Here is a 126,935-nt window from a genome sequence, read left to right as displayed (position 1 = left end):
CTGAAGCAAGTCTTGTGCGGATATGTAAGTGCTGAAGCAAGTCTTACATGGATATGTAAGTGCTGAAGCAAGTCTTACATGGATATGTAAGTGCTGAAGCAAGTCTTGTGTGGATATGTAAGTGCTGAAGCAAGTCTTACATGGATATGTAAGTGCTGAAGCAAGTCTTGTGTGGATATGTAAGTGCTGAAGCAAGTCTTACATGGATATGTAAGTGCTGAAGCAAGTCTTACATGGATATGTAAGTGCTGAAGCAAGTCTTACATGGATATGTAAGTGCTGAAGCAAGTCTTGTGCGGATATGTAAGTGCTGAAGCAAGTCTTGTGCGGATATGTAAGTGCTGAAGCAAGTCTTACATGGATATGTAAGTGCTGAAGCAAGTCTTACATGGATATGTAAGTGCTGAAGCAAGTCTTACATGGATAAGTAAGTGCTGAAGCAAGTCTTACATGGATATGTAAGTGCTGAAGCAAGTCTTACATGGATATGTAAGTGCTGAAGCAAGTCTTACATGGATATGTAAGTGCTGAAGCAAGTCTTGTGCGGATATGTAAGTGCTGAAGCAAGTCTTACATGGATATGTAAGTGCTGAAGCAAGTCTTACATGGATATGTAAGTGCTGAAGCAAGTCTTGTGTGGATATGTAAGTGCTGAAGCAAGTCTTACATGGATATGTAAGTGCTGAAGCAAGTCTTGCATGGATATGTAAGTGCTGAAGCAAGTCTTACATGGATATGTAAGTGCTGAAGCAAGTCTTGTGTGGATATGTAAGTGCTGAAGCAAGTCTTGTGTGGATATGTAAGTGCTGAAGCAAGTCTTGTGTGGATATGGAAGTGCTTAAGGTAACTGAGAAATTAGGAAATTCCACACAGACGTGCACATCATGTTTTGAAGTTAACGAATAAGGAAGGTCTTATAGGGTGAGTCTTATAGGGTGACTGTACAAATTTTGAAGTTGTCCAATAGCAAACATCTTGGGTGTAGTATAGTGGTGTGTAACTCCATTGTCCCTTTCCATCTCTAAATGGTCATGTGTGTGTGCCTATATTTATTGTTATTATTTTAATTGTTATGTTAATGTTATGTACCAGTAATGATATGACATTCAGAACATCCATAGCCCAGCCTACTATTGCTTGAGTGACAACAATTTTTTAATCAATATGACAGGTAACTTCAATGTGGTAGCCTACAATGCATTTAGTCCAGTACTTTCTCCCATGATGCAAAATCTTTTTATTTTTAACACCCCCCCCCCCCCCCCCCCCAAATTAAAAAAAAAAAAATTCATTAGCAGCTATTGTCTTCCCTTAACTCAGGTCAGGTAAATGAGGATAAAAAATGGGTAACCCAAGGTGCGTTCCTTGCATGGTTTTTAAAAATTATTTTCATTTCTGAAAAGAAAAGTTGGTGTCTTTGAAGAGCATCAAGAGAAGTTAAAACCACATTTTAAAATTTTGCTGTTTTTCTTCACCATGCAGAATATTTATTCTTGTCCAACTTCATTGTATTTATATTGCGCTTAATATCTGTTCACTAGAGTACCATGTTTTCATCATTGATTAATATATTTTTGATTATCCAAATGTTTCATCTTTAGTGCTTATCTCACCATGTAACATTTATGAAACTTTTTTTTTCTCCATTGCATACAAAGATTTTTGGCCGACATGTTGTCCATAATTGTAAAAAAGAAAGAAGAAAAAAAGTACATTCCATTAAAATGTGCGATCTCACATCTGATGGTGCTATCAGTTGACCACTTGGAAAGTTATATGGAACAATTCTAAACTTGAGCAACAGACATTTTGAATGCCCTTATAGTGCTGCTAAATGAAAACAAAAAGGGGGCCATTTTCTGCAATAGGTTGCATTAGAGGAGCAATTTGTACTAGTACTGTAAGAACTGAATTTACTCTTATTGTTACTTGTACAGGTACATTTTGGTGCAGTTATTGTAGATGTTCACCACTATTGGAGAATACTCAACTTGCTAACCTGCAGTACCGTTTATCTTATATGAGTGAATTGATATCAGGTGAGGGAAGAACATCAATTCACTCATGCAAGATAAACGGTATTGCCCAGTAGTGAGTTGGGTTTCTGTTTATTACCCATCATCAATCTTTATTATTTTATGGAAGATTTTCAAATGATACTGTTGAGAAGAAGAGACAGCGATGTGTCATGACGTAAACTAGATGTTGACATAGATAAAAAATAGTTACCGTTATGACTTCAAAGCCTATTGTGATGCACTGATTATGACATCAAAATATATCTAGAAGAAATGTTGTTTTTTCTTTCTCCACTTCTGTATACGAGTAATAAAAATTAATCTAAAACAAGTGTAGCATGTATACTATGTCGCTTTTTATTACCAGTACAAGAAAGAAATTATACCAAGATAAGCAAGTATTCTGCAGCATTAAATGTCTCACTTTCCAGAACCGATTTGGTGAAAAGAGAAATAATTTGGAATGCAACATTCAGGATTAATTCAGTTTTTAAAATGAATTTTAAAAAACAATTTTTAAACATGCACTGAGATGCACATTTACGGATGCCACTACAGTATAATCAAAAGTCAACATCGTGTTCAGGAAAGTACAACCTACGTCTTGCCTTTAGACTACATCATCAACCATAGAAAAATTGTTCTTTACTAAATATATGCTTTGTATATTTCTAAATTCATATTTAGGTTGTTTAATTTCAATGTTTTTACACCTTCCCCTTATCTAAAGTGAATTTTCTTGTACATGTACTTGCAAGGAAACTGCATAACAGTATTTCGACCCCTTTTGGGACAAACGTCTTTTTATTTAGAAGACCTACATGTATATAATCCATGACCATCAGTATGTTTTAGTTTTTACCCGTGTTGGTGACTGTACTTTTTAAAGGGACTATCTCAAGTTTGCTGCATTGTAAGATGTTTGCGAGTAACAAAATGTAACGACTAATGTTACATATTAAATATAGTTTCTTGTTTATATCTTGGCCGAATTTACCAAGCCGATTATTCTTTAATGCATTTGTTTAAGTATTGTAAATGTATGTAGTTAACTTGTGTAAGACATAAACAGGCTTTGTAAAATCAGCCCTCGGTGTCTGTATATTCAATTTAATACATGTATAAGTATGTAGTTGTAAGCCCCAACTAGTTTGTCTCCAAATAATTTATATATCGGAGAAATAAAATAGTGTTTGTACTAGGTAAAACTTAAGATGATCAGAAATCATTCAATATACAGCCACTGATATTTTATACAATTTGAATATGTAATTATAGTCATTAAAAAATCTCTGAGAGTTGGCAACATCTTAACAATTTCAGCAAACTCGTGACAGTCCCGATGCATGGATGTGATATATACTTTGAAACATAATCTTACATGTACCTCACTTCTTGTTGTTATTACAAAAACTAACTGTTTTACATCATTCTTTACCTTGGTTTGTGCAATAAATATTGTTGAACATGAATTTTTACTTCACACACATACACAGTAATAAAACAAAATCTTAGTAATTCCTTTGAGATTTTTTTATTAAAGATCGGACATAAAAGAAAAACCACCTCATTCCAATACTCAAAGACCCTGCTGTCTACTGTATGGCAGCGCCGTCATTGTATTCCATATATAGTGAAATACACACTATACATGTACCCTGCTGGAGCCGATTTCACAAAACATCTTGAGTGGAATTTACAATGATATTAAAACTGGAAGATGTTGATAACAAGATTGATACAAAATGTGTATTAGGACTGGAACATCTGATGACAACAATAGCAATGTTATGTCATCAGAAACAGAAATTCTGATTTCATTTATAACCTGATGTCAATCACTTGACATGAATAACAATATTTAACAGTTATGATATGAGAACCGGAACACCTGATGATAAGCACTTGACCTCAGAACCAGAATGTCTGATATCTATATTTTACTTGACAATAAGTTGAATAACAAAGTTGATGCTCAAGCAGCGAAACAATAACCGGGACATCTGATTAATGTTCATGTGGTTTTAGAACCGGAACCGGAACAGTTGATGGCAATTAATTAATGTCAATCTCAACAAGGTGATGGTATAAGAACCAGAACATCTAATAACAGTCATTAACGTCAGTATCAGAACTGGAACACCTGTTGACAATCACTTGGTGTCACAGGGGGAATGACAACTGTCACTTTACGTCAGTAACATCTGATCTGTAACAGATGTCAATAATGATGTTATGGTATTAGACGCTGAACATCTGATGACAGACACTTGATGTCAATACATCTCTTGATAGTCATTTGACGTCAACAACAGGGTATGACAACAGTCACTTGATAATAAGGCATGACAACTGTCGATTGATGTCAATAATAATATAATCGAAATAACAACAATCACTTGATGTCGATTACGAGGGTGATGCTCATGGCCGCTAGCTCTACCAGAAGATACTGGTACACTTAGGGCATGACGATCATCTGTTATGGGCATGACGATCATCTGATAACAATCATTTGTCATCTGATAACAATCATTTGACATCAATAAGGAGGTTGATGCTCATGGTCGCTAGTTCCGATAACAATCACGACGTCGATAACGAGGTTGATGCTCATGGTCGCTAGTTCCGATAACAATCACTTGACATCGATAACGAGGTTGATGCTCATGGCTGCTAGTTCCGATAACAATCACTTGACTTCGATAACGAGGTTGATGCTCATGGCCGCTAGTTCTGCCACGAGATACTGATACACATAGGGCACGGCGATCATCTTCATCTTGTCCGTCCGTCTGCACAGCTGACAGGCCCACACGCGGTGAGACTCGGCCGATATCGCTGCCACCGCCACCGCTGGCTTCTCCAGCAGTGGAGACAGGATGTTACCACAGTCGGTGCAGATACGAGTCTGAAGTAGACGCAGGAAACACAGTTAATTACAAAATAGATGCTGAACAAAATGTGGATATTTCAATATATACTGATGGAAAGAAATGAAGGAGCACACACATAGTACCAGATAATACTGACTGCAACCAAAGCCACCACCCAGAGTATAAGAAAGTTAACTGTGTTCCTGGTAGACATTCCCACAGCCACCACCCAGAGTATAAGAAAGTTAACTGTGTTCCTGGTAGACATACCCACAGTACTGACATTCAGTCCCACAGCCACCACCCAGAGTACAAGAAAGTTAACTGTGTTACTGGTAGACATACCCACAGTACTGACATTCAGTCCCACAGCCACCACCCACAGTATAAGAAAGTTAACTGTGTTCCTGGTAGACATACCCACAATACTGACATTCAGTCCCACAGCCACCACCCAGAGTATAAGAAAGTTAACTGTGTTCCTGGTAGACATACCCACAGTACTGACATTCAGTCCCACATTACATCTCTGTATTGTATACAGATATAACTACATGTACATGTACTTGACTAGTGAATTAAATTTGATCTTAAGATACCATGTGCTCCCTTATTTCTTTCTAACAGTATATATTTTAAAATATTTTTTTGTGATCCATTAAATTCGGTAAAGAGACTTTGTGGCCTAAAATGTCCATAAAATATTGATAATTTTAACAGACACAAACACTAATGGGAATCATTTTAAATAAATTAAAGTAAAACTAAATAATATTTGCATTTCATTTGTTGTTCAGTGTACCTGTGTATGTGAAATCTTGGCAAATCATGTTGATTCCATGGAATAAATGTGTTGGTAACAGCCATTAAATTACATTCAAGTATACAATAAATACTTTATTATTACAGTATAAGGATGACATTCAAACACCTCAGAAGCGTGAAAATGTATTTGTCATGCTTCAGGCTGGAATGATACATGTGCGATAGCACTAGGGTTTGGGTGGCATCATTCAACAATCATTAAGTTCTGCTAGACAACAAAGCATCCTCTTTGCAAGTCTTTTAGCATTGCACTGCAACATCGCAAAGTTGTGAGAATTTAGTGAATTAGGCCCCTGGTCCTCATTAAATTTTTACAAAGTGATCTTAGCGCCAAGATCACGTTAAGTGCATAGTTACCATGCACACTTGGTGCTAAGATCACTTTGTGGAACGGTGCCCAGGACAGCTAACTGTGACCACAGTAACTAGACAAGATTGAAATACTGTACGCACTCATCCGCTTTATCGGTTACTTCTACCCTGCTTTACCAATGCGCTACGTTCCACCCCTCATTTCAGTGATAAATCAGTTATGCCAAATAAAACTGCAAAAGCGAAAACCGAACAAAAGGATCAGCTATGCACTCTGAGGATGCCCACTTTAACCTTCTGACTACATATCTCGCCCGTCGACATACAGTGCATTCACCAATTCATATTTCTGGCCATTTTGCACACGGCACTCGTCGGAAATAATAATAGACCAACAGGAAATGAATTAATTCAGAGTATGGCAGCTTTAGTTTTTCATTTTTTAATGGAAAATACCTGTGAATTTTTAGTTCACAACAATGGTGGAATGTTGCAGTCATTTTGAGGAATTGATAGCTGATTTGATAATAAAGTTGATTGTTTTACAAACAACGAAAATCACCAAATAGTAGTTCGTTTAAAAAAATAATTCTGGTCAGAAACCCAGTTATTGGGTATAATAGTCATAAATACTGGACAGCTGGCCACAAAAACCCATAAGTAAATGTGACTTTTTAGATTTTTTGTCTAATTTTAATCAACATTAACTGATGTAAAATATCATAAAAATAAGAAAAAAAATAATGAAAATAATACTTACCGATTCAAATATAAACTTTATTTTATGTATTTATATAACATTTAAGTGAATAATTGTGAGTAAAAATTACAAACTTGTACCCACTTAGTGTGTTTTTTGTCAAAAATTAATCCAGTAGGCTAAAGGTTAATAAACAGGGGCCTAATTCATAAAGTCCTTTTGCATTGCACTGTGATATCGCAAAGTTGCGAGAGTTTAGTGAATTAGGTCCCAGGTATGTAGAACTTACATAAGACTTGTCTGAGCAGTTAAGCAGTCGATCGTGCAGCATGAAAACAGCTCCATGAGCGAGAAGTGCATCTCGCTCCATCTCACCAAACCGGACTCCACCCATCCTCTTACGTCCCTTCACGGGCTGATGGGTCAGCTGGTCGATCGGGCCTGTAGACCGCACCTGGAGATACGTAGAGAACATTATATGAGTGCCAACAGATAACACTTATCTCACCATGAGTTGTTTTAAAACGTACAACAATCTGAAACAAGAAAGGATGGTTTCACGAGTACTGTTTAAGTCGTTAGTATAAGACCACTAAAATTCAGGGCTTGAAATTGACAGGAAGCAAGATGCAGTTGCCACTTAAATGCGTAGCGTGCTTTCTGATAATCAAGTCTCATGGGCAGCTTGTACTTTCCGTCTTGCAGTAGTATACCACTTAATAATTTATCAATACCCGTGTTCTAGAACTGCTTCTAAAAAAAAAGAAAAAAAAAGAATACAATTTGAGAAGCAATAATGCCCACTTGACAAAGTTTGTTTTCTTTAATTACACCATTAGCTATTGTTAATCATTGGCTATTGGATGTCAAACATTTGGTAATTTTGACATTTAGTCTTAAGAGAGAAAATCCGCTAAATTTTTTCAGTTAGTAGCAAGGAATCTTTTGTATGCACCACAGGCAGGATAGTAGATACCACGGCCTTTGATATACCAGTCATAGTGCACGGACTGGAATGAGAAAGAGCCCAATGGCCCACTGATGGGCATCAATCCCACCCTCCACTCGACAAAGTAAATTTCAAGTTTTGAAATTGTACCTCAATTTTACATCATGATGGCTACCACTCTTACACTGCACAGTTTACTGAAATAATGTATTAACACCTTGCATAAAACAAAGGTGGAACTGACCTGGAACTTGTCAGACACCATATGTCTCAGTCTCTGGTAGTAGACAATTCCAAAGAAGATGTCCGCCTCTAGTTCTCGCCCATCCACCCCACTGTACAGCCGCTCGGTGCCGTAGTAGTTGTAGCCAGCTGAAATGTTTTATATTAAACTATAAAAATAAGCTGTGTAAGCAACCACTAGGAGCGTTTGTGTGTAATCTCTTGTATAATACTTCAAAGGTGTGCCAAAGAAAGTGTCGATACAGGCCCCTGAGAATTGAATATTTACTGGTTACACAAAAATCAATTCAGGTAACCCATTTTCTTTTTGCGTAACACGTTATGTCCATTTACATAATGTCCTAAATTTAATGCGCGAATGGAAAATAGGTTACGCTAAATTCATTTGCACTTCCTCAAATTACTCTAGAATTTATTGAAAACCTGTTATATGTAATATGTCAAGGTCATGTTGACTGTCTGTCCTTTATATTCACCCTGGTTGGGAACAGGTCTTACTGTAACATGGTTTCTGTGAATAAAAAAAAAAATTTTTTTTTTTTTAAATTGATTTGCGCGAACAAAAAAAATCGGTCCAGCAATTTTCAGAGGCTTACGATGCAATGCTTAATTGTCCACAAGTTATTATAAAAAAGTTTAAAAGTTTGTTTTGTTAATGACACCATTAGAGCTATTGGATGTCAAACATTCAATAATTCCGACAAGTAGTCTATGGAAAGCTGCTACATTTTCACATTAGCAGCAAGGGATCTGCTATATACTCTTTCCAACACACAGAACAGGATACTAAATACGTGATCAAAGGATACATTATACTTTAACAGGTTTTTCTCGAATAATTAGAAAATGAACCTAACATACAGTTGGTATTAATTTTCACCAACACTATAACCTGTCTGTTGAACTAACCAAGTATGAAGAAGAAGTTTGTTTTGTTTATCGACACATAGTCGTTTATGGAAACCTGCTACATTTTTCCTAATGCAGCAAGGGATCTTTTATATGCACTTTCCCACAGAAAGGAAAGCACATACCATGGCTTTTGTCCAGTTGTGGTGCACTGGTTGGAATGAAAAAAAACCCCAATTAGCTGAATGGTTCCATCGAGGTGGATCGATCCTGGCGAGCACTCAACCGACTGAGCTAACTCCCGCCCCTAAACATATGGTTAAGAATCACACAGATATTGAGAGAGGAAACCCGCTGTCGCCACTTCATGGGCTACTCTTTCCAATTAGCAGCAAGTGATCTTTTATATGCACCATCCCACAGACAGGATAACACATACCACAGCCTTTGATATACCAGTTGTGGTGCACTGGCTGCGACGAGAAATAGTCCAATGGGCCCACCAACAGGGATCGATCCCAGACTGACCGCGCATCGAGCGAGCACTGTACCAGGTTAAACCAGTGGATGCAAGGAATAGCTGATGAAGGTCTCACCTGCCGTCAGGGTTTTTCCGAAGTAGTCGATCGCCGGCTGGTCCTCGGAGAAAGTGAAGGGGGAGGCATCAAAACACAACCCGTGCAGTGCAGCAGATTTGTTAGCCATTGACTCAATCATCATCCCTTCAAACAGAATTTTTAAAAAATATAATAAAATAAAATATGTCTAAACATACCTGTAGGATGTAATGTTCAGTGAGGTAAAGAAAATAGTTTTAATTGTACAATTTTCAAAATGGCAAGAGTTTGTCCTTGTACTTAATTTTTTTACATTATTTTTTATTTATGGAGTACCATATGAGTTTGTGGAAACCCACCCCCCATCCAAATTTTAAGAATAATAAAATATCTTGGAATAAAACTATATTTACTTTATTTGCACAATTTATCCCTATAATGTTTAAATTTTAAAGCTATTTTGATGTACATGTGCCAAAGATTGTAAACAATAACAATGTAGCACTGACACTTGCCTGAGTGTCCTATTGTGCCAGTTGATTGTAAACAGTATATACATATATATATATATATATATATATATATATATATATATATATATATATATATATATATATATATAAAAACCCTGTTGTGTCAGTATTGTAAAACATATTTCTCTGTACCGGACTGATCTAATAAACTCACCTATCGTCATTCTTGATGGGTAACCGTGAGGGTTGAAGATGATGTCAGGGACCATGCCACTCTCGGTAAACGGAAGATCTTCTGATGGCCACATAATACTGTATAACAAACAATTTATTACACACTTTTGTAATATATTAAACAAGCAACATTTTAAAGAACATGGAACCTAATAATGCAAATTTACCATATGGAGGTTATTCCAAAAGTAAAAATGTTATTTTTAATGACACATTCATTAATTAATCATTGGTTATTCGTTGTCAAATGTTGGTAATTCTGACACATATTCATCAGAGAAAATCTGTTACATATTTCCAATACCAGCAAAGGATCTTTTATAGTATGCACTATCCCAGACAGGACATCACATACCACAGCCTTTAATATACCAGTCATGGGGACAATGGCTGGGATTGGAAAAAATTTAAAGTAAATTGTAGCGTACTTACTGCAGAAGAAAAACAAATTATGTTGTACAGAAAATTAGTGAAATCCATTATGTCACCTGCAAATTCCTTTCTGGCCGTGACGACTGGCAAACTTGTCTCCAATGATTGGGTTCCTCTGAACACAGAAAGTAAGAAAGAAAGTTTGTTTTGTTTAAGGACACCACTAGAACACACTGATTTATTAATCATCAGCTATTGGATGTCAAACATTTGGTAATTTTGACTCGTAGTCATAACAAGACACATGCTACATTTTTTTTTAATGCAGCAATGGATTTTTTATATGCATTTTCCCAAAAGACAGGAAAGCACATACCACAGCCTTTGATATACCAGTTGTGGTGCATTGGCTGGAATGAGAAATAGCCTAGAAAAAAAGAAACTATATTATTATAAAGACTTACCATCTGTCCCTGACAATAGTTCCTGAAAATGTTCGACTTAGCATGCATGACTGTAATCCTAGCAATATAGACAGCTTTGGGTGTGGTTGTTTTTACTTGTATTGAAATTACCACAAGAAAAGGGGGGGTGGGAAAAGAAAAAAAAAGAAAGAAAAGAAAACCTCCAAAACAACAGACACAACAGAGTACAACAAAAAAGAGAATAAAATAATCAACCAGCCTTCTCCAAATTCAAACACTATCATAAAAATGATAGTAACAAGTTCACTTTCTCTATAACAAGTAACAGATTTTGAGCCAAAATAACAATTTCGAGATATTAAACCCTTGTAGGTTTGTTTGGTTTAACGACACCACTAGAGCACATTGATTTATTAATCATTGGCTATTGGATGTCAAACATTTCAGAGAGAAAACTTATTACATTTTTTCCAATTAGTAGCAAGAGATATTATATATGCATCATCCCACAGACAGGATAGCACATACCATGGCCTTTGATATATAAGTTGTGGCGCACTGGCTGGAACAAGAAATAGCCCAATGGGTCCACCGATGGTGATTGATCCAAGACCAACCACGCATCAGGTCAACATTTTACCACTGGGCTTCGTCCCTTTAAACCTTTGAACACATTCAAAAACATATCCATCAGATCAAATTATTTAACTTCCTAAAGTTTTGTCAAATATTTACAATACCTTAACATATAGATACAAACATTCCATTTAATAACACACATTATTTGCTAAATTAATTTTTATGTAAACATAAAATGAATGTTTTAAGATGGATTTCAAACAGAAAAAGGTTTAAAATGCAAAATACCTGAATTCGTAAGACAAAGCGAACTCTCTGCATCTCTCCCGTTCCGAAATCATTTCCAAGGATCTTGATCTGATCGACGTACGCAGGTTCCTGACTCTTGTACCTCTGTACCTTCACTTCACCCGTCTGCAGGTTTATGTAGCTGTGAACAAGATCATCAACTCTTACTAGAACAGGCCTATGTCGCTGTCAGTAATATCATCAACTCTTACCAGAACAGGTCTATGTCGCTGTCAGTAAAAACATCAACTCTTACCAGAAGAGGCCTATGTCGCTGTCAGTACAATCATCAACTCTTACCAGAACAGGCCTATGTCCATGTCAGTAAAATCATCAACTCTTACTAGAACAGGCCTATGTCGCTGTCAGTAAAATCATCAACTCTTACTAGAACAGGCCTATGTCGCTGTCAGTAAAATCATCAACTCTTACTATAACAGGCCTATGTCGCTGTCAGTAAAATCATCAACTCTTATCAGAATAGGCCTATGTTGCTGTCAGTAAAATCATCAACTCTTACCAGAACAGGCCTATGCCGCTGTCAGTAAAATCAATAACTCATTGGTTCCAGACATACAATTATCAATACATGGAAATAAATGATATAATCAACTAAACCAACTTATACATTTAATTTATTACAGTAATACGATCTGACTTAAGTAGTGTCGGAAATAGAATAAAAATTATTTTCGGCAATTATTTCTTTCACATTAAACTGACAAATAAATATTTAATAATACTCTACCTAATTTAGCATTTACTTGTTTGGGCTCTCATTGATGTACAAGGTGGTGTTTACTCTTGAAATTAAAATAAAGATGTCAGTAAACAGATTTGTGACCTTTATTGGAACAGACTATAACACATTTTGATGGGTATGTGTCAATTTCATTTACCCTTAAACAAACTTTTAATTTAAAACTGCAAGATAACTGATTATTTTGAATTGCAGCATAAATTGTTAATTTTGACCAGCATATTTAGTGAATATAAATTCAATATAAATACAGTAGAAATGTACACAATCTTGCAACCACTTAAAGGTGCTATATCACAACTTATATGTGATCATCTGTTTGTGATAGATTCTCCAATAAAAATTTATTTTCTACTAGTAGATAACTTCATTTCCTATAATCATTTATAATATAGTTAAAGGTGTAGTCTTTAAATGTTAAAGCAAAATTAAAAAAAAACATGATTTGCAATAGCTGTCATTATACAATTTTGAGATAGCACCTTTAAAACTCAAAATGGTTCTTGACAGTTTTGCTCAAAAGTTACTTATAAATGTCTACAAATATTTTGTTTTGGAGAGGAATAGGGGTAAACCATCATCAGAAACAGTTCCTCACATATTGTAACAGCAATAAAATTGACATACTAGTATTTTGACCAAACTTTGTTATAGTCTGTTCCAATAAAGTGCACAAATGCTAAATTAGGTAGACTATAATTAAATAGATATTTACAAAATATTTACGTGTCTATTTAATATGTAACAAATAATTGACGAAAATAATTTTTATTCTATTTCTGACAGCACTATAGATCCAAATGTAAGAGTTATTTAGGAAAGGCTCATAAGAGTGACTGACAAGACAACTCACCTGTAGAAAGGGTCGCCTTCATTCAGGTACTTGCCAACAGGAGGCAGCCCATCAATGTCCAGTTTGCCATCAGTATCTTTATGACCCAACCGACAACCTACAAATATTACATTGTAAGCCTCAAATAGTCAAGCTCAATTCTATGTTAAATCTGCTACAACAGAGAATAATGAAACATATATGTTACGAACATCTTCGACTTACTGTAATGGACATTATTCCAATTCTTTTGACAACCATTATAAATCATTATGCTTGTCATCCTCAAACATTGTTCTAATTGGAGCAAAAGGTCCTGATTTCTGAGGTGCCATCATCGGATTACCTTAACCCCCAACTTAAGTGCATTCCTTAATCCCCCGACTTAAGTACACTCTTTAATCCACCGACTTTGGTACATTCCTTACCCCCCGACATAAGTAGATTCCTTAATTCCCCGACTTAAGTACATTCCTTAATTCCCTGGCTTAAGTATTATCTTTAATCCCATGACATAAGTGTATTCCTTAACCCCCGATGTAAGTACATTCCTTAATTCCCCCCGACTTATACATTCCTTAATTCCCCGACTTAATACATTCCACTAGTAGTCGTTTACGAGCATCTCAACAGTAACTATGGTGATAATCGTATATTAAATTTAGTATGTAGCATGATCACATCACATCAGTGATGGTCATATATCAAATGGGAAATATCACCCGCGGGACTCTTTATTCTGAATGAAGATAATACAATTAACAACACAGTATAACAATCTTAAATATGTGAACCGCAGACCTACATGTATTCCAAGCAATGTTGAGTGAAATTAACATACCAAAGACAAGGGATGACGAACCAGCTTCCTTGTTGAGTAGGGATAAATCCACAATCTAATGGTAAGAAAGGGAAACAAACCTGCATTATATATATACGTTGTCAAAAAAATCTACAACCATTATTATAATAATACATCTGTCTTGCTGGCAACAATTCAAACTTGCTTGTAAAATAGTGTAGCAATAAAGACAGCTTCGTTTTTCATTTTTTAAATGACTAAAAGCCCAGTTAGTCAAAAGAAATAACAATGAGGAGTCATCATATACTCAAATATTTGTTTTAGAAAAACAAAAAATCATAACAAGTTCACTTGATCCATGATAAATAATAGGAGTTAAAACATAACTACATGTACTTGATAGATTTTTCTTTTATTATATACCTATTCAATCTTAATATAGTGATAAAGACATTTTGAAACCGTGTGATAAATTTATTTTGTATTGCACATATGTGCAATCTGGACAGGAACTTTTAAATGGGGAATTCCCTTTTTATTTTTGCTGCAGTTAACGCCTTTTATTTACCGACGACATATATGATTTACAAATTATGTCACATCGTATTTGAAACATTACACAAGGCTGCTGCAGAGTATGATTCTTAACGTTAAGCAAATCCATGAATGGAATTTTGATCATAGATTTAACAAACTGTTGTTATGATGTTAAATTGAAAACCGTTTTTGCAAAACATAAAAGAAGGTATGTAATAAATACAGAACTTCACATACCTTGTTTTCGCTTCCTATTTATTGCACTCGTTTATTTTGCTAAAGAACGTACCACTCGCCCGCTACGCTATTCTTGCGCAAAATAAACTTGTGCAATAAATACGAAGCGAAAAACAATGTATGTGAAGTTCTGAATATTTAATGATAGAATACATCCAATCTGGCCGTATCCAAAACAGATTCATGAGCGACATCAATGACTTTCATAGCCCTATCCACGGCTAGCTTTGGCACTCACCAAATTCGCCAATGGCAAAGTTTATTTTAATTTGGTGAAATAATTTCATGTAATAATTGACATTTTGCTATGAAATAACTGGATTTCTGCCATTTTTGAAGTTTAATAGATAATTCGTCGAAATGTTCTGCTCACCCAGAGCTAGCCCTGCCATCTGTCGATTAGCTTAGTGAATCACCTTCAAGTAATGACCTTCAGCCACTAGCTATATTGATTGTATAACAACAACTCCAAACACCACTTACCTCAGTCTTGTACACTGATGCGTGTGCAAACCCTCTTTCCAGTGATCCCTTGTTGATCACCATGGCATCCTCCATGTCATAGCCCTGTTAACAGACACCAAAATATAGCCATGATACAAACAGATGAAAACTGATTAATGTTTGTCTTGTAGCATGTTGTGCTACTAACATAACCACTGTAACAAATTTATATCCATAATGTGCACAAGGATTTATACAGGCATCCCGTGGGTCCGAACATAAGATCCTTCCCAAAAGAAAGTGGCCAGGAAAATCCCCCAAAATATACATCTATTTATGTCTGTTCTAGTAAATTAAATTCCCAAAATATACATCTATTTATGTCTGTTCTAGTAAATTCATTTTACAGTAGTGTACTGCATCATTTAGTAGCCTGAAAACATACTCCCAAATATATTTATGTCTGTTCTAGTAAATTAAATTCCCAAAATATACATCTATTTATGTCTGTTCTATTAAATTAATTGAACAATAGTCTACTGCATCATTCAGTGGCCTGAAAACATACTCCCAAATATATTTATGTCTGTTCTATTAAATTAAATTCCCAAAATATACATCTATTTATGTCTGTTCTAGTAAATTAATTTAACAGTAGTGTACTGCATCATTCAGTGGCCTGAAAACATACTCCCAAGTATGATTTACTTACACTAATTTCCCCAATCCCATCAGAGCTGGGACCCTGGTGATATCTCCTGGATCAATCCCCAGTGCATCAATGTTCTTTGTGAACTATAAGTGGATTCCAAGAGAAAACACGGAAACACCATCTGTTCAAAACTATTTGAATACATTCATTTATAGTAAAAACTGGGAGTGTCTAGTTGCCTTCCTTTGAAATCATGATACATGTATGTGACTCATTACAAATACATACAAAGAAAACCAAACAAAATTGCTTCCTGTTGTTGCCACTGATGTCAAGAAATAATAATGAACAGAACTAGAAGTGAATATCTACTTCCATATACTTATGTGGCCTTTGAAATCATGCTATGTGACTCATTACAAATACATACAACTGAAACCAAACCGAATCGCTGCCTGTTGCTGCTATTGACATTTAAAGAAATAAAAATGAACAGAACTAGAAGTCCAGTGATTCAAATTGCTCCATACATAAACACTGGGTGTCCAGAACTAGAAGCGATTGCATAAAAAGTATATCAAAGTGATGCAGCCATTCCCCGCCGACTACAAGCCCTGGTCGGGCTGCTGGTGCTCTCCTGCTCTTGCCAGCACAGGTGGTCCCCTCTCCCACCCATTCCAACCCATTTTCTGTCCTGGACAGAGGTGCCAGATGAGTCCAGCACCTACGCCCATCACAAGCGTGCGCTACAGCAGCGTGTCCTGAATGTGCACATAAAACTCTATGCCCATGACCATGATGTGGCCATTTGGTCAACAATATGACACAGAGAAACAAACCTTCTTACAAACAGAATTGAAACTGTTACAAATTCCTCTTATGCACATTACCCTACAATCATCATCAGAAGAGAACTGGTAAAGACAAGCATTCTAAAAATACTACTAAATATTTTCCATTTGAGGCTGCACAAATTTTCACTAAGTCCAAGGGCCATAACTCTGTCAAAAATGGATAGCTTCAGGCAAAAAAAAAGAAGTCCTGAAAACTTTAGGACAGATAGAAAAATGGAGACAAAACATATAGGAAGGCTTGAAATAGCGGCCTGTGGAAATCAGTCCATTTTTTAGATCTACTCGCAGTTAAAATTGAAATTCACATTATTCAACAGAGATATATTTGTACGGTTATCTCATCTGCTATTTAGCTGGTAATTCTGTTATATTTTAATTCCATAATGCTGTAAAATACATCTTAGACGTCATAATTTCCTCCACATTATACCAAATGATCACCTCATCCTGTGTTCTGTTTCTCAAAGCTTGTCATATTTTTTTTTATAGCAGGACTTTTGACCTGCTATCTTAAAAAACATAACATCTGGCCATATGTTGCTTCCGGTTTCAAGCCCTGTATATAGTCCCCTCAGTTTGGACTGGTCGGGGACTAACCACTTACTGTGTAGGAGATGATGGTAGGGGGCTAACCACTTACCATGTAGGAGATAATGGTAGGGGACTAGCCACTTATTGTGTAGGAGATGATGGTAGGGGGCTAACCACTTACTGTGTAGGAGATGATGGTAGGGGGCTAACCACTTACTGTGTAGGAGATGATGGTAGGGGGCTAACCACTTACTGTGTAGGAGATGATGGTAGGGGGCTAACCACTTACTGTGTAGGAGATGATGGTAGGGGGCTAACCACTTACCATGTAGGAGATAATGGTAGGGGACTAGCCACTTACTGTGTAGGAGATGATGGTAGGGGGCTAACCACTTACCATGTAGGAGATAATGGTAGGGGACTAGCCACTTACTGTGTAGGAGACGACGGTCGGGGACTAACCACTTACTGTGTAGGAGATGACGGTCGGGGACTAACCACTTACAGTGTGTAGGAGATGACGGTAAGGGACGACTAACCACTTTACCATGTAGGAGATGACGGTAGGGGACTAACCACTTACAGTGTAGGAGATGACGGTAGGGGACTAACCACTTACTGTGTAGGAGATGATGGTAGGGGGCTAACCACTTACCATGTAGGAGATAATGGTAGGGGACTAGCCACTTACTGTGTAGGAGATGATGGTAGGGGGTTAACCACTTACCATGTAGGAGATAATGGTAGGGGACTAGCCACTTACTGTGTAGGAGATGACGGTCGGGGACTAACCACTTACTGTGTAGGAGATGACGGTAGGGGACTAACCACTTACTGTGTAGGAGATGACGGTAGGGGATGACTAACCACTTACCATGTAGGAGATGTCGGTAGGGGACTAACCACTTACCATGTAAGATATGACGGTAGGTCACTAACCACTTACCGTGTAGGAAATAATGGTAGGAGACTAACCACTTTCCGTGTAGGAGATGACGGTAGAGGACTAACCACTTACCGTGTAGGAGATGACGGTAGGGGACTAACCACTTACCGTGTAGGAGACGACGGTAGAGGATTAACCACTTACTGTGTAGTGTAGGAGATGACGGTAGGGGACTAACCACTTACCGTGTAGGAGACGATGGTAGAGGATTAACCACTTACCGTGTAGGAGACGATGGTAGAGGATTAACCACTTACTGTGTAGGAGATGACGGCCACCACAGCGTTGGTCCCCAGTGGGTAGTTGTCCACCTGATACACGTCGTGAGACACTGGGCGGGTGATGGGGCTCTGGGGGGTCTGGATCCGATACAGCTTGTTGTCTCCCCTGTGTTGCAGGGCATGGCATGGCGTCCCCAAGGTCTGCTTCCCCATCTGTCATTAACATACAGTAAACTAAAGTTGTTAAAGAAATACAGTTACCAAGAAAAAATATTACTTTCTTATGGTATAATTTCCACAGTAAAACCCCTCTAAACATGCCACCCAAGGGATCAAGTAAAAGGTCTAGTTTTAAGAGGCATCTCCTTAAGAGAGGTTCTGTTCGGTATTGTTATTAAAAAATGGACTATGAAAAACATCCAGTTATGAGGGAATTCCAGAATTCTAATTTACTTAGAGACTAATGTTTTCACTGTATTATGTTAATTTTGAACTATTAAACATATCGATGTTAATTTGAGATAACGATGTGTGAATACTGTATATAATATATTCTGTAATTGAATATGTCTGACTACATCTCTGGAATGAATGAATGAATGCTTAATGACACCCCAGCATGAAAAACATATCCGATTGGCTACCGAGTGTCAAGAAAAGTTAAATCTGTGGAAGCTGACTACCTGTCTAAATTTTTCACTTTACCCACCTGACACTGATACATGTTACGAGGACTCTGATTAAAATCGGAGAATGGTGTGAAGGTCGCCACGGTACTCAACATGGCTGACGGGGACATCTCTTTGTGGGTCGTTATCTGAAACACAGCATCAGATAAAGAAATATTTACAACTCATTGTGGTGTTATGTAGAATAAAGACATCAGTTGATGAAATACTCACATTAATATTGATTCAGAATTTTCTAGAAAAAGAAGAAGATGCAGAAAAAGAAGACTATCCATTCAGAAGGTATGATATAAGAAAAGAAAATCAGATAATTAGGTGATTATTTGCCATAATAAAAACAAAAAGAATAATATAAACAGACTGTACAAAGTTGGCTTTTGAAAACTGTTACAATAGTTATGTTCACCTGGCTTTCCTTTAAGTATTCATTTTTATTTGTGCATTGAATTTAAGACATCATATACAAGGTACATGTAGTAATGGCTATGCAAAACTAAAAGGTCAACTGTAATATTTTTAACATGACCTATAAATTATGGTTTACATGCACTTTCATAACACAGAGGATGGCAAAATTATGTGAAAATACTGACTGACATTTAATATAAATAGTAACAATGACGATTTGTGAATGTTCAAATACAGCTGATGTTTTGGCTGCCAAAACACTAACCCCAGGCTTAATGTCGCTGTCTGACACGGCAATATCGAGGTAAACTTGTTCAAAACATCCAATGTATTCCACTTGATTCATCGCAAGGTTCTTGACGGGTCGAATCATCCGAGCCAGCGATGTGAATAAATATAGGCCAGGGTACTGGCTGGCACAGTCTGTTTTCAGAACTAGGCAGATCTCCATGAACCGTGATACCTGAAATAAATCACAAATATAAACAGATACCGAATGGCACAGTTCGTTTTCAGAACTAGGCAGATTTCCATGAACCATGCTGAAGAAAATCATGAATATAAGCAGACACCGAATGACACATTCCGTTTTCAGATTCAGACACCTGAATTATAAGTAGATACTGTAGTAAGGACACATTTTGCTGTGGCTTCTTCTAAACAGTAGATACAGTCAACTTCTTTCATTGCTTACAGTTATACATTTCAATGTGTTCAGTAGACATTATCGCTAACTTTCTATGCTTACAGTTACATACAACTCACTGTGGTCAGTAGATACATCCACCTACCTTCTGACATAGCCCATTGGTAAAGTGCTCGCTTGATGCGCGGCAGGTCTGGTATCAATCCCCATCGTGGGCCCATTGGGCTATTTCTCATTCCAACCAGTGCACCACGACTGGTATATCAAAGGCTATGGTAGGTGCTATCCTGTCTGTGGGATGATGCATATAAAAGAGCCCTTGCTACTCATGAAAAAAAATGTAGTGGATTCCCTCTCTAAGACTATATGTCAACATTACCACATGTTTGACATCCAATTTGTTAATCATCGGCTATTGGATGCCAAACATTTGGTAATTTTGACATATAGTCCTAGAGAAGAAATCCGCAACATTTTTCCATTAGAAGCAAGGGGTCTTTTATATGCATCACCACACAGACAGGATATCACATAACACAGCCTTTGATATACCAGTCGTGGTGCATTGACTGGAACAAGAAATAGCTCAATTGGCCCACCGACGGTTACTGATCGCAGGTCAACCGCACATCAAGTGAGTGCTTTACCACTAGGCTACATCCCGCCCCACATCCAAGAGGAGTCAAGTATTATATATCATCATCTGCAATAACCGACTAAAATATTACAGCATATATTGGCAGGCACTACACTCACATTATTGACAGACTTGACCTTCATGGTCCGAAGTCGTTCCGCCACCTCCACCACGATACTGGAACTGATGTAGCCGACCACCCGACCGTCTAACAGCACGGTGTAGGACTGACCAACGGGAATCGGGGCTCCACACGGACACATGCCGAGAGATGTCAACAAGGAGACGAGGGGACCTGTGTTGTAGGACACGTTGCACGTCTGTAACACAAACAGCAGGGATACAGTGCTGGACAGGATGAATGGAATAACCAAAACAGTCACAATGAATGATTATAAAATTTAATCACAAGCAGTTATAAAAGACTGAAGTAGAATACCCAATTGCTAGGGTGTCAATTCAACATTGGTACTTTTTTATACACTGAATTTTTAGAAATTGAAACAGTGAAAGTTTTTACTTATACAACTTAAACTAGTAAAAGACACTTTTTTTTTTTTTTTTTTTTACGAACCTGAGAAGAGAGCTGTGACTACAAACCCGACAAAGAACAGCGAATACGAACCTGACAGAGAGCTGTGAATACAAACCCGACAAAGAACAGCGAATACGAACCTGACAAGAGAGCTGTGAATACAAACCCGACAAAGAACAGCGAATACGAACCTGACAGAGAGCTGTGAATACAAACCCGACAAAGAACAGCAAATACGAACCTGACAGAGAGCTGTGAATACAAACCCGACAAAGAACAGCGAATACGAACCTGACAAGAGAGCTGTGAATACAAACCCGACAAAGAACAGCGAATACGAACCTGACAGAGAGCTGTGAATACAAACCCGACAAAGAACAGCAAATACGAACCTGACAGAGAGCTGTGACTACAAACCCGACAAAGAACAGCGAATACGAACCTGACAGAGAGCTGTGAATACAAACCCGACAAAGAACAGCGAATACGAACCTGACAGAGAGCTGTGAATACAAACCCGACAAAGAACAGCGAATACGAACCTGACAAGAGAGCTGTGAATACAAACCCGACAAAGAACAGCGAATACGAACCTGACAGAGAGCTGTGAATACAAACCCGACAAAGAACAGCGAATACGAACCTGACAGAGAGCTGTGAATACAAACCCGACAAAGAACAGCGAATACGAACCTGACAGAGAGCTGTGAATACAAACCCGACAAAGAACAGCGAATACGAACCTGACAAGAGAGCTGTGAATACAAACCCGACAAAGAACAGCGAATACGAACCTGACAGAGAGCTGTGAATACAAACCCGACAAAGAACTGCAAATACGAACCTGACAGAGAGCTGTGACTACAAACCCGACAAAGAACAGCGAATACGAACCTGACAGAGAGCTGTGAATACAAACCCGACAAAGAACAGCGAATACGAACCTGACAAGAGAGCTGTGAATACAAACCCGACAAAGAACAGTGAATACGAACCTGACAGAGAGCTGTGAATACAAACCCGACAAAGAACAGCAAATACGAACCTGACAGAGAGCTGTGACTACAAACCCGACAAAGAACAGCGAATACGAACCTGACAAGAGAGCTGTGAATACAAACCCGACAAAGAACAGCGAATACGAACCTGACAGAGAGCTGTGAATACAAACCCGACAAAGAACAGCGAATACGAACCTGACAAGAGAGCTGTGAATACAAACCCGACAAAGAACAGCGAATACGAACCTGACAGAGAGCTGTGAATACAAACCCGACAAAGAACAGCGAATACGAACCTGACAAGAGAGCTGTGAATACAAACCCGACAAAGAACAGCGAATACGAACCTGACAAGAGAGCTGTGAATACAAACCCGACAAAGAACAGCGAATACGAACCTGACAGAGAGCTGTGAATACAAACTCGACAAAGAACAGCGAATACGAACCTGACAGAGAGCTGCTAAATGATTGACGAGACCACACAGACCTCCATCAGGAGTGTGTACAGGACACAAAAATCCTGAAACACAAATAAAAGTGAAATGACGACTCCAGCCAACAATACACAGATTCAGAACACAACATAGAGCTATACATTTTCAGGTAATATCAACTAATCTAAAGTCTGAAACAAATTGTTAACAACTAAGATAAGTTACTCTCCTACCTTTAATTACCGTTAGATTTACCCAAAATAGTGAGAGAAAAAAACACATTACAGTGACGCAGATTGCACATACGAGACTGTAACGATGTCACTGATATCAACTTCATTGTGATCGCGTAGAACAAAATACATGCAGTTTTGTGACATCTGCCATTTTGCTTGTTTGTGGAATACTCTTCAAGAGGGGTGGATTGATATGATGTAATCTAACAATGTCATGACATGTGCTACAGTATAATGCACTCATCATCACGTCACTGGCCTCAGTGGCGTCGTGGTTACGCCATCGGTCTACAAGCTGGTAGGTACTGGGTTCGGATCCCAGTCGAGGCATGGGATTTTTAATCCAAATACCGACTCCAAACCCTGAGTGAGTGCTCCGCAAGGCTCAATGGGTAGGTGTAAACCACTTGCACCGACCAGTGATCCATAACTGGTTCAACAAAGGCCATGGTTTGTGCTATCCTGCCTGTGGGAAGCGCAAATAAAAGATCCCTTGCTGCTAATCGGAAAGAGTAGCCCATGTAGTGGCAACAGCGGGTTTCCTCTCAAAATCTGTGTGGTCCTTAACCATACGTCTGATGCCATATAACCGTAAATAAAATGTGTTGAGTGCATTGTTAAATAAAACATTTCTTTCTTTCATAATCACGTCAAATTAATTACGTCACATATATAGGCTGCTTCCACCCCTCCTGAAGAGTATACCACAAAAAAGCAAAATGGCAGACAGTGAAAAATTGCATGTATTTTATGCAATATCAACGAGGATGATATAGGTGACACTGTTACAGTCTTGTATGTTTTTTTCACAATTTGTATCTGGACAAAAAGTGGGGGGAAACTAACGGTAACTAAAGGTAGGAGAGTAATTTATCATAGTTGTGAACAATTTGGTTCGGACTTTAATCTAAATGGATATAAATACTTTTAAATTAAGTATATTGCAGGACTTTGTCCTACATTACTAAGGTTGCTACATATTTTTAAAAAAGGAAAAAATTAGGTCAGATAAGATTGTTTTCTTAACCTGTTTATAGTGGACACTTCAACAAAAACTGCTTAAACATTTATATGTTTTACCTCTGCAGTATACGTCCAGTCATGAATAAATATAAATTTTAAAGTTTAGCGATGAGTTTTGCAAACAGTTCCGACTACCATAACAAGATCACTGACTTCAAAGACAAGCATCACAATTAAATGTGACTACACAGACAAACACAGGTGGGATTTAGCTCAATTGGTTGAGTGCTTGCGTCACAGGATCGAACCATTTTTTTTTGATCCATTCAATTGACTGGGTTTTTTTTTCTCATTCCAACTAGCGTACCACAATTGGTCAAAGGCCATGGTATGTGCTTTCCTGTCTGTGGGAATGTGAACATAAAAGATCCCTTGCTGCCCTTTCAGTAAGAGCAATTTGTGTGGTGACAGCATGTTGTTGTTTTCTCTCTCTCTGTCTCTCTCTGTCTCTCTCTCTGTCTCTCTCTCTCTCTCTCTCTCTCTGGACCACATATTACAATACTCGAATGTTACACATTAAGCAGTCGTAGTTTGAAATGTACAGAGGATTTGATAAACATTCCTTTCCTTTCATGCAGTGCATGCCGGGTAATCATACCCCATGTGGGGTCATACACTCAGGACACACACCCATAATCGCACCTGTGAAGTGGGTGAAACTCAGTGTATGTGGCCTTACACCTACCCATTGAGCCTAGTGGTGCACTCACTCTGGGTTGGAGCCGGTACTGGCATGAAAAATCTCCTATTGCTTCAGGTGGGATAAGAACCCAGTACCTTCCAGTTAAAATTCTGATGGCATAACCACTACACCACTGAGGCCGGTAGGACACTTAAATATAATCACTGCAGATATATTAGAAGTAGAGAATGACAGTTGAATAGTAATGAAGGAATGAAGGCAATGTTTTAATTAACAATGCACTCAACACATTTTAATTTACGGTTATTAGGTGTCAGACATATGGTTAAGGACAACAACAGATATTGAGAGAGGAAACATGCTGTCGCCACTTCATGGGCTACTCTTTTCGATTAGCAGCAAGGTATCTTTTATATGCACCATCCCACAGACAGGATAGTACATACCATGGCCTTTGTTACACCAATTGTGGAGCACTGGCTGGAATGAGAAATAGCCCAATGGGCCCACCGATGGGAATCGATCCTAGATCACTGAGCTATGTCCCGCCCCTTAAAGAGTTATGTACCCCAAGCTTCCGGTCGTAACTTCCTCACAGTTGTCGTCCTCATTTCCGCGAAGAAAGCTCCTCGGTGGACACAGCGAAAATGTGAAATATATCGCAGAAAGTTCAGCTTATCGGCAAGCACAGACAGACCTGAAATCTGTAAATAAAACCAAACAATAGAAACCAGCTAAAAGTAATTCTGTTAATAACAAGAATTCATTGAATTGAATGCTTCGATAAACCATAAACTGGTTTGATTTTTGAGTAGATTTAGTTTTTTCAATTTTACTGGTAAAATTCAAGAAACATGTGATGTAAATTTTAGGTTCAACAGTTACTAAGATCCAATTTTCACATAACAAGTCAGTAAGATCAAAGCAAAGTCAACAGAGTAATAGAAAAAGTAACATCTATACCTTCCACCTAACCATTAAAAAGAACCAGGGCTCTAGATCTATGGTACCTTCCACCTTCAAAACATGAAAAGTCATGAAATACTTGAACATAACCATTATAATGAACCAGGGCTTCTAGATTATGGTAGCCCCACTCCCATGGCTAGTGATATTCAGAGTTGGGCTAGTAAATAACTACTATTGCCATGCCAGACAGGGCTTCTAGATTATGGTAGCCCCACTCCTGTGGCTAGTGATATTCAGAGTTGGGCTAGTAAATAACTACTATTGCCATGCCAGACAGGGCTTCTAGATTATGGTAGCCCCACTCCCATGGCTAGTGATATTCAGAGTTGGGCTAGTAAATAACTACTATTGCCATGCCAGACAGGGCTTCTAGATTATGGTAGCCCCACTCCCATGGCTAGTGATATTCAGAGTTGGGCTAGTAAATACCACTGCTATTGCCATGCCAGACAGGGCTTCTAGATTATGGTAGCCCCACTCCTGTGGCTAGTGATATTCAGAGTTGGGCTAGTAAATAACTGCTATTGCCATGCCAGACAGGGCTTCTAGATTATGGTAGCCCCACTCCTGTGGCTAGTGATATTCAGAGTTGGGCTAGTAAATAACTGCTATTGCCATGCCAGACAGGGCTTCTAGATTATGGTAGCCCCACTCCTGTGGCTAGTGATATTCAGAGTTGGGCTAGTAAATAACTACTATTGCCATGCCAGACAGGGCTTCTAGATTATGGTAGCCCCACTCCCATGGCTAGTGATATTCAATGTCGGGCTAGTAAATAACTGCTATTGCCATGCCAGACAGGGCTTCTAGATTATGGTAGCCCCACTCCTGTGGCTAGTGATATTCAGAGTTGGGCTAGTAAATAACTGCTATTGCCATGCCAGACAGGGCTTCTAGATTATGGTAGCCCCACTCCTGTGGCTAGTGATATTCAGAGTTGGGCTAGTAAATAACCACTATTACCATGCCCAACAGCTAGTTGTCAAATGCTGCATTTAAGTCTATTTTGTAAATATGAATATCCTGGCCCTAACCCTAACTCCCAAATCTTAATGTTTTTAAACTCTGATTATTACTATTAGTAAAATTGTATTTATTTTTAAAGTAAAGTAGGGCTAGTGGATTTTTAATCGTGGCTAGTAAATTTGTTTAATTACTGATCCCCTGGCTAGTGGATTTTATAAAAATTCTAGATGCCCTGTGAACACTAATAATGTTAATGTGTCATGTTGATTATGGTTTGCATTACATGAATAACATGCAGAGCTATCTCTGGGTGAGAAGAAAATTCCATCAAATTATCTATCAAACATCAGAGAAAACATCTGGCCACAACCCAGAAGAATTGGAGAAAAACTTTGGGGTGAAAGAGACGACCTGCTGCTGACTGTGGATTTCATGGAGGTGGTAAAACTGACAATTTGAATTCAAGGAGCATAAAGAAACTGAACGCACAAGAAGAAGAATCTATAAAACTGTTAAAAAACCCAGTTATTTTCCATAAAATATTACTCATTACATCACCCAATTAAAATATAATTGTCCCAATGTTTTTAAAATTAACAAATGGTGAATTTGGCAGGTGCCACAGCTAGACCTGAGATGGGGAGGTCAGCCATCATGTTCTTGATCAGAAAACATGGAAAAGCCAACATATTTTAGGAAACATGAATAATTACACATTAGAGTACCTGCATAAGACCCAGTCCAGACTTGGAATTGAGGTTCCCTGTTGCTAGGAGATATTCCAGAGCTCTGCTGATTTCCTTGGCACCTGATGACCTGTTCACATTAAATATCTTCCTGAATGATCCTGAAACACACCAGTAATGTAAAACTAACATACTATTACTACAAAAACCAGAAATCACCTTAATGACAAGTCATATAAAGTGAAATTGTTTTTGTCCATGTGTACTAAGCACAGCTTAGCTATGGTTGTTAAAGCAATACATATTCCCTACCAGACCAAACACATTTTTAAATTTCAAAGGCCATAACTCGGCGAAATATTAATAAATCGCTATAAAAGTAACACTTGATCTGTAACAGTACATGATAAACCTATACACAAAATTTCAGCTCAATATCTTGAGGTATTGCAAATAAAGTCTGGTAAACTATATCTGGGACAGATGGACAAGACCGAGACGAACCCTGTACTCCCCTCTAGTTGGACCGGTAGGCGACTAATATCATCATGATGAAAAAGCCCCCAAATCTTTGACTTACAAGACAAGACATACAATACAGTATGTAACATAACAAGAATTTCAAAAAAGAAAGAAAGAAATGTTTTATTTAACGACACACTCAACACATTTTATTTATGGTTATATGGCGTCAGACATATGGTTACGGACCACACAGATTTTGAGAGGAAACCCGCTGTCGCCACTATATGCGCTACTCTTCTGATTAGCAGTAAGGGATCTTTTATTTGCACTTCCCACAGGCAGGATAGCACAAACCATGGCCTTTGTTGAACCAGTTATGGATCACTGGTCGGTGCAAGTGGTTTACACCTACCCAATGAGCCTTGCGGAGCACTCACTCAGGGTTTGGAGTTGGTATCTGGATTAAAAATCCCATGCCTCGACTGGGATCCAAACCCAGTACCTACCAGCCTGTAGACAGATGGCCTACCACGACGCCACCGAGGCCAGTAACAACAAGAATTTCATGGAATTAAATGTCCCGCCTACCACAAACCTATTCGGTGTTGCTGATGTCTGCATCCATAGATGTTCATCTCAATGAACGTTAAAAAAATCAAAAAATTTATAGTTTGCTACAAATGGACCTAAACACAAAACTTTAACATTGAGCTAAATCCAAATTCTGATTCTGTTGGAAAAGCAATAGGCCAAGTTTACGAAGACCATTTTTCTTAAACGCAGATGTTTAAGCCTCATAAATGTATGTAGTTACATGCATGTAAGTCATAAACAGGCTTTGTAAATTCGGCCCAATATCTCTATCTCTATCTCGCACTACTTTGTACTTTGTAGAGGCAAGATGAAAATGAGTTGATTAATAAAGTAAAGTTACTGTTACCAACAATTCTTGAATGTATTACTTGACATTAAAGGTACTCTATGTTTATATTCCAGCCAGTGCACCATGACTGGTATACCAAAGGCCGTGATATGTGTTATCCTGTCTGTGGGATGATGCATATAAAAGATCCCTTACTGCTAATTGAAGAGTAGCCCATGAAGTGGCGACAGCGGGTTTCCTCTCTCAATATATGTGTAGGCCTTAACCATATGTCCGATGCCATATAACCATAAATAAAATATATTGAGTGCGTCGTTAAATAAAACATGACATGACAATACGAGTGTGTACTCTACTATTACCGGTAACTGTCTAAGTTTAGGATATGAGGACATGAGAATACGAGAGAGCAGAGCTAAAATACGACATCAACAACGGACACAGTGAAGAGTGAATGTATGTGACATGTTACCTGAATCAAAGGAAGCCGACTCTGACTGCGACCGCGCACTTCTCAAGATGGTCATACGTAGAGTGTTTAGATAGCCGTGAAGTCTCTCCTTAAACAGACAACCAACCAATCAGCACACACTGCCACAAATCAGTTGGCTGTATTTACATGCACATTTATGTAATAGATTTTCTTTTTAATTTCTTTACAGGTTTTGATTGACCTTAGAGCCCCTTCTGTTGAATTAGGTAGTGTCTGTTTGGACTTGGGGGTGGATGGGGGGGGGGGGGGGGTGAATGATGTTTTCTAAAACCATTTCATAGAATAAGCTAATTCCTTCCTTACTGTTGTTTGTGGATTTTCACCAAGGTTTGTTAACACAATGAGAATTTAAAAAAAAATAAAAAATTAATTACTGTTATTGAACATAATTGACGTTTGCCTGACTTATCGGTATGTTAATTGACTTTTCCCTTTACCCATTTGTAGTTGCAGAGAAAGAACTTAATGGTGGCCTTTTATTCTCACTAAGCCATTGAAATTCACTCAGGGTCACACCACAGAGGTCAGCCAAGAGACTGAAAAGCCAACACTCACCTTAAGAACCATCAAGTAAAGATGTCCGCCGAGCAGGAGTTCCTGGTTCATTGGGTTGTCGGCACTCTCGGCTGCACACTCCCCTTTAGCAAAGGCAAACAACTTCTTTGTCATATACCTGCGATAAGAAGAGGTTTGTTTCGTTAACGACGCCACTAGAGCACATTGATTTATTAATCATCGGCTACTGGATGTCAAACATATGGTCATTTTGACACAGTAATAGAGAGGAAACCTGCTATATTTTTTTCCATTAGTAACAAGGGATCTTTTATATGCACCATCCCACAGACAAGATGGCACATACCACGGCCTTTGATATAGCATGTGTGGTGCACTGGCTGGAGCGAGAAATAGCCCAATGGACTCACTGACGAGGATCGATCCCAGACTGAATGCGCATCAAACGAGTGCTTTACCACTGGGCTATGTCCTGCCCCATACTTGCGACAAATAATAGTCATATAATCACCCTACTGTTGTTAAAATTGATCATGTAAAATACAGGGCTAGCTCTGTGTGATCAGAAAAGTTTGGCTAACTATCTAATAAATACAAAACCTATAGTTATTTTCCAATAAAACATCAATCAATACACAATTTTTTCTTCGCCAAATTAAAATAAAATATTCCAATTATTCGTAAATTCACAATTGGCAAATTTGGCAAGTGGATGAGCTAGCATTGAAATATATCATTACTGATTTGTTGACTCAATAGTCCTATTTTACTGACAGTCCTATATTACTGATAGTCCTATATTACTGATAGTCCTATTTCACTGACAGTCCTATGTTACTAATAGTCCTATTTTACTAATAGTCCTATTTTACTAATAGTCCTATATTACTGATAGTCCTATTTTACTAATAGTCCTATATTACTGATAGTCCTATTTTACTAATAGTCCTATATTACTGATAGTCAGACAGAATATATAGCAAACAAATAAGCTAATCAGTGGCATAGCATGGGCAGGGCCATTGCCCCAGGCGCAAAATTCTGGACTGGTGGAAAGGACTTGGGGAGTACTAACGGTCCACTGGTTAGGGGGCGCAATACTTGCCTTGCCCCGGGCACTGGCAACCCACGCTACGGCACTGGAGCTAATCATTATCACTGTTACAAAAACATAAATGGGCATGTTGTCAAACCACAGAAGTAGACGAACTAATATTTGAATGAATGAAACTTTCCTCGACACCTCAGCAAGAATAAAAAATACAAGTTAGTGAGTGTAAGCAACACTACATGCAATATGTTGAACAACAATTAACTGAGCCATTAATGTTGGCACAACTAGGAAAATATACTTACACCAAAAGGTTAAACTTGTCCAAATCAGAATCTAGATGACAACACACACACTGTCTGCAAACATAACAAAATATTAATGAAAATCTAATTAAAAGTAACATGGTGAACTTGAACATTTTAAAAACATGAGTTTTCCCCCCCAACAGCTATAAATAAACAGCTAAGCTGATATAATGTACAATATATACCAAAATAAATTTTTTATAATGATAAACTTCTACATACAGTAGAATCTTGTTGGGTCGAATGCACCACAACGCTTGAACCAAAAACGAAGTCCTGAGTTACATGATGTTAATCGAATGATTAGGTTGAACACTTTCTCAAGCAGTGACGGGGTTCAAGCCAACAGGATTTAACTGTATTTTAACATTTCTTTTCTACTTAACAAAACGAATACATATTTAAAACCACTTCAGCATATATCAACTACCATTATTTGGTGTCTTATTTTCACCCTTTTCTCCAGTGAACAACGACATCTCAAGCTAATCATACGAAGAAGCAGCAAAGAAATGTTTATGGTAATTTTGACTCATCGTCTACAGTGAATGAAGAAATTCTACTAAAGATTTTTTTATTTGCACTTTCCCAAAGTACAAATGATGGCTTTTGATGAACCAGTTATGCAGCATTGATTGTGACAGGAATATAACTTGATTCCATTAACAGTAACAAATCTAAAGTCCCATCGCAGCTCTTCTAATCTACATCCCACTCCCATATGCAACGATTTAGTATGGAACCGATTGCCTGTTATTTCTTTCATGTTCAATGGGGTATGAAAAAAAACCCAAAATCATCCGCAAACTGTTTGAATCGGCAAAGTCATTCTCACATACGTTTACGGATGATGTTGTTTGTTTTTACCCAGATGTAAGTAAAAGAAATAACAGACAATCCTTATAATGAAATTTAAAACATACTTACTAATAATAATGTTAAAAGTGCATATTTTATTTTTAATTATTTTACTGGTTCTAAACAATAATGCTCAATAAGACAAACTATCAATTTAAAATCACGTCATCAGATATGACGTTCTCCGATGAAGTAATTTTTACAAGTTCATCAATATTTTGTAGTTGCTTAGAGAATTCGGGGCTCCCAAACTCCGTTGCTATGGCTGGAGCCAATGGGATGACGTTATATTGTAACGAATGTAATGGAAACTTTAATATCGCAGAATGCTCGACAAGATTTTACAGTTAATACATATAGGCTGAATGAAGGTTTTGTAGATTGCTTAGAACATGGAATGAATATAATGTCCAACACAAACATTCACATTGATTCAGCTATTAGATGATTCGGGGCTCCCAACACCCGACACTGATTCAGCTATTAGATGATACCTTGAATGAAGGTTTAATGACACCCCAACAAAAATTCAATCAAAGCTATTAATAGAAAAATGAAGGTTTAATGACACCCCAACACAAACTCACATGTTATTCAGCCATTAGATAGATACCATCTGACTGGAAGATGAACACTGGCTTCACCGTTATTCATCTGTGTACCACTCTGGAATACAGTTGTTCAGCTATTAGAAGCTCTGTGAAGGGAACACAAACATTCACATATATTCAGCTATTAGATAGATGCTCGAATGAAGGTTTAATGATCAGATTCAGCTATTTAGATACCATCTGAATGAAGGTTTAATGGCGCAGCATGAATAAACATTCACATTGATTCACCTATAACAGACATCATCTGAATGAAGGTTTAATGACACCCCAACACAAACATTCACATTGATTCAGCTATTAGATAGATACCATCTGAATGAAGGTTTAATGACACCCCAACACAAACATTCACATTGATTCAGCTAGATTAGCTATAGATAGATACCATCTGAATGAAGGTTTAATGACACCCCAACACAAACATTCACATTGATTCAGCTATTAGATAGATACCATCTGAATGAAGGTTTAATGACACCCCAACACAAACATTCACATTGATTCAGCTATTAGATAGATACCATCTGAATGAAGGTTTAATGACACCCCAACACAAACATTCACATTGATTCAGCTATTAGATAGATACCATCTGAATGAAGGTTTAATGACACCCCAACACAAACATTCACATCAGTTATTCAGCTATTAGATAGATACCATCTGAATGAAGGTTTAATGACACCCCAACACAAACATTCACATCAGTTATTGAGTAGAAAACATCTGAATGCATCAAGTTATCTTAGAACATCTATCAGTAGAAAACATTAGAAAATTCAGCAAGGCAATACTAAATATTAATATTTTTTTTATTATCTTCAAAATCTAAACCAAAATAACTTTTGCATATTTTGTATTTAACACATCGTTAATATTATCTTTCATCTAATTGTCATAAATGTTAATACAGAAACAGATTACTAGATAGATAAAGATATTTGTATCAAAGGCTGTCTTTTTGTTGAGATATTCCAGTAAAGATGAAAGTAAAAAGATTCATACCCTTTATAAAAAGAGTCACTCTCCTTGCCTGCAATTAATTCTTCATACAGAAACTTGTCTGTGACATCCATCAAAGCCTGAAACAATTGTCTGTGTTACGTTACAATTAGTACTTGACAGACAGAAACTGAATGTAACAGAGATCAAGATGATTAAAACTCCATAAGACCTATATACATGTACGTCTTAAAAAAATAGGAAATGAGTTTTTCCACAATAATCTGGAAATTCTGAAATTTTTTCAGTTTTTAATTTTTCAATAAAAAACTACAATATAAAATGACATGACACGACACAACACAATTTATTACCCATATGTTTAAAAATATCTTGGTTGATAACAAAGTGTTACGTTCCACTAGAATGTAATATGGGACATACTGCCTCGACATCGTATGATGATGTCTACTATTGGCGCACCTTAGTTCATTGATATAAATTAAAATCGATTATCGGTAAAAAATAGGATATTAAATTTGCTACCATTTCTCATCATGTTTCTGTCACTCGTGAAATAATTTCGATTGTCACTTGCTAAAGCTCATGACAATTGATAATTATTTCATTCAGAACATAAACATGATACGAAATGGAAGCTTGTTTAATATCCTATAAATGTCTCTTAGGACTTTGGTATACCAGTTTTAGGGCAAAGATAAGTATCATTTGACAAGAAGCAGGACTAGCTCCGGATGAGTAGGACATTTTGCAAAATTATTTATTATACTTAAAAAAGACAGTGTTATTTACCAACAAAATATTAATTATTACATGAAATTATTTTGCACAATTAAAATAAACTTTGCTGTTGGGCGAGTTCCAGAGCTAGCCCTGAAAGCAATTTTCACACCAGAAACATTAGAATGTCGACAGTTACTTACTTTTAATACAAACACCAGAAACATTAGAATGTCGACAGTTACTTACTTTTAATACAAACACCAGAAACATTAGAATGTCGACAGTTACTTACTTTTAATACAAACACCAGAAACATTAGAATGTCGACAGTTACTTACTTTTAATACAAACACCAGAAACATTAGAATGTCGACAGTTACTTACTTTTAATACAAACACCACAGGAATATAGAAGAGCTGTTTTTCAAACGTGATTCCCAGAGTTGCGGTTCCATTAGCCAGGTAATGTAGAAACATGTTCTGAAACCAGTGAAAGTCTCATTAAATACGGATTTGACCATCAGCTGTATTAACAAATCATTCGATTTTATTTAGCGATATCAAAAGCCATGAACTCTTCAATATGGGGGTGTGGGGGGAGAGGTGTGATGTGGCCCAATGCACAGTTGGTCTGGGATCAATCCTCACTGGGCTATTTCTTATTCCAGCCAGTGCACAATGAATGTGGTATGTGCTGTCTTGTCTGTGGGAAAGTTCATACAAAGATCCCTTGCTGCTAATGGAAAAATGTAGCGGGTTTCCTCTCTAAGACCATATCTCAAAATTACCAAATGTTTCACATCAAACAGCCGATGTTTAATAAATCAATGAGTTCTAATGGTGTCATTAAACTAACCAAAACAAACCCTTATTACAAGATGACAGGAATTAACACAACTATCAAACTTGAGCTAAATAAAATACATATAATGATGCTTCTGGTTAAAGTATAATTTATGTCACTTTCAGAAAAAGTACACTGCACGTAAAGCATTAGGTCCTGATCTAGAATTGAAAAAGTAGAAGTGACTTCTCCCTTCCCAGAAGAAAGGGGTGAAGTTTGATAAAAATAGGTGAGGTGAATAATATCGGAACATACATCCGAAGAGAGCAGTGACATCATGGTACACAAATAAAACACAGTTAATTTTATATAGCATTAAATTAACATTACAAACATATTTCTCAGACTGATCTTTAGTAGACATTTTTCTGACATGTGTCTCAAGAACATTAATATATGGAGCTCACTCCAAGGCTGATTTTCTCAACACTATGATAGTTCTCTACTGCGGAGACTCACTCACCAGACCCGACTGGTCAGTGCGAACACAATGCATGGTGATTCCATACTTCGTAAACTGCTTCCCACGTGTCTTCCATGACTGACGATCAATACACAATGGCTAGAAGCAAATACTGACATTAATACATTCAGTTATAATCAAAGAATAATATCCTAATTTAAATTAATTTATTATGAAACGATGTGTTTTAGATTTTCTACTGAAACAGGTAAGATATTTAGCGGTAACAAATTAAACAACAATAAGAGAAGATTAAATTACAATGGTTCAATAACCCATAAATGGTTTATGCAAATTTTCAATTCTCAGAGGTGTGTTTAAGTTACAAAAAATATATTTTTAAATTATACAAATGTAAAGAAATAATCACTCCAAAACTAACAGCAAATATTGTCTGTATTGTGAGGAGCAGGACGTAGCATAGTGGTAAAGCGCTCGTTTGTTGCAAGATCAGTCTAGGATCGATCCCCATCAGTCGGCCTATTTCTCATTCCAGCCACTGCACCACGACTGGTTATCAAAGGCTGTGGTATGTGCTATCCTGTCTATTAGATGGTGCATACAAAAGATCCCTTGCTACTAATGGAAAAATATAGTGGGTTTCCTCTCTAAGACTACATGTCAGAATTACCAAATGTTTGACATTCAATAGCCGATGATTAATTAATTCACCAATGTGCTGTAGTGGTGTCATTAAATTAAAAACAAACTGTATTGTGAGGAAGTTAACCATGTTACTGACAATCAATCCCACATTATGTCCGACTGTTTAAAATTGAAATTTGGTCTACAATACCAAGTGTTCTCTTATTTCTCTCTCTCTCTCTCTCTCTCTCTCTCTCTCTCTCTCTCTCTCTCTCTCTCTCTCTCTCTCTCTCTCTCTCTCTCTCTCTCAACACACAACACTCACATAGTTTCTTCTTGGCATGATTATCATTCTTAGAATCCTTTCATTGCCATTGATAATAAAATAACCGCCCATCTCCTAAAACAGAAAAAAAGGATGGAATATTCAGTTAATATCCCAACACATTTTAAACCACATACATAGAAAATCATTATACTGACCAACAAATTTCAAGTTAGTTTATTTAATTTATTAAAAATCATTCAGTTTGAATCTCGTTAGTTTTTGTGTCTTTTAAAATTATCAAGGTCCATTTACTGCATTAACTCTATCATGAAAATAATATATACTGATGTCCAAAAGAAACTATACCAAGACTCTGAAACTACTGAAGAAAAAACACATGATGTTGCAAAAAGAAAGAAATGTTTTATTTAACGACACACTCAACACATTTTATTTACGGTTATATGGTGTCAGACATATGGTTAAGGACATGATGTTGCAAAAAGAAAGAAATGTTTTATTTAACGACGCACTCAACACATTTTATTTACGATTATATGGCGTCAGACATATGGTTAAGGACATGATGTTGCAAAAAGAAAGAAATGTTTTATTAAACGACGCACTCAACACATTTTATTTATGGTTATATGGTGTCAGACATATGGTTAAGGACATGATGTTGCAAAAAGAAAGAAATGTTTTATTTAACGACGCACTCAACACATTTTATTTACGGTTATATAGCGTCAGACATATGGTTAAGGACATAATGTTGCAAAAAGAAAGAAATGTTTTATTAAACGACGCACTCAACACATTTTATTTACGGTTATATGGCGTCAGACATAAGGTTAAGGACATGATGTTGCAAAAAGAAAGAAATGTTTTATTTAACGACGCACTCAACACATTTTATTTACGGTTATGTGGCGTCAGACATATGGTTAAGGACATGATGTTGCAAAAAGAAAGAAATGTTTTTAATTTAACGACACACTCATCACATTTTATTTACGGTTATATGGTGTCAGACATGTGGTTAAGGACATGATGTTGCAAAAAGAAAGAAATGTTTTATTTAACGACGCACTCAACACATTTTATTTACGGTTATATGGTGTCAGACATGTGGTTAAGGACATGATATTGCAAAAAGAAAGAAATGTTTTATTTAACGACGCACTCAACACATTTTATTTACGGTTATATGGTGTCAGACATGTGGTTAAGGACATGATGTTGCAAAAAGAAAGAAATATTTTATTTAACAACGCACTCAACACATTTTATTTACGGTTATATGGTGTCAGACATGTGGTTAAGGACATGATGTTGCAAAAAGAAAGAAATGTTTTATTTAACGACGCACTCAACACATTTTATTTATGGTTATATGGTGTCAGACATGTGGTTAAGGACATGATGTTGCATGCTTAAAGGCGCAGACCCTAATTTTAACTCGTGAGAATAAAAACTAAGTTAAGTTGATCTATAAACCTGTAACACATTTGGATAAAGTTACAGTTGACTGAAACATTAGTCTGTGACTTTGAAATGGTGAAATACCCTCTAAAAATAGACTAAAACTCGACTCCATAACTGTTACTTCTCAGACGCATGTTCGTTTTTTAAAATATGAGAAATGCATTTTGTGATATTAAAACACAAGGATGACCAAAAACACTTCGAATGTACGGAAATGGATAATCTAAACAATAAAATGTAAGTAAAGTATGATTTTTGTTATCAAAAACGGCTCTAATAGTTTGTTTTGTTGTTTAGCATACAAGTGACAAAAACAGTATTTGATTGTACCTGTATAAAAAGTCCTGCATATTAATCCATAAGTGTAACAAATGAAATGGGCATTTAGCAGTTTTTACATACAAATAGATTGGTTTCACATCTGCCTCTTTTAATAGCATATCAGGCGAATATTTCTTAAAATTTACACTGAAAATTTTAAAAGTTATATTAATTTTTTTGGTACAAATGACAGCTGATGCATCCAACGCTGGGAGTGGAAAATATTAGCTACTATACAGAATGATGTCTGCTTACATGAGCTTCTTCTTTGTGTTTGACCAGTTCAGCTGGACTCATATTGGCCAAGTTGCAGATATCAGACTGAAAAATAATAACATAAATTTATATATAATTAGAATACAATAAATATGTAAATTACTAATTGCTCATTCGCCATCCATACATGACATATGTTCCACATTTTGTCATTATCAAACATGATAACAATGCAAACATGATGCTAAACAGTAACACCTCAACACATTTTAAACTCTGTCTATTTGGTATCTAATGTATGGTTAGTTCGACACTTGGTCAAGAGAGAAAAAACCCACGGACTCCACATTTAGTCTCTCTGCAGACCCCCCCCCCCCCCCCCCCCCCCCCAAGAGACTAAAATAAAGAGCAAATTTGGCTTCACATTGGTGGACAGTGCCTAGGGTGATATGTGAACCAGTTTGTTTTTGTTGAAAGAGACAGGGAGAGCTTTGCCCCCTGTTTACCTTCAACAAAAACAAAATAAAGAATATCTAGATATAAATAAAAAGAATGTTCTGGGTTTTTTAAATTCTCTTTAATAAAATGAAAGTTTTGATAAAACCAACTATTAGTTTATATGAAATCAGGATCTTAAAATGAAAGTTTTGATATTAAACAGGGCTCAATGCAGTTTTTTTTTCACTTGCTGCTGGCTAATAAATGAAATATATTTAGTAGCCACATTTCTTCATCCACTCGCCACAGATATAGTATTTAACCGGAATAAGCCCAGAGGGGGAATAAAGCAGTTTGTTAATAGCCAAGTGTGGAGGTGGGAAGGGTACTCACGGCTAGGGCCCTCCATTCAAAGGACCCAGGAAGGAAAGGAAAAACGTGATCATGTTTCATGGCTGGTTGTTATGGTACATTGCCCTTGCTCGGGGGCGGGACGTAGCCCAGTGTGTGTGTGTGTGTGTGGGGGGGGGGGGGTGTACTCACGGCTAGGGCCCTCCATTCAAAGGACCCAGGAAGGAAAGGAAAAACGTGATCATGTTTCATGGCTGGTTGTTATGGTACATTGCCCTTGCTCGGGGGCGGGACGTAGCCCAGTGTGTGTGTGTGTGTGTGGGGGGGGGGGGGGGGGGGTGTACTCACGGCTAGGGCCCTCCATTCAAAGGACCCAGGAAGGAAAGGAAAAACGTGATCATGTTTCATGGCTGGTTGTTATGGTACATTGCCCTTTGCTCGGGGGGCAGGACGTAGCCCAGTGGTACAGCGCTCGCTCGATGCGTGGTCGATCTCCGTCGCTGGGCCCATTGGGCCATTTCTCATTCCAGCCAGTGCACCACGACTGGTATATCAAAGGCCGTGGTATGTACTACCCTGTCTGTGGGATGGTGCATATAAAAGATCTCTTGCTGCTAATCGAAAAGATGAAGTGGCGACAGCGGGTTTTCTCTCTATATATGTGTGTGGTCCTTAACCATATGTCTGATGCCATATAACCATAAATAAAATGTGTTGAGTGCGTCGTTAAATAAAACATTTCCTTCCTTTGCCCTTGCTCAGTCTGTATAATAACCAGAGGAGTCTAAAAATAAAGGTTTATAACAATTTCATACGACCCAAGCCAGAGTTTACTGAAGTAAATACAGGAAATAAACACAGATAGTTTTTCAACTCCTTTTTGATTTTTTGAGGGTGAAGCCTTTTTTCCAAAAAAAAAGACGAAATGACCCTAGTGGATTCTTTGACCCCCTCCCCTCTGGATGAAAATTTTTGTCTCTTTTGGCTTCAAAATACTTTTGCTACGGTCCCTAAGCTACTCCTAACAAACTAAAGAAAGAGAAAAAGAACGAAATGTTTAATTTCATGATGCACTCAACACATTTTATTTATGGTTATATGGCGTCAGACATACATGTATGGATAAGGACCACATTGATATTGAGAGAGTCGCTACAAGTATTCCTACATCTTACCTTGACCATCACAGGCAGGTTGCTGGCCACCTGAGTGACAGTGGACATGACTGAGTCGTTGACCATGCATGTGACCTGTAGCTGCAGAGAGCCGCTGTAAGTGACGCCTCGCTCTCGACACTGGAACACAACGTCATAGAGGTTGTAAGTTAAAGGAACTGTCCAGGCCTCGAATTTGGCAAATAAGACAGCAAGACCATATGGTCTCGACCAAAAAAAGAAGCAGGCTGCAAAATGACCGGGTTCGCATCGCAAAAAGCGATGCAAAATCTTGCGATCGCGATGCAATATTGTAACAATGACTAGCAGTTTGCGATGCATGTTTTTTGTAACCTAATTGATCTTTGAATTGAGATCGCGGGAGAAGAATGCACTTAGGGGTGTGGATTTTCCGTGATTGCAGCCAAAGTAACTGATTCGCCAATGATAAACATTTAAATTTTTTATCTCAGTGTACAACCTTCTCGCGTGTGTTAGTATTTCAAATAGAAAATACTGTCGGAATACGCGGAGGATGTTTGACGTTTTAACAAGAACAGTGACGTAACGTACTAGTTGCTACGTCATCGTGGTAACCTAATTTACAAGCAGCTCTGACCTTGTACACTGAACTTGTAGCCTACCGTGCATGCAAATATATTATGTTCACGAATTAAATATACCGCGAAAATTGCGAACATGCTGATAGCTCCGCGAATTTAATTACGCGTTAACTTATTTCCGATTTAGCTTTGAATAATGCCTATAGATACAAAACACATAGCGCATCGAAAGCACTTTATGTTTATCGTCAAATTACCTGCCACGTGGTTTTATACTACAAGTGACACTCGGTGCTATGGATGATCGTCAAATTACCTGCCACGTGGTTTTATACTACAAGTGACACTCGGTGCTATGCATGATCGTCAAATTACCTGCCACGTGGTTTTATACTACAAGTGACACTCGGTGCTAAGCATGATCGTCAAATTACCTGCCACGTGGTTTTATACTACAAGTGACACTCGGGGCTATGCATGATCTGCGTTCAGCGATAGCCAGTAGTCGAAATGTCTGATCATTATTTTGACCGGTTGTTTAAGTGGTCGTTCGGTTTAACTTGTTACGTAAAAAACAGTCTGGCAAACATTAGCGACAGACGGCTGGCTGAACTCACGTCTGGTATCTCGTGTCTATGAGATTTCAGTTTGTTGTTTTTACACTGATTATTCTTATATTCGATACATACTTGTGGCTTTCGTTATTTGTAAACCTGAATGCAACCTATTAATACTACTAATAAATAGTATTTGGTCTAGTTTGTGATTTTTCAAGTTCTCTGCATCATGTATTATCAGACATACATGCGGACAAGACTAACGGCACGCGGACCACATGGCAAGAATGTCTCGAGTATAATTATATCGTACATAAAACTGTCATTGAAAGGAGTTCAGTTGATATTGGTCGTTTTTATTTTATAATTGGCAAAAACTATCGTGAAAATATAAAATGAAAGCTTGATCGCGAATTATTTTAGCCGCGAAAATGTTTGCGTATACATACGGTATTATCGACTAATTAACAGCTTGGCGTTTTTAATTTTGAATTGCCTCGGCAAATAATGTTCCGGTAAAATACGTATATATCTCGTTTAAGAATTGTCAATTTTCATAACAAAAATGAACACCGAATACGTTGGAATGATCAGCCAAATGAGGTATTTTTCTCGGGCTTCAATCGCACTTTGGATCAGACATAGAAATCAACTCATGAAAGACTAAAAAATCACTTTGAACAAGTTAGATGACCAAGCTGCTTAGCATAACCATTGACAAATATTATTCAGAAATATGTTGTACTATAAAAATTAAACCCTGACATTTCTATGCTATTTTCTATATAGCCAAAAAAAACCAAAGTGAGATTCTCTGGGTGTGTGGAGGGGGAGGGGAGGGGGGGGAGGCAACTGCCCCCCCCCCCCTCCTGACCTCTGGAGGATACGGCCTTGTAAACAAGTGACAGTGATGACCCTTCACATGTACTGTTCTGTACTTGTTTTATTTTGGGGTAAGCAGCCCACAATACAGATACATGTATAAGAAATATGCAATTTTATTGAAAAGAATGTGTTTTATTCATGTTTACTCATTTTATTAAAGTGCTAATCAAATTCCAATAGTTGCTAATCAATTCTCCATCCAGTAGGAAAAACTGCTAATCAAAATTTTAAAAACAAATTGCACTCTGAGAAGAAAAGATCATTATGGCCAAAAGGCAGGACAAAAAGACAGCCTTCAACAAGCGTACTAATATAACATGACAGCACCCATACAAAATAAATATGTCTGAACAGTTTCATGTTTTTGTAATAAAACAACTTTTGAGAAGTCGGGTTTGTGTATGACGACCAATTACTAACATGCAAAATAAGACACGGCCGCGGTTAGATTCTGTTTAATTTTCAGGGCATTGCAGCATATGACTAGGGCACTACAATACTTTGCCACCATCAAATTCGAGCCCTGGAGTTTGCTGCCATTGTAAGACTTTTCAGACTAATAAACTTTTGTAATGACTATTTACTAAATAAAGATTCTTGTTGAGAATGTCAGTGTCTGTATATTCTGGGTAATTCTTGTCGTCCTAATGTTTGTAAGTAGCCCAAACTCGATTTGGTCTCCCAATAATTTCTTACATCCGAAAAAAATAAAAAATAAGAATTTGCCTCCCACGCCAATTTTTAAAAGAATTGCTGTGAGGGATATGGTCTATCAATGGCAATTTTGAGCCTGCCTATGGCAATATTTTTAAAAATTACTTTTGAAGCAAATAAACATGACTGAATGGTTATTTTGCTGATGTAGACATATTTCAAATGTGCAAATATTAAATACTTACAGAAGATGTACAGCAGGGCCTGTGCTTATAAAACATTTAGAGTCAGATTCAATTTCAAATGATGTCAGATGTACGCAATTTGAATGGCATTGCCATCTCAGACTCTGTTAGAGTCTCAAGTCAAGACTCTAAAGGTTTTATAAGCACCAAGCCAGGTTTATGTTGAGGAGCTTTACAGACAGTACAAGAGTACCATTGGTGATGCTCTCTACCTACAGACATTGCCATTGGTGCCGTTGTTAAGTTTGAGCCTTGTATATTAGGAAATTTGATGAAGTCAGACTTGATACAAACATGAGGATGATCAGAAATTCATTTAATGGACAGTGACTGATATGACATGCAGAAAAATAGATTTCAGTCAGCAATATCTCAACAATGGCAGAGAACAGTCTCTTTAAGCCATATAAATATCAGTCACAAATACAGTCAAAAAATTATTCTTGGACTTTTCATTAATGTATGTTTTTCATTCAGGCAGTCACAGGCATTTTAGACGGAATTTTTAATGAAACAGGTTGTGTTGTTTGTAATTATAAGAATATTTTCCCATTTTATGTCAATTTATCGATTTATAACAGTAAACATTTTAGTATAAATCGGTTCGGTACACTACACAATTTTATATAATTTTTGACTGTTATACATTGATAAATTCACAAAAAATACTTACATAAACAAACTTTACAATTAATCAACACCAGAGACGAGCATCAACATTACAGGTTTAAAGATTTCACAGAAAAAGAAAAAAAAATGTATGCAAATACATGCATACATGTACCTATTAGATGCTAATGGCTATATTAATTTGAAATCAGGATGGTGTAAATAAAGATTCAACCAATTATCTCAAAGATAAAAGTATTTATCTAGTCAACAAGGAACATCCCGAAACCTTAGTGGTATAAGGGCATGTTAAAAAAGGTACTCTCTCTCTCAACAAGGAAACGAGCTAAATAAGTGTATTAAACAGGAAAACCAACTTCTGCTGGAAACACTTTCAAGGTGGATGCAAATTCATTCTTTTCTGATACCATTGGTGGTTGTATTGTGGCATCCTGTCAAAAGAAAAAAAATCGTCAAGTCCTTGTATACATGATTTATAGGCTATTAAATGAGCTTCCAGTTTGTATTCAAGTCTATGTCAGAGAGAAATAATTTTCAATTGTCACAATGAAAATTCTTTCATGAGGGACATAAATATGATACAAAATTGTTGTGAGGTGAATATCCTATTTATTAACCATAACCGATCTTAATTTATATCACTCAACTCAGTTGGCTGATGCTCCTATAAGGTTATAGTGTGCCAATCGATGATCGTCTGACATTGAAGTGTTACGTCCCACTTTGATATGAACCAAGATATATTTAACCATATGGGTAATCTTTATTAATAATGTATATATTACTAGCAAGTGTACACAAAATTACAGAAGCAGAGATGGCAACCCATCACATTTTTTTTTTCAAAGAGCTTTAAAAACCTCACAAATATTTTACTGTACATGTACATAGGCTGAGGAGATTTGACAAACTTGTGGACACCATTTAAATTTGGTTCAAAGAAAGAAGTGTTTTATTTAACGACGCACTCAACACATTTTATTTACGGTTATATGGCGTCAGACATATGGTTCAGGACCACACAGATTTTGAGAGGAAACCCGCTGTTGCCACTACATGGGCTGCTACTCTTCCGATTGGCAGCAAGGGATCTTTTATTTGCGCTTCCCACAGGCAGGATAGCACAAACCATGGCCTTTGTTGAACCAGTTATGGATCACTAGTCGGTGCAAGTGGTTTACACCTACCCATTGAGCCTTGCGGAGCACTCACTCAGGGTTTGGAGTCGGTATCTGGATTAAAAATCCCATGCCTCGACTGGGATCCGAACCCAGTACCTACCAGCCTGTAGACCGATGGCCTGCCATGACGCCACCAAGGCCGGTTAAATTTGGTTCAATGCATTCACAAAGCAGTTAATTACTAGGATTCCTTGAAAGGGAAGTGAAATACTTATTTAATTACTCACTTATTAAAACTTAATAATTTATAGTAGATGCGTATTTGATGTGACATTTTATTAAAACTTAATAATTTATAGTAGATGCGTATTTGATGTGACATTTTATTAAAACTTAATAATTTATAGTAGATGCGTATTTGATGTGACATTTTATTAAAATGTAATAATTTATAGTAGATGCGTATTTGATGTGACATTTTATTAAAACGTAATAATTTATAGTAGATGCCTATTTGATGTGACATTTTATTAGTAGCTGCGTAAACATTTTATTAAAATGTAATAATTTATAGTAGATGCGACATTTTATTTGATGTGACATTTTATTAAAACTTAATAATTTATAGTAGCTGCGTATTTGATGTGACATTTTATTAAAACTTAATAATTTATAGTAGCTGCGTATTTGATGTGACATTTTATTTTCTGAACTCTAACCGCAAGGAGGCAGGACGTAGCTCAGTAGAAAAGTAATCGCTTAATGTGCAGTCGGTCTGGGATTGATCCCCATCAGTGGACCCATTGAACTATTTCTCGTTCCAACCAGTGCATTATGGCTGGTATAACAAAGGTTGTGGTATGTGCTATCTTGTCTATGGAATGGTGCAAATAAAAAATCCACTGCCACTAATGGAAAAATGTTGCAGGTTTTGACTATATATATGTCAAAATTATCAAATGTTTGACCTCCAATAGTCGATGATTAATACATCAATGTGCTCTAGTGGTGTTGTTAAACAAAACAAACTTTCTTCTTACCGCGAGAATGAGTGACACACGATCACCATTTGGGAGGGCAAACTGGACAGGAGGAATACTCTGTGAAGATACAAAATTAAAAACACATAAAATACATCTACAAGCACTCTTTGCATAAACCTGTAGGTACATGTAAGTGCAAAGAAAAACAACAACATTTAGATTAAGTTACTGAAAGTTATTAACCAAGTTACATTGCAAAAATATTTACAAGCAAACAGAATTTATCTCCTTAGCATACATGGAAATCGTCTCCAAGTTATGTTAATTTATCTCATATTTTTTTGAACAGAAATAATGATGAAATAGTATTACATGTACTACAGTAACTGTATCAATTTTTGTTTTGTTTTGCTTATAAATCCACTCAGGCTATTAATTTCTCAGATTTGATACGACGCCCATGGCTTTGACTTTGGAAATTGTACTGATAAAACCCTGCCATTACTTAAAATTTAGAAACCTGGAATTGCCAATGGTTTCTTGCCAGTATTGCTTATCCATGCACGTCACTATCATATGGTATTTTCTTTAAAAAGTCTTATTGACTGTAGGCTATGTACTGGCCGACCCTTCTTCCCAGGATGGCGAGTGTTTAAGACTCAAATTAGAGATACATGTATAATGATACAATGTGCTTCTGCTAAATTATTCTTGAATAACACTGGTTGGGCAGTCCTTCGAACATCCATTAGATAATTAAATTATGCCACTATGTTGACTGTACAGTTGTATAGTAAGTGATTTAGTCAATATATAATTCAAAGGCAGTGCATCATTTTAGGCGAGATGAAGAGTCCAACACACACATATATAAATGTATATATCTCACAATCACTATATGTATTGTCAGGAAATTATGACTAGATACATTTTGGAATTTTCGGTCACTGATAAAAAAAATAGTTATCTGAGACGGAACTACTTTTACACTATTCATGATCAACAAAGGAATGATGTAAAGTTCAAAGTTACTAATTTTTTAATGTCCAGTTGAACGTTTTTATTTTTAAAAACCATTTTGAAGACCATATGTATTCTTAAAATAAAAAATAAACTACTTTGTTTCAAATGGTGCGTAGATATTGTATGCGAAAAGGCATTCAACATGTCTGGACACACTATTCTAGAAAGCTGTAAAATTGTAAAATAAAACAATTTACTATATAATGTTAAGTGAAATATCTTAAAATATCAGTGAAATAAAAGTGTCATCAGTCACTCAGTGATGATAACACATTTTAGAGTGAAAATTTCAAAATTTCACTCTAAAATGTGTTATCTTCACTGTAAGAAAGCCAGAACTATTTTGCAGCTGGCAATTTAAAAATAAAGGTAAATTGCCAAAATTTACACAATAAATAGAAAATTTCACGTTTTTTATCAAATATGATTTACATGTCATCGAGTGAAGTTTGCAATCATATCACACTCGTCGCGCTTGATTGCAAACTTCACTCGATGAGATATAAATCATATTTGACAAAAACATGAAACATTCTCTATTAATTTCATCCTCGGGGTATGTGGCATGAAAACCTTCACAGGATAACGCTGTCGTCAGTAACGAGTTATTGATATAATTATGTAACATCTTGTACCACTCAAAACTCACCTGAACAGCTTTAGCAAGTCCCTCATGAAGCATGTAATTAAAAGAATCAATATGTGGCCGTGTTAACTCATGCAGCATCTAAAAGAAGAAACAAGGTAAAATAAGTACTGGGAAATGTGTTCTCTCATCGAATGCTGGACAAGTATAGCTTGAGAGATTAAAGCTCACATTTGTAAACCTATAAGTTAATTAAAGATATGGTTTAAACAATATTTATTCCCGGTTGCTACACCTCAGTATTCATTTCATCAAACACAATACATACCTTTATATCTATACATATACATTTATATCTATATACATATATACACACATAGCATAACAGTACTTAATTAAATTCATTACTTCAAACACAATACATAACTTTATATCTATACCTATACCTATATACACACATAGCATAACAGTACTTAATTAAATTCATTACTTCAAACACAATACATAACTTTATATCTATACCTATATCTATATACATATATACACACATAGCATAACAAAGGTAGGTAAATGTTCACTGTCTACTGTTTTATTGTCAAGCATATACGTTAGAACGTCTTCTAAGACACGTCCAGTCGGGGGATACGCGGAGGAATCTGTTAAGTCGTCAGCTGGTTCACATTCGAGAAAGTCATTCATGGTTGTCAGATCTTGTCCTCATTGAAACAGCCAACATCTTACCAGTTCTTGATGTTCACAGTTCTTCCGTTTGCATCGACACGTTATTGTCGATGTTGATGTGTCAATGTCATCCTCCGTAACTTGCACCACCATCATGTTGCGTCAGTGTAAACAATATAAAAATTAAATCTATCGCTGCAGTGGGTCGATGGGGAAGTTTGACAAGAGCCGGAATATTTTTTTTTTGTGCCGAATCTAAAAGAGTGACACAGCTGTTTTGATGGGCGTCGATTCAAAACCTTACATGAAGTTCCTAATGTTGAGAACTCTCATGATTTTATGTGGTCGCACAGATACTCAGCATTTCCACTGCGCCACTCGGTCTGGCAAACATCCCTAGAGTCTGCAATTTCGCACTCTACGTGGGTTTTAGGTCCCATAATTTTTTTTAATAACGTGCACTGGATGTTGTGGACCACATAGTATTTGTGAAACAGTATACACCCTGCTCTCGGTGTCAACATGGACGGCGTGATGATGTCGCGGTTTTGTTATACCTTTTTTTTTTTGTCGTCGTGTTTGTCTCTGATGTGCTGGTGGATATTTTTTTTGTGGTACAGTTTCTTTGCAGTGTTGGCATTGTATGGAATTGGTGTTAATGACTGGTATTGAAATTGTATCCGTTTCTGAATTTGAAACTGATTCATTATCTGAATTTGATCTAGCAATCGGGCCTGTTTCCGAGTTTGCGTTTTCTTGTGATATAATTTCAAATATATCAGTGAGATATTTATCACACGAAGGCACGTTTTAGAAAGACAGCCTTCTTTTCGAATGTGATGTTACAGACAGGACAATGGTAATAATTTTGGCTGCTGCTTCCAAGACATTCTATAGGACAGCCAGTAATATGATATCCTTCAACATTTCCCTTTGGACCATGAAAATGAGATTGAAGATGGCTGATAACTTTCTGCTTCCTCGATGGTTTGAATTTCAATACAGGGCTTATTGGGCAGTGGAAGCACTGAAATCCGCCATCACAATCTCAAATGAAAAGTTATTTATTTCACTAGTAATGCCCGTAGTGACCGAGTGAATAATTAATCAATTAAAATGTAATTCTCTATCCACTTATATGGTTAATCATTCATTTATTTTAGTAATAAACAGCGACAATCCAGTCTAATTATGTGTGTGTAATGTATTATCGCCCAACAATATAAATTTTGTGCTGTTTTGTTGGAGTAGCCACTATGCTGGCTAACAATTTTCCTTTTACATTTTACAGACCAGCCACATACCAACAGATTATAATTAACTTAAATAAACAACCAATTAACCACTTAATCACAAGTGAATATGTACAAGCAGTTTTACTGTGATGTGTTGACAGCATACTGGGCACATGTAACATATAAAACAGCTTTAACCAAGTCTTCTTTGTAGTCAGAGTACTAATTTGAAAGAATCGCCGACTTGTGAATCAAAGATTGCCGTAGTTAATCCCTTAATACATGTGTAAAATTGTACTTTTATGTGGCATCATGCTACTGCTTGTGACAACACAAAATAATGAAACTGAAATACATAAAAGAGTAACAAAGGCTTGGCTTGGCACTACTTTTTAAACCTTTTATAGAGAACACGTTTTGAGATCGATAATATATACTTAGAAATGGCCAAAATTGCTTTGTTTGGAAGCAGCTACGTAAGAAGACTGGAGCAGTTTTGTTCAAGAGATCTGAGGATCGCAAGCGAGTTCCGTTTCTTTGGGTGTGGAGGACTAAGAACAGATAACATCCCTAATGGAATGGAGGATGTTGAGCAATTTCAGCCTGATGTTGTTATTGTACAGTTAGGAGAAAATGACATTTCTGGGAGCAGTTCACCAAAAGATATCTTCGATAAACTGTGTGCAGTAGAACAATCGTTCAAATGTCTCGGAAATTGTCCCCATCATCTCAATTGTCCCCCCTTCCCCTCCCCTGGAACCAGCCACTGGCGATGTCAGAGACTGGATCCGAGGTTGGCGTGCCTGAACCTTTAGGGATATGGGCACGTTAGTAGAGTTCCCAATCCCAAACGTCTCAGAGTTGAAGCAGTATATTTCATAGAGATTAGCCCTCGCTTATCTCAAGAGCGTATTGTAAGCAGAGAAATTCTATCAACAGACACCTCAGGAAGAAGTTTGGAAAATGTGTGATTGGTCTGAACATCCCATACCCGGCAGAATTCCACAAGAAAGTACTTTTTTAAATTACGGAGTGTGTTTGTGGGTTTCTGATTGACACGAGTGACTTGAAATTACATATCAGTTTGTTTTAAACAGTAAAGTCATATTTTAAATATCAGAATGTGTTTTGTTGCATTTTTCTTAGTGTCTATCGAACTGGGAAAAGTAAAACAAAAAAATGTGGGTGGCAAAGTTGAGGTTTTATTCTGTTACATGTAGTGGGAATTTAAAATAGGGGGGATTTGAAGGCAGGTGCCATCCTGTGTACCCATGCACACGTTTTTATACAGTGTCAACACGAACGCATTGATTTTTATACAAAATATATATTTATTCCCTTCACTGTTAATGTTTTCAACCATATATCTAAGTATATAAAATACTAGACCGCCCTGTGTAGGAACGTCCTGTACAGAGCCATCATCACTATATATATTTTTTAATACTCACACATGCACACGTTATACATATACACATATATATTTTATTGAGTATTATTCACAATATACATATATATTTTCTTTATTATTAAGCCTACTGACTTCCCCCCTCATATCTCAGTAAATGTGTAGACCAATGTCAACTGGTAATGACTGGTAACCGTTCACTGCAGCGTATACTATAGACCTTCCTGTGCAGAACCGTGCTGTGTAGGACCGTCCTGTACAGAGCCAGTAAGGTTTTGGTTCCTTATGCCATGGGGGTGAGGACAGGATTATGTAATTCATCAAGATAAACTTGAATGTAAGTGCACATTGCTATGCAGGATAAACTCAATGTACACTTACATTCGAGTTTATCTTGATGAACTAAGGATTATGAGGATATTCATATAAAATATACAAATGAGACTTGACTGCAACATTTGATCAAAAACAATTCACTAGCCGTCGGGCATGGCAATTATTACTAGCCCAACATTGAATATCAGTATTAATAATAGTAGTAACACTAGCCACGAGAGTGCCAAGTACTTGAAGTGGGGCTACCATATTAAATCCAGAAGCCCTGTAACCTGTTTAGGTTTTAAAACAATAATAAAATAAAACACAGTGTTCTGGCTGCTCCATTTAAGCGGGACGCTATTCCATTTTGCCGCCCTCCTTTATTTTCCAGCGCCCCTCTTTATTTTCCAGCACCTATCTCCGCTATTTCCAAATGCAAGTTTTTTTCCACACAAAAAACAACGATCAGTCTGCACACTGGACATCAAAGGAAACAAGCCGTGTTGTGTACGAAAAAACAACTGACGAAACATTTACGACAGTTACCGTAACGTAATTTAACAGCTTCTATTTTGCCCCATATCTGTATCCATTTGTATGTTTGACAGACACAATAAAAGTGATATTTTATGTGAGCAATGAAAACATTTAATTTTTTACGGATTCGGCAATCTCCAATTGAGAAAAACCTCACTTATTTGGCGCCAAATTTGTCACGTGAACAGAACGGTCATTCTGTCTTTTGTTTCAACTAACTATCGTCTGATATTTTGTCCTCAGTTGCAGATATAATTGGTTGTAACTGATGATCTTTACTTTCTGTTTATTCACATATTCTTTATAAAATATTGTAAACTTTTAATTTTGGGGGATATGAACGCTTACAAAAACAACGGAAGAGGTAGTATTTATCATTAAAATCATTTATCTTGAGTGCCAAATAATATATACACCGCCTTTACAAAAACGAAACTACTTTTTATCAGCTGGCGATACTTTTTTATCACAGTGATCGATTCATTCGATGAAGATGGAAAAAAAAAAATGTATCCGACATTAGGAGATCACTTTACAAATATCTTTATTGTTTTTCGTATATCTTGAAATCTTTATTAAAAATAATAATAATAAAACTTTGATCGGTCCACCAAAACCGGAACTGCCCGTGAATGTCAGACCAATATCATCTTCGGTTCAATTAAAAGACGAGTCTGCTTGCATTTCGTATTTATAAACCTTTTTGCAGGCAAAATAAGGAGTATGTCTTTTCACAAAGTCTACCAACACACAACAATATGGTAACCAAACTACTCCCCCCCACCCCCTTTTTTTTTTTGCTTTTCGTTTATTGGTGGTGGGTTTTTTTTAAAGGGTGTGGTGCCGAGCGGCCGCCCTCCTTTAATTTTCACCCAGCGAGAACACTGAACACATTTAAAATATCCTACTCCATAGTGATGCTTCTCTGGGACGCCATAATCTGGATTTTGAAGATTTTTCAACGATGGTTTAGCAGCGTCTAACGATGTCATGACGCCTCTAGTGTCATTAAACCCCACCAAAACACAAACACGTGCTGCCTGCTCCAACGATCAACTTCCGTAAAGGAAAGAGAACTAGCGCACGAAATACGTTCTGTATGGTGTGTCCCTCCTTGACTTGTTGAGACCCTTTATCGACCCGCAAAATTAAACTACATGTAGTACAGCGCCAGTGTAAAACGGTTGAAAGAAGACTGTACTACAAATACATACAATACATAGTTTATATCTAATTATGGAATCATGGTTAAGCCGTGGGACATAAGACTGGTATAGCCTACTATAGGTACTGAGCTCGCATCCTGTTACCGCCCTCCCCCCCCCACCCCTTAACAAAATGAGAGCCCGTACGCTTGTTTTGCTATATAGTCCGTGGGTTGAAAGGGCCCACCTTGCACCCCACCCCTCACGAATTGACTAAACTATGTTTTTCAAACAGTTTCGGACCTATATGTTAGGATTATGAATGTTAACATTAGATAAACAGGGACGCACTATGGTTTTGGAGGGGTTAAAGTGAACCATGACGCACGATTTTTGGAATTATAATTATTGTGTCACTATGTAGGTCACCAAAAGTCAAAAGGTCACAATTTCAGGCAATGCTTAAAATCTGACATATAAGCATTTATTTAATTAGTACTCTCTTAATATTCAATTATTTTGGTGTTAACAACTTGAAAACTGTAGGGGACACATCTTGCAACAAATCCGAAGTGTTAGTGTTCATTTATTTTGCAAAGTAGTGTTTGCGTGACAAATGGAAAAAGGTCGTATTTTTAACGTTAACAAAAATGTAGCTGTAGCTAAGGGGAAATAAAAATGGTCATCTCTAAACCAGATCAATGTTTACTAGCAAGCTGACAGTCCACATATAGATATTGGTGAAAAGTACCTGCATACCGGTGAAAGATTCAATTGGGGTCAATAGGTAGGTCATCAGAGGTCAAAAGGTCATGGATTTCGGGCAATGCTTAAAATCTGACATATAAGCATTTATTTGATTAGTATTCTCTTAATATTCAACTATTTTGGTGTTAACAACTTGAAAACTGTAGGGGACACATCTTGCAACAAATCCGAAGTGTTAGTGTTCATTTATTTTGCAAAGTAGTGTTTGCGTGACAAATGGGAAAAGGTCGTATTTTAAACGTTAACACAAATGTAGCTGTAGCTAATGGGAAATAAAAATGGTCATATCTCTAAACCAGATCAGTGTTTAATAGCAAGCTGACATTCCACATATAGATATTGGGTAGAGGTACACGTATACCAGTAAAAGATTCAATTGAGTCAATAGGTAGGTCATCAGAGGTCAAAAGGTCACGGATTTCGGGCAATGCTTAAAATCTGACATATAAGCATTTATTTGATTAGTATTCTCTTAATATTCAATTATATTTTGTGTTAACAACTTGAAAACTGTAGGGGACATATCTTGTAACAAATCCGAAGTGTCAGTGTTCATTTATTTTGCAAAGTAGTGTTTGCGTAACAAATGGAAAAAGGTCGTATTTTTAACGTTAACAAAAATGTAGCTGTAGCTAAAGGGAAATAAAAATGGTCATATCTCTAAACCAGATCAGTGTATACTAACAAGCTGACATTCCACATATTGATATTGGTGAGAGGTACACGCACACCAGTGAAATATTCAATTGGGGTCAATAGGTAGGTCATCAGGGGTCAAAAGGTCACGGATTTGTGGCAATGCTTAAAATCTGACATATAAGCATTTATTTGATTAGTATTCTCTTAATATTCAATTATTAACAAATCCGATTTCAGACGACGCTCAAAATCATACACCTAATCAAGTATTTAATTTGTACTTTATTGATGATCAATTATTTGTATGCTAACAACTTAAAAACTGTTAGATACCTTACAAGACATCAGTGTTCATTAATGTTTTTAAAGTTGGTTTACATGACATTGGCAAACAAATAAAATAAAAATACTTTTATGCTTTGAGAGAACTATGAATGGTTGTAACAATAAACCGTATTAGTATATACTACAAAATGAACATTCCAATTGTTTATATTGGTGTTAACCATATATATATATATATATATATATAGAGAGAGAGAGAGAGAGAGAGAGAGAGAGAGAGAGAGAGAGAGAGAGAGAGAGAGAGAGAGAGAGAGAGAGAGAGAGAGAGAGAGAGAGAGAGAGAGAGAGAGAGAGAGCAACAGAGCACAGCACAGACACACATGTAAAATATCTTGGTTCACCAGAGGTTAATATTTAATCACTGTTGCTATCACTACTTGATACTTCTTTACTGTAACTAGAGCTGTCATCATCATTGTCATCATTCCTGCCTTCCTCTTCGTTGTCTGTGTTGTATTGGACCTCATATAGGATATCAGCCAATGTAGGTGGCAGGATTTCCCCGTCACACCACTTTGGTTCCAGCCTTTCTTCATCTCCACCAGCGGCAATCCACCCATTATTGTCTGTGGGTTCAGGAATATCAGGTTTGGGTGTATGGGCTCTCTTCCAAATCCCTACTTTACTTCATAGTTTACTCTTTTAATGTGTTCACACAGGCAAACTGGCGGCGGTGGTAAAGTTGACAGGTTGACATTTTGTCTGCGGTCGAGTTTGCTTCCTGTCTGCCCACACTTTAACATTAACATAGACAAACGAAGGTCATCCACTTTGGTAATGGATGTCATCTGATACATTCTGCAAGTAAATGCTTCTAAGCTAAGCAAAAGATCCTCAGTGACTTGTCAGGACTCGCCAAGCTTCTGAAAGTCAAAGTTCTTTTTCTCTGCATATCTGCAGTACAGAATCACCCTTGTGTCACATGGAAGTAATGAGTTCAGCTCAAAACAGCACAATAATGAGGCCATCACTATTTGTGAAATTAAAGCATATAGCTTGATATATACTGATGGGCAAACTGTCCTCATGTCAGAAGTACCCATGTTAGAGTCTGACCAAGAAGAAACTGACACAAGGGTGATTCTGTACTGCAAATATGCTGAGAAAGAGAACTTTGACTTTGTGCGTGACAGTGATATATCGTTTCATTCTGCTCTGCTACGCATCAAATTTAAAGAAACACATCTTGTTGGAATCTGGCTCTGGTAACAAATGAAAGCTACATGACATTTCAAATTTAGCTGATGATTTCACTCCAGTTTATTGCACCGATCTTTTCGTGCATTCACCAGATGTGATACAACGAGAGCATTTAAAGGAATTGGTAAAGTAAAGCCAATAAAATTTATTCAGACAAAACCAAAATATCAAGAGGTATTTCAGAAGTTTGGCGAATCCTGGAAAGTCACTGAGGATCGTTTTTTTTTTTTTAGCTTAGAAGCATTTCCTTGCAGGATCTATCAGATGATATCCACCACCAAAGCGGATGATCTTCGTTTGTCTATGTTAATGTCAAAGTGTGGGCGGACAGGAAGCAAACTCGTCCCCAGGAAAAATGTTGACCTGTCAACATTACCACCGCCATAAGTTTGCCTACGTGAACACAAACGGGTAAACTATGAAGTAGGGATTTGGAAGAGAGCCCATACACCCAAACCAGATATTCCTGAACCCATAAACAATAATGGGTGGATTGCCGCTCATGGACATGGAGTAAGGCTAGAACCAAAGTGGTGTGATGGGGAAATCCTGCCACCTACATTGGCTGATATCCTACATGACTGTACTCTATTGCTCCCCACCCCACCTCTCTCTCTCTCTCTCTCTCTCTCTCTCTCTCTCTCTCTCTCTCTCTCTCTCTCTCTCTCTCTCTCTCTCTCTCTCTCTCTCTGTGCGTGTCTCTCTCTCTCTCTCTCTCTCTCTCTCTCTCTCTCTCTCTCTCTCTCTCTCTCTCTCTCTCTCTGGTTAACACCAATATAAAAAATTGGAATGTTCATTTTCTAGTATATACTGATATGGTTTATTGTTACATCCATTCATAGTTCTCTCAAAGCATGACAGTATTTATTTTTTTGCTAATGTCATGCAAACCAACTTTAAAAACATTAATGAACACTGATGTCTTGCACGTGCTGTAAGGTATCTATCTTACAGTTTTTAAGTTGTTAGCATACAAATCAAATACTTGATTAGGTGTATGATTTTGAGCGTCGCCTGAAATCCGTGACCTTTTGACCTCTAATGACCTACTTATTGACCCCAATTGGATATTACACTGGTGTAAGTGTACCTCTCACTAATATCAATATGTGGAATGTCAGCTTGGTAGTATACACTGATCTGGTTTAGTGATATGACCATTCTTATTTCCCCTTAGCTACAGCTACATTTTTGTTAACGTTAAAATATTACCTTTTTCCATTTGTCACGCAAACACTACTTTGCAAAATAAATGAACACTAACACTTCGGATTTGTTACAAGATATGTCCCCTACAGTTTTCAAGTTGTTAACACAAAAAAAAAAATTAAAAAAATTAAGAGAATACTAATCAAATAAATGCTTATATGTCAGATTTTAAGCGTCGTCTGAAATCCGTGACCTTATGACCTTTGATGACCTGCTTATTGACCCCAATTGAATATATCACTGGTGTGCGTGTACCTCTCACCAATATCAGTGTGTGGACTGTCAGCTTGCTAGTAAACACTGATCTGGTTTAGAGATATGACCATTTTTATTTCCCCTTAGCTAAAGCTACATTTTTGTTAACGTTAAAAATACGACCTTTTTCCATTTGTCACGCAAACACTACTTTGCAAAATAAATGAACACTAACACTTCGGATTTGTGGCAAGATGTGTCCCCTACAGTGTTCATGTTGTTAACACCAAAATAATTGAATATTAAGAGAGTACTAATTAAATAAATGCTTATATGTCAGATTTTAAGCATTGCCTGAAATCTGTGACCTTTTGACCTTTAGTGACCTACATAGTGACACAATAATTATAATATACATACCAACAAACAGAGACCACCAATACCAATATTTGAGTGGTCACAGAGTATTCTCTGTCAATTTAAACCTAAGTTATGTCCATTTTTGTTATCCCTACCCCATAATTCTAATTCCAAAAATCTTGCGTCATGGTTCACTTTAACCCCTCCAAAACCATAGTGCGTCCCTATTTATCCAATGTTAACATTCATAATCCTAAAATATAGGTCCGAAACTGTTAGAAAAACATAGTTTAGTCAATTCGGGGGGGGGGGGGGGGGGGTTGCAAAATGGGCCCCTTCAGCCCACGGACTAATATAACTGAATTGTGAATTCATAACGATAAACATAAATCAGAAGAAAAAAACCCCAACATTTGTTAAAGTTTTATTAACATGAACTATTTTAGATTTAATTTTGCAAAACGACTTATGGTAACGAGTGTTAGCTGACGAGGTTGCTTAATCCGTATCGAGACCGGCCTCGGTGGTGTCGTGGTTAAACTGTCGGACATAAGGCTGGTAGGTACAGGGTTCGCAGCCTGGTACCGGCTCCCACCCAGAGCGAGTTTTAATGCCTCAAAGGGTAGGTGTAAGACAACTACACTCTCTTCTCTCTCACTGACCACTAACCAACTAACAACTAACCCACTGTCCCGAACAGACAGCCCAGATAGCTGAGGTGTGTCTAAGACAGCGTGATTGAACCTTAACTGGATATAAGCACGAAAATAAGTTGAAATCAGTATCGACCTCCGAAATACCCTACATTTAAACAAACAATCTAAACAATGGACTAGGTTTTCATCCTGCAATCTTGGCACCTTTGTAATACTATTGCCCTGTCATTATTTTATGAGGTCTAGGATCGATTCCCGTCGGTGGACCCATATGGCTATTTCTCGTTCCAACCAGTGCTCCACAACTGGTGAAACAAAGGCCGTGGTATGTCCTATCCTGTCTGTGGGATGGTGCATATAAAATATTCCTTGCTGCTAATCGAAACGAGTAGATCATTAAGTGGCGACAGCGGGTTACCCTCTCAATATCTGCGTGGTCCTTAACCATATGTCTGACGCCATATAACCGAAAATAAAATGTGTTGAGTGCGTCTTTAAATAAAACATTTCCTTCCTTCTTTCTTTTATGAGGAGTTATCCTTTCTTTTATGGTATGTTTTGTCCGATTTAATATTTACAAGATACAATTTGCGAAAAAAATACCCCATCAAGATCTTATTTGAAGGACAACCTTCTTACAAATATTTCGAAACCATTTTAGAAATAATATTAGAATATGTATCCAGTTATAGGCTACCGATAATATCTCCTAATATACCTATATATTCAAATATCAACAACAAAGTTGTTGTAGCCTAACAAAACGTATTTGATTTTGAAAATAAACGAACCAGTGGTCTAACAATGCCCACAGTTATAATTTGGCCTTTAACCCACAATACCCAATCGGCGAATATTGGTTAAATATTTACATGAATCCGTGGTATGATTTCAGAGGGCGCTGGCTTCATTCCACATGGATTAGTTATTTGTGGAAGTCAAGTAAACCGTTCCTGAAGAGGCTGAATACTAGTATATTATATTAAAAATCTATTATTTTTACGACTATTGATCATTGCGTGGTTTATTTTTAAAACAAAGCAAATTTGTACTTTCGTTGTTACTTATATCCTGTAAATATATAAATACCAGGTCTATTTGTAGCCGAACCATATACATGTACTAATAAGTACCATATTACGGTGAATTACAGTTTCTGACACAAATTGTCTTGGTCGACAAAATGATAAAAGCTAAACGTCAGTCACTTGTTATTTGCTTAACTATGCCCATTTATCACACCATTGTCGCCATTATGAACTACTTGGTACATGTAATTGTATTAGTAGATATTTTAAAATAGATTAGTGATTTTCAAAATTTGCAGCTGGATTCGAAAGGAGTGTTTAGATGGTGCAAAACATGTTTTGTGATCATTTATTTGTTAAGGCAGCCATTTCGGTAGCCATCTTCGTAATAGATATACAGTTGGGAGAGATATTTTGATAATCGTGTTTCATTCAGTTACGGGTATTATACGATCCCCGTGACATCGAGTTTTCGAATTTATGGCCATTTTTAGCACGTTACAAGTCCTATATCAATGAAACTTAATTTATAGTTACATCTTTGTTCATCTAAATGTTTTTAAACAATTTGAAGTTTATTAAATTAAAATTTAAAATTTAATTGCTTTGCCTTTAACGTGCATTGAGTTGTATTTCTGGATGAGGAAGGAAGGAAATGTTTTATTTAACGACGCACTCAACATATTTTATTTACGGTTATATGGCGTCAGACATATGGTTAAGGACCACACAGATATTGAAAGAGGAAACTCGCTGTCGCCACTTCATGGGCTACTCTTATCGATTAGCATCAATGGATCGTTTATATGCACCATCCCACAGACAGGATAGTACATACCACGGCCTGTTACAGCAGTTGTGGAGCACTGGCTGGAACGAGAAATATCCCAATGGGTCCACCGACGGGGATCGATCCTGGACCGACTGCGCATCAAGCGAACGCTTTACCACTGGGCTACGTCCCGCACCATATGTATGAGCGACAGAGAATAAATATAAGGTTCCAAGGAAATCTAGTCTTTTATTGTTGTGTATTTGTCAAGACTTAAATGTGACATTTGTTTAAGAACATATGTCATGAATGTAATCAAGAGTGGGACAAATAATACATTTCTGAAAACAATTTATATGAAAATGATGCAGTTGTATAAATACTTCTGTTATATTGCTTGAAATAATAGTTATGCATCAGATGTTATTGTTATTATATACACTTATTTATTAATTATTTAACTTACATATTTTGGTAATATGTTTGTGTTTTTCATTTCTGGTGTTCGTATCGTTGTTTGAATATTCTATGGGTTAAGTTATTTGTGAATTTACCCGAATTAAACGAAATGCTCGAATCTGGACAACGTTTATCCATATGTGCATGACTACTAAACAGCTATGTATATAGGGTTTCACTTCATATTTTTACATGGCTTAGAACTAACGTTTTGATAAGAATGATGGAAGGTTTTCGGGTCGGCTCATTTTGCCCGAATGTGAAGCATTTCTCCAGCACTGGGGGAGTTGAATCTCTGATCTCCCCGTCTTGTACGCTTATGATTCTCTTATTGTGCTGTGCATGGAACAACATGTCACATTAGTCTTACATGACTGAAAGCATTTTCATCTATTGCCTTTAGAAAATATAGTTTTAATAAGTATGTCTGTTTTTGCAAATTTACTATAGGAGCAAATACCCTCCAACCGTGTGTCGATCATAGTTTGTCGAGTGAGGTACTGAAGAGTGAACATGCTGGGGGAGGGGTTAGATACCAAGCCAGGGTTGCATGGTCGCTTTTAAAGACACAGTGGCAGAGATTATATGGTTTACAACTAGTGAGGATTGAAATCTGAGGCATCACTCGAGGAGCCCTTATGATCCAAACTGTAGTGATATCGATACATACATGATGTGTGGGTACACCCCATTTTAGGTCAAGATCACTTTGATAGATGTCGCTTTATGGCAGGTAATAATGAATCGAAAATGTGTTCAAGATATGATGATCACCAATGTGTTGCTGGACACTTAACCTATTTATTTCACACCTGCAGCCATACATAAATGTATCCATGGATGTTAAGAGTTGTAGCCTACTGGTAAATATCTATATGTCTTTTAAGGATAAACCATAACTCACTTAACACTTGCTACGTTGTATTTTCAATGCAAAAATAGGTGTATCCATGGGGTATAAGCAACAATACTTTGAATAGGCATGCAATTTATCAAATGATTAAAACCACAGTTCTTTGGAGCCTGGCATCTGGTAACATGCAATGCCAAATCAACTTCAAATTCCATCACATAATAACTGTCCAGCCGCAACTAAGTGTGTTAACATGTTTTCTGGGTGTTTTTTTTTAAATCACATGATATTGCCAGATATCTACTTTCTCAAAGAAGATAAGCACCATCAGATTGGTAACCATGTGTGTGCATCTTAACCAAGAAGTCTGCTATATGGTTCTTACAACATATATATTTGATGGAGTGGTCATACACTTGGAACAAACGAAGAAATGTAATCTACTTGGAACACCCTTTGCTCTTCCTCACCAAAATATCAGTAATATTAATAAAGGGGTCATCAAGATCCAGATCTTAAGTTTCTAGCATTATAATCAGAACAGCTCTAAATATTGCAGTGCACACTACACTCTGCGCCTTCAGTATTAAGTAATAGTTTTCCCAGAAATATTATTTTTGGAAGTTCCTGAAAGGCAAACCTGTGCATGAGAAAGAATATATTCTATGTCACTTAATAATATGAAGACTCCTATTGCACACTGAAAATTGTATTTGAAGGTAAAATAGTATAACTATTCAGGACAGGTATTCCGAAGTGATAATACTATTTCATAAATGACTTGGTCACACGTCATAACAACTTTGTCTTGCTCAACTGTGTGATATCTTAGGTAGTAATTCAGTGATGTTGTCACAACCTCAGAATCTGAGGAATATTAGATCAAATGTTTTGACTGTTGCTTAGGATTAAAAAAAACCCCAACTGAATGAAATAAACGTCTGAAAGGAACTTTATAGAATACTTGAAACACACAAAAAAGAAAAAAGAAAATGGTTTCAGAGTGTGCTTAATATTATAATGTGTCAACTTCCGTCAATCAAACGGTAGATTGTTGACGTTTTTCGAGAAAAGGAGATGAAAACGACAAGTAACAGAGGCGGATCTAGGGGAGGCCCGCCCCCCCCCCCCCCCCCGCCCCAAATTTTTTGCGACAGTTATAATTTTATTATATATTAATTTTCTTTTTTTTCTACCATCCCCCCAAAAATTCCATTGGCATTCTGCATCATGTCATTGCCTCCCCCTAAATGGATTTTCTGGATCCGCCACTGAGTAAGTTTACAGTAGACAGTAAAACAATTTCATCAAACAGTCAAGTCAAATTCAAATTAACAAATTCCTGCGACAGACCTCTTCCCTGATAGTTCTGTGAATTTTCGTTCAGTGATCTTTAAAAAAGAAATGTCACTGGAATTTAATCAAATTGGTCCAGAAGTAAAATATCTGTCTTAGAATGCTGTGCGGAAATGTTGTAGAATAGGTAATAAGGCACTGCATCAGATTTCGCAACGCAATTTTAATAGACATTTCTAACTTCATCTCCTTGACAATGCTGGCTGTACCAGCTGTGTTTCTTCTCTCTTTGTTCATTGTAAAGACAAGGCTTTGTTCATCAAGATCAATAAGTTTCAGTACTTCTTGGCGTGATAATGTGTGTTTTTCTTCATTTTATACGGTGACTGCCATTTTTATATCATGTGATGCATAGCTATGGCCACATGACCCAGCTAATGTGTCTGGTTGGTTATAAATGCCGATAAGCTGCAACATTTGTTCAAACAATGAAGCATGCGGCTAAAGCTTGAAAAAACGTTATGCATTTTATCACCGTGTTGCAAAATCTGTCTACAGGTTATACTCAATCTAATTAAAATTAGCTCTACTATTACATGTCCAGTTGACCTTTTATTCGACCAATCAAAACCATACTTGCAAAATCATGCCAGTGATTTGAAAAGAATTTGAAAACATTCGGGATTATGCCGAGGGTATACGAAATGATTCGGGTGAATTACGAAGTATACCAGAAACTAATTGCAATATAAAATTTTATATAAAATTCGTTTCAAGACGAAAACAAAAACCCCGTGATGGTATAGTCATAAAATCTGTTTATACTAGTATACAATCCAGAGTTTATTGCTGCACTTTTCCCCCTATTTTTTCAATGTTGTAATATACCAACAAGTTCGCCTATTGCATAAATAGTCTCGCCCGATATTTTTAGAATTTGTATGCTCCCGAATAACGCTATAAAAGGCGAAGTGTAATTGGTCGATATTTTAATTATTATTTATAGATGAAATGTCACCTGAACATGGGAGTCCACGCAATGCTGTTAGATCTACTGGTATACCCAGTAGAGCTAATTTTAACCAGATTGAGGTTATACTATACCAAATAAAATCCCATAGGCTACCAAACATGTCAACGTTTGTGTTTAAAAACACTATATACAATATATTAACCAAATATGACTATAAATATGAGTACTACAACCCTCATCTCAAGGTATTAACTGAAGCAAATGACACTTTTTATGGCGGTTTTTCGATATAACCAGATGGTTTTACATCCCTAGTTTAAACAACATTTGAGTACGTTTTCTTACAGGTACCCATACATGTTTCAAGCACAAGGTTACTTGACACAGTGGTACCAGATGAAATAAAAGTGCATATATTTGTGTCCAGATGAAACTATTTTTTTGGTTTTTACAACAAACAGTCACATTTATCACCAATGGCAGGACTTGTGGTATTAACTGCTCTATCAAATGTTCGACGTGTATTGGACTTTGACCCAGTCAGATATTATTTGCTTTAGTACTAACTATACTGATAACATACATTTTTCAAAAGGTTTTAATGATACTCCTGAAGATATTTACTATCAGTTGGGTGTTTGTGTTCAGCAGCTATATATGTAGAGACAACATGGATGTTCAGAGTGCCTCAACTCCTTTAAATAATTCCACTGTAAATGATCCCTAGACTACGAAGGCCTTAGCAGGCATCTCAAATATCACTATTAAAAATACAATGCCTGAGGAAGGAAAAATCAACATGACTGCACCTGTATAAAGTAATGACTTTATAAAAGACCCTTTGCTACATTTTAAAAGGTGTATCTCATGTGGCGTGTATGTTGTATCCTGCCTGTGAGAAACTGAATATAAAAGACCCTTTGCTGCATTTTTGAAGGTGTATCTTATGTGTCGTGTATGTTGTATCCTGTCTGTGAGAAACTGAATATAAAATAGTTTTGGGTCACTATCTGCTGATCAAACATTGTGCAGCGGTTACGTTAAACAGTGTTTCTTTATACGACAGTTGTATATCAACAACAACAAACAAACAAAACAAACAAACAAACAAACAAACAACAACATAAAAAAACACCCCAAACAACAACAACACCATAACAACAAAACAAAACCCACCAAAACAACAAGAACACACAGGATAAAAACAAATACAACAAAACAAAAACAACAACAAACTATCATAACAAGTATATTCATTGTTCTCTTTAATTGTTATGACATATTCTAAACAACAGATTTGTTATTTGTATTTCCAAATATAATGCACACGCGCGCCTTATTGTTAATGAGGCCAAGTAAAATACATATGAATGTTTTTACCGATAATGAGGCCAGGTTTTGATGAGGTCATACAACTTTTGACCCGGACAGGCCGTAGCTCCTATGTCACGATGACCTTTCAGAATATAGTCCGACTTTATCTTGCCGTTAGCTTTCCCACACTCAATTAGTTTGTGTAAGGTGTCCAGGGCGGCTTGATTTGGCAGACGGTTCTGGAAGTTCCCGATCATACAGATTCCTGCAAAATATATTACTGATTATTCAAACCAGTTTTCATTCAGTCCAAGACGTCACAGCTGCACACGACGTTATATAACTGGTTATCGTTTTTGGTCTGACTTAACAGTTATATAACTGGTTTTGTTTTTGATATGACTTAACAGTTGTATAACTGGTTATCATTTTTGGAATGACTTAATATGTGCCATATCCCTTATTCTATTCACTGTGCGTGTGTGTGTGTGTGTGTGTGTGTATGTGTGTGTGTGTATATGTGTGTGTATGTGTGTGTGTATGTGTGAGTGTATGTGTGTGTGTATGTGTGTGTGTATGTGTGTGTGTATGTGTGTGTATGTATGTGTGTGTATGTGTGTGTATGTGTATGTGTATGTGTGTGTGTGTGTGTATGTGTGTGTGTGTATGTGTGTGTATGTGTGTGTGTATGTATGTGTGTGTGTATGTGTGTATGTATGTATGTGTGTGTATGTGTATATGTGTGTGTGTGTATGTGTGTGTGTATGTGTGTGTATGTATGTGTGTGTATGTGTGTATGTGTGTGTATGTGTGTGTATGTGTGTGTGTATGTATGTGTGTGTGTATGTGTGTATGTATGTATGTATGTGTGTGTATGTGTATATGTGTGTATGTGTGTGTGTGTATGTGTGTGTGTGTGTGTGTGTGTGTGTGTGTGTGTGTGTGTGTGTGTGTGTGGTGTGTGTGTGTATACACACACCCATACATGTACATGTATTATAAATATATAAACATAATTACCTATCTGTGGTGAAATATAAACAGTTTTACCTACCAAGCGCGACGGAGTTGTATCCCTTGGTATGCGCCCCCTGGGTGTTCCATCCACGCCCTTCGTAAGCGTTTCCATCTTCTCCCACAAGGAAACTGTATCCAATATCAGACCAGCCTGCAAGTACAGATGTAACATTCTTCGAAAATGTTATAAAGATATAAACTATGCACCTCTCTCTCTCTCTCTCTCTCTCTCTCTCTCTCTCTCTCTCTCTCTCTCTCTCTCTCTCTCTCTCTCTCTCTCTCTCTCTCTCTCTCTCCCTTCCTTCCCTTTCCCTATCACTTTCCCTCTCTAACTGATGTCTCTATCTTGGTTTCTATTTCTTTCTCCCATTCAGTTTTGGTAGCTCTGTGTTATGCTTTCTAAAATGGTGACGTAAACCTATTGTGAACTACAATAAACCTCTTTCACATTCCCATTGCTCATGTGCGCGAAGAATAATGTACTTTGCCGAATTAAACTGTATCCACGCTATTTACAACTTGGGGGGGGGGGGGGGGGGGCATGATCGACAGCTGTCATGAGCGTGAGTAGCTTCGTAGGAGTTGTGAATCTCTAGCAACTAATGTACATATTTTGTATCGGATGGTAAAATAGCTGCGAAAAACGGTCTACTAAAAGATACATCGGAATGGTTTAAGACCAAAAGCAGTGAAACAAAGCAAAATTAAAAGATTCATACAAAAAATGAACTTAAATGGAATGTGTTTGCTACTTTAAAAAATTAGAATTATAGTTAAATATTCACGCGGATTTAAAATTTAATAAAATATGCCTCCCCTTCCCCCTACCTCACATAGACTTTTATCGCAACTCTATTTTCCCCTTATCGTTTCATTAAAAAAGGACAGTCGTACAACTAATAATCATGGCTATATGTCTATCCACGTTTTATGTATTTATGTATTTATTTTTATGTATTTATTTATTTATTTATTTATTTATTTATGTATGTATTTATTTATTTATTCTTTCTTTCTTTTATTTACTTTTCACTATAATTTATATCAGACACATACATCTTCATTTTAAATATTTGGTTCTTACGAAGTTAATTCTGGAGTGTCTCCGTAGTACGTTTGTTTAAATGTTAATAAATGTAGCGTCGTGACCTTATTTATTATTTTATTTATCTTATTTTGTTTATTTATTTTATTATATTTCTTTCTTTCTTTTATTTATTTTTCACTATCACTTATATCAGTCACATACAAGTTCATTTGAAATATCTGGTATTTATGAAGGTTAAATTTTTTTTTTTTTTATATGTATTTTATTTATTTATTTATTATTCAATCTATTGTCGTTGTTTGTTTGATTCTTTCTTTATTTACACTTATGTGCCTTATAACTGCGCAAAATAAACCCTCATATGTTTATAATAAAGCGACCATCCCTGTCGGCTGGTCTAATCTGTTATACATATAACTTACATGTTTCTTAGGCTACATAATCTTGCTTCGAAAATAAATATACAGTTACATTTCTGAACATTCTGAGGTCGGTAACAACTGAGAAGCCGGAGTGGGGGGGGGGGGGGGGGGGGGGGGGGGGGGGGGGGGGACTGTAGGAAACCACGTTTATAAACCTGGTTTAAATTATGGCTTTTGTCCCCCCTACCAACTAGACTGTGTCCCTCCACTACAAATTGTGCCCCATCCCACCAACTCCAGATACGGTTCCTACGGGCCTGATTCTAATGTTTTATAGGAACTCAAATTTCATATGTATCATTTAATTTTATTCCAAATACCAAACAAACTTTCAAATAACTGGGTAAAAAGAAATCCCGACAAGAATCCTGAATGTATTTATCCCTATAATGCTTTATAAATATTTAAATCATGTTAAATACTTTAAGTATCTGCATTCATACACGTGCGCACACATTAATATTATTTCAGCCCATATCCGATATTTATTGTGTACAGATCCGAACCGATGGTTTCTCGGGCGTTAACAACAAAATATTTTTTTATTTCGTGATAAGCAATAATTCACAAATGTCTCCTATAATCGTTTGTGGATGTCGACCGAATTTCGGGTTCCCTACTGATAGAATCATTAATCATTAAGATATTCACATTCTTATTGTGTGGCCTCCCATTGTCTAGGCCCCAAACTTGTAAACATGGCTATTTTTGCGTTATCTCGCGTCAGTTCACGATTAGCGTCTACGAGTTGCTCCGCGACACGGACATACGCAGTGGAATGTGAAAGAGGTCTATTCAGGCATTAATGTGTTCATCTAAACATCTCGACTAACCACGTAAATCCAAGTACTAGTAGTAGTTTGGATGGCTCTACACTACGTACACTCTCTGGGAACAGAAAACAATGACTAACCGCGCGAATTCATGTGGTAGTTTTGGAAGCTCCTGACTTTCCTACTACAGTCTGCCCGGGTTGTGCAGCCTTCCCCAGTACTGTGATGGACAAACACGTACTTCGTGGCACCACTCAGGGGTGTGTGGTTCTTGGGCTGCCTGGCACCCCACTCCGCCCGCGAAACGATGGTGGGACACACAGTAAACAAACAAGTAAACAAATGAGACTGAACACAGTACAGAGAGTATATAATATAAACTGACGATCAAAAGAAAGTATACCAGTTATTTTTATTATAAATAAACACAATGCACGTTCATGGAAGGTTAGATAGGTTCCAGTATTGTTCGTTATAATGCAATCAATGACGAATAGTCGCACATTGCTGCATTTGGGCGATGCCGCACGTGCAAAATGAGTTTATTCATCAAATTTATACTGCACGAGAAACATGATACTCGTGCACATAAGGGTATAAAAAGGGTGCCATTGCTTAGAACATGCCTCGGTCAACAGTAAAACACCAGAGAACATGGTAAGGCTAACTGCTGAAGAAAGAGAGAGAGAGAGAGAGAGAGAGAGAGAGAGAGAGAGAGAGAGAGAGAGAGAGAGAGAGAGAGAGAGAGAGAGAGAGAGAGAGAGAGAGAGAGAGAGAGAGAGATAGAGAGAGAGATAGAGAGAGAGAGAGAGAGAGAGAGAGAGAGAGAGAGAGAGATAGAGAGAGAGAGAGATAGAGATAGAGATAGAGATAGAGATAGAGATAGAGATAGAGATAGAGATAGAGAGAGAGCGAGCTATTGGTATGGTGCAGGTGGGTGCGAGTTATGCCCATGTGGCAAGAATCCTGAATTGCACAAAGTTGACAATCACGAGGTTAATACAGCGTTACAGGGTGACTGGCAGGACTGCAGACAGACCACGAAGTGGAAGACCCCGCGTCACAACAGCCAACGAGGGCCGCCACCTCCGCATCTTACACTTACGTAACAGATTCCTCACTGTGACGTCATCTGCAGCGACTGGCCTTGGACATATCATCAGTCGTCACACTGTACGACGTCGACTACGACAGCATGGTATCAGGGCCTATCGACTATTCAGAGGGATGACATTGACGAGGCAACATCGACTTCGACGTTTACGTTGGGCACGTCAGTTTCAACGTTGGCAACATCGGAACTGGCAACGTGTACTCTTTTCTGATGAGAGCAGGTTCCAGTTATTCAGAGCTGATGGCAGGACTCGGATATACCGTTCTTGCAACACCATCCTAGACTCTTGTTTCAACAGGACAATGCCAGACCTCACACAGCTCGTATGGTGCAACAGTTCTTCGCCGCAAACAACGTCAATGTTTTGCCATGGCCAGCCCGTTCCACTGATCTGTCACCGATAGAACATTTGTGGGATCATCTTGGCCAACGAATTCGACGTCGTCCTAACCCTCCAATGAACAGGGATCAGTTGGTCCATGCTTGCATACTTGCACATGGTGGACATACACGCTATTGAAACATGTTCTTTGTGGTCAAATCTATTCACCTTCGTTATGAGTGGTCCTTTATGAAATCTCACATTTCACTCCTAGTGCTGTTGTGCACTGTGATATTATCATTTTATGGGTTTTATTGAGTATACTCGTGTTTATTTATCGCCTAATTATTATACTTTCAAAATATAACATTTGCATCAACTTGTGTTTTGTGTTTTTAATACTTTGAAAAAATAATTGGTATACTTTCTTTTGATCGTCAGTTTATATAAAAATATATATACGTGTATATATATATGTGTGTGTGTGTGTGTGTGCGTGCGTGCGTGCGCGTGCGTGTGTTTGTGTGTATGTATGTGTATGTATGCATGTATGTATGAATATCTATATATCTGCATGTATGTCGAGGTTGACTGTTACATACATAGATATTAACGCACTGGCACAGGGGTAATTAAATACTTTCTGGCTTCACAAATTGTCCCATGCCGTTGCTGAGACTCAAACCTATGGTACCGAATCGCCCGCAGATTCCAGACTAACCACGATGCACATGCACACGCACATCATAGCGAATGAAACATCACACCCTCAAGACGCTTAGGCGAGTGAAATATCGCACTATTCAAAATGCTAAGGCGAGTAAAAACCAAGCATTACTAATTTATGAAGTAATTGGTACATGTCAATGTAGTCATATGATGCAAAAATCAACAAATAAACAAAGAATGTTTTCTTCTTTTAGTTTTATGTTTCTTGGTTCATTAGTGTAGTGTGACTTCTTTTCCCTTTTAGGAATGAGTTATTCAAACATTTCACGAGCAGTGCTATAGAAATATAATTATTATAAATAAAGAAACAGTATATCGAGTAAACAAAGAAATACACACAATGCAGAGAGGAAACAAGTAGAATGAATGATACCCGGTCTGCCAATAAACATAGCTATTAATTATTATGTCAGCAGTTAGCGATTACATTTTATCAAGTGACAATGAGATGAATTTCCAAGGAACACTAAGACGTAATCATTTGAGCCGGTTCCTATAAAAATGAAGACCCAGAGATAGACGGGAGAGGGAAGACCCAAGGGGAGACCCTTAGGGTTCTCAGTCGCAATGCCAACTCTATTGTTCACCTAAGAGCTTAGACATACATATTTTATCTGTATCACCATGTTGTTAACTTATTAATTTTAATCATGTTTTATGCTGGAAAGTAAAATAATAGAAACTACATCACCAACTTGAGACTCCATTTACATTCATAAAAAAAGTTACGCTATGTTAATATGAAAAGCGTGTTTGCGCAGTGTAGGGCTAAAGCTATGTTCAAACATTATACACGGATACAGATCTAATCATGCGTCATCTGCATACGGAAATAGGAAAAGACAATCGTATGTATAATTATAAATGCAGTACATGTATGTCTTTCGAAAAGTAATAACATGCTCCAATGCACGCTATGTTGGCGGAAACTCTATCTTGATCACTTAAGACATGAGGATGCGATTTTAATCGTTAACACAGGTGTTCGAACCAATCGTGTCCGTATCCGGATGCCATACGTGTCCTATATCAACCTAACGTTGCACTCCTCCATAAGACAAACAAAATAACAGAACAGAACAGAACTTATTATGCTCGTGCCGTTATCAAGTGGCATAAGAGGAACATGTTAAATATTATTTTATGCTAACGTTACAAGATAGGGTTGATAGGATATAACACAATAATGCATATACATTAAAGTAATGTTATTGTTATTCCCACCAAATATACTAATATAAATATATCACGCCTACACAATGTCCGGTTTTAAGAAGTTTAGAGAGGTCAAAGTAGTAGGGAGGCCTGTATGGTGCCATGATTGACATACTTTCCCGTGATCACGTGACCTTGGTAGGAAACAATGGCCTTTGTGTAGGAAACAATGGCCTTTGTATAGGGGGGTGCAGGTGTATGGCCTCGGTAGGAAACAATGGCCTTTGTGTAGGAGACAATGGCACAATGGCTTTTGTATAGGAAACAATGGCCTTTGTATAGGGGGGTGCAGGTGTATGGCCTCGGTAGGAAACAGTGGCTTTTGTGTAGGAAACAATGACACAATGGTATTTGTGTAGGAAACAATGACACAATGGTCTTTGTGTAGGAGACAATGGTACAATGGTCTTTGTATAGGAGACAATGGCCTCTGTGTAGGTTGATACAGGTGTGTGGTCTTTATGTAGGAGACAATGACCTGGGTGCAGGTGTGCGATCATGGTGTATTCAGTTCAATGTATTACATATTACCAAACAAACTGGTGTCAGCAAACAAATAAAAGCAAAGAAACAACAACAATTAATAATAACACTATGTACAGGCCAGGTGTAAGTCTGACGTTGGTTTTGGCTTCATTGTATAACGTCTATTGTGTTTTTTTTTTTGTATTCACAGTGGACATACACGTGGATGTTTTTTCACAGTGTTTTATTCTAGGCACCCAAAATAATAGCCGTTAAAATATGTCTCGTGGGGAAGGACTGTAACTGTTTGCTGACTGTTTGGTCTAAAGTGAGGCTTTCATGTCGCCAGACAAAATGCGTGTGTGATGATTTTCATTCATTTGTATTTCTTTAGCACATTGTCGACGTTTTCTTTGTTGCCGTCATTCAGCCATTCATTCATTCGCTTTATAATAGACGAGTACTTTATGAGACCTCTTCATCAGCCCTCATACAAAGGCATTTTATTACACCTCTCCGAGTGTTTATGAAACCAGGTGAACTGCAAAAGACATACCGACGCGTGCCCGTCTTAAGTAGCAGAATAAATTTGTTATGGTATGCCCACTGACCGTCAAAGTTTGTTTGTGTTTAGCGACATCACTAGAGGACATTGGTTTATGAATCATCGGTTATTGGATGAAAAACATAATTTTGACAGTTTTAGAGAGGAAACCCGCTACATTTTTTCCATGAGTAGCAAGGGAAATTTGGAAAAGGATCATTATTTGGATCCCAGAGTCAGAAATCTTATCGTGTTGGACGACCTGATGTCTACAGCTGGAAAAGATTCTCGTATCACCGACCTGTTCACAGAAGGAAGTCATCACAGAAACCTCTCGGTGATTGCCATCAACCAGAACCTCTATAACAGCAAAGACCCGACACAGAGAAGAAACTGTCATTACCTGGCACTGTTCAACAACCCCATCGACAAGCAGCAAGTCCTAACCTTGGCACGGCAGATGTATCCGGAAAATACTGGTCATTTCATGTAACGGTTTGAGGAAGCTACCCACAGGCCCTACGGACATCTCTTGGTGGACTTGAAACCGACCACGCCCGAACATTGGCGCCTTCAACCTAATGGTTTAGAGACGGGGCCGTCCGAATGGTATAAAAGCACGAGCGTAACGACGAATGTCTCAGAAGAGTTTCAACCACCGTCGAAAAAAGAGCTCTACGTGCAAATCATGCAAAGGGAGCATTCAAGAGAAAACTACCAGGCATACCTGCCTACGAAAGTGACGACGAAGAAGATGATGAGGTAGAACCCTATCTGAAAAAGGTCAAGAGGATGCAGTCTTGCGATACGTGTGGTCTGGTCTTTAAAGACGGGAGTGACTTGCAGCGACACGTGAAAACGTGCGAGAAGGGAAATGAAGAGCCGTCGTCCGATCTGGAAAACGAAGGCATTCGTCTCATGGTGGAACGTGAATTCGACATCAATCATGATTATCTCCAAAAGCAAGAGGAAACGCTACGAAGATAAAAACATGTCCCAAAATGCCATCGAAAGAAACATGAAGACATTGCAATGGAAGTTATTTAAAGACACGTACTCTCGCTTTCTGACCTATATGCATTACTTTGACAAAGGTCCCAACACCAGGAAAATTCTTCAGTTTGTGAATCCAGACAGAGATCTCAGACCACAGATTCGTTCTAAATTAAATCAGTATCGTTCATGGATTGGCGAATATTTGGACGAACAAGACGACGACGATACCGACGATGATGATACTGATGATGAGCACGAAGATGAAGAGAAATGAACACTCATATTATTCACATGTCGCCCTTAAGGCCTCTCGATGTAACCCAATGTGTGTCCATTGCATGTGTAGTTGTCTATAGTGATTTTACTTTAGAAATAAAAAAATTAAAAACCAAACCATTGCGTTTGTTTTTTTGTGTTTTTTACTCTATGACTAGATTTGTGATTGGATATTTCTACCGCTACTTTATAGTAGCAAGAGTTGTGTGTACAGGACAGCACATACCACGGCCTTTGATATACCAGACATAATGCACTGGTTGGCTATAGCCTATTTGGCCATCGACGGGGATCGATCCTAGATCGATCACTGTATTTACCCATTTGGTAATTAAAAAGCCCTGTACGAAGACTAGTACTCTGTATAAAAATGCAGTTATTTCCCTTTGGTCAACACGTACTACTCGTTAAACCCATGGCGGCGCGCGTGTCGCCGACTTACACTAATGGATTAATCACGTGTGACATATCGTCTCTCTCTCTCTCTCTCTCTCTCTCTCTCTCTCTCTCTCTCTCTCTCTCTCTCTCTCTCTCTCTCTCTCTCTCAACCATTGCGTTTGTTTTTTGTTTACTCTATAACTAGATTTGTGATTGAATATTTCTGCCGCTACTTTATAGTAGCAAGAGTTGTGTGTAGAGGACAGCACATACCACGACCTTTGATATACCAGACATAATACACTGGTTGTTTATAAAGGCTTGTACTCTTGGGAAATACTCGTGTTTAAAATGCAGTTAAAAGAGCATAGGTTAGGTTGGAGCGTTGAGTTGCAGTCACACGTTCTTTGTTCATAGCAATGGGATGGGAGTGTTTCACACACACACACACACACACACACACACACACACACACACACACACACTAGTTACCACCTTCGCGTTTGACCTAATTCAGTCAACACACGCACACACACACACACACAAAAGTTTGTATTTAATTATGAAATACTGGCCCCATAAGGGGTATGAGATTGTATATATAAAATATCCCTTGCTACTCATGGAAAAAATGTAGCGGGTTTCCTCTCTAAATCTGTCAAAATTATGTTTTTCATCCAATAACCGATGATTCATAAACCAATGTCCTCTAGTGATGTCGCTAAACACAAACAAACTTTGACGGTCAGTGGGCATACCATAACAAATTTATTCTGCTACTTAAGACGGGCACGCGTCGGTATGTCTTTTGCAGTTCACCTGGTTTCATAAACACTCGGAGAGGTGTAATAAAATGCCTTTGTATGAGGGCTGATGAAGAGGTCTCATAAAGTACTCGTCTATTATAAAGCGAATGAATGAATGAATGAATGAATGGCTGAATGACGGCAACAAAGAAAACGTCGACAATGTGCTAAAGAAATACAAATGAATGAAAATCATCACACACGCATTTTGTCTGGCGACATGAAAGCCTCACTTTAGACCAAACAGTCAGCAAACAGTTACAGTCCTTCCCCACGAGACATATTTTAACGGCTATTATTTTGGGTGCCTAGAATAAAACACTGTGAAAAAACATCCACGTGTATGTCCACTGTGAATAAAAAAAACAAAACACAATAGACGTTATACAATGAAGCCAAAACCAACGTCAGACTTACACCTGGCCTGTACATAGTGTTATTATTAATTGTTGTTGTTTCTTTGCTTTTATTTGTTTGCTGACACCAGTTTGTTTGGTAATATGTAATACATTGAACTGAATACACCATGATCGCACACCTGCACCCAGGTCATTGTCTCCTACATAAAGACCACACACCTGTACCAACCTACACAGAGGCCATTGTCTCCTATACAAAGACCATTGTACCATTGTCTCCTACACAAAGACCATTGTGTCATTGTTTCCTACACAAATACCATTGTGTCATTGTTTCCTACACAAAAGCCACTGTTTCCTACCGAGGCCATACACCTGTACCCCCCTATACAAAGGCCATTGTTTCCTATACAAAAGCCATTGTGCCATTGTCTCCTACACAAAGGCCATTGTTTCCTACCGAGGCCATACACCTGCACCCCCCCTATACAAAGGCCATTGTTTCCTACACAAAGGCCATTGTTTCCTACCAAGGTCACGTGATCACGGGAAAGTAGGTCAATCATGGCACCATACAGGCCTCCCTACTACTGGTCAATTTCAGTAATGATATTTAAAAAAGGACCGTAAAAAATGCCAAGTTTTGGGGGATTCCGGTTTACAGAGGGTCTGGTTTTCAGAGGTTTCACTGTATATAGGCCTCCGGGCTTATTATTATGGTTTATTTTGCTCCATCTGACTACCTGGCGTCGATCGCTTTAAGTGTTGCTCTGTGTGCTTTTTGCAATCCCTCGTAGGCCGGATGCCGTGCCCTTGCAGGTCTACTCTTAAATCTATTATTATCTTACTACTGATACGGAGGAACCTTTTTTATATTGTCTTATGGGGTTATTACTCCTTTTTAATGGTTACAAATGGGAAAAGATAGAAGGGGAGGATTAGGGAGAGTTGGGGGGGGGGGGTACAAAGGGAAGGACCGAGGGGGGTCATGAAGAAGGTTAAGAAGGGAAGGGGTGAGGGCGGTGGAGGGTAAGTTGGAGGGATGGTGGAAAATTAGAGGGTGGGAAGGGAAGGGATTTTTGTAATGTTTTACGGTAAGGTATTTATATGTATATAGTTATTTTAATATGTATCTTGTTATGATGGATGTATGGTGTATGAATGTGTGGCTCGGTGGTGGTTAGTATCATCGGGCAGTGACTACCTTTTTTAACCGTAGATTTTAATGTATTCATATTTTTAAAAAGAAATTATTGTTTTGTAAATGTTTTACTTTTAATTAATGTGCGTTTTATGTTTTTAAATATAATTGGAAGTTCGGGCTTATATTATTTCTTTTAACTTGGTGTTTTTCTCTTTTGTTAATAAATTTTAATAATAATTGGTGTATTGGGGGGGGGGGGGGGGATGCGGGTGGATGCATGTAACTGGATAGATGTCCTCGTTTTTTTTTTTTTAATTCATTCCACCCGTGGTTGGGGCGGGTCCGGGGCGTCTCGTCCCCTTTTGGGGGGCCGGTTTGGTGTCGGTGTCCTCCTTTGGGGGATCGTGTCGGCATATGGCCTGGTGGGGACGGGTGCTGCACTTTGGTCCTGGCTGGAGGGCCGAGTTCCGTCTAAGCTATATTGGATTCCTTTTTCATATTAATCTTTTTGGGCACCTGGAGCTGCCCTCATTTTTCATATTAATCTTTTTGGGCACCTGGAGCTGCCCTCATCTAATCTTTATTTAAGGGTATATAAATTGTGTAATTTTTATTGTTTTTTTTGTGGGTTTTTTCAAAATGCCCAATCAAAAAAAAAGAAGCGTCACACTAAATTAATTACTTTTTTTTTTTTTATATAACTACTATATGTTATTTGAACGACACATCAAAATTTCCCATACCCCGTTTTTATAAATAATTCAAAATTGGCCCATTAACAAGTAATTTTTCTGTGCCACATTCGATCACTGGCCATGCCAGAGATTGGGCATGGGAGAGACGTGCCTGAACCTTAATTCGATAGAGGCACGTTAATAGAGTTTTCGCCATGCCACACACACACACACACACACATACATGTATGTATGTATGTATGTATGTATGTATGTATGTATGTATGTATGTATGTATGTATGTATGTATGTATGTATGTATGTAGGTAGGTAGGTAGGTAGGTAGGTAGGTATGTGTATGTATGTATGTATGTATGTATGTATGTATGTCTGTCTATTATTAATTTACATACATTCTTGAAAACACTTATTTTGTTATTCGTCATTAGTATTTTATTTTTCATTAAACTGATTTATTACCAGAATATATCTTTAGCTAATTTTACGAGAGTTAAAGTAGAGTTTAGTTTGGTATTTAATAGTAATACTCTTTTAGTTTCGAGCACATTATTTCCAAGTATAAAAATTATCCTGTAGGATTTTCTTTGGCGTGTACTTTTGTTTTATTTGCGCTGACCTTGAGTTTCCATTCGTTGTAGTATTGTGAGAAACTACTTACCTGCTCCCCCATTTCCCCCATTTCCCCCACCGCAGCTTCCAAGAGTGATATATCTACCAGATATATAACCGTCCTGCAAAGAGCAGAAATCACTTTAAAAAACACTCACTGTTACGTTTACAGTTGACAGCCATACGTATCTATTAGACACAGGAAATTATGTCGAAGTGGAAGATAATTATATTTAAGTCACAATATTTTTTTGTTTAACGACACAACTAGAGCACATTGATTAATTAATCATTGGCTATTGGATGTCAAACACTTGGTAACTGTGACACTCTGACACAGGAAACCCGCTACATTTTCCATCAGTAGCAAGGGATCTTTTATATGCACTTTCCCACAGACAGGAAAGCACATACCACGACCTTTGATTCAGTTGTGGTGCAGTGGTTGGAACGAGAAAAACCTCAGCCGACTGACCTAAATCCCGCCCCTATGTTGAAGATGAGTGACATACGAGTCAAAGATGAGTCACAATAAGGATAATAGAAAGTATGTGATGTATATTTGGAACTGTGTTATTTGTACTGTATGCAATTATAGCAATAGTTTAACAGTTGAGAAATGTACGATAAAGCGCAAAACTAGTATGCTAAATCCACGATTGAAAACAATCAGTAAGTTCAAAATATTCAAATTTTCTTTTGTCTTTGCTTTAATCCATATTCCATAATGTTTGCCCGAATTTAGAGGTTTTATTCAAACGAATGAATGTGTAAATATTTAACGACACCTCAACACAAAAATAGAGATGGGTGTCAAACAAAGGTAATAACATCAATACGATTATTTCCATTACATTAAAACATAATTTGTTTAATATAATTATGTAAAATCACAGTGTAAAGAGCTTTTGGAAACGCACAATAGAATACAATACAAATATGAAGGTAAGTATAGTTTAAACATTTGTACAATACGAAAACAAGGTAAGTATAGTTTAAACATTTGTACAATACGAAAACAAGGTAAGTATATTTTAAAACGTTTAGAAACCAAATTGTTTTTAGAACTTCAAACTTAAGTCTGTGTGGATTTTAAAAGATTCCAAAACATTTCTATTGCCAAATGTATCGTTTCTCGTCGGCATCAGATGATTACACTCCACCAAAATGTGTCGCACAGTCAGTGTACGCGGACAGTGTTCACACTGAGGAGGATAATCTTTCTTTAAAATAAATGAATGTGTTAAATATGTATAGCCGATACGGGCACGGTACAAGACTACACCCTTCTTCCTGCATCGCATATAGGAGGACTGCCATTCTCACAGGACTGGCTTGACAGAACGAATCTTGATAACATTTATTCACAATTGCATTTCTTACCAAACAGTTGCAAAGAGCTGGAAACTAATTGTTACACATTTTCACAATGATTACAACCAATTAGTATTAAAGTATAAAATAGAATTTCATTGTTTCACAATGTAATTAATTCGGTCTTAAAACAAACTCTTTTCCGCTTATATTAGGGAAGCATGTTCAGCCACCTGCTACAGTTTTCCCATTAGCAAAAAGAGATCTTTTGCATGCATTTTCCCCACAGACATCAGGCGCATGCGCAGGGGGGGGGAGGTTGGGGTCGAACCCCCCCCCCCCCGCTCAAGGCGAAAAAAAAATGTGGTCAGAAAGCAGCTCGGCTAGCCAGCAGAAAACACCTCAGAATAGCCCTAGAAGAGGTCAATTTTTCAAACATTTCCGGGGGAGGGCCCCCGCGACCCCCCTTCACGGGCTTCGCCAGACACGTCGACCCCTGCGCATGCCCCTGGACATATCATATACCATAGCCTTTGAAATACCCGTCGTGGAACATTAATTGTAATAGAAAAGGTCCTCCGATGAGGTTTGATCCTGCAAGCTATGCACTATGACTGAGTTTAATCTTGCCCGACCAAAACCAACAAACCGAATAGCTAATTTCCAGCAGTGAACGTCGTGTTTTTTTTTTTTTAGTATAGTATGCATTACAATCTATTTATTCCTAAACCGATTGTTTTTTAAATTGCGAAAAAGAAGGATTTTTTTGTTGTTATTTCCAAAACACTTTTACGTTTCTTTTTCTGTCAAATAAAATTGAAATTATTTTTAAAAAACCCCACAACGCTCATGGAGAAGGTATAAAACATTTTTAAAATAAATACTCACAGAACCGTGGTAATTGACGTGGACCCATCCATTAGAGTTGTCGCCCTTGTAGGGAAGGCAATTCCCGGTTTTCAATGTTTTCAAGATGTGGTACCGGGTGCTAGAACCAGTTCTCACGTTAACATTGGTTGTCGCGCATGCGCACCCTTGTGCTCGTGCTGCCCCTGCGCAGGTTTGAATGGTGACATATCTCCCAGATATATAACCGTCCTGCAAAAAACACGTCAATAATTAAATAATAAAAAAAATATCTAATTGAAAAAAGAAGAAAGATTTAATTTATAATTCGTTTGGGTCTAAGGACAACCGGTGAATCAGTAGGTATAATCAATAATTAGTAACGTTAAAATCATAACAAACTAACACATTATTAAGCTTTAAATCCATACCAAATCGAAAAGCCTTTTCACAAAACATTCCAGTTTAAATAAAGCAGTTTGTATTAAATCGAGATTTAATCTATATAATTTGATGGTAATTTGTTAAGAAAAACATATTTACATAACATTTTTGGAAAAACTGTTATTAGAGTTTGCTTCGAAACTTAATACTATTTTATAATATGAGTTTTAACATTGTTTAGTATATAGTTATATACCAAGTCATTGTTTCTCTAAATACAATTAACGGAATCGAACATTTGGTTACCTAAGAACAAATCATGTAAACCAAATTCTGGTTACCTATACTTTTTGAATATTGCCCTTGAGTGATCATTTGATTAAAGAACGAAGACATATACTTGTTATTTTTAAACAATACTCACAGAACCGTTGTAATCGACGTGAACCCATCCATTAGAGTTGTCGCCCTTGTAGGGAAGACAATTCCCAGTTTTCAATGTTTTCAAGATGTGGTACCGAGTGCTAGATCCGGTTCTCACGTTAACATTGGTTGTCGCGCATGCACACTCGTGTGCTCGTGCGTTGTAAGTTAGAGCACACAGGATAATACACAATATTAGTATCATGCTGTTCTGAAAGACATATAAATTTGATAATTGTAGATCTGTGTAGAAATCCAGTGAACACAACACAGCTAACATAGTCAAAGCCGAATACATGTACAATGCTGATTCGAAGAGACGTTCTAACAATTTCAATATTTTTGTACAATGCTGATTCGAAGGGACGTTCTAACAATTTCAATATTTTTGTACAATGCTGATTCGAAGAGACGTTCTAACAATTATAATAGTTTTGTACAATGCTGATTCGAAGAGACGTTCTAACAATTTTAATATTTTTGTACAATGCTGATTCGAAGATACGTTCTAACAATTTCAATATTTTTGTACAATGCTGATTCGAAGGGACGTTCTAACAATTTTAATATTTTTGTACAATGCTGATTCGAAGAGACATTCGAAGAGACGTTCTAACAATTTTAATATTTTTGTACAATGCTGATTCGAAGAGACGTTCTAACAATTTCAATATTTTTGTACAATGCTGATTCGAAGGGACGTTCTAACCATTTTAATATTTTTGTACAATGCTGATCCGAAGGGACGTTCTAACAATTTTAATATTTTTGTTCATTAAAAATAAAAATTAGTTGTTCGTGAATTGTTTTTCATGAATCTTCCTCATACATTCTCCACTACATACAGATGACACCTACACAGCGTTTAGCAGCAGCAATCGACGCGAACACTCGCAAACGATTTGATTGGTTCTCTATGTAGTTTGTCAGAACTCTAGTAGTCGGACACATAGTGTGGTAGGGGCGGGACGTAGCCCAGTGTTGAAGCGTTCGCCTGATGCGCAGTCGGGTCTGGGATCGATCACCATCAATGAGCCCATTGGGCTATTTTTCTTTCTGGCCAGAGCACCAAGACTGGTATATCAAAGGCTATGGTATGTGCTATCCTGTCTGTGGGAAGGTTCAAATAAAAATCCCGTGTTACTCATGGAAAAATGTAGCAGGTTTCCTCTCTAAGACTATATGTCAAAATTACCAAATGTCGGTATGACTAATAAACCAATGTGCTTTAGTACTAAACAAAACAACAAACTTCAACTTTTAAAGGGACAGATCCTAGGTTTTAAAACACTAAAGCATATTTCCCTCTATTAGAGCCGTTTATGATCACTGAAATCTAACATTACGTGTATTGTATTGCTTAGATTATCCATTTCCGAACAATCGAAGTGTTTCTGGTCATCCTGGTATTTCTAATACCACAAAATGCATTTTTCATATTTTTAAAAACACACGTGCGTCTGAGAAGTAGCGGTTATGGAGTCGCGTTTTAGTATATTTTAAGTGTATTTCAACGTCACAGACTCTTTGTTTCACTAAGTTATATCCAAATTTGTTACAGGTTTGTAAATTAACCAAACTTAGTGTCCATTTTTACGAGTTGAAACTAGGGTGTAGGTGAAAAATATGCCTTAGTGTTTAAAAACTAGGGTCTGTCCCTTTAACTATCAACAAAGTTCTTGTTCAGTAAAACAAATATATTATATGTCCAAGGACGTCATGTCTTGTTTGGTCCATCAAAAGAGGGTGTGGTTCCAGCAAGTTTGAGGAAAATATCTCTGTTGTAATGAATGGACAAGAGTGTCTCACAAACCAGTGTGTAAAATAAACACTCAAAACAAGCAACACGTGGATGATGTGGAAAGTTTGTATCATTCTTGTTTGTGTGTTTTGCTTTATATCATGAAATGTATACTTTCCAGTTTTGTAACAAGGTTTTCAAAGTGTGTGCTCAGTTTCATGTGTTGAAGTGTGAAACGCGTTGCAGAACAATAGAACGAAGAGTGCTCCTCATATCCTGGGGCGGAACGTAGCCCAGTGGTAAAGCGTTCGCTTGATGCGCGGTCTGTCTAGGATCGATCCCCGTCAGTAAACCCATTGGGTTATTTCTCGTTCCAGCCAGTGCTCCACAACTGGTGTAACAAAGGCGGTGGTATGTACTATTCTGTCTGTGGGATGGTTCATATAAAAGATCCCTTGCTGCTAATCGAAAAGAGTAGCCCACGAAGTTGCGACAGCGGGTTTCGTTTCTCAATATCTGTATGGTCCTTAATCATATGCCCAACGCCTACATAAGATTTTACAATAATGAGATGTACTAAAAAAAACAATTCTGTATTCTACAAACTTAATTTCGTTTTACAGATTCCAGCATAAACAATCCTTTTGTAAATTACTTATTTCTAAAAACATGTTTTGTACATTACGATTTGTTTTTACTAATAACATTGCGCCGATATCACCGAACTATGTTCGTTTCAGTTTTGTGCTGGGGTGTCGTTAAACATTCATTTATTCATACATTCTTGTAGATTTTGTCATTTAGAACTAAGTACAACTTTATTTACTTTGGGAATGCACTTTAAACATCTCTATTTGGAATGATATTCAGGACTGGATTCATAGTTTTAAAAAACTGGCAGTAACATTAACTTAATCAAAGAGAATGTTATGTTTGGCTCTAAAATTTGAAATAATACTACAATTATACAAATATACAAAGGATTTAATATTTGAAAGCTATCAGAATGCGTACCAAACCGAACTGACCAACTACTATTATATCATAACGACGATAGCTTTTTCTGCTTGTAACTTTGCTTAATTTACCAAACTGATGTCAGTCTGCTATAATTTATTCAGAACTTATGTGGTTATATATACAGGTAATTAATTACATATAATTTACCTCTGTTATTATAATTGTTCGCTACTTTTGTGTCTTCATGTAGTTATATATTATATTTTTATGTACCTTTTTTATCAGTCTCTTTGCATATAATATGGATATCATGTAAATAAAGATGAAATTGAGTTTACGCGCATAACTATTTTCTGTGTTTTTCCTTTGACTCTGTCTTATCAATTTCTCACTCTAGCCAGTGCACCACGAATGGTATATCAAAGGCAGTGGTATGTGCTGTCCTGTCTGTGGAATGGTGCAAATCAAATATCCCTTGCTACTAATAGCGGGTTTCATCTCTATGACTGTCAAAATTACCTTATGTTTGACATCCAGTAGCCGATGATTAATAAATCAATGTGCTCTAATGGTGTAGTTAAATATTTACTACATTCGTACTCGTGATTTTTTATAAAACCAGCTCCAAATATTTGCTAAAATACTGAAATTATATTTTTTAACAAAACAAAGGAGAAACAACCCCCACCCCTAAAATAAACAAAATTAATTCTATACGATTAAAATAAATTGCGGGCATGCTCCCAAAACACCTTACGAATTTCGCTTTCAGTGATTGTCCGAAACCCCCAACCCCTCCGGCAACAGCATTTCATGGTAATGTAACCCGAAACTATTCATTCTGCTTAAACTGACAATGCATTCCGAAACAGGAAACTCCTAACGCTTATTGTATTTGAATAATATTTAGATTTTAAAAATAAATATTGACTTTATTGCAGAGAATAATTAAATTTAGATAAATCCAAAATACCTTCATAAAATTACACTGGAAATACTATATTTCCAGTATTAAAAAAAGCTTTAAATTCGAATTAGAAACATATTAATAAGAAAAATATTGGAAAATAAACAAGAATTATTTAAATATTGTGCATTAATCAAACGTTATACTCTTCAAAAATATACTTATATTATTTTCAATATTACCTGATAGAAATACTATCAAATAAAAACTGGACACGCACAAAATATTTAACTATAATGCAATAATTGTTGCCACGTTCCAGAGTACCTATACAATGAAACTGAACCCAACAGGCAGTGGCGCAGGAAGGTATCAAACACTGTGGGGCTCACTTATATGAAGAAAGGAGGGGCGAGCACATGCCCCTTGCCACTCTCCACCGCTTCCTACGCTAGTGACAGGTAATGCTGTTTGATACCTTAAAAGTAGACTTTGATTATTTGAAACTCACGTAACAGGATCTTCCTTTCTTCCAATAAAATATTAATCGTCCTCACGAAACCAGCATCAAAGTTGTCAGTTCAGTAGTTTGGTGTGCTGGTTTTATAGCATATTATTTCCTAACAGTAATGTTTGCAAGTTTTCCATTGGTAGATCCGTGTCACATGACAAAGTGTCACATGGAGTGAAGTAGCCAGCTTGTGCTAGATAAAACTGTCCAGCACCGTCATAACTCATGGTTTACGACGATGGACGTCATAACTCACATTGTTTTCAGAATTTTGTTGAATTCACATTCCCCAAATTTTTATTTCACGCTGGATCATTGTTTAAAAATATTTAAACACATTAATATTTTAAATTTTATATTTATGGTTAAGTTGTATAATGTGGACTATATTTTTTTTCACGAATGATTAAATGCGTTTGTAGGTGAAATGTTTATGCATCGTTCTTGAATAAATAAAACTTAGCTTACAGAATTAATATTTTGTTACGGTACTGTAATTAAATGGGCAAAAAAAAAGAAAAAAGAATCAGTCACCGTTGTAAGGTGTAGATAAGGCCATTCCAAACCCTCGGGTTAGAATGGCCTTATACGAGGCTTTGCAATGCTTTATCTACACCTTACAACTGTGATAGATTCTGTTATTAATACATCAATATATATATATATATATATATATATATATATATATATATATATATATATATATATATATAGCGACTTTCAAGCAGAAAACTGAAACCGGAATTAAGCAAAGAATCAATCGATAAACAAAACATGAAGGGATGATCAATTGCTCAGTCTACCTCTGTCATCGGGCTTACGGTTGGTAGGTACTAAGTTCAGATCCTGGTACCGGTGTACCGTATAATTGTGACTCCTATAAAATCAAACGTACCTATAACGGCCACCTTTGCTATTGACATGAAAAGTGACCTTCATATACAGTTCAAAATATATGTAAATGCAATATGAGCATACCTGATCTACCCATTATAGACAGGTGTTTGTTATACTAGGTCACACAAATGTGTTTTAATCCTCCTATCGTTTGCCAATACGGTAATAATTACTAACAGTGTTGGCGACTTCAAGGGGTGGGGTCCCAGAGTCGAGTTGATGTATTAGATCACTTGTTTGCAGAATGTCGTTTCGCTACAGTACAATAACTTTTGCCTTTCAAATTGTCTCCCTGAGCTTTGTTTGGAAAACAACCTATCTCGCAACCATAATTTAGGCAATTCTTTTGGTTTGTTACTTTTGTCAGTACACTACCAGACGATAAAACTCCATTTTATGTCATTAACTATTTAAAATTGTCTAGGCGTGTGGATCCAAACTAACACAAGTCGTTTCTAAGTTAAAGTGTGTTATTTGCGTAATATTTGTTTCTACTCATACAAACACCCTGACCATGATTGTTGTTAGTGGCGGATCAATGACATTTGTAAAGGAGGATATTAACGTATTAACATATGGGCAAACATTCGAATGACTGGTTTTGTTTAGTCCATACCCCCCCACCCCACCCCACCCACCCACACACCCCGAAGCTATGGCATCCAGTTGTAAAATTAACGTGACAAATAATCCAACCTATTTTTGTGAAAATGTCGAAGTATCTAAGGTTGAAACTTATAAACATTTGGGACTTGAATTTCAGATTGGAAGTTTATCATAAAAAGTGTTGTTGACATGACCAGTAAAATGATTATTTGTCGCTGATCCTTTAACGACGCACTCAACACATTTTATTTACGGTTATATGGCGTCAGACATATGGTTAAGGACCACACAGATTTTGAGAGGAAACCCGCTGTCGCCACTACATGGGCTACTCTTCCGATTAGCAGCAAGGGATCTTTTATTTGCGCGTTCCAGAGGCAGGATAGCACAAACCATGGCCTTTGTTGAACCAGTTATGGATCACTGGTCGGTGCAAGTGGTTTACACCTACCCATTGAGCCTTGCGGACCACTCACTCAGGGTTTGGAGTCGGTATCTGGATTAAAAATCCCTTGCCTCGACTGGGATCCGAACCCAGTACCCACCAGCCTGTAGACCGATGGCCTGCCACGACGCCACCGAGGCCGGTCTGATCCTTTGAATACAGGTTATGTAGGACATTATTGGACGAAATATGTAAATAATTTATTCATTCGATCTTTGACTAAGCTGATATTCTTTGGGATAATAGTTCCCTCCAACTAGCACTTTATCTTGAAAATATAATTAATTTCGAGTAACATCACATAGTTTTTATTTTGAACTGAAACTAGATTTATATTTGTAAAGGAAGAGACACCACAAATAATATATTATGGTCACAATTTCAAATAATCTAGTGCTCAGCAATTTAACTTTACAATTACCTGGTTCTGTTGCCGAGATAAATCCATACATCAAGCGCAGCACTAGATACTTGCAGAAGTATACATGTGAAACAAAGTTACTTGCGGACTCTTTCTTTCTGCACTGCAGTAAAGCACTTCTTGAAGCTAGGAGATCTTTATCATTAAATGCTTTTAGGACACTACTAAAATAAATCCGATTCCAATGTACCATCTTATTTCGGTAAAGGTGACAGAATGCAATAGATATTACACTGCTGACTGCGCTTGAGTATTATCGATTTGAACAGTCACACATACTCACGGTATATAACCATTGTCCATTTGTACTTTGCAGTTCGTAATATCCATCTTGCAAACCGCCTTAATTATATTTTCCCCTGCGTGTGCTGTAACCTCACCGTGGTGCAGGGGTGTAACATTCTCTTTGAGAATGGCCAATAAAGCACAAAATTGAAGTTTTGAGAAAAATTCAGTATCCGTAAAATTCTGTGATATTTGTGTTTTTGCACAGTTCTTTACACTGTTTTTGCTTAAGTCTTGAATTTTTATATTGATGTTGATCATCACTTTATTTATTTGCATTACCATAGTTTGACACCCAATAGCCGATGTATTTTTCATGCTGGGGTGTCGTTAAACATTCATTCATTCATTCATTCATTATATTTGTAATACCTTGTTATTTGGAGATTCAAACGTCAGTATCCAAGATAATATATATTTATATTTAAATCCGTTCAGATATTTATTATAAACAGTAAACGTTTTGAGAAAAATTAATCATTATTGTACAAAATGGATTATAAAACAATATTATGCTAACAACCAATCCTTGGTTATTTGTGACTTTTTCTTCTCCCTTCTGTTCCTTCTCTCTATGTCTATAATAATTCTTGATTTACTATGTTGACGGTAATATTATTCCTTAATGTAAGCATCAGCTTGGTGACTGATCCCAAAATGATTTACTTTTGCGGTAAGTTTATAAATATGAATAACAAAACCGTATCCCGTGATCAAAATCGTATCTCGGCACAAGGCATAGTCGAACGGATGTTTTAGGCAATTGCAAAGTCATGCCTGCTTTTGTGAGCCACTATCAAGTCCTTAGTGTAACCGCCACTGCCCTAGGAGATCCGTAATAAGATGTGTCGTCTCCCTGCACCGCTTTAGGAGGACTGCCACTCCACTGGGAGGTCCGTAACATGTGTCATTCCCCCTGCACTAATTTAAAAGGACTGCCACTTTTACATTTATAAATAGTAGATAAAAAAATGTGGATGTAATTTTGTGTGTACTTAATTCAAGGTGTTGGACATGAAAAATTAATAAATATGTTTGGTCATTTCCCCCCATTAGACAATGACAGCGATATAGAGCAGCACTGGATTGTATGCATTGAGATTTAAGGTAATCATATTGAGATTTAAGGTAATCATATTGAGAACAGCTGCTGAAAGTTATACTGACGGTATTTACGTGTTTAGACATCACAGACTTTAGCTTCTCTATGTTACAGATTAACTAAACTTGGTGTCCATTTTTACCGGCTGAAACTCCTCCTATCTTTCAACTCCTTTCGCTGTCCACCTCCACATCCCTATCCATGGATCTCCAACCGCACGCGACAGGTACTGATCTATTGTGGCTATCCGTGTCACACACCTGTCATTCCCCATCAACCTTTAGCTGTAGGCTTGTCTGACCACTTCGGAGAGTGTTCAGTAGTTACTTTTGGCTTTGCTAAGAGACACTTGTAACCACCTACTGTACTCCTCTACTACCGGCGGTCGTTAGTTAGTGCCGTGGGCCAGACCAACTTTATTAACGGCAGAAGACCACGGTGCCAGGTGGGTGCATGGAAGTACACAGAGACCCGTGGAGAAACTTGAGACAGGTAGGTGATTGCATGGAAAGTTCAGAAGACACACAGACAAGATCGAAACCGATTGAAATCGTGGGAGAAACTGGAAAGCTATTTTTTTATATAAAGATAATGAGAATAATAGGCAAAGGGATAATAGATGAGAAAGATGAATAAAAATGTGAACCAGATTTGTCAGATCTCCACATTGACAAAGAACTGGTTTCAAATTGTATCGATGCATGATGAACTATTTTTAGGACCTCTATAATAATTTGTCCGCTAGGAATTCTCGAGTAAACCACTATTTAGGCCGAGTAACAACGTATTACAAATTTAATATTCTTGAATAAATTATGCAGATATTATATATCGGATGTATTAATTGTATTTATCTCGACTGCTGTGGCGGTAGTACTCATGACGAGTGACAGTGATTCAGTAGTGTGTGCCACCAGGGCTATATTTATTCCAATAAGCTCTGTCCTGTGCTAGATTTGATTTCTTACATACCCGTTGGTGAGATCACCATGCGTTATTTTTGATAACACATGATTGTTTACACATGTACGTGTGTTACTAATTTCAAGACATACGACTGACTGCTCCTAGGTGATGACCAGGTCACCAATGCCATACATCCAATGAGAAATTACACAATGGAAATCGATTACATTGTGACGTATAGTTAACCCGACAATCATGGGTCTGTGACGTGTTAGCTACAATGAATAAATGAATGAATGAATGAATTAATTAATGTTTAACGACATCCCAGCACGAAAGTTAGCTACAAGTGCAACGGCTGTACATAACTGTTAGTCGAAAAAGATGTTAAACTTTGCTTAAAACCTGTTTTTTTGAGGATATATAAGAACTAGAATAATACATTCGTGTCCGTTAAATACCATTTATCTCACAACTCGTTGCTTTCGCTCGTTAGATACATTTTAAAACAACTCGTGATATGAATGGTATCTAACGGCCACTCATGTATTATTCTCCATTTAATACACTAGTTTGAGAAATAGAGATATATGGAATGGACCACTATCTAGTGCCTCGTCTACAAGAGGACAGCCACTATCGAGGAGATACTTCTTACACCGCAACAAAGAAGACTGCCACTCCCAGACTGGTTTTACTAAATCAAAACTAACACAGGACAGAGCTCATTGGAATCAATACAGCTGTGATGACATGCACTCATGAATCACTGTCAAAACAGTTATGATATCAGGTGTTCGAGAAAGGCGAGTTTAACTCCATACCCTATCGATGGCATCCGTTATGAATGTTTATTACAAAATTGCATCAGCGGCTATTGCTAATCGAAATAAAACTGTTTTAAATGATATAATTACTCAAATACAATCTGGATTCACGAAAGGCAGATATATCGGGGGACGCACTAGGTTAATTATGGATATACTTGCAAAATCAGAGGATGAAAAAATTCCAAAATTCTTCTCCTTTTAGATTTCGAAAATGATTCTCTGAAATGTCATTTTATTTGAACAGCTCAGCTGCTTTAAGGTGAGCAGATGTCAATGCATATGTCAGTGCATTGTTATTATTTACTACCACGAAGTCATGGCCCATTTCGGACACAAAAAATCGAATTTGTAAGCTAAATAATTAGTTTCAGAACGACCCAGTCCCCTGCTGGTATACGCAATGATTCGTAAATACCCGTGGTGCAACACAGCTCTCAAATCCCGAGCGTATGCATCTAATCTGCATAATCCAAACTGGGTGGACAACCCTCCTCTAAGCCTCCCCCCCAAAAAAAAATCAATCCCACCAACAAAACCAAAAAACAAAACACCACCAGCACCACCACACACCAGCACCAGCACCACCACCACCACCACCAACAACAACAATAATAATAATAATAACAACAAATGATAACCTTCTTACTTTTAATTGTTAATACATATTCAGGACATAATACATTTGTATTGCGCTGCCAAGTATAATGAATAACTTGTCTGAGTCAATTACATTAGTAGTGAGGCCAGGTCTTGATGAGGTCATACAACCTCTGACCTGGACAGGCCGTGGTTCCCATGTCACGGTGACCTCTGAGAACGTAGTTAGACTGTAGCTTGCCGTGAGCTTTCCCACACTCAATCAGTTTCTGTAAGGTGTCCAGAGCGGCTTGATTCGGCAACCGGTCTTGGAAGTTCCCGATCATACAGAATCCTGAAAATAAATAGTATACTCTGATTATCGAGACAGTGACGTTCACGAGATTCACTTGTTGCTGATCTACGGTATTTGTATTGTGGCGCGGGGCGTCATATTAATGTACAACATTGAACATTCAAACAAGACTCATCACCCATCACCCCAAAAATACTGACCAAATTTAACTAAATCCGCCTTCAGCGCATATACATGTATGTATGTATGTATGTATGTATGTATGTATCTATCTATATACATACATACATACATACATACATACATATACATCTACATATATAGTCAAACGTCGACTGTGTGTGTGTGTGTGTGTGTGTGTGTGTGTGTGTGTATATATATATATATATATATATATACATGTACAAACTCGAACTCCCTCGTCCCCTTCAAGATAAAGTTATACATATACAGTCGAACCTGTATATAACGGTCACTCAAGGGACCTCACAAAAGTGGCCGTTATGAACAGGTGGCTGTTATATACAAGTAAAGGAACAACATATAAACTAATTTACTGTAAAAACCCCACTAACTTGGTGTGGAGATGCAGAGTGACACCCTAACCAGAAGCAATCATAAAAAAGTCTATTGCAATTTGTTCTATGTTAAGCCATTTTTGACATATTTCTACTGGACTATATCTGTCAGTGTTGACGAGTCGAATATATATGTAAGTTCAATGCAAGATTTCCTTCAACCAATGCCAAGTCGCCTTGTAATTTAAATGACGACCATATCATAAGATGTAAATACGATTAACGATGCACTGGAGCATGTATCTCTTTTATTTCAACTTAGGTAAAACTATAACTTTATATTGTTACGGCGCAGAACAATACATGTATATATAACCGTTATAGAAAGTTCAACTGTCCATTTTGTGACAAAAATAGTGGTCATTGTAATTTTGTGGCTGTTAAAGCAGGTTCAACCATTCATTTTAATCCAAAAATAGTGGCCGTTGGCCGCAAGGACAGGTGGCCGTTATATACAGGTAAAATAAAGACGGAAATGCATTGGGCGTGTTTTATGGTGGCTGTTATAGTCAGGTGACCGTTACATACAGGAGGCCGTTATACCAGTCTCGACTATATATATATAAATGTATAAACTACTACAACTGCTGCTTTCGCCATTACCTAGTGTTTCGTATGACTTACGTAGTTGTCTCCCTTGTATTGTCGTTTACAATTTTCTAGTAGGGCATTTACGAGCTACTATCAAAATAAATAAGCCGTACAGTTCCAATAAAACTTACTCAGCAGCATACTGTATATTAACCCACCCGCATCTGTACCCAACACTATTAAATAAAATATATGCATATTCTGTGCATATACTATAATGGTATTTACTGGTTTACTGCAACTTTTAATATGTTGTCGACTAATAGAGACTTTTTAACTATTGTAATTAAATATCAAATATATTTTTCTGCATGAAATATTAGTGGCTCTCTATTAAACGTGTTTCTGATCTTTCTAATATTTTTACTAAATTAAATTTCATTACAAATATTAAGACGACCAGAAACACATTGCATATACAGACACTTATGTTCTAAACAAGAACATATATTTAATATGTAAGTTTAACCGTAGAAATATTTTATTAGTCGGAAACATCTTACAATGTAACAAACAGGAATGCCCCTTTAATATCAGAGTAATGGTTTACAGAACTTTTGACCCGGAAATATCCAGTTTGGTGTTGTGCATTCTCTGTGAATCGTATCGCAGGGCCGTACCCTCCGAGGGGGGGGGGGGGGGGGCAGGGGGGGGCATGCCCCCCCCCCCCCCCCCGAGAATCTTGTCCCTTTTTTTTTTGGTTCCAGTAGCATAGAAATGTTTAATCTTTATAGTATGTTAAAAGTATTTATGTGCCCCCCCATTTTGTCAGGGAAGTCGTGGCAATCGGTCTACATGTAGGTAATGGGTTATCCCAGTGAAGTATAACTCCCAAGGCTCAATGGGTATGTGTAATGTAGTGAAGTTCAACAAAGGCCCATGTGCAAATAAAAGATGTAGTGAAGTATAACCTCTGTGTACGTAAATAAAATGTGTGAGTGCGTGTTAAATAAAACACTTCTTTCTTTCTTTCTCTGTGAAGTATCGGATTCCATGTGTGAAATATACATGTACAGGGAAGTATAAACATGTGTAATGTGTGAAGTATAACCTCTGTGTACTAAATTGTGTTGTGAAGTATGACCATGTGTAAATACATGTATAACATGTTGTGAAGTATAACCATGTGTAAATACATGTATAACATGTTGTGAAGTATAACCATGTGTAAATACATGTATAACATGTTGTGAAGTATGACCATGTGTAAATACATGTATAACGTGTTGTGAAGTATAACTCATATGGTGGAGTATAATAACCAGGTGTAGTGAGTTATAACTCGAGTAGTGAAGTATAGCCCATATGTAATGAAGTATAACCCATATGCATTGAATTATAGCCCGTGTGTAGTGAAGTATAGCCCATATGTAATGAAGTATAACCCATATGCATTGAATTATAGCCCGTGTGTAGTGAAGTATAGCCCATATGTAATGAAGTATAACCCATATACATTGAATTATAGCCTGTGTGTAGTGAAGTATAGTCCATATGTAATGGAGTATAACCCATATGCATTGAATTATAGCCCGTGTGTAGTGAAGTATAGCCCATATGTAATGAAGTATAACCCATATGCATTGAATTATAGCCCGTGTGTAGTGAAGTATAGCCCATATGTAATGAAGTATAACCCATATGCATTGAATTATAGCCCGTATGTAGTGAAGTATAGCCCATCTATAGTGAAGTAAAGCCCATGTGTAATGAAAGAAAGAAAGAAATGTTTTATTTAACGACACACTCAACACATTGGATTTACGGTTATATGGCGTCAGACATATGGTTAAGGACCACACAGATATTGAGAGAGGAAACCCGCTGTCGCCACTTCATGGGCTACTGTTTTCGATTAGCAGCAAGGGATCTTCTATATGCACCATCCCACAGACAGGGTAGTACATACCACGGCCTTTGATATACCAGTCGTGGTGCACTGTTTGGAACGAGAAATAGCCCAATGGGCCCACCGACGGGGATCGATCCCACACCGATCGCGCATTGAGTGAGCGCTGTACCACTGGGCTACGTCTCGCCCTCCCCCCCCATGTGTATTGTAGTATAGCCCATGTGTATTGAAGTATAGTCAATATGTAGTGAAGTATATACCATATGTTGTAAAGCCTAACCCATGTATAGTGAAGTATAAATTATAAATTATGTGTAGTGAAATGTATCTCAAATGTAGTATAATATAAAAGCAGTATACCCAGCCCCACAGTGTTGTATCCCTTGGTATGCGCCCCCTGGGTGTCCCAGCCACGCCCTTCGTAGGCGTTTCCATCTTCTCCCACGAGAAAACTGTATCCAATATCAGACCAGCCTGCAATTACAAATTATACATTGTCATGTTAAACGTATACATTCTTTCATATCTTTCATTAAAGGGACATACCCTAGTTTTTAAATACTAAGACATATTTTTGACTATTAGAGCCGTTTTTGATAATTGAAATCATATTTTACTTACATTTTATTGTTTAGATTATCCATTTCCGTACTTTCGAAGTGTTTTTGGTCATCCGAGTGTTTTTAATATCACAAAATACATTTCTAATATTTAAAAAAAAGCACGTGCGTCCGAGAGATAGCAGTTATCGAGTCGAGTTTTAGTCTATTTTAGAGGGTATTTCACCATTTGAAAGTCACAGACTTATATTTCACTCAATTGTAACTTTATCCAAATGTGTTACAGGTTTGTAGATTAACTAAACTTAGTGTTAATTTTCATGGGCTGAAACTAGGGTCTGTCCCTCTTAGCTTGTATCGTAAAAATGAAAGTTTGCTTTGTTTGACGACACCACTAGAACATATTAAGTTATTAATCATCGACTAATGGATGTCAAACATAGGTAATTTTAATATATAGTCTGAGAGAGAACACCCGCCACATTTTAGTAGCATGGGCTATTTTGTATGCATCATCCCAAAGGCAGCAAAATACATACCACCACCTTTGATATACCAGTCGTGGTGCAGCTGATGGAACTTGAAATGACCCAATGGGCCCTCCGACGAGGATAGATCCTAGACCGACCACGCATCAGGCTAGCGCTTTACCACTTTTGCGTTGTTTAGATTTGGTCAAGTGTGAGAGAGATGAAGACTTTGTGTGTGCGTGTGTGTGTTAGTTTGTGTGGGTGTGTGCGCGCGCGTGCGTTTGTATGTGTGTGTGTGTGTGTGTGTGTGTGTGTGTATGTTAAACAGTCGGACAGCTTTAATTTGCATTTTGTTGTTATAATATATACATAAAATCTTAAGTAAATAATATACAATAATAAATACCATATAATTTCAGGTAAACAATCATAATACAATCAACGATATGGGTGACTTGCAAAACGTATACTTGCAAATTATATTGTAATGAAATATATATATATATATATATATATATATATATATATATATATATATATATATATATAGTTGCTAATACCATGTAAAAATACGGAACACATACACACCACAATACAGCCACACACACACGGATACACGGGCCTTCCCTGTGGTAGTTTCAGTAATTATAAATAATGTATTAATGCACACAATACTTGAAGTCACGCAATTTCACATAGTGCATTTGGTAGCTACAATACGCGTGTGAAAGACTAACCATGGACTCCATGTGGTAGTTTCGGTAACTACAATCCAAATATTAACAACTACAACACACACATATTAATGACTTACCGTGCGAATCCATGTGGAAGTTTTGGTAGCTACAACACACATATTAAAGGGACAGACCCTAGTTTCAGCCCATCAAAATGCACACTAAGTTTAGTTAATCTACAGACCTTTAGCACATTTGGATAAAGTTTCAATTGACTGAAACACGAGTCTCTGACTTTTAAATGGTGAAATACCCTCTAAAAATAGACTAAAACTGGACTCCATAACTGTTACTTCTGAGACGCACGTTCGTTTTTAAAATATGAGAAATGCATTTTGTGATATTAAAAACAACAGAATGACCGAAAACACTTCGAATGTACGGAAATGGATAATCTAAAAAATTAAATCTAAGTAAAGTATGATTTTAGTTATCAAAAAACGGCTCCAATAGTAAAACAATATGTCTTAGTGTTTAAAAACTAGGGTATGTCCCTTTAATGACTTACCGTGCGAATCCATGTGGTAGTTTTGGTAGCTCCGGACGGTGTGGCTGCAGGTGTCCTGTGTGGTGCAATCCCCACCGGCGCCGTGATGGACAAACGCGTATTTCATAGCACCATGGAGGGGGGAGTGCTCCTTGGGTGGCCTGGCACCCCACTCAGCCCGCGACACGATGTGTGGACAGCCTGACAACTGAACAGATGGCCCGGCGGACTTTTCGGGCTCGGTGCACTTTGCAGGCCCAGTTGACTTTGGGTGACCTGCCTCCCAAACTGAAAAGAAATAAGTTAAACAATGAATAAATAATAAGCACGGTAGACGGAGACTAAGGAATGTCATTAGTTATATGGTGTCAGATACATAGTTAAGGACCATGGATATAATTAGAGAGGAAACCCGCTGCTGTCACTCCCTTTAATATGTTACATCGCACAAGCAGGATAGTACATAGCACGGCCTTTAGTGCACTAATTATGGAGCACTGACCGCAACAGGAAAAAACCCAATTGGCCCAGGGGCAGGGATCGATCCTATCAGGATTGATGGCGTAAAGAAATAAAACGATAAACAGTAGTAGTGGTAGAAATGGCAGGTTCACCCATTGGATTAACATAGACAAAACAGCGCCGCTCAAAGACCGCCACTCTGATGAATGGCGCTAAAAACAGATCTGTTTTTCCCCAAACTGAAAATAGAACCCTCCCTTCCTGTTGTCTCCCCCCCCTCCCTTGTGGTAGGGCCCCAACCTCGTCTTAAATAGGGTATATAGTGTATAGTAGTGTATATAGTGTAGAGTATTGTATGGGAATGTATTGATATCCCAATCCAACGTGATTTATTCATGTTTAGTTGAAAATAGATAGGATTTCCCTAAGCTAAAATTAGAACATTCCCTTCATATTGACTTTGTTTTCCCCATGTGTGATATAAACCCCCAACCAAGTGTTAAATAAGGAACTCCAGATTCAACTACTGTAACTACTTTAGCAGTAATAACAAAACATTTGCTGTTCCTCCCATCCGAGCGGGACTTATGTGGGCTAGCGAAATTTTGGTTTGGTTATTCATTTATTTCTAATTACAATCTCTGATCTATATATAAACTACTACACATATATAAAATCAACACACATAGGCTTACATCGATAGGCATTAAAGGCAAAAACTATCTACAATGTACAATGATTGTTCTATTCAATAGCTTGAACATCAAAGGCTCGTATCCAGGAATTGAACTTCTTGGGCCAGTGCAACCACTTGACATAGTGCTGTTTGTTGACCCCTCAGCCTCTCGTGTTTAGGGTTTTCTCCACTATCCACAGATCAGTTTCTTTGATATCTATTTTCTGTAGCTCCGACTGGTAGAAGGTGCCCCGAATTTCCTCACCATTATAGTCCTTCACTCGGTATACAGGTAGTCCACCACGTTTAATCTGCTGTGAGAAGATAAAGATCTCTCCAGTCCAGAGCTCGTCGTATTCTCTTGTGAAAACGTTCACTTTGTCTCCAACCTTGAATCGGAAGTGCTTCTTCACTGGCTTCACATCTTTCTTGGGCCAGTACATTTTCCACCATATAGAGGTTTCCTTGTTTTAGTGATTTTGTTTGGAGCCATACCGGTGGTTCTGTAAAAGGTGGCACTATAGCTGTCAGCAAACGTCTGCAGACGATCGACGTACACGTAGGACTGTTTATAGGTGAAGTTTCTGTACAGCCGTGCCTTAATCGTTTTTAAGACTCTTTGTGCCACTGCTGCCTTGGTTTCATTATTGGTGAGCAAATGTTGAATTTTCCATCGTTTAAGAAGTCTTTGAACGTCTTTTGCTCCCCTATCTGTGCGAATTCGACTGGGTTGTCTACCTTCTTGGAATATATCTTCCAACGCTCCACACACACTTTGTTCCTTCTTGTCTTTCAAGGGTCTCAACCACAGATATTTGGAAAAGACATCGATCACCACCAACACAAAGGTGAAACCTCGATTATACTCGGCAAACTTCACCATGTCCATGTGATCGGCCGACCACTGGTCATCGATTCCTTTGGCCATGTTTCTGTTCCTGGCAAATTTTCTTCTGATGGGACGATGTAAACTATAAGACTCCTGTTTTTGCAACCACTTTCTGATATTGTACTTGCTGATGACGTATTTCCCTGCTTTTGTGACGTATCTGTAGAGCTTATCTGGACCAGAAAAACTGGCTGGGTTGGATGGATCATAATAAATGTCTTTCAAGTAGTCTTCCCACATGATCCTTACTCTTCGGTGGTTTCAGCATCTATGACAGTTATTGGCAAAGATGACGCCTTATATACAGTCTAGTCTTTGGTGTCTAATTCCTCTTCCTCATTTTCAAATTCATTGCTACCTGATTCCTCGTCGAGTATTTCCATGTGGGAACTAACTTTCTCATCCACCGACTTTAAGAGTGCTTTGATTCTCTCTTTGAGTGTGGTGTACTCGGCAGCACGTTCCATCTTGTGGATTCTATCTAGAATCGGTTTCATCAAAGAAGGTCGAGAGAAGCAACGAGTGAACAGCAGTGCATTAGCCAGTGTATTGAAATATGTTTGCTCCCATGGCTTAGTCATCTTTCAATCCACCCATTGTTCAGACTTTCCCTTATCCAAATAGTTTTGACAGTCTTCAGCCATCTCCTCTTTATAACAATTGCAGGTGAGCTGCCACAGATAATCCAGTCCAGCTGTTTCCCACTCATCATGGGCGTCATCATGTCTTTCTTCAACTTCACATCTAGCTCTCTTTGCAGGAGGTTCCCCTCTATTTTCGGGACACCATGTTTTTACGAGTCTGCAAATCGTGCTTGAAACACTAGTCCACAATCGTTACAAGAATACATTTCGGGAAGCCCTTCTTCACACGTCTGCTCACTTTGAAGGTCTGAATAAGAACGATATGCTTCTCGACTGTTCTCTCCTTTTATAGAGTTTGTCAGCTCTTCTCCGGGGATGTCGTCCTTTTGGTCCAGAGCATTAGGTCGTAATCGTTCTGTAGAATGGCTTCAGATCAATAAAGAGGTGACCATATGGTTTTTGCACGGCATCATCATACTAATGCATGAACGTTTGGGTATTTCCTGGGTACATGCGGCGTGCTAATATCATCACTTGTTGCTTGCCAATGGGATTGTTGAAACGTGCCAGGTAATGACAGTTTCTCCTCTGCATTGAGTATTTGCTGTGATACAAGTTCTGGTTGACGGCAATCACCGATAGGTTTAAGTGGTGACTTCCTTCGGTGAACAAGTCAGTGATGCGTGGGTCTTTTCCAGCTGTAGACATTAGGTCATCCATTACGATTAAATATTTGACTCTAGGGTTTAAATACCGGTAATCATCTTTTCCAAGATCCCCTGGTATGCCTCGATCGTATCATAGAGAGGTTGCCATCGTTTGTAAAGCCATACCATGCGTTGGGGAGGTGGGTGAATTCTTCCATCTCTCAACAACTTGTACACCAAGAACGTCTTTCCACACGAAATCGGCCCTGACACGATCATTGTGAATGGATGTATTAACTGACAGGCGTCGACGGGCGTTAACTGGCATTGACGGGCGTCAACAGATGTCAATATGTGTTTATGTGGTGCATCATCTGGTATTTTTGTAAGATCCAACAGATCGCCCTCACCAAGCCAACGGAATCCACGAACGGGTAGAGGTTGCGACATAGCCCAGCCATAAAGATTATTGGCATCTAGGTACTAGACGTGACTGGATGGTTGGCTAGAGTCGTAATCTAGTAGATAAGCACTATTGGCTTTGGCATCACGATGAGTGATCATGAAGATTCCACCTCTCAAACCTTTTTCGATAAAGAGGTGTTGGTCAATGTCTGTCAACAGTCGTACTCCTGTCATCTTCAGAGCTGCTTGCCAAGCCAGACCAGTTGATGTGTAGAAGTGGGCAGGATCTAACTTGTAATAATTGAGGTTGGCAGATGATGACGTACAAATCGTGATACTGTCCTAGATTTTGGATCTTGAATTCCTTTAAGATGGTCTGTGCATGTACATAGTCATCGTCTGCCAAACCTTCTCGTGTCAACGAACTGCAGAACCTTTTCTTTGGAAGGAGGCATGTCTCAACAAATTGCTCTTCCGAATCAAATTATTCATAAGGGTAGACTTTGTTTTCGAAGCAACAGACAAAGTTTCAGATCTTCAAAGTTATCAGTCATATGTCTGAATTTGGAAGGTCCTTCCTTGCTCAGATTTGCCACGTGTTTTTTCAAAGATGTGTTAAAAAACTGGAACAAGTCGATGAAATCCATGCAGCCAAGGAAAAAGGAGATGCATTTATCCATGCTGTTTGCAGTACACTTCAGTGTTTTGTCCTGAACTTTTCCAATGGCTTGCATAATCACGTGACTGTCGTAGCCTCTCAAGTTGTGAAACACCACTGGGATGCGTCCAATAAACTTGTAATTCATGGTGTACTCATTGTGTGCAGCTCCTCGGAATTGACCAGTGATGTGAAAGTGGTCTCTGACTGGCTTTGAGGCTAGTGGCTCTTTACATATGTGACAGTGGGTTGCCTTTTTGAAGGTTTGACAATCGCTTCGCCTTAGCCATGCTCACAATGTTTCAAATTTTTTTCAATTCAATCTCTTCTTGCTCCTGCACCATGCATTTCACAAACTTGTCTGCTGCATCGGTACCTCTGTACGCCACCGGTTCTTTGCAATGTTCAGGTGTCAAACCCACAACTTTATATGCAAATCCACAAGGGACGTATTTTGTGGACTTCTCCGTCGAGGAAGATTCTGGGTTGGTGAAACATCTCAAGAAGGGCACTTGGAGACACTCAAAGTCAGCGTAGAGAATGTAGGGTACTTTCAGTTGTTTTCTGATGTCTTTGTAATACAACCACTTGTCCTCTTCTTTGGGAAGTTTCACTTTTTGGGATCTATGAATTTGACGACAGACCAAATAATCAGTCAATAGGGTTTTCTTGGTGAATCCCATCTTCATAAATCAAAGCTAATATTCGTTCCTCGTATTCAGCCTTGATACATGTCGTCAAGAAATCGTGCCACAAAATGCTTAAATTTCATTGGATGCGATGAGATCTGATTGCAACGAATCGCAACGCTCCTTATAGATTCCCTTGTTATTGTAAACAAAGATGGCAGCGTCAGCGTCCGGCAGATAATTTTTGATATTACTTTCAAGATTGTCACATGTTACCAATGCTGTGATTGGTCAGCGATGTCATCGTGTAAGGGACATAATCGGTGTTACAAATTTTCTTCCAATAGAGGGCGCTAGTAGTGGATATCAGTAATCTTGACTACATGTATCATGGCTGAATACGAGGAACGAATATTAGCCTTGATTTATGAAGATGGGTGAATCCGTGCAGACAGTAAGAACAGTAAAAGGTCTTACCGTCGTACTGTGTTCTCTCACCTCATGTCCTTGACTCATGTCCTTGATCCAGCAATAGTGTGACTTTTTTGCATCGGCAATAATCAGAAGATCCACGTGCCTTTCAATACGCTGTTTGGTCACGTGGACTGGATAGACGTCGCCTTTTTCGTAACAAAACACGTTGATGGGTATGTTGTTCTGCCTTTCAAACTTAGGGACATCCACCATCTTAACTGGAAATGTGATCTCCATAAAGTCCAGTTGATTAACGTGTTGAGTATACTTAGTCACCCGCTCAGCATCTCGTGTAATTGGATATATTGCCGCCAGGACTGACCACATGAAGCACTTCTGGTCCCGGTTCTTCATATTGACGATGGCATGCTTGGCTCTAAGTTTGAGTTTGAGTCCTCGAAGTGGTCGGTAGCGTGTCATATGGATGGTGAGGTCTAACACTCTGGCCACAGTCCAGCTGTTGCCCTGTCGCTAGTACTCAATGAAAGAAGAATAGATCTTCTTGATAAGATTCCCTCATCATCTCGTCAAGATCTACAAACTTGAGGCACTTTCCATAGAAGAATGGTTCGGCGGTATCAGTTGCCTCCCCTGTCTTCCTGGTCATTTTAATCTTCATGGCTAAATATCACTTGATACGACCTCGATCTTTGATGGCTTTCTTGAGTACAGCATTGACTTCTTCATATCTAGACTTCAGGAAAGTCATGGGGCCATATTTCTGTATGCCCTCTGCCGGGATGGTGTGAACATGCACTCTCCCACCTAAGGCTTTGGTTTCGCTACGTTGCCACCTCCTTCTTGCACAGCATTTCGGTCTGTCAGTTCCAGTTGATGATATTTTGTCAGGTGGCGCTTAAGGCTATCTCTTCTCGTGAAAGTCATTTCACAGTGTTCACAATCAAACTTCTTAGAGCCATGGCTGTTTTTTTTAGACGGTTTAAACTCCGTTTGTGAGCAAATGTTTGCCCACAATCACCACAACCATATTTAAGACGTGGCTTTTTAGCGGGTCTTCCATATTCCATACTTCTTTTGGCTTCCACAATGTAAGAAAATAATTCTCGTGTGTCACAGAATGTCTCAATTAATAATATCTTTAAAACAACAAACACATGTTGCTTCATTTTATATATGCCCTTCTTTTGGAATAGTTAAAACAATAGTGGTGCAACAAATGTAAATAATTAGGCATGGTCCAACAGACAATAACAAATAGTATCTGATACCCCTTATTTGGTTCAAATTTAGACTCGTCCGTTTAAACGGTCGCTGTACAACCTTCAATTATAGTACGACTGGCGAGTGTTGGGGACGTGTTTTTATTGTCTCTCGACCAACATGCTACTTAAGAGTCTCTATATGACTCTATACATAATACACCCACTGCAAAAATATGTGTCGCATTTTTTAATGTGGAAGCAACAATTCCAGTATAAAAATCACGTTTCACCCGACATAAAACGGGAATAGTATACATTTAAGCAGACTTTTAACAATTTTTATCTAAACCACACGTTGGTACATCTAAACTATTCCCAAATCAGGCATAAACGGGGATCAACTTAGAGAATGCAAAATAAAATATATATAAAATGTTTAACATTTCACCAAATACGTCCAAGATTATTCTACCAGCCTATATCTCTGTGTTAATCAGGGTTTTAGATATATAAAGTAAGTTCCGTCAATACTCGGTCCTAACCGATGTTCCGACCCGAATCCGCGGTGTCAGTAAATAACCCATTTTCTGTTTACTTCCGCATTCCCGCTCATTTATAATCGAAACCTGTATAAACTTTATATATACATTTCAGATGTGAATACTAATTAATAAAAATAGGTTAATTTATAAATAGTATGCCATTTCTTTTAACATTAGCTAAACCTTCGTTGTTAAGTATACTTACATTTCATATCGCTTGTAGAGTAAACATTCAACGTGACTTGCGACTACGGACTAGGACGTTCGACGATTGAATAACTGATGTCAGATCAGGTCAATTCATAGGGCTTTACGTGCACATTCAGAGCAAGCTGTTGTAGCGCACGCCTGTCTTGGGCATAAGAGCCGGCCGAGCCCGGCTCCTCCATCCATGACAGGAAAGGTGGGGGGGGGGGGAGAGGAGGGACCGCCTGCACTGGCAGGTGCAAGTGAGCACTACCGTGGTCGGTAGCAGGCGGGTGTGTGTGTGTGGGGGGGGGGGGGGGGGGGGGGTAATGGTGCTATGGAATTTTGAATGGAGCAAGAATTATGCCAAAAGAGAAAAGGTGCGCAAGTTTGATTAAGGAATTTGGGCGCAATTTTGTACGGTCGGTCAAAAAGAAAGTTCCGGAGCTAATAGGTTTTGACATTAGTGAATTGAGAGTAGCTCGTTAATTAGACCTCTATGATGGTGTGGTGTCTCCCTAGGTTGCCCATAGGGCCCTTGAAAAGGGCCTGACTGCTTCTGGTCGTGGCATTACAACCCTGGGGAGACTCGTGTTGGTGTAAACACCGGTAGGCAAGGCGCTGTCGTTCCGGGGTTTTTCCAAATCTTGTTTTTGCAGTTAACGACGTCCTCCTCTTCAGTGTCACCAAGTACCAAGTAGACCACCAGCAGCAAGTATTTGGGGGTGAGATAGGGTAGGTTGGTATTCTTTTGTCCAGCTTCCCCTGGGTGCAGTGCAATTGATGTCAGGTCAAGTCAGGTCATAGAGTTTTACGTGCACATTCAGAACAAGCTGTTGTAGCGCACGCCTGTCGTGGGCACAAGAGCCGGCCTTGGCTCCTCCATCCATGAAAGGAAAGGTGGGGGGGGGGGGAGGGGAGAGGAGGGACCGTCTGCACTGGCAGGTGCAAGGGAGCACCAGCAGCCCGATCAAATCGGTAGCAGGCGGGTGGTGGTGGTGGTGGTGCTATGGAATTTGAATGGAGCAGTTAAATGCCAAAGAGAATAGGGTGCGCACATTGATGTCGGGAAACCCACCCTTTATATACCCACGGCTGTTGAAATAACAAAAGTTGAAATACATCCAGACGTGTTAGAGGTAGCACTAAACCAAATAATTTCCGGCTGGGTCAAAGTTCGAGGTGCACTTTTGATGGAGAAGTTAACACCAGCCCTGTGATTGGTTATAAGTGTAAGTGTGTTGGTTGTAAAAAAAAAAGTTTCATCTGGGCTAAACATGCATGTAATTTTATTTGATCTAGTACCACTGTGTCCAGTAGCCTTGTGCTTGGAACATGTATGGGGTACATGTAAAAAAAGTACTCAAATTGTGTGCGAAACTAGGGGTGTTGTAGAAACACGTGGTTATACCGAAAATGAGCCATGAAAGGTACCATTTTCTGCAGTTAATACTTTGAGGTAGGGGTTGTAGTACTGATATTTATAGGTCAAAGTTCGGTTGATATATTGCATATAGTGTTTTTAAACACAAACGTTAACATGGTCGCCTATGGGATTTTAATTGGTATAGTCCAATCTAGAACATGTACGAAGTCGCAGACCATTTATTTATCAACAAACACTGACATCACAACTTAGAAGCATTTTGATTGGCTGATATATTGTTGGACCGTATTCTCAAAACCTAACCTGTTGTTTGTACATACTGCATTATATAATAAATCACGATGTGTTGGGATATCAATACAATCCCACACAATACTCCACACTATATACCCTACTATACACTATATATCCTATTTAAGACGAGGGTCTGGTCCTACCACAAGGGGAAAACAACAGGAAGGGAGGGTTCTATTTTTAGCTTGGGGAAAACCGATCTATTTTTAGCGCCATTCGTCAGGGTGGCGCTCTTTGAGCGGCGCTGTTTTGCATATGTTAATCCAATGGGTGAACCTGCGCTAACACTGGCATTTGGTAATGAAGGCGATAGGAACCATGCTACTCGTTGTAGGTAAAGAAAAATGGTAAAAGTCGGTGCATGTATCCCAACTATCTTGAAATGTCTTAAAAAGTCGACCTACCTGCTCCCCCATCTCCCCCACCACAGCTTCCAAGAGTGACATAACTGCCAGATATATATCCATCCTGCAAACATTATATTCCAGTCCATGTTAATACGAACAAGACAGTAGTGGCGCCATGAATGTGTGTATGGAGAATAATGCGACCTATGAAATAATTAGTAGTTAGGTATGTAAAATTGTAAAATCATAATTTCTGCATAACGCTTTTTGAGCCAGGAATTTTATACTAAACAAAAGACGTGTCTTGTAAAAACAAAACGTCGTTTTAACTCTTTTAAAATAGGCAATTAGTTTTCCCAAAATGAGACTGCAGTTATTTAAACATATTAATTTCAGACGCAAGAGACTGACACGAACTATTTGAGAGAGAGAGAGAGAGAGAGAGAGAGAGAGAGAGAGAGAGAGAGAGAGAGAGAGAGAGAGAGAGAGAGAGAGAGAGAGAGTGAGAGTGAGAGAGAGAGAGAGAGAGAGAGAGAGAGAGAGAACATATGCGATATCTACGGTGACCTGACCAACTTTTACCCAACCATTATATATTGTCAAAGTGATACCCCTAATACCACCTCTAAACTATTTCAATACTAGTTTACATGCGTATTTACTTGCACGTACGTCTCTGAACCAAGCGAGGCGAATCCACGTAACAACTATAAAAGATACCGTTCTGCCCCCTCTCTCCCCCTGTCATAGATATAACTCTCTGGCGAAGTCAGAGGTTGTGCCCACGACAAGCGTGCTTGAACAGTTCTCTGATGGAAGCATGCCAAAAATTACCCACACCCCCACACCCACACCCACGCCCTTGTCTTCCCTCCCTCTATCTAACCGGCCTCGGTGGCGTCGTGGTTAGGCCATCGGTCTACAGGCTGGTAGGTACTGGGTTCGGATCCCAGTCAAGGCATGGGATTTTTAATACAGATGCCGACTCCAAACCCTGAGTGAGTGCTCTGCAAGGCTCAATGGGTAGGTGTAAACCACTTGCACCGACCAATGATCCATAACTGGTTCAACAAAGGCCATGGTTTGTGCTATCCTGCCTGTGGGAAGCGCAAATAAAAGATCGCTTGCTGCTAATCGGAAAGAATAGCCCATAAAGTGGCGACAGCTGGTTTCCTCTCAAAATCTGTGGTCCTTGACCATATGTTTGACGCCATATAACCGTAAATAAAATGTGTTGAGTGCGTCGTTAAATAAAGCATTTCTTTCTTTCCCTCTATCTCTCAACCAAGTGCCGAAATAATTATAATATTATATATAACATATGCTAGAAACCAAATAATAACCGTAGTTTAAAATATGCTAAGGTGTCATTAAAGAATTATTGCTTTTTTTTTCTTCCCACTGAGAGGCCGGATCTGGCTCAGAAGGTAGATCGCTCGCCTGAGGTGCTTGCGTCATTGGATCGAATTACTTCGGTGGACCCATTCTCTGATTGATTTTGTCCCATCCCAACCAGTTTGTTTTAAATATTGTTTTGTTTAAGGACACAACTAGAGCACATTGATTTATTAATCATCGGCTACTGGATTTCAAGCATTTGGTAATTCTGACATATAGTCTTAGAAAGGAAACCCAATGTATTTTTCCATTTGTAGCAAGGGATCTTTCATATGCACCATTCCACAGACAAATGAATGAATGAATGAATAAATGAATGAATGAATAGATGGATCAATGAATGAATATTTAAAGACACCCCAGCACAAACATACAAATCGAATTTAGGGCGTAAAATAATGGTAACTATAGGAATAACATTACATATGCGACTGATCAAACGCGACAAATTAAATAACTAATAATCTAACTAACTAAAGGATTAATTAACTAACTGATTGACTAACAAACTAGGGATCGCACTGAAAAAAAAGTTTTCGTTTGCCAATTTTTAAATATGTTCAATAATACCTTAAATATTATTCAAAAGTGACTAATTAAAAACCCCACCTACATTTAGCCAAATTTGTAGCCACTTTGTATGAAAATTAGCATCTGGCTAATTTTGGCAATGGACATTGCGAGCCCTAACTTACTAACTAACCAATCAAACGTGGACTCACAGAACCGTTATAATCGACGTGAACCCATCCATTAGAGTTGTCACCCTTGTAGGGAAGGCATTTTCCTGTAATAAGCGTTGTCAAGACTGGGTGGTGGGTGTCAGCCCCACTTCTCACGTGGACGTTGGTCGTCGCACATGCGCACTGTTCTGCACGTGCATTGTAATTTAGCGCGAACAGGAGAATACAGGTTATTAGTCGCATAGTGTGCTGAAAAAAAAAAAAACCCAACCAAACACGTACACATTTGCTTCAATTATATGTATATTAATTTTATACATGCAGCGACTTGTTTCTTTAAAATATATTTTAAGGTTTTACACCGATTGAATACGAAACTAGTACAACAGAACGGCGTTTGTTAAGTTAGTGTTACCATTTGCAAAACAACAAAATGCAACAAAAAATTAAGAAATTTGTGCCTGACTAATCAATTAATAATAAATAATAACTGAAAACAATGGGATGGAAACCATCAACAGTGAGTATGTGTTGTAACCAGGATTAGTGAGGACCCCGTCTGATTAAGAACAGAACGAAAATAGAAGGACGACTAAGAAATGATATTCGAGACCAGGGTCCGTGCTTATAAAACGTTTAGAATCCAGACTCAATCTCTAATGACGTCACACGCATACAATTTGTATGGCGTTGTCACGACATTGCCGTCTCAGACTCTATTAGAGTCTCGAGTCCAGACTCTAAAAGTTTTATAAACATATGTATAAATCATCTTGAGACGTTGCTAAAGTCTTCAGTGTAGACTTCAGTGCTGTGTACACACGCGCCTAGGTATATTCAGAACATCCGCCAAACTGCTGCACTTAATCGTGTAAAGGAAGGATCCATGTTCGGTGGAGGTGGGGTTCCTGTGTTGAGATGTTTTACCACACATTCACTGAACTTGGATACTTCCTTTACACGAGTCAGTGTAGCAGTTTGGCGGATGTTCAGGCGATACCTAGGCATTCAAGACTTGTTTGGACAAGACTTCATTAACAGATTGAGTCAAGTCTCCAGACGTCAGCCAATTGTTCAAACAAGACTTCATTAACATATTGATTAGTCAAGTCTCCAGACTTCAGCCAATTGTTCAAACGAGACTTCATTAACAGATTGAGTCAAGTCTACATATTTCAGCCAATTGTTCAAACAAGACTTCATTAACAGATTGATTAGTCAAGTCTCCAGACTTCAGCCAATTATTCAAACGAGACTTCATTAACAGACTGAGTCAAGTCTACATACTTCAGCCAATTGTTCAAACGAGACTTCATTAACAGATTGAGTAAAGTCGCCTGACTTCAGCCAATTGTTCAAACAAGACTTCATTAACAGATTGAGTCGTCTCCAGACTTCAGCCAATTGTACAAACGAGACTTCATTAACCGATTGAGTCAAGTCTCCAGTTTTAGCCAATTGTTCAAACGAGACTTCATTAACAGATTGAGTCGTCTCCAGACTTCAGCCAATTGTTGAAACCTTGCGTCAAGTCGCTATACTTCAGCCAATTGTTTAGGCGATACTTTTTTAAAATCTTGCGTCACGTTTACAGACTTCAGCCAATTGTTTGGACGCTATACTTCAGCCAATTGTTTAGGCGATACTTTTTTTAAATCTTGCGTCACGTTTACAGACTTCAGCCAATTGTTTGGACGCTATACTTCAGCCAATTGTTTAGGCGATACTTTTTTTTAAATCTTGCGTCACGTTTACAGACTTCAGCCAATTGTTTGGACGAAACTTCAGTGATTCAATAATAAATACACGTGTATAGGTTGTATAGATGATTTAGTTCTATTTAACTGTTATGACTGAGTTTCGAGTAGAAATGTTTTTGTAAATTTGATAACTATACAAACTGTGGATATATGTGTTTTTTTCTGGGGAATGGGTTTTATACTTTATTTTTTGAAATTATTGCTATTTCATAAATATATTGTCGTTAAAGAAATGAGGATATGCTTTTTCGATTAACAGCAAATAATTATTAGTGATTAAATGCGTCTCACCAAAAGGACGTTCGTTACCAGATAGTGACAAAATGAGCTAAACACAATTTACATATCGTCGCGTGAGAGCTGAAAGGTCTAAGTGTCTGATACGACCTAAAACGTCGTTTTTGCATATTCGGAATCGCCATCCCCGATTACATATTGTCACAAAAAATCGTAGCTGTGTCCCTAATTGCATCGCTTACACAGAAGGATTTAAATGGTCGTAAATGAATCACAGATACCAATTTTCACGAAAATAGACGTAACTGATACATACGACTTTCCTCCGATTTGCTTGCTGTCCATTATGTGCACACGACTGGTCGTGTGTGGTAGATACACCCTTTTTAAATACAGTTCGTTATATAATTATGTCTGACATAGGTCGTATGTGCCAAATACGACACATATGTATTCTTTGTTATCGGTCTGTGATAGAAATTACAAATGCGAAGTACAACAGAGCATTCCTTGTGTCAATATTTTTATGTGCTTGAATCCTAAAAATAATATAACTTTTGTCGTTGTGAGAGCCCGGTCTATATAAGAAAAACATTTGGTACTGCATGCAAGGAACTATTTGGCAACAGAAAAGAATGGTGTCTGTATATATAAATAAGAATTGCAGTAACATTAATGTTTGTATGGTTTTCTATTTTATGTGCACCATATTTATAATAATAAACATGTTTTGGTGAATTCTCTTGAAAAACAAATATCTATTTTGAAATGTTTTTAATTGAAGCAAAGTTTCCAACATATAATTTGTATCTGTAGATACAATTGTAATTCAAAAGACAGTGTAATCAGATGCAAGGTTAAAAGGCGAATAAAGTGAATGTGGCCTCAACATAAACGATAGCAAGATCTATGAACTTTGATTAACGTTACAGTAACAAATATTTGCAATAGAATATCCCTGTCCTGAGTCAGACCCCCGTTCCTATCGGAGTCCGGACTCTGGATAGGTGTGTTCGAAACCCTAGTGGTATATGGACTATGGACACGTTAAACCAGTTACTAAGCTAAACTAAGCAACAGAACATTGAACGTGGACATGACACAACACACATATCAAAACATTAGCACAACATAGCACGCACAACAGAAGCTGGACATGACATAGCACACACAATACAGGCTGAACATGACATAGCACACACAACAGGATCAGGATATATAGCATACACAACAGAACTTGGCACATCAATGACAACAAGACCTGAACATAACAGCAAAAAGCTGAACATGAGAAAATAATCGTCATAGAAAATTAACGTGGCATAGCACTTGCGACAGTTTATTTGTTTGTTTTGTTTAACCCCACCACTAGAGCACATTGATTAATTAATCATCGGCTATTGGATGTCAAACATTTGGTAATTATGACTCATAGTCATCAGAGGAAACCCGCTACATTTTTTCTAATGCAGCAAGGTATCTTTTATATGCACTTCCCCACAGACAGGACAGCACATACCACGGCCTTTATCCAGTCACTTGCGACAGAACCTGAACATGATATAGCACTCACAACAGAACCTGAACATAAAAGAGAACTCACAGCAAAACCTGAACATGACGTGGCACACACAGCAGACCCTGAACGTGACATAGTACACACAACAGAACCTGAAGAAGAACATGACAGAACACACATACAACATACCATGATCATGACATAGCATACACAAGAGAATTTGAACATGGATTATCACTCACAACAGACGCAGAAAATAATTTAGCACACACAACAGAAACTGGAGGATTGATCACCTAACACTCAACAAAACACGAAGAGAACACTGCACGTAACATAGTCTGTAGATATCACTGAACACACATCATACATAACCTGGAGAGATCTCTGAACACAGTAGAACCTGAAGAGATCACTGAACACAACAGAACCTGGAGAGATCACCGAACACACAATAGAACCTGGAGAGATCACTGAACACACAACAGAACCTGGAGAGATCACTGGACGCACAACAGAACCTGGAGAGATCACCGGACACACAACGGAACCTGGAGAGATCACTAAACAAACAATATAACCTGGAGAGATCACTGGACACACAACAGAACCTGAAGAGATCACCAAATATACAATAAAACCAGGAGTGTGCACTGAACACACAACAGAACCTGGAGAGTACACTCAACACACAACAGAACCTGAAAAGATCACTGGACACACAACATAACCTGGAGAGATCACTGAACACACAATAGAACCTGGAGAGATCACTGGACACACAACAGAATCTGGAGAGATCACTGAACACACATTATAACCTGGAGAGATCACTGGACACACAACATAACCCGGAAAGATCATCAAATACACAACAAAATCAGGAGTGTGCACTGAACACACAACATAACCCGGAGAGTACACCCAACGCACAGCAGAAGCTGTAGGGTTTACTGTTCACTCAATATAACCTGGAGAGAATCCTGCATACTCAACAGGTGGACATGGTATAGTGTTCACTACTTCTGGATTTGATATTCAGTACACACCCTCATGAACCCGGTGTATCCCAAACCAATAAGCTGCTAAACATAGTTTCTTCATTAAACGATACCAGTTTCAGTTTGTTTAACTATTTTGGTTTGTCTGTTGCACTAGCTGATAAACCAGATATTCTTGAAACTAGTGAAGTACACCCTGAGCCAGCAGAACCAGGAACTATCTGCAAAAGGACTCCCATGGCGCAAAGAACACGGGAAGAACACTGCACACTACATGACATCAGCTTTTCTGATGACTCATCAGGAACGAATACTTTCTCCTTTTTAAAAATAAATATGTTATTTGCAAAACTGAAATGTTTTAGAAGTGATGGTTGTTTCAGATTTACTTGATATACTGTTGGTCGTAACTACAACTATTTAAGCAAATAACTAAAACACCCAATATGCTATAAATACCGCAAATATACAAAGAAATCGTAAATATGTTCAGCTTTCATTGTCATTAAAACAAATTCAACATCTTAACTACTGATCAAGAAAAACAGTTTTCTTTCATTATCTCAGCTTTTTAAAAATGAATTTTGATGCGCTTACGTCCTTCTGGCTCTCACGCGACGATATATATGTTTAACATATTATTTAATGTTTATTTTAAAACTAGTTGTATTAGTCTAATCTAAATGGTTTACAATACTTAATTTAAAAACTCCTACTTCTGCCTTACCAACCGGCCACGAGTGTATTAATGTTTATTTTAAAAATAGTTGTATTACTCTAATCGAAATGCTTTACAATACTTAATTAAAAAAACCTTCTATTTGTGCCACGAGTATATACGTTTCGATTTAAAAACAAACCAAAAACCACACAGTATTTGAGACAGATATTTGATTTGGACAAAAATAAGGGTTTCTTGTTTAATTGTCTTTCTTTTTATTTACGTAGTAGTGAATTCCGTAAACAGATCATGAATTACGATTCCACAACCGTTCCATCACAATGCGACCTCTTCACTATTAAAGTAAAGTTTGTTTTATTTAACGACGCCACTAGAGCACATTGATTTTTTATCTTATCATCGGCTATTGGACGTCAAAAATATGATCATTCTGACACTGTTTTTTTTATTTTTTAGAGAAACCTGCTGTCGCCACATATGCTACTCTTTTACGACAGGCAGCAAGGGATCTTTTATTTGCGCTTCCCACAGGCAGGATAGCACAAACCATGGCCTTTGTTGAACCAGTACCTACCAGCTTGTAAACCGATGGCCTAACCACGACGCCACCGAGGTCTCTTCACTATTAAAGGGACATTCCTGAGTTTGCTTCAATTTTTAAGATGTTATCGACTAACAAAGACTTTTTGACGATTGTAATTACATATCAAATATATTTTCTGCATAAAATATCAGTGGCTGTACATTAAACGTGTTTATGGTTGTTCTAATATTTGTACTAGGTTAAATTTCATTTTATTTCCTAAAAAGGATTTTTTCTTACGTACGAAATTATTTGAAGACAAAATCCAGTTTGGGCTTATTACAAATATTAAGACGACCAGAAACACATTGAATATACAGACACTGATATTCTAAACAAGAAAATATATTTAATATGTAAGTTTAATCGTAGAACTATTTTATTAGTCGGAAACATTTTACAATGCAGCAAACTCAGGAATGTCCCTTTAAGTTAATGTAGTTAATGTTTGATCTAAGCAGGTGTGGTACACTATTTAAATATATAGCTATGTAATATAGTGGCCATGTATGTTGCATGTATTTAGAAGAGGGCTTCGTTAGTTGTCAAACTTGTGCCCGATTCTTTTGTTCTTTGTACAATAATGAAATTTCCATTACATTCATAACCACATAACGTCATCGCATTGGTCCAGGCTTAACAACGGGAGTTTGTTCAATTCTCGATGAATTTACGTCGTCAGGGAACGTCATACAGTTTGCGGATAATTTGTTTTTGTTCATACCCAGATGAACGTAAAAGAAATAACAGACAATCCTTAAATAAAATATGTTTTCAATATATATATACTTACCTCTGTCCGTATTTTTTGTCGTCCGTAACTAGTATAAATGATAAGCACTGCCGTAAAACATGGAAACTAGTTTTATCTGTAAAACGTGACAGCTGCTTATCTTAGCCCAGATATCTGTTTTTATCCTAATAACTCATACAGAGAATACAGCATTGTGGACTATTTAAAAAACACATCGTAAGTTTACGTCTGCGACTAGCAGTTATGCCGGGCATACATTTACATCTGTTTGGATCTCTGTTTTTCTCCATATCCATGGCTACAGCTCTCATGATTTGTCTGTACATAATTCAGATGTCACCAAAATCAAACCCGATTCTTCTTCTCATTCTAATTCTATTGTGCAACGATGTTGAAACAAATCCCGGGCCAAACCAAAACACTGAAAATTACGAATAATTATCAATCTTCCACTTAAATATACGTAGCTTACGCAATAAACTGTGTATACCAGAACTTTGGGAAATACTTACTGACTTTCACATCCTATGCACTGAAACCCACCTTGATAATCAGATATCCAGTAAGGAAATAAAGATAGATCACTATGACGAACCGTACCGACGAGACCGTACCAATCACGGAGGGGGTGTCGCAGTTTATGTCGATTCACATCTAGCCCATACACGACGATACGACTTAGAAACGCCTCACGACGAAATAATATGGGTACAAATTAAACTTCAACAGAAATCTTTACTATTATGCGTGGTATACCGCCCAAATACAACACAGACAACATTCTGGGACAGGTTAGACTATTCGATAGAAAAAGCTTTAGGTATATGCGGCAACATTATTATTGTCGGTGACCTCAATCATGATTTACTCTCGTCAAAACGAAACAAGCTGCACGAATTAAAGGGACATTCCCGAGTTTGCTGCATTGTAAGATGTTTCTGACTAAATAAATATTTCTACGATTAAACTTACATATTAAATATATTTTCTTGTTTAGAATATCAGTGTCTGTATATTTAATGTGTTTCTGGTCGTCTTAATATTTGTAAGAAGCCCAAACTTTTTTTTTTCTTACGTATGAATTTTTTTTATTTTAGGAAACAAAATAAAATTTAACCTAGTACACATATTAGAACGAACAGAACCACGTTTAATATACAGCCACTAATATTTTATGCAGAAAAATATATTTGATATGTAATTATAAGCGTTAAAAAGTCTCTGTTAGTCGATAACATCTTAAAAATAGCAGCAAACCCAGGAATGTCCCTTTAATAATGCACAAACACTTGTTCAATGTAATTGACATCCCGACACATGTAACAGCGAACAGTGCGACACTTATTGACCCAATTCTTATCACAAATACATGTGAAATCAACGAGAGTGGAGTTATACTGTTATCCGCGATTGTTAGCGATCATAAAATAACATACATTGTATTAAATAATTTTAAATGTACTGCTAGAGCATACGAAAGAATAATATGGCTTTACAATAAAGGTGATTTCGAAAAATTGAATAAATTAATTACGAATGAACCATGGCAATTAATATTTGAAAATTCAGAAAATGTTGATATTGCATGCGATAATTTTGAAACTGTAATTAAAAATCACATTAAAAATAGTATACCGCATCGCACTATTACCATTCGACCTAACGATAAACCATGGTTTGATAGTAAACTACGAAAAGAATTACTAATTAGAGACAGACTTCGGAAAAAAACGCTAAAATCTAAACGACCAACGGATGAACGTAAATACAAAAATCAAAAAAAGAAAGAAAGAAATGTTTTATTTAACGACGCACTCAACACATTTTATTTACGGTTATATGGCGTCAGACATATGGTTAAGGACCACACAGATTTTGAGAGGAAACCCGCTGTCGCCACATAGGCTACTCTTTTACGACAGGCAGCAAGGGATCTTTTATTTGCGCTTCCCACAGGCAGGATAGCACAAACCATGGCCTTTGTTGAACCAGTTATGGATCATTGGTCGGTGCAAGTGGTTTACACCTACCCACTGAGCCCTGCGGAGCACTCACTCAGGGTTCGGAGTCGGTATCTGGATTAAAAACCCCATGTCTCGACTGGGATCCGAACCCAGTACCTACCAGCCTGTAGACCGATGGCTAACCACGACGCCACCGAGGCCGGTTTACAAAAATCAAAGAAACAAAGTTAATAATATGAAAACAAGAGCTAAAGAAGAATTTGCTAACTCCGTAGACGAAAAACTAAGAACACTTTGTAGTGAAAATAAAACCACGTACTGGCAATATATGAAATTTATATTAAAAACATCGATACCACAAACCATTATACCACCAATTAAAGATGCAACATCAGATGTGCCTGTATCATATACGAATTTTGAAAAAGCAGAAACGCTAAATAATTATTTTCTATCAATTTCATCAGTTGATGATGCAAATATTGCACTTCCGAGTTTTGGACAACGTTGCAGGGAATCTTTGGAAACCTTGACAATAACCACTGAAGAAATAATAGACATTATTAAAATAGTAGCACCTAATAAAGCAAGTGGCCCAGATGAAATAAGCCATAAACTACTAAAACGTATTGCCAATTCTATTTTGATTCCTCTTCAATTGCTCTTTAAAAATCACTGATCTCAGCAGTATTCCCTACCAATTGGAAAATTGCCCACATAAAACCACTTTTCAAAAAAGGAGATAGAAGTTCACCAACAAATTACAGACCTATATCATTCATAAGTTGTGTTGGAACACTATTTGAGAGAATAGTGTTTAAACACCTGTATACTTATTTCACATTCAATAATCTACTTTATAAGTATCAGTGTGCATACCGACCTAACCACAGCACCATGTACCAATTAATTGAATTGTATAATAACATTTGTAAATCACTGGAGAATAAAGAATATTTCTGTGCAGTTTTCTGTGACATGTCCAAGGCCTTTGATCGGGTATGGCACAGGGGTTTAATCTATAAACTTAAACAATATGGCATCAGAGGCAATCTCTTAAAATGGATTAATAATTATATTTCTAACAGGAAACAAAGTGTGTATATAAATGGAACGTTATCAAATTATGGAACTCTAAAGGCTGGAGTATCTCAAGGATCCGTTTTAGGTCCTTTACTATTTTTGATCTATGTTAACGATATTGCTGATGAACTAGACTGTGTAACTAGGCTATTTGCCGATGATACAAGTATTGGAATTACGTCAAATGACATTTCAATTCTAGAACGCGATCTAAACATTAATTTGTTGAAACTTTATGAATGGTCAAACAAATGGTTAGTTACCTTTAACCCGAATAAAACGAATGTATTATTGTTTTCTCTAACCAAATTAAGTAATGAACCATGTCTTATATTTGGTGACACAACTTTAAAAAAATCAAAAACGCATAAACATTTAGGTTTAACTTTAGCAGATGATGCAAAATGGTCTAGTCATATTCTAAATGTATGCACATCAGCATCGGTAATGATCTCAATATTAAGGAAATACAGACTGTTATTAAATCGTCAAACTCTAATGCGAATATACAGTACTTTTATTCGTCCCGTCCTAGAATATGCTTCAGAGGTCTGGGATGGCTGTTCCCAATTAAACGCAGATAATTTAGAAAAGGTACAACTAGAAGCTGCAAGGGTAATCACTGGAATGCCTAAATTTGCTTCACGTAATTCGCTATATATTGAAACCGGTCTTACAACACTTAGTGAAAGGAGAAAAACGAAAAAACTGTGTACAATGTTTAAAATAATGAAAGGAATGACTCCCGATTTCTTAACTAATTGTATTCCACAAAGATTAGAAGAAAGGGTTCCTAATATGTTAAGAAATCGGGAGGACATATCTGCATCTTTTGCTAGAACCTGTTTATTAAAATCATAATTTATTTATTCAGCAATTGATTTATGGAATAATTTAAGCCCAGCAATTAAAAAGTGTAAAACAATATCGTCTTTTAAAAAAGCAGTAACACCAGTGGTAAATAAAGTTCCATATTATTTTTCCTGTGGAAAAAGAATAGAAAATATATTGCATACAAGATTACGACATGGATGCAGCCCTTTAAACGCCGATTTGTACAGATGTGGACTTACCACAAACCCTTCAGGTAACTGTGGATACAGATTAGAAAACAATATCCATTTTTTCTTACAATGTAAACAATATGAACAACAGAGACTGATTCTATGTAATTCTTAACAGCTTTTTCAACCAATAGATTTACAATTACTGTTATATGGTAGAAGCACATTAAGCGATGCCAATAATAAAGAAATATTTTCTTATGTTCAAATATATATTAAAAAAACCTCATCGTTTTGATTAATAAAGTATTATTTAAAGGGACATTCCTGAGCTTGCTGCTATTTTTAAGATGTTATCGACTAACAGAGACTTTTTAACGATTGTAATTACATATCAAATATATTTTTCTGCATAAAATATTAGTGGCTGTATATTAAACGTGGTTCTGTTCGTTCTAATATTTGTACTAGGTTAAATTTTATTTTGTTTCATAAATTATTTGAAGAAAAAAAATCCAGTTTGGGCTTCTTACAAATATTAAGACGACCAGAAACACATTATATATACAGACACTGATATTCTAAACAAGAAAATATATTTAATATGTAAGTTTAATCGTAGAAATATTTTATTAGTCAGAAACATCTTACAATGCAGCAAACTCAGGAATGTCCCTTTAAATTACCATAAGAATTATTTGTAAATGTGATAGAGAATTTAACTGCACGTGATGTACTATTTGTGTAATCTTTTGTATAATTGTTTTTTCTTTTTCTTCTGTCCTTCACATTATTTTGTATATAATACATTTTCTTACACGGGTTATCCTTGAATGTATACATGTATTTTATATATGTCGCCAAATATATTGTATGAATATAGAAAAGGGCCTCGTAAGTTGTCAAATGTGTGCCCATTTCTTTTGTTCTTTGTACAATAAAATATGTTTGCAATCAATCAATCTGTTTGGCATCTATTTCACACAGACAATTACTTCATTACAGAAGATGGAGCATTTTAAGGACAAAAGAAAATGAAATATGCGTACTTTTAACTATTTGTTGTGCTATAATAGTAATACAAACTAGGCTTGCGATATTTTGTGGAATTGGGCCCAGGTGTTAATAAGTGCAGGTTTCAATGTCAGGATAACTTTTTACTAGTTAGTAGTGCGGAGCGGAACATAGACCAGTGGTAAAGCGCTCGTCTGATGAGTGGTCGTACTAGAATCAATCCCCGTCGGTGGGCCCATATTTCTTGTAAGTCGTTCCATCCAGTGCACCACGACTGGCATACAAAAGTCCGTTGTATGGAGTATCATGTCTGTGGGATCCCTTGCTCCCAATGGAAAAAAAATAGTTGGATTCCTCTCTAAGACTAAATGTCAAAATTATAAAAGTTTGACACACAATAATCCTATTCCACCAACAGTTTTTAATCACATTTTACATTTGCTTACAATGACCCGCGGGAATATTCGAGATTATGTTTGTAACTGAAAATTGGATTAATGTAGGATTAGTATTTGCACAAACTGTCTATTTAATATACGTGAAACGTAATTCGGAAGGTTTTGTTTACACAGTAAGTTTTTATATGTGTTTTCTCCACGAAATAATTAAAGGGACATTCCTGAGTTTGCTGCATTGTAAGATGTTTCCGACTAATAAAATATTTCTACGATTCTACATATTAAATATATTTTATGGTTTAGAATATCAGTGTTTGTATATTCAATGTGTTTCTTGTCGTCTTAATATTTATAACAAGCCCAAACTGAATTTTGTCTTGAAGTAATTTCGTACGTACGAAAAACCCCAAACTTATTTTAGGAAATAAAATGAAATTTTACCTTGTACAAATATTTGAACGATCAGAAACAAGTTTAATATACAACCACTAATATTTTATGCAGAAAAATATATTTGATAATTGTAATTACAATCGTTAAAAAGTCTTTATTAGTCGATAACATCTTAAAAATAGCAGCAAACTCAAGAATGTCCCTTTAATAAATCATTGTGTTCTAGTGGTGAAACAAACTTTATCGTTTTTAGTAGTTGCTCATAATAATGTATATTTTATGTGTATTCGTTTGTTTTCTTCTTATTTAATACTTGTATCATTTTGTAACTTAATGACCGCATTCCTAGGCAACTTCTTTTGGGGGATGTTCAATTTTATTCTATTGATTTATCCCCCCCCCCCCCCCTCCAAGTCATTCATTGTTGTGGCTACTGCTGCTACAAATGAAACCATGAACACACAATACATAGACCTACCACACACGCACCAGACATACACAGGTTCTAGCAAATACCCCCCACCCCCACACACACACACCTCACATACATGCCGTGTACGTACAAAATTTATTAAAACTGTTCTCTCTCTATCCGTATCTCTCTGTCCGCCTGTCTGTCTGTCTGTCTGTCTGTCTGTCTGTCTCTCTCTCTCTCTCTCTCTCTCTCTCTCTCTCTCTCTCTCTCTCTCTCTCTCTCTCTCTCTCTCTCTCTCTCTCTCTCTCTCAAATACTAGTAGTCACAGCTATGGTAATAAGGAAGGAAATGTTTTATTTAACGACGCACTCAACACATTTTATTTACGGTTATAACGCGTCGGACATATGGTTAAGGACCACACACATATGAGTGAGGAAACCCGATGTCGCCACTTCATGGGCTACTCTTTTCGATTAGCAGCAAGGTATCTTTTATATGCATCACCGCACAGACAGGATAGTACATGCCACGGCCTTTGTTAAACCAGTGGTGGAGCACTGGCTGGAACGAGAAATAGCCCAAGGGCCCACCGACGGGAATCGATTCAAGTTCGATCGCGCATCAGGCGAGCGCTGTACCACTGAGCTACGTCCCGCCCCCTATGGTAATGAAGCACATAACGTGCACAATATCCGATCATAAAACTGATCGACAAGACCGTATCCCAGCAGAATGCAGAGTCCAATGGGCATTTTGCATAATAGTGGTTTAGTCCAAGAAGATCGATTCACCTCGGATCTATTCAAACAATTGTTTTTTTTCTCGTTCCAACCAGGTCACCACAACTGGACATAGGCCACGGTATGTGCTTTTCTGTGGAAAAGTGCGTGTAACAGATCCCTTGCTGCATTAGGAAACATGTAGTGGGTTTTCTCTGATGACTACGTGTCAGAATTACCAAATGTTTGACATTCAATCGCCGATGATTAATTAATAAATGTACTCCAGTGGTGTCGTTAAACAAAACAAAAGAACAAAAAAGATTGCATGAATCTCTATCAAATGCCTCACCTATATAGTAGAAGAACAGCCACCCCGAGGTGATCCTTTCAACACAAAAGAAAACTCAAAACTATTTCAAGTAGACAAGACAACTGTATTCCCATTCTGTATTTTAAATTCACACAAAGCTACGGTGATCTAATATCTGTTGCCTATCAACTGTAGTGGGGCCAGGATCGAATGAGGTGGTAGAGGGAGTTGCCCGGGCAGTCCGTGGTGCCGACGTCACGGTGTCCCTTTAGGATGTAGCCGGTGGAGAGGTGTCCGTGCTGCACCCCGCACGCTATAATGGACTTGACCGCCGCCAGTGCCGCGGCGTTGGGCACGCGGTTCATGAAGTTCCCGACCATACAGAAACCTAGGAAAACACATACAATGGTAAAACAGAGAATTTTTAATATCTGGGGTTTTGCTTACGATGTCCGTAACTGACCTAAATTAATTTAATATCTGGGGTTTTTGCTTACGATGTCCGTAACTGACCTACATTAATTTAATATCTGAGGTTTTTGCTTACGATGTCCGTAACTGACCTAAATGAACTATGTGAGGCATTGGGGTGGGGTTTATGTTTAGACTATGATATAAAACTTGTAAAAAACCCTCACAATTTCATATTTATACATTATGTTTGGACTATGGTACTTAACATATAGAAAGCTCACACTTTCATATTTATATATTATATTTGGACTATATCATTTGACATGTAGAAACCTCACATTTACATATTTATTTATCATGTTTTGGACTATGGTATTTGATGTAAAAACATCACACTTTCATTTTATATATTATGTATTTAATATCTAGAAAGATTACACTTTCGTATTTATATATTATGTTTGGTCTATGGTATTTAATATGTAGAAACCTCACATTTTCATATGTATATATAATGTTTTGAATATGGTATTTAATATGTAGATACCTTACATTTTCATTTTTATATATAATGTTTAGACAATGGTGTTTACATACATGTAGAAACCTCACATGTTCATATTTGTATGTTCTGCTTGGACTATGGTCTATAATATAGAAAGCTGCACACTTTTATGTTTATATTTAACATGCAGAAAGCTCACCAAATCCGACAGAGTTGTAATGCTGGGTGTGCGACCCGACGTGTGTCCACCCTCTGCCTTCATAGACATTTCCGTCTTCTCCAATCAGGAAGGAATAGCCGATGTCATTCCAGCCTACAATTCCACGAAAACGTCGTGTGAATTCAGTGGTTACAGTGATTGAACATAATTTATCATTTTAGTGATAACAGTGGTATAACAGAATATAACATTTCAGTGATACCATTGGTATAACAGAATATAACATTTCAGTAATTACAGTGATATAACATATTACATGACTTAGTTATCACAGTGGTACAACATACTATAGTATTTAATGACACCATTGATGTAACATAATATAGCATTTCAGTGATCACTTTGGTATTACAGAATATAGCATTTCAATGATAACAGATATATCACAATATAGCATTTCGATGATAACAGTGGTATAACATAATATAGCATTTCAATGATAACAGATATATCACAATATAGCATTTCGATGATAACAGTGGTATAACATAATATAGCATTTCAATGATAACAGTGGTATAACATAACATAGCATTTTAGTGATCACATTGGTATAACAAAATCTACTCTAAAGCCTTCTTACTATGCCCGTCCTTCTTTGAATTATCCGGACATAATATTTAACAACACAAAGTGTCAATTGGAAGGATTCGAATCTACTGAACCGATGTGGGATATAAATAAACCAGTTTTCTTTTGTTGTTTAACGAGACCACTGGAACGCATTGATTTATTAATCATCAGCTATTGGATGACCGTGGGGATTTCACGAGTACTTGGGTACTCGAGCACGAGTCGAGTTTAGCAAGACTCGAGTCTAGGAAGACTCGAGTACCCGTGCAAGGAAAATTAATTTAATTATACATTTTTACTTCATTTTGCATTATGCTTACCGCATGTTACATTATAAGGCTATGAGACATGGAGAGAAAACAAAAGCTGGATATGTGGAATGAATGAATGAATGAATGAATTAATGGATGGATGAATAACGAATGAACGAATGAAGGAATGTTTAACGACACTCCAGCACAAAAATACACATCGGCTATTGGGTGTCATAAAATGGTAAGTACATGGAAGCCAAATGTATCGAATTCAATATAATGGCATGATTTGGTATCCATATTCAGCGCTGGAATTAAGATGCATAATGCTATTGTACGTTATTCCTTAGTCTCATTAGCATCTTGTGTACTGTTACTGTTACTTTATTAACGTGCCTATATCCAAAAGAGGTTCAGGCTGATTCGTAATATTTCAAATATGACGCCAATTTTAGACAGGCTGTCTAAGAAAAAAATTTCTAAATAATTTAAATTAATTAAATTATTAGGCACATGAGGATCAGGCAGAAAGGGTTGAGCGTTCAGCCACGGAAACATTATTATAGTATTTATTTGAGGGTTAGGACGGTCCCATCGAAGACTTCAGTGTAGAGGAGGATGTGTGTGTGTGTGTGTGTGTGTGTGTGTGTGTGTGTGTGTGCTGAAACCGCCTACCCCTAACGAAAAATCAAGTTAAAATAAATGAAATGAAGAAATATGCCTTTAGTATAAAACAAAAGAAATAAATTTTTATTTAACGACGCACTCAGCACATTTTATTTACGGTTATATGGCGTCAGACATATGGTTAAGGACCACACAGATTGTGAGACGAAACCCGCTGTCGCCACTACATGGGCTACTCTTTCCGATTAGCAGCAACTGAACTTTTATTTGCGCTTCCCACAGGCAGGATAGCACAAACCATGGCCTTTGTTGAACCAGTTATGGATCACTGGTCGGTGCAAGTGGTTTACACCTACCCATTAAGCCTTGCGGAGCACTCAATCAGGGTTTGGAGTCGGTATCTGGATTAAAAATTCCATGCCTCGACTGGGATCCGAACCCAGTATCTACCAGCCTGTAGACCGATGGCCTAACCACGACGCCACCGAGGCCGGTATTTAGTATAAAACAAATGCATTCTGTTAAAACCTGTGAGAAAAATGCTAAGTACCTAAGTACGTTTGCTTAAATGTCAATAAACCTAGTGCCGAGACCTTGACTAATTTACATCTAATTTGCAAAGTTATCAAATTCTTAAAGTATGTGATCTGAAAAATATCACATACTTTGATTGCACTGAAAATGTAAGATATTATATATATATATATATATATATATATATATATATATATATATATATATATATTGAACTAAACACTTCAAAGTTACCATATATCAATTCTTAGACATATAAAACATAAGAATAACCATTAATATTATGAATATGTATTCAGTTAGAAGCCTAGACATTAAAGTTCATGTTTTAGTATATAATTTGGAAGGAAAAATAATGGACGCTTCAGCTGGTAACATATTTTTCTTTATATCAGCGTCCTCAGATTATGTAAGATCAGTTGAGTTGCTAAAATACTTTCGGAAGATCGTTTTAACAAAATATGGACTAATCTAATATTGATTCGTCAGTGCTCACACTATCCTAACTTTAAAACCAAATTACTACCACTAATTATATTTTTCTACATTTTTAATATGTTATTCCTGACTAAATTCTGAACAGATACTGTTAATTTCATTACTTTTGCAATGTGTGATGGGTATACGATATATTTTGGCATAGATTGCCTGGACTACTAGTATAAGTGTCGGGTACTCGGGTCCGTGTCGAGTTTGACCCTCAAGTACTCGAATCCAATATTTTGCACTCGTGGAGGCCCTAATTGGATGTGAAACACTTGGTCATTTAACAAACACAAACACACATACACACAAATATATATATATATATTATACTTATATATATATATATATATATATATAATATATATATATATATATATATATATATATATAGAGGAGAGAGAGAGAGAGAGAGAGAGAGAGAGAGAGAGAGAGAGAGAGAGAGAGAGAGAGAGAGAGAGAGAGAGAGCATTTGTGATGCATTAGCTGGGACTGGAAGGAGAAATAGCCCAATGGGTCCACCGACGGGGATCGATCCCAAACCGACCGCGCATCAGGCGAGCGATTTAAACACAGGTGCCGTGTGACCTACCTCGATTATCCATGTGGTAGTTCTGGTAGGCGCGCACTATTTTGCTGCACTCCGTCTGGGTGTGGCAGCTGCCGCTCTCCCCGTGGTGGATGAATGCATACTTGGCAGGGCCGTGGAAGCGGTGAGTGGATTTCGGAGATCGTGCACCCCACTCACTTCTAGAGATTATACGCGGACAACCGCCGGCGTGGATTACCGGGTTCGAACCACCAGCTGCAAGTAGTGTAGACGTATTATGTTATTGTGTTAATATCCATAATAATAATAATAATAATAATAATAATAATAATAATAACAGTGGCGGATCCAGAAAATCCATTTAGGGGGGCCCCATTGACATGAGGTGGAATGCCAAGGGAACTTTGGGGGAGGTTTGGAGGGGGATCGTAAAAAAAATGAAAATTAATATATAATAAAATTATAACTGTCGCAAAATTTGGGGGGGGGGGGGGGGGGGGGGCGGGACCCTGCACCCCTAGATCCGCCTCTGCATAATAATAATAATAATAATAATAATAATAATAGTAATAATAATTATTATTATAAATGTCCTCTGACATATATACTTATTTTCGTGCTCACAACCAATTAAGGTTCAAGCATGCTGTCCTGGACACATGTCTATACGCACGCACACACAATACACACACACACACACACACACACACACACACACACACACACACACACACACACACACCAACATATTCTAAAGGGATGCATGTAGCTCGGTGGTTAGAGCACCCGCCGTATGGTCGACTCACCTTAGAGGACTCGTT

The 126,935-nt window shown here is 37.5% G+C and overlaps 4 protein-coding genes across 5 annotated transcripts in view; all 4 read right to left on the bottom strand.

The window, feature by feature from the left end:
• Positions 1-4,265: 4,265 nt before the first annotated feature.
• On the bottom strand, positions 4,266-52,864 carry LOC121380836 (DNA-directed RNA polymerase I subunit RPA2-like). Its single transcript, XM_041509825.1, has 30 exons — positions 52,728-52,864; positions 47,704-47,781; positions 46,089-46,148; positions 44,284-44,358; positions 40,415-40,534; positions 38,490-38,555; positions 36,483-36,557; positions 35,573-35,671; positions 34,650-34,745; positions 33,585-33,661; positions 31,105-31,158; positions 29,788-29,905; positions 29,212-29,299; positions 27,431-27,552; positions 25,339-25,474; positions 22,881-22,954; positions 21,016-21,216; positions 19,879-20,076; positions 19,226-19,333; positions 18,553-18,729; positions 15,352-15,435; positions 14,134-14,188; positions 13,314-13,410; positions 11,701-11,842; positions 10,525-10,583; positions 10,017-10,114; positions 9,369-9,494; positions 7,925-8,052; positions 7,021-7,185; positions 4,266-4,929 (listed from the first exon to the last, which is right to left on the bottom strand). The coding sequence occupies exons 1-30, from the start codon at positions 52,809-52,811 to the stop codon at positions 4,711-4,713; spliced, it is 3,279 nt and encodes a 1,092-aa protein (XP_041365759.1). The 5' UTR covers positions 52,812-52,864; the 3' UTR covers positions 4,266-4,710.
• A 12,096-nt stretch (positions 52,865-64,960) lies between these two features.
• LOC121380430 (peptidoglycan recognition protein 1-like) lies at positions 64,961-85,130 on the bottom strand. Its single transcript, XM_041509244.1, has 7 exons — positions 85,030-85,130; positions 80,912-81,121; positions 80,146-80,355; positions 77,993-78,065; positions 68,432-68,611; positions 66,086-66,199; positions 64,961-65,296 (listed from the first exon to the last, which is right to left on the bottom strand). Exons 2-7 carry the CDS (start codon positions 81,113-81,115, stop codon positions 65,094-65,096), a joined length of 984 nt encoding a protein of 327 aa, XP_041365178.1. The 5' UTR covers positions 81,116-81,121; positions 85,030-85,130; the 3' UTR covers positions 64,961-65,093.
• A 6,025-nt stretch (positions 85,131-91,155) lies between these two features.
• Positions 91,156-115,291, bottom strand: LOC121381243 (peptidoglycan recognition protein 1-like). Of its 2 annotated transcripts, none has more exons than XM_041510471.1 (6): positions 115,192-115,291; positions 108,152-108,361; positions 106,089-106,152; positions 96,710-96,976; positions 94,795-94,908; positions 91,156-91,452 (listed from the first exon to the last, which is right to left on the bottom strand). In XM_041510471.1, the coding sequence occupies exons 2-6, from the start codon at positions 108,353-108,355 to the stop codon at positions 91,253-91,255; spliced, it is 849 nt and encodes a 282-aa protein (XP_041366405.1). In that variant the 5' UTR covers positions 108,356-108,361; positions 115,192-115,291; the 3' UTR covers positions 91,156-91,252. The 2 variants fall into 2 exon arrangements, with proteins under 2 accessions (XP_041366405.1, XP_041366403.1); XM_041510469.1 differs by lacking the exon at positions 115,192-115,291 and adding an exon at positions 114,688-114,779.
• A 6,773-nt stretch (positions 115,292-122,064) lies between these two features.
• LOC121382038 (peptidoglycan recognition protein 1-like) overlaps positions 122,065-126,935 on the bottom strand; it is a 12,254-nt gene continuing 7,383 nt past the window's right edge. The window contains exons 4-6 of the mRNA XM_041511513.1: positions 126,157-126,369; positions 123,073-123,186; positions 122,065-122,342 (exon numbers count right to left, since the gene is read on the bottom strand). Coding sequence (XP_041367447.1) covers positions 122,140-122,342; positions 123,073-123,186; positions 126,157-126,369 — 530 coding nt within the window. The 3' untranslated portion in view covers positions 122,065-122,139. The remainder of the gene's footprint in view (positions 122,343-123,072; positions 123,187-126,156; positions 126,370-126,935) is intronic.

Source organism: Gigantopelta aegis, chromosome 9 (genome assembly GCF_016097555.1).
Source record: "Gigantopelta aegis isolate Gae_Host chromosome 9, Gae_host_genome, whole genome shotgun sequence".
NCBI classification, from domain to species: domain Eukaryota; kingdom Metazoa; phylum Mollusca; class Gastropoda; order Neomphalida; family Peltospiridae; genus Gigantopelta; species Gigantopelta aegis.
Note: the sequence above shows the minus strand (reverse complement) of the source record. Positions and strands in the feature narration are given on the sequence as shown.

Bases quoted from the DNA above. Each gene is read 5' to 3' on its own strand.
- LOC121380836 (XM_041509825.1), bottom strand. From the start codon at position 52,811: ATGACATCGTTAGACGCTGCTAAACCATCGTTGAAAAATCTTCAAAAT. The intron at 22,955-25,338 runs GTACATAACTCT...TTTGTGTTTCAG, and splicing joins GTTACGACCGGAAGCTTGGG to GATTTTTGTGTCCTGTACAC. The intron at 8,053-9,368 runs GTGAGACCTTCA...AAAACATTTCAG, and splicing joins CGGAAAAACCCTGACGGCAG to CTGGCTACAACTACTACGGC.
- LOC121380430 (XM_041509244.1), bottom strand. From the start codon at position 81,115: ATGATACTAATATTGTGTATTATCCTGTGTGCTCTAACTTACAACGCA. The intron at 68,612-77,992 runs GTAAGTAGTTTC...GTTTGTTTACTG, and splicing joins TGGGGGAAATGGGGGAGCAG to TGTGTCCCACCATCGTTTCG. The intron at 65,297-66,085 runs GTAGGTAAAACT...TATATTTTGCAG, and splicing joins ATACAACTCCGTCGCGCTTG to GAATCTGTATGATCGGGAAC.
- LOC121381243 (XM_041510471.1), bottom strand. From the start codon at position 108,355: ATGCGACTAATAACCTGTATTCTCCTGTTCGCGCTAAATTACAATGCA. The intron at 106,153-108,151 runs GTGAGTCCACGT...TAATGTTTGCAG, and splicing joins ACGTCGATTATAACGGTTCT to GATGGATATATATCTGGCAG. The intron at 94,909-96,709 runs GTAAGTCATTAA...TTGTAATTGCAG, and splicing joins CTACCACATGGATTCGCACG to GCTGGTCTGATATTGGATAC.